The following is a 143829-nucleotide window of genomic DNA, read 5'->3' on the forward strand; positions in this document are numbered from 1 at the left end:
ATCCTGTATGTAAAGCATTCCAAAGATTATGGATCCAGCCCTCCCTTCTCCTGGGCTCTGGTGCCTGGGCTCTGTCCCCCCGCTTTGCTCCTGCGGTAGAAGCCCAGGGTGCAGCTCAGGTCGGAGCTGGAGTTTTGCAAAAGCATTTCTCCTCATCGCTCCCTGTGCTGGCGGAAGAAGTAATCTAACTCCTGGGTGATGGGGCAAACCCTGCAGGGTGGTGTAGTAGCAAAGAGCTAGACCTAGGGGTCAGTCGGCTTGTGTTCAGACCCCAGCTCTGCACTCACTAGCTGTGGGGCCTTAGACAAGTTGCTGAACTCCTTTTGCCTCAGTTTTCTCATCTGTCAAATGGGGATGATAATACTAACTACCACATAGGATCGCTGTGGGGATTGTTGATGTAAACTCTACCGTGGGCCTGACAGGGGAGAAGCAGTAGGTCTTATAGGAGGTGTTCAGGATGTAGTGGTGATATTATTTCCCATTTTGCTATTTCTGCCATGTGGGCTGAAAAACTCCATGAGGAGTTAGTTTGGTGTGGAGCCTGCTTTAAGAGTTGCCCTCTCTCTCTCTCTCTCGAAGGAAGGAAAAGGGAGGAAAGAGGGAGGGAGGGAGGAAGAAGGGTGATTCCCAGGCCCCATTAAGCCCTACAGGATCAGAAACTCTGAGGGATGGGGTGTGTTTTAACAAACATGTTAGGTGACATTGATGCTAAAGTTTGAGAACCACTGACCTGGAACATGGGACAGCACTGTATTGTGTTTCTGTCTTCATGAAAGTTACTATAGAAAATGTAAGCAGGAGACATATCCTGTGTCCCCAACACATTTGGAGATGTGTACTATTTTCATCAACCAGGGTTCAAGTGCATGTTAGAATAGCTAACCCATCAGCTGGAACAAACGTGCACACATTCAAAGCAAGCCTGCAGCCCACGCGGGTCAGTGAGGAGTGCAGGCATCATGGGGGAAGGGGTAGGACTTGCACTGGCCCATACTGGCAGGATTGGACCGCGGGAGCGATTCCTGAGATGTCCTGCCTCACAGCCCACTTGTTTCTTAACCCTCAGCATGGGGGCTTCCACCTTCTCCCACTCCCCTAAAACCCGGCTGTCAAAGGGTCTGCCTCACCAAAGTCAAGAGTATATTCTTGGTCTGTTCATGCATCTTGGCAGAGGTGTCCACTGGTTCCTATTTGGAGCTCTTTCTTCCTTACGTTTGGGGTCCGTACTGATCCTGCTCCCTTTGCACCTTGAAAGCTCTTTCCATGTGTAAGAGTTGAGTCCGCCCAGAGGGCCATCTTGGTTAACGGTGATGCTTGCTTGCTTGGCCGAACACCTTTCCCTTTGGGAAGTGACGCTTCCTCTACTAAGACTTAACAGTCTCGCACCTTTTCCTCCTCTCTGCCCCTCTTCTTAGTCCCTTGCCGGGAGAAGCAGCCAGTATTGACTGTTACCTGTCTGGTAAAGCCCCTCTCGTGATCTGGATCTGTCCTCCCTAACCCTGTCTCCCAGTGCTCCCACCGTCCGCGGGGCCCAGCCACACCAGCCGCCTTTCTGTCCCGCGAGTGTGCCAGGCTTGTCCTCACCTGGGGCCTTTGCACTTGCCATGCAAGTACTCTTTTTGTGCAAGGACTCACTTTGCCGTGCAAGTACTCTGACCTGAATAGTCTCTGCCCCAGAATGTCGTGTGGCTGTTTCTTCCTCATTCTTGTGTCAGTGTAAATGTTACTGCAGCAAGGTCTTCCTGGTCTTGAGATATAATTGACATATGACACTGTGTGAGTTTAGATGTATCATATATATTTTTTAAGATTTTATTTATTTATTTGACAGCGAGAGAGGGAACACAAGCAGGGGGAGTGGGAGAGAGGGAAGCAGGCTTCCTGCTGAGCAGGGAGCCCGACGCGGGGCTCGATTCCAGGACCCTGGGATCATGACCTGAGCCAAAGGCAGACACTTAACCAACTGAGCCACCCAGGCGCCCCTAAATGTATCATATATTTCTTTGATACATTTATTCCGGGCCGTATGATTGCTATTGGAGTGTTAGCGAACACCTTGGCATGTGTGTTATCAGTCTTCTGTCCTCATTAGAATGTCGGTGCCTTAAGGACGGGGACCCCGTCCTGTCCACTGCCGTGTCCCCCACCCCTCAGCAAGTGCCTGGCGTAGAGTAAGTGCTTTGATGTCGTGGTCGAATCAGTGAATTAGGTGTTCTTAGACACATTATGCTGTCCACACTAGAAAACTGACTCCCTCCCAGACACAGTATGCTGACCACACTGGGAATCTAAGTTCGACCAGCCTTTTGCCGAATTTGAATCTATTTCAAACAGAATCAGAACTAATTTCTGAGTCAGAGCACCTTATTGATTTGTAGGAAAAATCAATATCTCCTTGTTTAGCAAGTATGACTTAAGTAGGCAGACATGCACACTCACCAGTATTTACAATATGCCTTCGTATTTGGGCCAACATTTATTAAGTGTTCATACCAGATGCTTATCTAGTTTCTTTCCTTTATTTTTTTTAAAGATTTATTTATTTTAGAGAGAGAAAGAGAGTGTGGAGGAGGAGCAGAGGGAGAGGGTGTCCCAAGCAGACTCTGCGTTGAGCGCGGATCCTGACCCGGGGCTCAATCCCACGACCCTGAGATCACGACCTGAGCCAAAACCAAGAGTTGGATGCTTAACTGTCCACCACCCAGGTGCCCCTAGTTTATTTCCTTTAATTCCTCCAATCATCCTGTGAAGTAAGTAGTTAGTATTCTGTTTTATAGAGAAATTGGGTAACATTCCCAAGCTCGCAGAGGCAGTGTCTAAACATACATCCATCTGACTCCAGATTTCCTGCTGTCTCTACCCCTGTGGATCTTTCCATAGGAGGAGACAAATCTTAAAACAATATTCAAGGGCACCTGGGTGGCTCAGTCGTTAAGCGTCTGCCTTCGGTTCAGGTCATGATCCCAGGGTCCTGGGATCGAGTCCCACGTCGGGCTCCCTGCTCAGCAAGAAGCCTGCTTCTCCCTCTCCCATTCCCCCTGCTTGTGTTCCTGCTCTCGCTATCTCTCTCTCTGTCAAATAAATATATAAAATCTTAAAAAAAAAAAAACCAATATTCAAGTCTGCTAGGAGTAAAAACATTTCCAAAAGGATCTCTACTCTTAAATAAGTGACAAGGAAATTAAATTAAATATAAAATCTAGTTTCTTTTAAACCTTCAACTTAATATCCTTTCAGTTGAAAGACGGCCAGGAAACGGTTAACTGAAAGCATACACCCCTGCAACTACTAAGAAGGGAGGGGAGGCAGCGGCCCTTCTGTCCTATTTCTGCCTTTCCCCAATACATTCACTTTCATTTTGTAGGGTATGTTTGTATCTAGTTTCTGATCATGGCTATGAAGGGGAAAATCTGGAATTGGGTGTGTGTTTACTTGTTTGCCTGTTTCCTCCAGTAGAACATGAGCCTCATGAGGGCAGGGACCAGAGTCTGGGCTCTTCATCTCCAGCCAGGGGCCCAGTGAGTGGTACACAGCAGGTGCTCAGTAAACTTGAATAAGCAGGTGAATGAGCATCTCTGGCCACAGTGCGGGTTTCGGGGTTTCGGTAACTGCAGTTCGCTGATTTCCATGGTCAGCACTGGAAACCAGCGTCCTCCTAAATACTCTTGCTTGGCGGATACTTTAGCACGGCTGGCTAGGAGTTCAGAAAAAGAAGTGAATATATATAGTTCCAAGTTTTCATTTGCGGTGTTAAAATAGCAGTTCTAAATGATAAATTCTTAAATGTATATTATCATTCATTCAAACATCCCCTTTTATAATTGAATCAGGGCAGAGACCGTTCACGTTAACACACGTAATATAACCCGATCCGTAACATTTGCTGAGTGCTCACCACGTGTCAGGCATCATGCTGGGCACTAATACAGTGTCCCCATCCCTGTCCCCGTGTCTTCCTCGCGACAACCACAGGGGCGGGTGGGTACCACCAAGGTCATCATGTAACAAATAAGGAGGCCGAGACCACTAAAACACATGGAGGAATTTTCCCAAGAACACGCACCTAGGAAGTGTGAGAACCGGGTTTGGAGTTCAGTGTCATTCCAAAACTGCATCCTTAGCTACAAAGAGCACAGAGCAGGTGAGTGACAGGAAGTCACATATGACTGACTATTTGGTTCCATCACAATATATTGCTATTCCTCTGATTTCTCAATTCCTAACTATTGTCAGGCCACTTTCCGTATGATTTTATAGAAATTATAGAAAAATACAAAGGAAAGTGTACAATTCACCTGTCTAGAAATGATTATGTTTATGATTTTGATATTTTCTTTTAAAATTTTTCCTGTTATGGCGAAAACTAAGATTATACTGTATGTACACTTTTTGAAATTTTTTTTTAAAGATTTTATTTATTTATTTGACAGAGACACAGGGAGAGAGGGAACACAGCAGGGGGAGTGGGAGAGGGAGAAGCAGGCTTCCCGCAGAGCAGGGAGCCCAATGTGGGGCTCGATCCCAGGACCCTGGGATCATGACCTGAGCCGAAGGCAGACGCTTAACGACTGAGCCACCCAGGCGCCCCACTTTTTGAAAATTTTTTAACCTAACATGCTGTATGTGAAGCCCTTTTCAACATCTTTAATTGTGTGCACACCACTTTTAATGGTTATACAATATTCTATTTTATGGGTGCACTATTTATTTAATTAGTCCTCTTTGCTTGGCCACTGTGCCGTTTCTGTTGTTGCTGTTATAAATGGTGCTCAGTGGGGCGCCCGGGTGGCTCAGTCGTTAAGCGTCTGCCTTCGGCTCAGGTCACGATCCCAGGGTCCTGGGATTGAGCCCCGCATCGGGCTCCCTGCTCTGCGGGAAGCCTGCTTCTCCCTCTCCCACTCCCCCTGCTTGTGTTCCCTCTCTCACTGTGTCTCTCTCTGTCAAATAAATAAATAAAATATTAAAAAAAAAAAATGGTGCTCAAGTGAATGTCTTTTGAACCAAATCTGAGTTTCTGATTATTACCTCCAGCTAGCTGCCCAGTGGAATTAATGAATCAAAAGGTATGAACGGGGGCGCCTGGGTGGCTCAGTTGGTTAAGCGACTGCCTTCGGCTCAGGTCATGATCCTGGAGTCCCGGGATCGAGTCCCACATCGGGCTCCCTGCTCAGCGGGGGGTCTGCTTCTCCCTCTGATCCTCTTCCCTCTCGTGCTCTCTGTCTCTCATTCTCTCCTCTCAAATAAATAAATAAAATCTTAAAAAAAAAAAAAGGTATGAACGATGTAAAGAATATTACCGTTGTTGGGCTCTTCTCCAGATGGTTCTGTTTTACACTTTCCCACCGCTGTGTAATAGTGCAGACTAGGTACTTTTAAATAGGTACCTAAAAACATTTCTATTTATACAAATTATAACTGCTCATGGACACAGCTGGAGTGTGACCAGCCTCGAAAACAGTGTGACAATTAACAAACACCAAAATACAGCGAGGCGGGTTGCAGAGGACTCTAGAGGTGCCTTGGAAGTTGAGCTCCAAAGGAGCTGTTAGACCACATGCCGTGTGTCTGGCACCATGCCAGAGACCAAGGTCTAGGGCAGAGCTCCCACCCCCAAGGCACCTTATCTTCTTGGGTCGATAGAAGGGCTGCTGGTAACACAGAGCAGGTATATAAGCAACAAAATGTGGTGTGCAGCCCAATGAGGGCTCGTGCCAGAGCTGAGGAAGCCTGCACCCGGGAAGCTTATCTGCCGGCTCCAGGGTTTGGCATCTGTAATCTGCACTGCCTCCCCTTAACCAGTGCGCACACCTGCACCCGAACCCACCAAGGCCGATCTTTAAGGGGTGGGACCGTCCCTCTCTTTGCCCTGGATTCCTCAGAAGGACTCAGCAAATGATAAGTTTTTTTTTTTTTTTGGATCGCTGACTGAATTAAGCTGATTCTCTCCTGAAAGGACAAACCTTAAACCATTTTCCAGTCCCTACTGGATTCATGTTTTCAACAGCTGTGGTGACAGAGCTTTTTTTCTGTGTTCTGACCTCCTCTTTCTCTGCTTCAAAGGTTTCAGTAGACACTTTTGAGGGGAACAAAAGGGATCCTTAGGCACCTCCTTCATGCCGGGCACGGGGCCAGGTGACAAGCATTATGTTGGTTGGAGGTGTCATTCGGGAAAGCCGCCTGGAGTGACGGCTTGCTTCGTTGATTCCACAGGCGTCTGTGGGCACGCTCTGTGCTTGGCATGGCGGGTGCCGAACGCGGTCACCCCCTTGGGAACTTAGCAGCTGCTGTCGCTGGCTGCCGTCTCTGGTTTAGCATGGATCACACCAGCTGGGCAGCGCCGACTGCTACGGTGTTGGAAGCAGGACTCCTCACATGGGAGTGTGACGGGGTCAAGGAGGGCTGTCTCCCCCTCCTGCAGGCGGCTTCCTGGCCTTTGTTCTAGTGCCTTTGCAGGTGTGTCCAGGGCTCCTGCAGGGAGAGGCTCAGGGAGGTAGGCACCCCCCCCCCCCCCCCCCCCGTCTGAGCACACTCGCTGTCCCACGGATAGCTGTTCGGTCTTTTGCAAACCACCCACTCTAGCACTGGACTCTGGGTCCCCCTTACTGTATATTCTCTGCCCTTCAAAGGTACTTGTTGTTCCTGGCTCTGCTTGCCCATACCCAGATTCCTTTTCCCTAATACCCATTACTGTTGCAAAGTGGGAGCGAGGGTAACTTGCACTAGAGTGTGAATGTCTGACAGGTTTAACCTCCCAGATTACATATATACTTTGGAAGAGGAGCTCAGTAGTAAATGCTAATTTCAGATTGTACATTTTTGAGCAGTCACCTGAGTGTTCATTGCCTGCAGCAGAAACATCTACTCAAGAGGTACTTCTCGGGACGCCTGGGTTGCTCAGTCGGTTGAGCGTCTGCCTTCGGCTCAGGTCATGGTCCCAGGGTCCTGGGATCGAGTCCCACATGGGGCTCCCTGCTCCGCGGGGAGCCTGCTTCTCCCTCTGCCTCTGTCTCTCTCTCTGTCTCTCATGAATAAATAAATAAAATCTTAAAAAAAAAAAAAAAGAGGTACTTCTCTGTCTAGCCACTTAGCTTCTCCTACCCCAAGTCCGTACAAACCAGAAAAACCAAGGGCATTGACTAAGCCATGAAATTTTGCCTGTGCCTGAGTATTTGGCGAGGAATTCTAAAACCTGCTCTTCCTTAGTTCTTTCCTCTACGTGAACCTCCATTTCCTTCGCTGTGAGGGGAAGCTAATGGGAGTTTTGTGAGGGTGAAAAGTGAGCTGAAAAGTGCTACACAAACACAGCGTGACCCCGTGCTGCCAGGGAGCCTGGCGTCCGGTTCGGAGGCTGGGGTCTGGAAATGGGCTCTCGCTCTAGGACTCTCCCGACTCGCAAACATTGACCTAAGCCAGGTGCGCTTAATTGATTGTCCTTAAACAGGTGGCTTCTGACAGAGTGAGTGACAGGTTCATTTTGAGTGACCTGTCTGGCCAAACGTTGTTGAGCTCCAGGGACATCACATAGGTTGGAAGGCTCAACCGTTGCTTTTTCAAAGAGGTGTTCGGAATTCACCCTATATCTTTGTCTCAATAACTACTACCTCCCCAAGCTGATTTTCTACATTTCAGGAAGCAACTAATTCTAGAAGGGAACGAGCACAGGGAGATGGGGGGGGGGGGGCAGCCAGAGACTGCTTGCTTTCTGCAGCCGTTCCTGACGGTGGGGAGAGGGTGGCCAGGAGGCCATTGGTGTGCTAAGTCACAGCCACAGCCCTTTGCAGTGTTTCCCGCCCCCCAACCCGGGCGAGGTGGGCTGGGCGCCCCTGGGATGCAGCTCAGGGTGAAGAATGAAGGAGAAACTGGGGAGAATTATTGTGGATCGTGAGGGGGTAGGGGCAGACTTTAGGACTTCAGCCCTAAATGTCATTTTTGAGACCTAAGGGAAGCGTACTTTTAAAGAACTGAGCTGCTTTCTGGTGCCAAATTCCACACTGAGAAAGGCGCTGTGACCCCAACATCAGCTCTCCATTTGGAATCCAAATGTGAATCCCAGCTCTGGTGCCTTCCATTTTGGACCCTGGGAACATGCCTTACCCTCTGGGTACTCTTGGAAATAGGGATCTTCCGTCTTGCTGGGTTGTTCGTGCAGGGGATGAGAAACACTTTGGGGCAGGGGGGCCTCCTGGGCTTATAGGACAGATTGCAGTGAGCCAGTTAGCAGGGGTGGACATTTTAAACCAAGCACAAGAGACTCAGGAGCTGCTGGCCCGTGGAAGCCTCGCACACAGCGGGCGGGCAGTAAGGATCTCGGGAAGCACCATGACTATTTCCCCATGTCCCGCCTGCCTCACCTGTCCGGTGACCAAAGCTCAGAGCGGTTGGAGGGGCAGCACTGATCTACCTTGAAATGATGAGGGCTTCCTCCCACCTGCCAAGTTCTCTTCTCTTTGCTGGCCAGTCTGTTTCTTCTCTTTTCTTTCCTTCTGGGGCAGAACAGTAGTTAAAAGAGCTGAAATTGCAGAACACTGAAAAATGCTGAGATTCGTTTGTTCTCCATTTTATGATGAAATTTTTCAAATATACAGAAAGTCTGGAAGAATCATATACTGACCATCCCTATAGCCACCACCTGGTTTCCATAATTAACATTTGGCTGTATTGGTTTGTATTGTCATTTCCTGATGCATTTCAAAATACGTTGCAGGCATCAGAACATGTCACAGGGCTGGTTTTGAAGTGAGAATTCGATGAGCATCCTGGCTCCCCAGAGCTGCCCAGAGCCGGGTCTCTTAGCAATGTGATAGGCTCCAGAGCTGGGCTCTGCTTTCAAAGCACTAGAACCAGGTCTCCTACCTTCTATACCAGTATGTGCCCCAGGATCAAAGGGAGTCCCGAGGTGCCTGTCCTCAGTGTCGCCCCCTCCATGCCAACAGACACACACACACAAAGAACTTGGAATCATTGTATACTTACTGTTTCATATCCTGCTTCCCTCTCCCTCCCTCCCTCCCTACCTCTCTCCTCGGTCTCTCTCTCTCACTCTCTAATTTAATATATCCTTTAGAATTTTGCCATGTTAACCTTTTTTTCGAAACTATGGTTTTTAAGCAGCTGTGTCCCTCTCCAGCAATGCCTACTGCCGTGGTGTAGCTACATCTTGTAAACGTAATGTTCATCGGGAAAGAACACACGATATGATCACGCACTTTTCTGCGTGTACATTGCATACTTGAATAACGGTTCGATTCTGTTGTGTGATACACAGTAACATCTGCATCTGCCTCTTCGGAACATCGTGTTTCCTCCCACCTTTGTGATCCTGTAGGTAGACCTTTGCAGGGGGTGCAGCGCCGAGCTGCAGGCCTCCTACCGTGGGTGCCTGTGGTGCTGGGTGGTACCCTGACGTCTTCGCCTTCTTCCTGCAGAGCAGCATGGCTGTCCTCTCTAAGGAATATGGTTTTGTGGTTCTCACCGGCGCTGCCAGCTTCATCATGGTAGCTCATCTAGCCATCAACGTTTCCAAGGCCCGAAAGAAGTACAAAGTGGAGGTGAGTGGGAACCTAGGTTTGTTGAGGCAAGCGGAAGGAGAGGTGAGAAGCTAGAGGCCAGCACTGGCAGTCTGAGAACCACACCTACTCGAAATGCTGCCCCTTTCGGGCAGGAAGAAGGCAGGAAATGGGGGCCCCTACTGGGAAGCAGTCTCCATCTTGATTTCACTGGGTCTCTTCTGTAGAAAGACCAGCTATGCTGGGACGAGAACAGCACAGCCTTTGGCTGGAGCTATGTGCCAGGAAGAGTGTTATTTTCTAACGAGGGGTAAACAAGCGGGACCACATCAAACCAAAAAGCTTCTGTGCAGCAAAGGAAACTGCCAGCAAAATGAAAAGCGCCGCCTACTGCATGGGAGGAAGTATTTGCAAACCATACATCTGATAAGGGGTTAATTTCCAAAATATATAATTCATACAACTCAATAGAAAAAAAAAATTAAAAACTGGGCAGAGGAGCTGACCAGCCATTTTTCGAAAGACTACATACAAATGGCCAACAGGGACATGAAAAGGTGTTCACCATCACTCATCATCAGGGAAATGCAGATCAAAACCACAGTGAGATACCACCTCACACCTGGTGGGGAAGGGCCATGATCAAAAAGACAAGAAATAACCAAAGCTGGTGAGGATGGGGAGAAAAGGGAACATACTGTTGGTGGGAATGTAAATTGGTGTGGCCACTCTGGAAAACAATGGAGGGTTCTCAAAAAATTAAAAATAGGACTACTATATGATGCCGCAATTCCACTTCTGGGTATTTATCCAAAAAAAAAAGAAAACACTAACTCAAAAAGTATGTGCACCCCCATGTTCATTGCAGCACTATTTCAATAGCCAAGACATGAAGTAACCCAGGTGTCCATCAGTGGACGAGTGGATAAAGGAGATGTGGGGTATATATAGGATAGAATGCTACTCAGCCATAAAAAAGAACGAAATCTTGTCATTTGTGACATCGATGGACCTTGAGGGCATTATGCTAAGTGATACAGGTCAGACAGAGAAAGATAAATATCCTGTGATCTCACTTATATGTGGAATCTAAAAAAACATAAAAGCTACAAGGTACAGCATGGCAGCTGTAATAATTCTATATTGTATGTTTGAAGGTTGCTAAGAGAGCAAATCTTAAATGTTCTCATCAAAAGAAAAAAACTGCAACTATGGTAACGAGACTTATTGTGGTGATCATTTCACAACATATACATATATCAAGTCATTATGTTACACACCTGAAACTAATACAATGTGTGTCGATTTTTAAAAATAAGTAATAAAATCAACTAAATAAAGAGAGTGAGATGGCGGGGCGCCTGGGTGGCTCAGTCGTTAAGCGTCTGCCTTCGGCTCAGGTCATGATCCCAGGGTCCTGGGATCGAGTCCCGCATCGGGCTCCCTGCTCAGCGGGAAGCCTGCTTCTCCCTCTCCCACGCCCCCTGCTTGTGTTCCCTCTCTCGCTGTCTCCCTCGCTGTCAAATAAATAAAATCTTTAAAAAAAAAAAAAAGAGAGAGAGTGAGATGGCAAGTCTTCCCTGGTGTGCCACTTTAAAAATGATGTCGTAAGGTGATTTTCTGTTTCCCAAGTAAAGAAGAAACGTGTGGTGCTGAGGTTAGCCTGGGCTTAGACGTTAGACATAAGAAGGAGGTCTATTGGGCGCCTGGGTGGCTCAGATGGTTAAGCATCTGCCTTCGGCTCAGGTCATGATCCCAGGGTCCTGGGATCGAGTCCCACATCGGGCTCCCAGCTCAGCGGGGAGCCTGCTTCTCCCTCTGACCCTCTCCCCTCTCATGCTGTTTCCCTCTCGCTCGCTCTCTAAAAAATAAATAAAATCTTTAAAAAAAAAAAGAAAAAGAAGGTCTATTAAATGCTTCCTTTCATTCCAGCTAATCTAAAAGGGATAATTACTGAGGTTGTCCCTGGTGAGCCAATTTAAATGTCTATTTCTGTTTAGCAACTTATAAATAGACTCTCTCACTAGAGCTTTTCTTTTTAAATTTTCATATTGGTTTTCCTTTTTTTTTTTTCTTAAATGGACACATCCATTAAAATTCTCACACACTCAATTTCTATTCTCCCATTAAGGAAAATCTTAGAAGGTTGTGGTGTCTGATAGCTCTCGGGAAGGAGCTGTTTCCCTGTGGTGTCTTTGTGATGCATTGGGAACCCAGCAGTCATGGCACAATGTCAAGGGCACGGAGTCTGGCTCAAGCTGCCTCCCTCCCTTGTGCAGCCGTGACACAGATGTACATTCTTAGGACTGGATATTAACAGAAATACATTGAATCTGCCTCTGAGAGTTGAGACCTCCCTGTGAGTATTTAAGCAGAAAGTGATCATCTGTCAAGGGTAAAGTAGAAGATGCTTGAGGATAGATTATCTTTAAGGTTGACTGTAACTCAACACTGAATGCTGCTCTTGGCAACTTGATCCACAGCATCCTATTGTTTTCACAGTATCCTACCATGTACAGCACGGACCCTGAAAATGGGCACCTTTTCAACTGCATTCAGCGCGCCCACCAGAACACGTGAGTATTGGCCCCGAGGGCGCTGGGGACGTCTGCAGAGTGTGTGTTTTCTGCCCAGCACCTCGGTCTTTAGTACTCCGTTTGCTGAAGAGCAGCTGGGATGATGATCACGGGCACCTCCCTAAAAGGGTCGTAAAAAATATGTCTGTGGACAGGTTGAATATTCAGAGTTGTTAGACTAGTGGGGTTCTGGATAATCTTTTCAAAAATGTCTTTCAAGTTGCATTGGCCTTTGACAGCATTTGCAAGGTGCATCCTATCTAAGCTGAGATTGAATGTCCCAGCCCTGGGGAGGGAGCGGCTGTGAGCTCTGGAAGGAAATCTACTTGAATTCTCCACCACCTTCCTCGTGGGCACGTTAGAGCTGCGGACTTGTGCGCAGTGTGCTCTGAGTTACCTTTGATCCCGTGCAGAGAAAAGAGGGTGGATCCTAGTGGTGGGGCTTCTCCCTGCTCTCGATGTTTAGTTTTACTCTCAAGTGTCTAACTCAGCAAGTGAGAGCGTAAGGGGCGTAGACACACATCAGTGGGGCACTTTTTTAAAAAAGGTCTCTGTCTATTCCAGGTTGGAAGTGTATCCTCCCTTCTTATTTTTCCTAGCTGTTGGAGGTGTTTACCATCCGGTAAGTTTTTCCAGGGGGTTTTCATCTGCTTGGATTTTTTTTTTTTTAAGATTTTATTAAGAGTGTGCGCAAGCAGTGGGGAGGGGCAAAGGGAGAGGGAGAAGCGGGCTCCCTGCTGAGCAAGGAGCCCGACATGGGACTCGATCCCAGCATCCTGAGATCATGACCTGAGCCGAAGGCAGACGCTTAACTGACTGAGCCACCCAGGCGCCCATCTGTTTGGATTTAGTTCACTGAGCTCTTAGGGAGGAAAGCGGGAAATGGACATTTACCGAACATCTTCAATGTCCATTTAAAAGAATGTCATTCCGTTACCTGTTACAAAGTTCTTTAAGGTAGGTAGAACTGTCCCCATTTGTTATAGCTCAGGAGAAGTCTCTTGGATACTGTGTAACCATCCCAGGAGCAGCCAGCGACGTAACAAAGTAGAAGAATCAGAATTTGAACCCAGGTCTGTCTGATAGAAGGTTCGTGTCCGTAATTTTCTCATTTGCCATAGTCAGACATTGACGGCTTACAACGGTGAACAAAACAGGCCAAGACACTGGTTTACTGTTCCTTGGGGCCACAGACTGTGAGCGCTTAAGTACATGTAGTACATGCGGTACGCTAGCCGGTGACGCGTGCCACGGAGGAAGACACAGCAGGGCAGGTGGACCGTTGTGGGTGGGGAGGTCAGGTGAGGATTGTGCCAATTGCTGAGGTGACCGTGAGGCAAAAGTTAAAGAAGGTGGGGAGCAAGTGCCGCAGATGGCCAGACGTCTTCGGACGAAGAGCGAGGGCAAGGCCCTGCGGCAGGCGCCCGTCTGGTCTGTCCAGCGAACAGTGAGAAGGGCAGCGTGGCTTCCGTGGGGGGCAGGAGGCCGGGGGCAGACCACAGGGCCGTGTGAGCCATGAGGGCCATGACCTCGTGGACCGGAGAGGTGGTCTGCACTATACCTGACCTAAATAAAGCACGACTAGCTGGTCCCTCTAGTTAGGCATCCCCTGCCGTTCCCCACCCCCATCCCCTCTCCTGTCCGTCTTCCCTAGAGGACCATTCCTTGTGCTGAGTTCTCTAAAATACTCCATGAACTACTCTGGGGACAGCCTAGGTTTGGCGGTAACTCTGCAACATGATGGCCAAGCACGGCCTGGCAGAAACCAGGTTGCAGATAGTGACTTACGGGCCTGGGGTTTTTGTTTTCAGTGGTTTCACACACCTGATCGTTAACCTTGCCCCAAATCAACTAAACACACAAACAAATCCTAAAGTACTAACCTTATCCCCCGTGGCGCCACTGATGAATTGCAAAGGTACCTGGAGACAGTGGTGCCTGATGTTTCACGAGCCCACACCCCCTCCCATTCTCTCCAACTCCTCTTCACCAAACGGGTCACCGGGGATGGTGCTCACGTAGGACTCGCAATCTTGCCTAACTTTTACTCTCTCTTCTCAAGGGTCATGGGAAGGGGAAGACATCCCCCCCTCCAAGACCGCATATTCTGGGGTGCCAGCATGACACGCTCTGCCCACTTTCTCTGGCAGAGCCCCTCAATCCAAGTGCGGGCCGCCACACCACCTGCTTTGAGCCCCTTCCGGGGGGCGGGGGGGTGGGGGGGAGCCTCACTGAGAGATGCAGTGACAGGCCCATGGAGACAGCCAGGCTTCTCCGCCAGTCCTGCCTTGGGGTCAGTTTCTCTTGGGGCCTATCCTTCGACCCCCTGGCCTGCGTCTCCCTCTCCGTCTCTTGTGCGCCCGCACCTGAGTTCCCCGGGGCAAGCCAGGAGGTTTCTTCCAACCCCATCCACCCGGAAGGTCAGCCCTCACCTCCACCATCCACGAGCAGTTCATAGGAGAATCACACATCTTTGATCTTCCTGAGACAAATAACATACATCCACCCTAACTTTGGTGGGGGAGCATTTTACCATATGCACGAAAGTTTCGGTAGCACATTGTGTCATCAGCCCTAGATGTTACTGAAGATCTGCTGTTTCTTGGTCGCCACTACTGACCTCGCCCTTTTATTTTAGCGTGTAGCTTCTGGCCTGGGCTTGGCCTGGATTGTTGGACGGGTTCTTTATGCTTATGGTTACTACACAGGAGGTGAGTACATCGGGACGTCTGCCTAGGAAACAAATTTAAAATCCCATGCCACTCTATCTTTCTTCTTAGCAGGGCTTTAAGAAAAGGGGAAGTAACTTGATAGTTAGGTGAAAGGTCTGCTATCTTCCTTCTTTTTACTAACCTTTGAAAAGTAACAAAACTAAACTTTGACTGAGCATTTTCTATGTGTCAGTCGCTGCTCTAAGGTCCTGGGGTATGCTGTTTAACCCCATAGCGATTCTGTGATGTAGATAGTATGTCCTACTTTATCGATGGGCAAGTCAGGCTCTGCCGGGATTTAAACCCAGGCAGCCTGACTCTGGAGCTCCTGCTCTTAATTCACCACTATAGATGGTGTGCCCGAGAGAGAAGGGGGAGAAAGACTCTTTTGGCTGTACTTACCTCTTGAAAGCGGGGGAACACTCCCAAAGGTCCTGGAGCAAAATTGCTCTAATTATTAACCCCCAATCCTCTTAAGGTCCAAATAATAGCGTTGTGGTGCATTTCTTGGCATGCGGTATCTAAATTACTGACAGCTTTAGGCCAAACATTGGTCGACCTCTTCAGACTAGTCTGTGACGGGCGACCCCGGAGGCCTTGCTAGAACGGCTTGTGGATGTTGACAGCACTGTCCTTCTGGCACCTCTAGTCACCTCTGCTCTTTCTCCTGTTTCAGAGCCCAGCAAGCGGAGTCGGGGAGCCCTGGGCTCCATAGCCCTCATTGGCCTGATGGGCACAACGGTGTGCTCTGCCTTCCAGCATCTTGGTTGGGTTAAAACTGGCTTGGACGGTGGGTCCAAATGCTGCCATTGAAGAATTAGAGGGTGTTTAAAAACTCATTCATTTTGAGTGACTTACTTTTATTTTCAGTTATTTTTTTTTTCTAAATATAATAAAAACTTACCTGGCATTAGCCTCATACCTAAACCTGACTCTGTTGCTGATTTGTTTTTTGAGTCTTTACCTAAAGCAAATAGCCTGTTCCTACTAGATGAGAGAGGTGACAGATACTGAGCCCCCTCCTCACCCCGCCAGAGGATATCTACTTAGGTGAAATTGGGGAAATGTCTGATTGTGGTAATATGCTCCTAATCATGCCACAGCTGTGAAAAATTGGGGCCCAAAGAAGGAAAGTCTTTTAGCCTGAGTTGGGATATAAGATTATCTTATCACTTGCTGTTAACACGTATGGTAACAACAAGAATTTTTTTTAAAATTTCTATTAAAGATTGCTTCTTTTAGGGCACCCGGGTGACTCAGTTGGTTAAGTGTCCGAGTCTTGATTCTGATCTCAGAGTCGTGAGATTGAGCCCCACATAGGGCTCCGTGCTGGGCATGGAGCCTGCTTAAGATTTTCTCCCTTTCACACCTGTGCTGCTCAGTAAAGTAGCCACGAGCTCACGTATGTCTGTCTACAATCAAATGAATAAAATATAAGTAAAAATCAGTTCTGTAGTTGCTCTCATCACATTTCAAGCACTCACTAGCCCGTGAGGGTTAGAGATGGCGTCTGCACCCGGGCCCGACTCTAAAATCCATGCTTTTCCCACTGTACGCCATCACTTAAGGCTGGAATGCTCTGCTCAGCGACTGGACACGGTCAGCCGTGGCCACATGACCACCTGGAGCCCAGCAGTATGCACTCTACCGTAGTTCATGAGACGTTTTCCCCAGCATGGAGCAAAAGAAGGAAAATGAGGACTGTTTTCATAAAGCCTTAACTTGTATTCTTTTTTATATTAAAATGTCCTTTACAAAATGAGGGTGATGATGAATGGTATTTTGGGTCCAGACTTGAAAAAAATTAAGACTTTACAACAGGCTAGGGTTATGGTTTTGTTTTTTTGGTTTTGGTTTCTCGTGTTTATTTTTTCCTAAGAAGTGCACCTCAGATTGGAGAACTTGCTGCGGTTTCCCTTCTCATCACACAGGGTCTGGGCATCAGGGAAGCAGCAGGGGGTGGCCTGGGGACGAAGTGACATTTTCACGTTTGTTGGAAGTCTTGACAGGATGCTTTTCAAAGTCACGTGATCCATCTTTGTCATCCTATTACAGAACGGGCTCAAATGAGGTTGTATAAGGAAGCCCACCACGTGAAACGGTGCTGTGAGGCGCCCCCACCCAGGGCTCAGCTGAATCCAGTGTGTAGATCTCTGCCATAGAGAATAACCGTGTCTTATGAGCTTTCTGTTCCTTTGTCTCATGGAGAAAAAAAATTTTTGGTGTAAGTACCGGTGTTCACTGCCACTCAGGCCGTGTATGTCCCAAAGAGTCAGTTTATTTCTGTAGAGAAACATTCTGGGCTTTGCTGTAGATGGAAACTAGAGAACCACAAGGGTCTAATTACTCCACGTTGCACCGCAGGGGGCCCCCCCACCGTGGGGAGCTGTGTGCCCTTGGGCAGGTTTATTAGCCTCCCTAAGCCTCAGTTCACCCAGCTGTAAGTTGGGGATAATGATAACACCATAGAAAGTTCTTGAGCTCAGTCGACAGCACACGGACTGTGCACCCCAGACCAAGGGCGCCTCCTGCTGGTGAAGCTTCATGCATCAGGAGGCAGCATCCAGGTGACCTACTACCCTCTTAGGGTCTAAGCAGCCCCCACCCCAGGGTTCGCCCCACTCCCTTCTTCATCCCTCCCAGCACTTGCCTCCAAAGGTGGGCTCCTAGCTCACTCAAAACTGAACAGTGTCTCGGGTCCCTCCCTCGAAAGCCGCCCTGTCCAACAGAACTTTCTGACACCGTGCAAAGACTGGACATCTGCATTGTCCAATACAGTACCCGCTACCCATGTGCAGCATTAGGCACCTGACATGTGGCTAAAGCAAGTAAAAACCTGAATTTCATTTCATTTTAAATGTAAGTAGCCACGTGGCTAGCGGCTACTGTACTCACACAGCACCCCGGTAAAACCACACACAGTTCTCAACCGGTCTGCTGAGTTCAGCTTGGCAGGGACCTGACGAATCTAGATGACCAGGGGCGCCTGGGTGGCTCAGTCGTTAAGCGTCTGCCTTCGGCTCAGGCCATGATCCCGGGGTCCTGGGATCGAGCCCCGCATCGGGCTCCCTGCTCGGCGGGGAGTCTGCTTCTCCCTCTCCCACTCCCCCTGCTTGTGTTCCCTCTCTTGCTCTCTGTCAAATAAATAAAATCTTAAAAAAAAAAAAAAAAGAATCTGATGACCAGGCCACACCCCAGATCGGTTAAATTAATCTTAAATTTGAAGCTTTCTCTGGGCACTTCTGTATGGCCAAAGTTGAGAACCATTGCTCTAAGAGGAGCATTTGGCCAACTGTTGTGCATAAGAATCCCCTGGGGGGTCCTGTTAAAATGCAGATCCTGATCCTTAGGTCTGAGGGGGGACGGAGATTCTGGGGCTCTCACAAGCAGATGCTGCTGGTCCCTGGGCCACCGTGAGTAGCAAGGCTAACCCAGCCCCTCTGATCCATTCACTTACGCCGACAGTCCTTCCCATGGGCCCAGCGGCGTGACGGTTCTGGCTCTGGGAGTTTGCATTTCTGGGAACTGTATAAAACTTCTGGACGTGAGAGCCTCCGTTTTGAGAAAAGCTCCATTTTCCATTCTAAAGCAAATGGCTAAAGAACTCCTGAACTGGGCAAAAGGACCCTTGGACTGGGCAGGAAGTGGCCACTGTCTTACAAGCAACAGCTCGTAAAGCCGTCAGGAGACAGGCTTAGTTAGCAGTTACCCCCTTTGAGAAAATCCTAGGAGACGTACACACCCAAAAGTTAACCATAGTTACCCCTGGGAGAGAAGATTAGACAGGGAGGGAGAAAGAAGGGGGCCCTTCTGCCTAACTTTCAAAAAGTGAATCAAAATAACCGGAGGAAAAAAACAAAGACGACGAGTCCAAGAGAATTTCGCTAGAGGACCTAACTTCTTCCAAATCAGAGGAAGGCCTGACCTCCCGGTTAAGCCGGTGTTTCCTGAAGTGTGTTTTGTACCTATTCCTCTTCTGGTAAACATGTGAAGGACCATAGCTGGTGGCCTCCTGGGACGCACTGTGGACGGCGCAGGCTGGGGCAACTGCAGAAAGCTGCCCCCAATCCAAATCCGGAAAGTTCCCTTCTGAGAGGCAGGAAGACGTGCAGAGGAGATGAAGGAGCTAGAGCTGCGGGATGATTACAGGCGGTCTGGTGGGCTCTAAGTGCCGTCACACGAGTCCTTGTCAGGAGGCAGCAGAGGGAGCTGAAGCTGCTAAGCTGTTGGCCTTAGAGACAGAGGAAGGGACCGTGAGCCAAGGAATGCAAGGGTTGCTCAGCACGCAGGACGAGGTGAGGGAAAGGCTTTTGTCCGGCAGCCTCCGTTAGGAGTAGGGCCCTGTCAACCCCTGGGGTTCTGCCCAGGGAAACCCCCTCGGCCTTCGAGTCTCTAGGCTCGTGGTCATGTGTCCAAGCAGTCCTAGGAGACCAGCACACAGCACTGAAGTTCCAGGACTGGGGGGAGGATAGCAGGAAGCACCAGAATTGAAGTCCCAGCCACCTGGCTTCTCCGATTCTGTTTCTTCTTCTGAACATCACGGCTACTATCACGCCTTTGTAATTTAGCGGGAGCACGAAATGAGAAGGATGTGGCAGTCGGCACACAGCGAGGATTCAAACACCGGCTCCCCTCCCCTGCTCTTTTCCCTTTAGAGGAACTGCCGAAGCCTGTCTTCTCCTACGCGCCCTCTGTGCAAATAAACACCCGAGAGGCTGATGCAGCTGTTATCCCCAAAACTATGGTGTTTTGCCATCACAATACACCATTAGATGAGGGCCCCGTAGGGAGAACTATTCCTTACCCTTGACCACTAAATCAGCTACCGTGTTGGTTCCTTTCATGTGCCAACCTGACTGGGCTAAGGGATGCCCAAACGGCTGGTAAAACATGGTTTCCGGGTGTGCCTGTGAGGAGGTTATCAGCACTTGGTGAACTGTATGAAGCAGATGGCTCTCCTGTTCAGGGCCCAGACAGAACAAAAAGATGGAGAAAAGGGGAGTTTGATCTCTGCTTGAGCTGGGACATCCATCTCCTCCTGCCCTCAGACGCCAGCACTCCTGGTTCTCAGGCCTTGGCACTCGGGACTTAAGACCCTCTGCCCCCTTGTTTTTCAGGCCTTCAGACTCAGACTAGATCACATCACCTGCTTTTCTGGGTCTCCAGCCTGCAGACAGCAGAAGGGGGAGCCTTCTCAGCCTCCATGATCATGTGAGCCGATTCTTAGAATAAATCTTCCCTTATACCTACCTACCTGTTCCCTTATTCTATTCTATGGTACTGTGTCTCTGGACAACCCTGACTAATGCAGCTAATGGACATAACTGTTTCCCTAAAAGGCAGAGAAAGGGGCAGGGTGAAGGCTGAGAAGTCACCGTGGTCTGACAGCTCTGCAGACAGGCACAGCGTGCCAGGATGGGGAAGGACACAAAGCCTGCAAGTTCCCACGGGCCATAAGCATTCATGAAGCAATGAAAGCCCATCCTTGTGTCCTGAGTGCAAAGGACAAATCCCCGGCCTTACACACTGAACTTCAGCCCTATTCTGTGGACTCGCATTCCCTGGAGATGGGCTTCATTTTAAAACATGAAGCTGAAAGGATTAGCAGTGCGATTTATTTCATTTCGGTATGCTGCAGTAACATACGGCTAGTCTGTGCATTTAAAAAGAGAGCAGGCTGTCTGTCGTGCAAGGGTCGGAGATCGATTTCCTCCACCAGCACCGAGTGGAAACAAAGTGCTTCCTCTGGCAAGGCGACCTTCACGCAGAACGCGACCCTGTCTCATTGCGATCCCGACCATCGCCTTTCTCAGTGGAATGACAAGGGCCCAGAGCTTTAAAATGTCAATGAGCAGAAAATGTTCTCTACTGACTCCACCAGGAACTTAACCAGGAGCCAGTTCTTTGAGCATTGTCAGGGAGTCAGATCTGTGGGAGAAGCATAATCCTGGCCCCTCTCCCTGCTCTCCAGAAGGGTGTTAAAGATTTCACAGACATTGGCTTTGAGCACAATCACGACTTCCTGATTAGTTTCTAAAAGGCACTCAGGCACATTTTCAATTAAGAAAGGGACTGAGACATGAAGAAGGACACCGAGCCATCCTCTTATCCCGAAAGACACAATTCCGGGTTTGGAACGGAAGGCAGCTGTTGGGCCTCTATCAAGATCAGGCCTCACTCCACGCCTGGCCATGCTGCACGTTCTCAAAAGGCAGATTCCACATCACCCATCTCCACGCAAACAGTCTTCAGCTGTGAATAATATTCAATTGTCACGCGGCCATTCTCTCTGCCGAACCCTGAAAGGAAGAGCGGGGTGAGGATGAGACACGTGACTGAAAAGTCACGGTGACCAGCAAGGACAGGCCCGCTGACCCCAGCAGGGGGAGGAACACACAACGGACAAGGTTTGGGACCAAGTCCTCAACTGCACATACCAGCTGTGGAGCCAGGCATGGGGAGAGGTGACCCACTGGCCTTCGGGGAGGGGGCCAAGGAAATAGCCACGTCTCATTTCTAAATCTTTTTTTTTTTTTAAAGATTTTATTTATTTATTAGAGAACGAGCAAGAGAGAAACAGCATGAGAGAGGAGAGGGTCAGAGGGAGAAGCAGGCTCCCCGCTGAGCCGGGAGCCCGATGTGGGACTCGATCCCAGGACCCTGGGATCATGACCTGAGCCGAAGGCAGTCGCTTAACCAACTGAGCCACCCAGGCGCCCCCACGTCTCATTTCTACAGCAGAAGTCTTACCTTAGGTATCTACCGCTCTGGGCTGAGATCCGAAAATGTTCAGGCTTTCCTATCCAGTGTGAAAGCAGTCTCTACAACAATCGACAGACGCCTTCGAAAGTTGGTGCTAACTTGGGGCACCTGGGTGGCTCCGTCGGCTGAGCGCCCGATTCTTGATTTCACCTCAGGGTCGTGAGACTGAGCCCCACATCGGGCTCCACACTTGGCATGGAATCTGCTTAAGATTCTCTCTCCCTCTCCCTCTGCCCCCGCCCTGCTCTCGCTCTCAAAAAAAAAAAAAAAAAGATGACTTCTACTGCTTTAAAAGCTAAACTTCTAGACTAACTTTGAGATTATGAAACTTAATAGAGATACAAAGATCTGATTGCATAGGTCCAAATGGGGAAGGGCATCTTAGCAACAAAATGTGGAAAACACAGTCGGCTTGAGATTCTCTCTCCCTCTACCTCTCCCCTCACTTGTGTGCACGCGCATGCACGCTCTCTAAAATAAATAAATATCTAAAGATCTTTTTTATATTTGAGAGGGCGAGCACAAGCAAGAGGAACGGGGCAGAGGGAGAGGGAGAAGCAGACCCCCTGCTGAGCAGGGAGCCCGATATGAGGCTCAATCCCAGGACCCCGGGATCATGACCTGAGCCGAAGGCAGACGCCTAACGACTGAGCCACCCAGGTGCCCCTAAAATAAATAAATAAAATCTAAAAAAAAACCCCAAGTTGGTGCTCACTAAAACTTAACTCTACATAATAGAATTTTTAACCTTTTCTTACACCAAATCTGTTAAGAGCAGCTTGCTGTTTACACCCCACCAACTCACAAAAGCAGGGACTCTCTGGGTAGCTCAGATTACTCAAAGTCCAAGCACTACCCGGTCACTAGGTCACACATCACAAGGACAGCATCCTGGCCTTTCCTGTCACCCTGCCTCAGGCTTAGGTAGGCTCTGCCTCCACAGGGCAAGGCCCGGTCCCCACACATCCATGCCTCCAGGGACACTATTCAAAAGGTCACTTCCTACAATGGCTCTGGCAAGGCCTCGCTCGGTCCTTTGTCCCCTTCCACACCCTCTGAGCACAGAGCTAGTTGGGTGGGTTAGTCCAGGTTGTTGCTCCTCAGATCTGGCCACATTTCGGTCTCTCTCTCATCCAAGATGAGACAAGCCTGAGCGCACGGATCCAAACATTTCGATTTGTGGAAGGGAAAGCTGGCCTAGGAGGGCCCTCTGAGGCCTACGCTGTAGATTCCAAACTTTTCCCTGCACCGAGGGTTCTATCTTAATAAAGCAGCGCCCTGGATCCCACTCTGCATTCTGTGGCTATGAGCCCAGCTCCTCTGGGCCCCATGCAGGGACGAAGGTGATCAGTGGAGCATGAGCAGGGAATGCCAGGGTAATAACAAAACATAGTAAATCAAACTCTCAGATTAACACCCATCATCTCATCAGTCTCCTCGGGGTCTGTATGTTTGCCAACACTGTGATGGCCACAAATACGGGCCAAGAGGCCAGGGGTCAGGCTCTTAGCATGGTGCTGCTACAAAGTCGAAACCGATTTTCAGGGAAAGATATGGGAGATTACAGAGAATATTTACAGGCAATAAGCTCCAAAGAGAGAACCTCGAAGCAAGGGCTCTATCCTGGGCGCCTCGAGGCTCCTCCTCACACTGGACTTCCACGTGCGCTATGTTACAGTAACGCATGCCTGACTGACCGAGTCCATGTAAGCGACGGGCAGCAGCTTAGGGACATTTCTGGTTGTAACCCTAGGGGCTGTCACTGCCGTTAAAAATAAGTTAATATATGCTTTCTGAGATGTAAGAGCCACTTTACATCTAAAAACTCCACAGTGGGGGCGCCTGGGTGGCTCAGTCCATTAAGTGTCTGCCTTCAGCTCAGGTCATGATCCCGGGTCCTGGGATCCAGCCCCACGTTGGGCTCTCTGCTCAGTGGGGAGTCGGCTTCTCCCTCTGCCCCCTTTCCCCTGCTCATGCTCACTCTCTCTCTCAAATAAGTAATAAGTAAAATCTTAAAAATAAAATAAAATCGTAAAATAATAAAATAAAATCTTAAAATAAAAAAATAAAATAAAATTGTAAAATAATAAAATAAATTCTTAAAATCCACAGTGAGGGTGCCTGGGTGGCTCAGTTGGTTAGGCGACTGCCTTCGGCTCAGGTCATGATCCTGGAGTCCCAGGATCGAGTCCCACATCGGGCTCCCCACTCAGCAGAGCGTTTGATTCTCCCTCTGACCCTCCCCTCTCTCATGCTCTCTCTCATCCTCTCTCTCAAATAAATAAATAAAATCTCTAATTAAAAAAAAAAAACGCTCCACAGGGGATGACAACAACCATCCCTAGTATGGAACCTCTGGGAGTGGATTTATGCCTCCAGCGATCACGGACTGTGAAGAAAAACTAATTCTACCCACGAGATAAACTTTTTCGAGATGTCTACCAGCCGTTCACAAGCTATATACACGTCAGAACCTTCTGGAGAGCTTTTTTTGGGGGAAAAAGTTGCTTGGCTTCCATTCCCAGAGACTGTTATGGTGGGTCTGGGGAGGACCAGGAATCAGGACACTTTCCCAGGTGATTCTGATGCATGGCCATGTTTGGGAAGCTGGTCTATAAGATCTGAATGACACCCCATGTCCCCAGAGACCCAGTTTGCTCTCACACTTGCCAGCCAGCCCCTCACCTGATTTCTTATACCCGCCAAAGGGCAGCTCCACCGGGCTGACGTTGTAGTTGTTAATGAAGCACATTCCGGCCTGCAGCCTGGCCACCACTCTGTGAGCGCGCTGGATGTCCCTATGAAGGGAAAAAACCGAAACAAAACGTGCTGGTTATTCATAGTTCCTTTTGCTCCTGCTCTAACAGGAAAAGTTAGGCTACCAGTTCTAAAGGTCTCAAAGTATTGCCAACTCATTTCCTCACAATGTGTTTTAAAATCTTGTGGCATCCCCGCAAAAGAGAGAAGGACTTGAGTTTTAGAGTCTCATCCGAAAGCATCTATAAAATAAGCACTCTCTGTGAGTGCCTCCATCCGTCCTGTGGCGGCAAAGCAAGAGCAGAGACAACCCACTCAGTCCTCACAGCGAGAAAGCAGCTCCTCAGAGAGGACTGACAGGGCCGTGAAAGTACTCAGCGTGTTACCCTAACGGTGGATACCGCCTCCTTGGCAACAAGGAGGCCAAACACTTCAATGGGGAGAAAAAGAGTCTTTTTAACAAACAGTGCTGGAAGAGCCCACCATCCACACGTCCAGCAAGTAGGAAGGTCGATCCCTTTCTACACCACATATAAATATGAACTCAGATGGCTCATAGACCTAAAACGTCAGAGCAAAAACCATAAAACTCTTCAAAGAAAACAGGAATAAATCTTCAGGACCCTGGGTTTATCTAACCCTGCATCTCCCTCTCCCCCTGCTCATGCTCTCTCTTAAATAAATTTTTTTTTTTTTTTAAAGATTTTTATTTATTTATTTATTCTCAGAGAGAGACACAGCAAGAGAGGGAACACAAGCAGGGGGAGTGGGAGAGGGAGAAGCAGGCTTCCCGTGGAGCAGGGAGCCCGATGCGGGGCTCAATCCCAGGACCCTGGGACCATGACCCGAGCTGAAGGCAGACGCTTAACGACTGAGCCACCCAGGCGCCCCTAAATAAATAAATCTTAAAAAAAAAACAAACCACACTGAGACACCACTTCACACCCAGCAGGATGGCGGAAACCAAAAGGCCACACAGTAGCGTGGGCTGCCCCGGATGCAGATGCGGAGAAACCGGCCCTCCCCACGTTGCTGGTGGGCACGCAAGGCGGTGCTGCCTCTTGGGGGAACAGCTGAGCAGTGCCTCAGAGAGCTAAGCAGAGAGTCACCACATGACCCAGCAGTTCCACTTCTAGGGATTGGCCACGGGCAGAAATGAAACAGCCACACAGAGACTCAGATACAAGTGTCCACAGAGACATTATTCATAATAGCAAAAAAGCAGAAGCAATCCAAACGTCCACCAGGTGAATGAACAAGATGTATCCATGCAATGGAATATTATTCGGGAATAGGATAAAGTACGGACACCTGCTACAACATAAAGACCCGTGAGAACATGCTGCTAAGTCAAAGAAGCCAGTCACAAAAAGCCACATACTGTAGGATTCCATTTACATAAAATATTCAGAATAAGCAAATCTGTAGAGCAAGCAAGTAGATTAGGGGTGGCCAGGGCCTGGGGGGAGGGGAGAATGAGGAATGGCTGCTCATGTTCGTGGGACGATGAAAATGTTCTAAAATTAGATTATGGTGATGGTTGCACAACTCTGTAAATACACTGCAAAACAGTGGGTAAGTTGTACGGTACATGAATTATCCTGTAAAGCTGTTAAAAGAGTAGCAGCATACCGAGTCACCCTTTGTGAGTGCCTCCGTCCGTCCTGTGGCGGCGAAGCAAGAGCAGAGACAACCCACTCAGTCCTCACAGCGAGAAAGCAGCTCCTCAGAGAGGACTGACAGGGCCGTGAAAGTACTCAGCGTGTTACCCTAACGGTGGATACCGCTGTGCAAGTCCACGGGGTGTACAACACCGACAGTAAACCCTGACGTCACTGTGGTCTTTGGGCAATTACGGTATGTAGGTTCATCAATTACAACCAATGTACCCTCGGGTGGGGGACACTGATGATGGCGGGGGGGGGTGGGGTAAATGGGAAATCTCTGTGCCTTGCCTTCCACTCGGTTTTGCAGCCTCTATGTACAAAGACCTTAATCACAATTTTACTTACAAGAGTTACAACTGGAAACAACAGTCTAAATATGCAACAATTGAAAGAAGGCCTACATATTTTACAACACATTCCAATTAGGAATTACTCTAAGGCCACGGAAAATCACCTTTTTGAAGAATACTGCCCAGTGTTTATATGCTTATAGGTTTCTAAATTCCTTGACATGTAGATTTTCAATAGGCACCCAACCTGATGCTTTACATAGATCAGGACCTTAAATATTTGTCCAATGAATGAATGAAATAGGATAGAATGTTCATCAACACTGTTTAAAGCTCAATTTAGGGGCGCCTGGGTGGCTCAGTCCTTAAGCGTCTGCCTTAGGCTCAGGTCATGATCCCAGGGTCCTGGGATGGAGCCCCACATCAGGCTCCTTGCCCCACGGGAAGCCTGCTTCTCCCTCTCCCACTCCCCCTGCTTGTGTTCCCTCTCTCGCTGTCTCTCTCTGTCAAATAAATAAATAAAATCTTAAAAAACTAAAATAAAATAAAGCTCAATTTAAACTCAATAGCAGGGGGCGCCTAGGTGTCTCAGTCAGTTAAGCGAGTGCCTTTGGCTTTGGGTCATGATCCCAGGGTCCTGGCATCAAGCCCCGCATCGGGCTCTCTCTCTGCTCACCGGGAAGCCTGCTTCTCCCTCTCCCTCTGCGCCTCCTCCAGCTTGTGATCTCTCTCTCTCGCTCACTCTCTCTCAAAAAAAAAAAAAAAAAATCTTAAATTCAACAGCAGGGGCACCTGGGTGGCTTAGCTGATTGAGCGTCTGCCAACTCAGGTCATGGTCCTGGAGTCCGGGATTGAGCCCTGGTCGGGCTCCCTGCTCAGTGGAGAGCCTGCTTCTCCCTTGCCCTCTACACCCCCCAACTCGTTCTTTCTCTCTCTCTCAAATAAGTAAATAAAAAATCTTTTAAAACAAATAGGGCGCCTGGGTGGCTCAGTCTGTTAAGTGTCTGCCTTTGGCTCAGGTCGTGATCCCGGGGTCCTGTGATCAAGTCCCACATCAGCCTCCCTGCTCAGTGGGGGGCCTGTTTCTCCCTCTGCCTCTGCCGCTCCCCCTGCTTGTGCTCTCTCTCTCTCTGTCAAATAAATAAATAAATAAAATATTTAAAAAATTAAAGAATAAAAAAAAAAGAAAAAGAAATAAACTCAACAGCAGGGGCTCTGGCCATTCAGGGCAAACTACGAGATGCTACTCGGGCACCTTTGGACCTCACCTGGAGCAGGCAGAAAATGCTGATGAACATGTCAACTCCAGAGAGGAAATGAGGGCAGTGGCCTCTCTGGGCAGACCCGGCATCCGTCCCCTATTCCTGCAAAGCTGCCTGAGTGTCCTTCCCCACATACCTGGTAAAGACACCAGCGGCTAAGCCAAAAGTGGTATCATTGGCTCTTTCCAGAACCTCAGCTTCAGTGTCAAATGGTAAAATGGACATAACTGGTCCAAAGATCTCTTCTTTCACGCAGGTCATGTCGTCTCTGCAATTAGCTGCAAACATCGTAATAGAGTCAAACATCAGTGAAGGAACGATTGTGCTTGCTGCTTGAAAATGTCTTTTCCACAGTAAGCGCTGAAATACACAGCCATAAGAACGCCTTGAGAACCCTACTCGAAACATCGGCTGCATATCAGCCAGAGTCTGAAAACCAATCCTCACGTATCTACAAAGATGGCAAGTCTACGTTCTCTTAAAAAGTTGTTCAGGGCGCCTGGGTGGCTCAGTTGGTTAAGCGACTGCCTTCAGCTCAGGTCATGATCCTGGAGTCCTGGAATCGAGTCCCGCATCGGGCTCCCTGCTCGGTAGGGAGTCTGCTTCTCCCTCTCCCACTCCCCCTGCTTGTGTTCCCTCTCTCGCTGTGTCTCTCTCCGTCAAATAAATAAATAAAATCTTTAAAAAAAAAAAAAAAAGTTGTTCAGAGCTTGTGTATATACAAAGTACAAAAAGCACTCTGGTCACCTGTATGTCACGTCACACTGTACTTTGGGGACACCTGAACTATCTTAAAGATGTAATAACTCTTGGGTTGTGCTTAAGGATAGTTCATTATGTTCTAATTCTCTGAAAACTAGTAATCCACATACAACATTTAGGGAAACGATTAGCCAGAATATTAAATTATTCAGGACAATCACTACCCAAGAGTCCCAGGAAATATTTTATTATCTCCTGCAGGTTGGTAACACTGCATGGCCCTGTATGCAGTGAATTCTATGTCGGAGACTCAAAGGTGATGCGGGCATGAAGTAACAGGTGGCAGGCGAGGGAAGGAAAGGTTCCTGTCTGAAACGGAACACTCACTGTACTTTGGCCCCCAAATCTTAAGGAATCTAAAGTTAACCCAGACTCTCAAACTTTAATATGAATAAAAATTAATTGGGGGTTTATTAAAAAGCAGATCGCTGGGCCCCACTCTGAGAATTACACTGAGGGGTCTAGGGCAGGAGCCAGGAATCGGCCCCTAATTTAACAGGTTTTCTGTGGCACTGACGTCATGGATCACAAACTAGGCTTTCAGAATCACTAGAATAAAGTGATTCAGTTAGCTCCCTGTTCTTTGGCTAGGTTCACAGCTTGTTTAACTTTTTTTTTCTAATTGTAAAATATATATTCCCTGTGAAAAATCTGGAATATTCAGAAATGTACCAAGTATAATAAAAATCACCTTTAATCCCAGCAACCAAGGAAATGTACCAAGTATAATAAAAATCACCTTTAAACCCAGCAACCCTATTAACATTACGATGAATACTCCATTCCTTCTTTTTCTTATGCATACACTTGTTTTTTAATACATCTGGGTTTATACCATACACACTATTGTTTAATCTATATTTTTTATTTGTATCTAAAAATATATTGTAAGCTTTTCCTATTCAGTTAATAAGTACAAGCTAATCCATGGTATGGATGCTAGGTTCACAGCTTTCAAACCTCAGTGGATCTTTTTTTAGCGAGGGCTAAAGGTTAAAATGCATCAGATAATCAAGTGCTGAAAATGGACACAGCTGTCAACCTTAGGGACAAAGATCAGCTGGATCTATCTTCTAGACAAGATGTAAGGAATTACAAAACATAATTCAATCTGTATATAGTTTTTTAAAGCCTGTGAAACTGATTTTTTTTTTACTCTTTTTTAACTTAAATTCAATTAATTAACATATAGTGTATTATTAGTTTCAGAGGTAGAGTTCAGTCATTCTTCAGTTTTATATAACACCTAGTGTTCATTACATCCCTCCTTAATGTCCATCACCCAGTTAACCCCATTCCCCCACCCTTCTCCCCTCCAGCAACCCTGTTTGTTTCCTATGATTAAGAGTCTCTTATGGTTTGTCTCCCTCTGTGGTTGTCTTACTTCATTTTTCCCTCCCTACCCCTATGCTCCTGTTTTGTTTCTTAAGTTCCACATATGAGTGAGATCATATGATAATTGTCTTACTCTGATTGACTTACTTTGCTCAGCATAATACCCTCTAGTTCCATCCTTGTCATTTCAAATGGCAAGACTGCATTTTTCTGATGGCTGAGTAATAGCCCATTACATATACTGACCACTTCTTCTTTATCCATTCATCTGTCCATAGTTTGGCTATTGTGGACATTGCTGCTATAAACATTGGGGTGCATGTGCCCCTTTGGATCACTACATTTATATCTTTGGGGTAAATACCCAGTATTGCAATTGCTGGGTCGCAGGGTAGCTCTATTTTTAATGTCTTGAGGAACCTCCATACTGTTTTCCAGAGTGGCTGCACCAGCTTGCATTCCCACCAACAATGTAGGAGGGTTCCCCTTCTTCCACATCCTCGCCAACATCTGTCGTTTCCTGACTTGTGATTTTTAGCCATTCTGACTGGTGTGAGGTGGTATCTCACTGTGGTTCTGATTTGTATTTCCCTGATGCCGAGTGACATTGAGCACTTTTTCATGCGTCTATTGGCCATTTGGATGTCTTCTTTGGAGAAATGTCTGTTCATGTCTTCTGCCCATTTCTTGATTGGATTCTTTGTTCTTTGGGTGTTGAGTTTGATAAGTTCTTTATAGACTTTGGGTATTAGCCCTTTATCTGGTAAGACATTGCAAATATCTTCTCCCATTCCGTCAGTTGTCTTTTGATTTTGTCGACTATTTCCTTTGCTGTGCAAAAGATTTTTATCTTGATGAAGTCCCAGTAGTTCATTTTTGCCTTTGTTTCCCTTGCCTTTGGAGATGTGTCTGGCAAGAAGTTGCTACGGCTGAGATCAAAGAGGTTGCTGCCTGTGTTCTCCTCTAAGATTTTGATGGATTCCTGTGTCCCATTTAGATCTTTCATCCATTTTGAGTCTATTTTTGTGAATGGCATAAGGAAATGGTCCAGTTTCATTCTTCTGCATGTGGCTGTCCAATTTTCCCAACACCATTTGTTGAAGAGACTGTCTTTTTTCCACTGGACATTCTTTCCTGCTTTGTCAAAGGTTAGTTGACCGTAGAGTTGAGGGTCCATTTCTGGGCTCTCTATTCTGTTCCATTGATCTATGTGCCTGTTTTTGTGCCAGTACCATACTGTCTTGATGATGACAGCTTTGTAATAGAGCTTGAAGTCCAGAATTGTTATGCCACCAGCTTGAGTTTTCTTTTTCAACATTCCTTTGGCTATTCGGGGTCTTTTCTGGTTCCATACAAATGTTAGGATTATTTGTTCCAGCTCTGTGAAAAAAGTGGATGGTATTTTGATAGGGATTGCATTGAATGTGTAGATTGCTCTAGGTAGCATTGACATCTTCACAATATTTGTTCTTCCAGTCCATGAGCAGGGAACGTTTTTCCATTTCTTTGTGTCTTCCTCAATTTCTTTCATGAGTGTTCTATAGTTTTCGGAGTACAGATCCTTTGTGTCTTTGGTTAGGCTTATTCCTAGGTATCTTACGGTTTTTGGTGCAATTGTAAATGCAATCGACTCCATAATTTCTCTTTCTTCTATCTCATTGTTAGTGTATAGACATGCAAAGATTTCTGTGCACTGATTTTATATCCTGCCATTTTGCTGAATTCCTGTAAGAGTTTAAGCAATTTTGGGATGGAGTCTTTTGGGTTTTCCACATAGAGTATCATGTCATCCACAAAGAGTGAGAGTTTGACTTCTTCTTTGTCGATTTGGATGCCTTTTATTTTTGTTGTCTGATTGGACTTCTAGTACTATGTTGAACAGCAGTGCAACTACCAATATTTTTATAGGGATACTAAGATACATTGTAAAATAACAGAGGGAAGCACGAGAATAACATTACCTAGAGCAGTGGGCACCTCTGAGGGAGGGGGGAAGTAAAAGGGTCGAAGACAGCGGGATGACCATACACTTGCCTGTCCAAACCAGGAGATGTTTAAGATTGAAAAGAGGTGCTAAAAACTATTAAATTACAAAATTTTTAAATATCGCCAGATTGTCTGACAAATTGGTTTTATTATATTGATGACATATCGTTCAAAGAAAAACATATTCTTCAGCAACTTTCCTGAGAAAAGAAATTCATTAATTTTTTTTATCAAACATGCACTACCATTTCTTTTTTTGAGCTCCTTGCTTCCAGAACAACAGGTGTCGACCCAGTTAAGTCTCAGGTAAACTAAAGCACACTGCTGTCCAAGAGGAAGGGCACATGGGAGGTAAGGAAGAACTTCTACTCCTTAAGTCTGAGCAGTAGTGGGGACACTGTTTACTGACACTTGCTTCATACCATATACGTATTTTATAAATATACTTTTCTATCTGACCTTTATTTCAAACTGTTTAAAAGCAAACAAGAAGAGGACGTACTCAGTACACAAGGTTTCATGTAATATCCATCCTTCAATTTGGGATCTTCGGGTACATGTATGTCTCCACCGCACAGCACTTTCGCACCCTGTCCAAAAAGAAGAAGAATGCATAGTTTCTATTAAACACACAACCCTGATACGCACCCCTGAAACATTCAGTGTGTCCTGAGCAGACACCTAGTCAGCCCACAGCAGAATACAGTTGAGGACATCGTGAGCCAAGCAGCTATTAGCACAGGAAAAGTGCACCCAGCAAAGCACGCAGAATAATTCCCCTCCCCCTCGCCCCATCCTATTTCTATTTGTTTCTCACCTGCTCCTTTGCCAGCTTAACAAACCCAAGGACTCGCTCCAGGTGTGGGCGGTTAATGAGGGGACCCATCCTCGTATCTTCCAGAAGGGGATCTCCGATTTTTATCTTTTGAGTCCGATTCACTACTTCTCTTGTAAATTCATCAAGAATTTCCTTTTGCACAAATACTCTTGTGCCATTACAACAAACCTGAAGGACAGACACAAATGTGTATGTGTGTAAGGAAGGAAAAAGGAAAAGAGGGAAGAATCCAACAGCTTTAATCTGAAAAGAGACAGTATAGCTTTTTAAAAGGTTAGTTCCAGCTCTAAAAATTATCCCCATCCTGAACAGAATCACACATGGAATTGTGGACATACCACCCTATCAGCAAAGAAATTGCCCGCCCTTCGAGAAGAAAGTTCTGGCTTTTTGTTTACATTTCCTTAAGGCCATTCATAGATCCACATGAGCCACATGAGCTCTCCTATTGCCTCCTGTCAAGAGGCTCAATGGGGCCGTGTATTTAGAGAGTAGGAGGGGACGGGAAAGCAAAAATAGACTTAAGCACTAAGGGCTTGAGCCTAATAAAACCCTGAAGCATTTCACAGTGAACATCTGTCTCTAAAATCACCAATCAGTCATGACCATTTAGATCCTCCCATAGAACGTGAGCACAGATACTGTTCAAATGCTATCAGAACTATAGATACAGAGTCCAAAAACAGAGCCAAGTACTGATGCTCACAGAACAATGAACACATATCAAAAGGTCACAGGAGCTGCCATGAGCCAAATCGGCAATTATCTGAGCATCAGAATAAATAACGATAGTAAATGGATTGTAATCCATAGAATAAAGTAAGAATCCATGGTCCGTGATAATAAAAATAAATGAGTGAAAAAAACACGGGAGAAGGAAAAGTTCCTTCTCACAGTGGAGAGTGAACTGATAAATGTAGAAGAACGGAACTGGGAAATCACCATTTGGGAACCCCCATCATAAAACTGTTTCCAGCAAAAATCATCCAAGGGTGTTAAGACTAATGGGGGAGAGCTGAGGAGGTGCAGAATCCTGTCGCACTGTCTGCTACGTGACGCGTCTTCCCGGACGAACACCCACCCTCGGCAGGGTCAACAGCACCTCTGAGAAGCACACAACATCGCTTCTGTGGTGTTTTTTTGCCCCAAACACATAACCCAAATCTTATCAAAAGGAAACACCAGACAGACCCCAAATGAGGGACATTCTACAAAATAAATAGCTTGTATTCTTCAAAAATGTCAAGGTCCTGAAAGATAAGACTAACTGAAGAGCTGACTGTTCCAGACTAAAGGAGGCTATGCGGACACAACAGCTAAAGGCGACACACCTTCCCCGATTCGGTCTTGGACCAGAAGAAAGAAACTGTGTTTTTGTTTAGTTTGCTAAAAGGACTAATGTCAAACAAATGACAAGATGTGGGGCGCCTGGGTGGCTCAGTTGGTTAAATGTCTGCCTTCAGCTCAGGTCATGATCCCGGGGTCCTTGGATCGAGTCCTGCATCGGGCTCCTTGCTCAGTGGGGAGCCTGCTGCTCCCCCTGCTTGTGCTCTCTTTTTCTCTCTCAAATAAATCTTTTTAAAAAAATGACAATACGTGGATAGGGGCTGCAGAGTGCGTATACTCCATACGAGGTTATTGATTTTACTAAGTGCACTGTGCTTACATAAGAGAATGCACTGTGGGGCGCCTGGGTGGCTCAGTCGTTAAACGTCTGCCTTCGGCTCAGGTCATGATCCCTGGGCTCCTGGGATCGAGCCCCGCATCAGGCTCCCTGCTCAGAGGGAAGCCTGCTTCTCTCTCTCCCGCTCCCCCTGCTTGTGTTCCCTCTCTCGCTATGTCTCTCTCTGTCAAATAAAGTCTTTTATAAAAAAAAAAAGGGAATGCACTTGTTTCTAGAAAATACACACAGAAATGTAAAAGTTACGGATCTTATGTCTGCAACTTTCAAACCGTTCAGAAAAAGATAACATGCATATGTATGTATAGAAAGAGAAACAGAATGACAAAGGAAATGTGATAAAATGTTAACATTTGAGAAATGTGGCTCAAGGATACGAAGGAACTCTTTGCACTATCTGAGCAACGCTTCTGTAAGTCTGAAATTATTTCGAAACAGAAAGCTTTAAAACATGCTGTTCGATGAGGGGCGAGATTCCTTTGAGACCTCTGCCAGGGACGGGTGCATACCTCGCCTTGCGTGAGGAAATTGGCCATCAGTGCCCCCTTCACAGCGTTCTCCATGTCACAATCAGAGAAGATGATCAGGGGAGATTTGCCTCCCAGTTCCAATGTGACGGGTTTGATTCCTTTGGCTGCCATCTCCATGATCTTACAGAACAAGAACAAACACATTGAGAAGCGTCACGCATGTAAAACCTCATGCTACATCAGCTAGAACCTGAGCCTCCAGGCATCTTGAACTACGAAGGACCTGCAGCCTTGTCTTGTCAGGGATTTTGCCCTTTCGTCTACTTATCCTTTTCCAGAACCCTTAAGAGAATCCACAGGACTGCACTTGACTTTCTGAGGAGGGAATGCATTTTGAAACTACCGTTCATTCACGTGTCACAGGCGGAAACTCTTCTCTTACTATTACTGTGTTCAAGGCTGACAGTTAGTTAAGGTCAAAACAGTACCTTGGAAATAAACTGAGCGAGTACCCTTCCTTCTAGGTGGCTGCTACAGAGGAGCTCAGACACCGAGGACCCAAGTGGCAGCCCAGACCCCGCGCTCGGAGACACGGGCAGAAGATGACTTCCATCCCCTCGGGGACCGACTGCCAGCCTAATGTTCTGATCATTCCACTCCACTTCCTTCCCCGCTTCACACGTCTAAAGCGCGCTTCAGATCCTTGTCCCGATTCCCACGGCCTCCCTCCCAGCACAAGCTGGGTGAGATCGGAAGGTAAGCCTCCGACATGTACTCTGGGCAGGCCCGACACTGCCATTTGTGGGGACCCATACTGGTTTCGTTACCTTCGAGCCGGTGGGCACACTCCCGGTGAAGGAGACTTTGGCCACGTCAGGATGCTGACACAGAAACTGGCCCGTGGCCGCCCCTCCTTGAACCACGTTGAAGAGCCCGGGGGGCACGCCGGCCTCCGTGTAGATCTCGGCCAGCCGCAGCGCCGACACTGGCGTGAAGGGAGACGGCTTGAAGACCATGGCGTTACCTGCGCAAACCCAAGACGCGAGCACAGAAGACCACTTAAGACCGGCGATCCTCTGAGCACAGAGCGGGACAGGAGGACAAGCCAAGAGCAACTCCAAGTGCTTCCTGTCCACCCCCACATCACCTCCTAGACCCGCACTGGTACAAGTAAGTAAACCCAGCTTGTTCTCCCCACCTTGGCTTCTCGCAATGAGCAGACTCCAAGCCACGCACCCGCCCCGTCTCAACCAGGAACACCTTACACTCGCATTTCCAGACCTTTCCACAGCTATGATCTCATTTAACACGTGCCACAGAAGGAGGAAGCGGTGCGCTCACTCCCACTTTAGAGAAGTTGAAAGGAAGACCAGAAAGGTTCATTTTGATGAGTCTCCAAAGCTAGTGACTTAGTTCTAGTCCTTCTGTCGCAGCTGCCTCTGCCTCGCACGGGAACTTGCAAAAAGCAGGAGGACACGAAGCGGCAACACGAGGAAAGCTGCATTTCAACACAGCGGCCCAACCGGGCTGCTTTCTTCAACCTCAGGATTTTTTTCCCTAAGATACAATAAATCATCTTTTCCCACCGATTCCTGTTTAAATAGTATGAGAAAACTTCTTCAGTCAGCCAGCCCAAGTTTCTCTAATGGGAGCCTTGTTTATCATTTGTCTTAAGAAGGACGAAGTTTATCTTCCGCTTCTTAAGTGAAGCCAAACTTGAGTGTGACTCCCTCCACAGAAATTCATCCCACAATTCTCGTGCAGAAAGGAGAACTTATAAGGAGCACAAATCTGTATCAGTGTGACCATAAGAAATCAGGCTTCCAGTGGGGCGCCTGGGTGGCTCAGTCATTAAGCGTCTGCCTTCGGCTCAGGTCATGATCCCAGGGTCCTGGGATCGAGCCCCACATCGGGCTCCCTGCTGAGCAGGGAGCCTGCTTATTCCTTCTCCCTCTGTCTACCACTCTGCCTACTTGTGCTCTCTCTCTGTCAAATAAATAAATAAAATCTTTAAATAAAAAAAGAAATCAGGCTTCCAAGACCAAAATTAATGGTCTTCCTTTCCATAACAAAAATAAATTAGATAAATAAAAGCGGGAATGGGGCGCCTGGGTGGCTCAGTCAGTTAAGCGGCTGCCTTCGGCTCAGGTCATGATCCTGGGGTCCTGGGATCGAGTCCCACATTGGGCTCCCTGCTCAGCGGGAAGCCTGCTTCTCCCTCTGCTTGCAGCTCCCCCTGCTTGTGCTCTCTTTCCCTCTCAAATAAATAAATAAAATCTTTAAAAAAAATAAAAATAACAGTGGGAATAACATAGAAGCAATCTGTGTGCATGCGCTAAGCTGTCAGGTTCTGAGGCGGCAGGGTAGGGGGGAACGCCCGTCCTCTGAGGCTTCAGGTGCCCCAAGGCAGGCCCCTTCTGCTGTGGAGTATGAGTGTGTGAATGAGTGTGTGTGTATGTGTGTGCGTGCACGGGCACGGACAGGTGAGAGGTAGAGAATGGGGCGAGAGCGGATGGCTCCCACATGGAAGAGCCATTCTTTCTCACCACATGCTAAGGCTGGCGCCGACTTCCAGCAGGCGATCTGGAAGGGGTAGTTCCATGCGCCTATTCCCACACAGACGCCAAGCGGTTCTCTTCTGGTATAACCAAACGATCCGCCTGGGAGCTGGATATGCTCACCTAAGGGGGAAACAGAGGAGTCGGAGAATGCAGGACTGCCTTTCCGGAGACTCCGCCAACAGCCCTACTCAGCTTGTACCATACTTGGTGGCCTCCCCACTGACCCCGGCCTCCCCGCTGTCCCCGGCCTCCCCACTGACCCTGGCCTCCTCACTGTCCCCAATACGCTGGAGTTCCCTGTCTCCGCTCTAATGTTCATTCTAGCCTTGCGTGCACGCCTCTGCACATTCTCTCCGATAAAGAATCCTACCCGTCCCTCAAACCTGTGTTCACTTGACTTAATATAATCCTCTAAAACCTTAGAGCGTCTAGCAGATAATAACTTAAAGGAAACAAGATGGAAGTGTAGGACCCAAACCTCAGACTCTGGCTCCCCACCGCCCTGCTGGGTGCTGGTGACCATCCAACACCAACTACTGTAAACCTCACAAAGAGTCAAACAAAACAAAACCTTTTCTGCTAACTTAACTAGGTAGAACTAGTAAATATAATGCTTACTGACTCTTGCAAGAACTGGTTTTTTAACAACTTGGCCTGAAGTTCAGGTACCATGCTGAGTGCTTTACGTATATTTTCTCATTTAATCCTTATGATAACGCATGAAGACAGTTTCAATAAGGAAAGATAAAGTAATTCTCAGGGTCACCCACGCGGAGAGTGATAAAACCAGGATTTTTAACCCAGGTCTGTCTTAATCCCCAAATCTCTCTCCTTCACCACTAGGATCTGCTCTTCTGCCTCCCAGCCACCTGCTCCCAGGCCAGGTCAGGGCTCACCAGCCATGGATGCAGCCAAGCCCGCATAGTACTCGAGACACTGCCATGAAGTGTCCATGTCCCAGCGGGCCTCGAAGATGGACTTGCCATTGTTGATGGTCTCCACGGTGGCGAGTTCATCCTTCCGTTCCTTCGGGTAAAACAGAAGACTAGATTTAAGACATATTACCAGACACCTCAACATATTCAACACTCAGACTACATCACACAATTTTTAAAAATAGAAACAGCTTGCATTTTTTTTTAGAAGGTGCTCAACTTTTTAAAAATTTTTATTTTATTATGTTATGTTAGTGAAACAGCTCGCACTTTAAATGAAAGGAGTGGTGCTGTTATATTTGGAAGAGAGAAAAAGCTTACTGTGGAACAGAGCCCTGGTCTCCCCTCAAGTTAATCATCACAGATTTAAGACCCATACCCCGTTTCAAGGTCGATTAGAAAAGGAATGGTTTGATGGGGCCCCTGGGTGAGTCAGTCGGTGAAGTGTCTGCCTTCAGCTCAGGTCATGATCCTGGGGTCCTGGGATCGAGCCCCACATCGGGCTCCCTGCTCAGCAGGGAGCCTGCTTCTCCCTCTGCTCTTCATCCCATTCACGCACACACTCTCTCTCTCAAATAAATAAATAAAATCTTTAAAAAAAAAAACTTATAAGAAAAGGAATGGTTTGCGAAGTGAATGTTATATATGTGTATGTGTATAAACACGTACACATGTGCACATAATGTGTTTGCATGTATAAAGTAAGAGACAGGCATCATTACAAAAAGGGTAAGCAATCGCCAAACACATTTGTCAGGTAAGAGGTTATATACACACATGGCTTTAAATCACCCAAAGACACGCAGCATGTGAAAATCACAAGATAATTACCTTCTAATGGTCAGTACTCATCAATTCTCTTTTTAAATACTGTCCCAGCTGTAGCCTCCATGACTCAGAGATGCTGGAGATGGTCCAGGGATGGAATGGAAAGGTTTGGGAAACTGGCCTAAAGAGAAAAGCTAAATAATGCCTTTCTTTGTCCCAAAGATGAAAGAGCTGAATGAACAGAGTGTGTAAAAGTAGACGTTGGCTATTATGGATCCAGTGTAAAAATAAACAAGAGGGTGAACATCTGGACATACATAAAAGGTGCACTGAAAACTGACAAGATGCAGCACTGTCTTATGAAACCTGATAAGCGGGGAGGCAGACCAGAAGCAGAAGCAAATGGCAACCACAAATATCACGAGCCCATACCCACAGTATACACCTCGGGAGAGAAGAGGGGAGGAATATAAAAATCACTGGGAAAGTCGGACCGTGAGATCTGAACACACTATGCTTCCATAAAGGCCAGAGGCATCAAGAGTTTTGAGTGAGTCATTCCACCTTCATTACTACGATGAAAAACATATGGATCCAGTCTCTGCCTTCACGAAACCGATTTTTAAAAAAGGAAGTTAGTAAATTCTAAATAAGTTGGCCCAGACCCTGCGCTCTCAGACCCAGGCAGGAGATAAGGACTTCTGTCTCCACGGGCCCAACGTCAGTCAGCCATTCTAACCACCCCCAGTGCACTGGACTAACCACTCCCTGCCCCCTCACACGTTTAGGGCACACTTCAGACCTTTGCCCACAATATCGATGGCCTCCCGGCCCATACAAACTAGATAAGATCAGAAGATAATCTGGGTAGGTCAGGCACTGTGAACCAAGAGATAAGTTTTCTTTCAATTATTAGATAACCCTGGAAATTACCCAAACTAAGACACACAGAGGAAAAAAAAAATGGGAAAAAAATGAACAGAGCATCAGTTGCTAGAGGAGAACTTCAAGCCGCCCAGTCTCTGTGTAACTGGAGGCCCTGAGGAGAGACAGAACAGGGGGCAGAAATTCAGTTAGAACGTCCTAATTTTAAGTTAAAGCACTGAAAAAAAACCATCAACCTAGAATTATATACCTACAATTCTTTCAAAAGGCAAAGCAAAATGAAGACTTTCAGACACACCAGAGCTGAAAGAACATCACCAGCGAACCTGCACTATAAATGCTAAAGAAATTTCTTTAAGCAGAAAAAATATGACACCACATGGAAATCAGGGCCTACACAAAGGAATGAGGAGCACCAGAGGGAGAGAGAGAAGCAGGCTCCCCGCTGAACAGGGAGCCCGACACGGGGCTCAATCCCAGGACCCTGGGATCATGACCTGAGCCGAAGGCAGACGCTTAACTGACTGAGCCACCCAGGCACCAAAGGGGCCAATTCTTAAGAGGACACAAAACCCTAAATGCTTATCCACTAGGAAAAAGTGAAAGACAAACTAAAATAATAAATTATCTGCTTGAGTTACCACTTTGGGGCTATCTAATTCAAAATAATTTTTTAACGACAGAGGAAAATAGTTGGGAGGAAATCCTCCATGAACACTGCTTCATCTCTGTGTGGCCCAGGCTTTCCGAGCAGAGGACACTGGCAAGCTGAGAGGCAAAGGCCCTGGAAGGCAGACACGGTGTCTGCCTAAAGACAGAGGTGCCTGGAGAGATGTGCAGATGGAAAGCTCGCTGCTTCCCATTTCTGGAGACACCTGCTTACTTGAAGCTCTCCTCTAGCAACTGATGCTCTGTTCATTTTTTTCCCATTTTTTTTTCTCTGTGTGTCTTAGTTTGGGTAATTTCCAGGGTTATCTAATAATTGAAAGAAAACTTATCTCTTGGTTCACAGTGCCTGACCTACCCAGATTATCTTCTGATCTTATCTAGTTTGTATGGGCCGGGAGGCCATCGATATTGTGGGCAAAGGTCTGAAGTGTGCCCTAAACGTGTGAGGGGGCAGGGAGTGGTTAGTCCAGTGCACTGGGGGTGGTTAGAATGGCTGACTGACGTTGGGCCCGTGGAGACAGAAGTCCTTATCTCCTGCCTGGGTCTGAGAGCGCAGGGTCTGGGCCAACTTATTTAGAATTTACTAGGGTAATAAAGCTGGTAACACCTTCCCCCCCGAACCCTGGAGGCGATCTGCTTAGTGAGTCATTCCTCTCGCTCCAGGGTAGAGCAGACACAGGCGTGAGAGCAGCTCCTGTCTAAACTGAGTCTCATAGGGTTCCCCTCCTGGGGTGCAACCTCTGCAAGCGACAGGGTAACCAGTGGCTCTCACTGCATCTCCCTGTGGGGACTGGAGCTCAGAAAACTAGTATTAAGGTACTGCCCTGACTGCTGCATTGTGCTGTATCTTTCTCGGGGCACCTGGGTGGCTCAGTTGGTGAGGCGTCTGCCTTCGGCTCTGGTCATGATCTCAGGGTCCTGGGATCGAGTCCCACGTTGGGCTCCCGGCTCAGTGGGGAGCCTCCTTCTCCCTCTGCCCCACCCCTCTGCTTGTGCTCTCTCTCTCTCTCTCAAATAAATAAATAAATAAATAAATAAAATCTTTAAAAAAACAACATATCTTTCTCTAATCCAGCAAGCCTCGTGTCTCCTGTCACTATATATGTGTACATATATATGTATGTATGGTAATTCTCAGACATGTCACAGTTTCTGACTTAACACACTTGTGAGAACAAAAATCACCAGAGTTCTACCACTCAGAGATAACCACAATTCATATTTTGGTGCACATGCTTCTGAACCTTCTAATTTTCTGTAATAAGCATCTCTAGTCCTTTTGCTTTTTAAGGCTGTAAAAAGTTTAGGGGTTCAATTGGTGAAGCATGCGTATTCTTGATCTCAGGGTCATGAGTTCGAGCCCCATGTTGGGTGTAGAGATTACTCAAATAAAATTTAAAAAAAAAGACTGTAAGAAGTTTTAACTTTGTTTTTTTTTAAGATTATTTATTTGAGAGGGAGAGAGAAAGCATGCGAGCAAGAGGGAGGATGGGGGGAGGGGCAGATGGAGAGGGAGAGAGAGCATCTCAAGCAGACTCCCCACTGAGTGCACAGCCTGACACGGGGCTCAATCCACAACCCCAAGACCACAACCTGAGCCAAAATCAAGAGTCTGACGCTTAACTGATTGAGCCACCCAGGTGCCCCTAACTTTGTTTTTTAAGAAGGGAACATCTATAAATCTATGACATCTTCCCAGGCAATTAAGGTAGAAAATGTACCTGAAAAAAGAAGAGTAGACTTAAGAGTCATCAGAGGAAAAAATAAACTGTTCGGGACAAGTACACAGAGTTAAAAAAGGAGACAAGCTGCAAAGGACACATGACAACAAAGATGGAGAAAACAAACTGCCAAGGGAGAGGTCACAGAGAGCCAAGATCCAGAAGGCAATTACTCAAAGAAAGCATGTCCTAGGTACCCAGGAAATCACGCGAAAATGATTTTCAATTTCGTAAAAAAGGCATTGCCTAACAGAGCATCAAAGTCTAACTGCAAACCATCACAGAGAACCCTCAGAGCAACTCAAGGGGGACATTTCTGAAAGAGAAAAAAAGTGAAACATACCCTTATTATTCTGGCCGCCTCCAAAAGAATTCGACAGCGCTCCATGCCAGATTTCTGACTCCATATTTTAAAGGCGGCCTTGGCATCTTGCACAGCCAAATTTACTTCCTTCTCTCCTGAGCAAGTGAAGGTGGCTATCACTCGGCCTGTAACCAGAAATACAGTGTTATCTCCAACTGCCGCCTCCCCATTTAAAGAAAGTACTGTGTATCCAAATTCCCTTTTAGTGACCCCCTTCTTGTTTGCAACTATGGTTTGATTTCATGACCACCCCTACACCAACAGTTCTCAACTCTGTTCTGAGGTGACTGAACCCTTTAGGAATTGAACAAAAGGGGCGCCTGGGGGCGCCTGGGTGGCTCAGTCGTTAAGCGTCTGCCTTCGGTTCGGGTCTTGATCCCAGGGTCCTGGGATCGAGCCCCGCATCGGGCTCCCTGCTCAGCGGGAAGCCTGCTTCTCCCTCTCCCACTCCCCCTGCTTGTGTTCCCTCTCTCGCTGTGTCTGTCAAATAAATAAAATCTTTAAAAAAAAAAAAAAACAATGTTTGAGAATCTCAGGGGTCTTGGGAAATCAAAGTTGAAAGTCCTCAGTCCCCTAGGTTATAAACTCTGATTTGATATCACTAGTCTATGTTCTACATAAGTCATATCATACTACTGAGACACTTTGTGCGTGTGGTTAATAAACAGCAATATCAGGAAAACCTATCCTTAAACATAAGAAAAAAATTTTCTCATGGGGCGCCTGGGTGGCTCAGATGGTTAAGCGTCTGCCTTCAGGTCGGGTCATGATCCCAGGGTCCTGGGGTCAAGCCCCACATCAGGCTCCTGGCTCAGCGGGGAGCCTGCTTCTCCCTCTCTGTCTGCCTCTCCCCCTGCTCATGCTCTCTCTTTCTGTCTGTATCTCTGTGTCTCAAATGAATAAATAAAATCTTAAAAAAAAATTTTTTTTTCTCAAAAATAAAAAAGTCCGGTCTCTCCTTTTCTTACTCCAACCTTATTCCCTATCCTGGTGCAAAATATGAACCCCACATCCCAAGGGTTGTGACGGACTCTACCAACAAGAATTCTTTAAGTACACCAAATCGGCAGTTCCTTTTCCATCCCCCAAGAACTCCAGGGACTCTGCTTTTTCCAGAAAGATTTCACAAGCCTGCAATTTGTTACAAATTTGAATAGCTAGTTGGTAAGGGCAGTGGCTAAGGATTGCACACACTGTAGGTAATTAAAATAAAGAGCAATTTTTCTTTCTCCTGTAGGACTACAGGGATGGGGGTGGAGAGGCTGTTTCCTCCAGAAGAGTCCGCTGATCCCTGGGGCCCCTTCCTGCTCTGACAAGGTTACTACTGCTCTGTGCTTTAGCGGGATGGATCAATCCTAAATTCTGCAGTCCTTCGCAATCCAGTTTTGTCCCTCTGGTCACCTGCCATTCTGCTTTGCACAAAACATTTACATTTTTCTCCCCACAAATATTCCATAAATCTCAGCAAAACAAACATAAACCAAAACCAAAACCTCTTCCTCATTAGCGGTGTGATCTTCAGAATGCTCAGAGCAAATCCAGGGCCCAGCACGGTATTTGGCAACCTCAAGCACTGGATAAAAGCTGGGCTTTTTTCCCTTTCCCAATTCTAATTCATGCACAGAAATATTTTAACGCGAGGAGATGGCAACAGAGCCCTCATTCATGCTTAGAGTCATCTGCGCATGCTTCTTCCTTCTCGGCACTAATGTTTTCACCTGCGTCCTTCTGGAAATCCTTGAATCCTTTCCTATGCACAGAGTTGAATACATTACTGCCGTTCTAACTTTAAAAATCAATAACTAACAGGGGCACAACCTCACGCACCGTGGCTCTGTAGACTCTCCAGGCCGTGGTAGCACGACCCACGATCCCCCGCGCGACGCAACTCACCAGCTTTACCAGTTTCCTAGACTCTCTTCCTGTCCCTGTCCAGATGCATTCGCGTTTGCACGGAGTCCTTAGCTGCCTGCACCTACAACTCTATTCTCCACACCGTCACGCACTTACGCCCAGCAAACGTCCGCCGAACGCACTAAATGAAGGTTCAGGGCAGAACACCTCCACGAGCGGGGCGGGGAAGCGCCAACCCGCGCCCAGGCCCCGCCGCGGCCCCCGCCGCCCAGGCCCCGCAGCCCGGTCTCCGTCCCGTTACCGGTTGCCGGCTCGAACGCCCTCTCGGTGCCGGAGGCGTCCGCCGGATCCACGCGGGCCCCGCCGCGGTAATTGAGCGGCTGCGACACAACGAAAGTGCCCGTGCTCATGGCCGCAGCAGGAGCAGGCCGAAGGGGGCGGAGAAGCGGGACGAGCGCGGTCCAGCGGGCTCGGAGAAACATGGGAGCCGGGCGCAGCGCGGGGAGCAGAGGTTTGGGGCGGGGGGGAGGGGCGGGACCGAAGGGATAGGAGAGGCTGGCCGGGAGAGGCCGGGCGGGCAGGGCGGGGCCGCGGGCAGGGGCGGAGCTGGCGCGGAGGGGCGGGGCCGCGGAGAGAAGGGGCGGGCCGCGGAGACGAGCGGGGCCGCGGGACTGGCGGGGAGGAGCTGGGGGAGAGGCGGGGCTGACGGGGAGAGGCGGGGCCGCGGGGGCTGGCGGGGAAGAACTGGGGGAGAGGCGGGGCTGACGGGGAGAGGCGGGGCCGCGGGACTGGCGGGGAGGAGCTGGGGGAGACGTGGGGCTGACGGGGAGAGGCGGGGCCGCGGGGGCTGGCGGGGAAGAACTGGGGGAGAGGCGGGGCTGACGGGGAGAGGCGGGGCCGCAGGACTGGCGGGGAGGAGCTGGGGGAGAGGCGGGGCTGACGGGGAGAGGCGGGGCCGCGGGGGCTGGCGGGGAAGAACTGGGGGAGACGCGGGGCTGACCGGGAGAGGCGAGGCCGCGGGAGCTGGCGGGGAGGGGCGGGGCCGTGGAGAGGCAGGGCGAGTGGCGGGGCCCTAAGGGCAGGGGAGGGGAGGGGCGGGGCCGGCGGGGCGGGGCGGGGCCGGGCTGACGGGGCGGGGCCGGGCTGCGGGGAGGCAGGGAGAACGGATGCCCGTCACCCCGGGGCGTATCCCAGCTTAAGGGCCTCCAGGTGAGGGGCAGGGTCTGGGAGACTCGGTGGCGTAGGCTCCTAGGCGGTCCAGGTCAGTCCCTCGCTTTGTCAGAAGGATGGGGACACACACACACACACACACACACGGAAAATGAGAACGATGTGAGAAGATACACAGGTGAATTAGCTTGATCGTGGTGATTATTTCAGTGTATACTTATATCAAAACATCAGGTCGTACCCCTTAAATATATACAATATTTGTCAATTATACCTCAGTAAAGATAAGAAGGAAAAAAAAGATCTGAGAGAACCCAGAGAATGTTAAGTCCTTGACTGTAGTACTGTTTTATCTGCTCTCCTCCATGTCCTCATCTGAAGTGGGTGTTGACACTTCTGTTTCCAGTGATGATGGAATAACAGGGACCACATATATCTTCTTGTCTTAAACAACTAGAAAACTGGGCTAAATATAGGAAACAATAATTTACAGATATAGGACAACAGGTAACATAGGATAGTGGTCTGAAGTGAGCCCTTCAAGCTCCCCAGCTGTCTGCCTAAAAAGAGTTTCCAGGCCACAGGGCAGGGAGAGGGAACCCAAATAGAGGCCAGCCATCTTCCTGAACAAGGAGACAGAATTTCCAGTTCAAGAATGTGAAGGGGGCTAAAGAGGAGGGAGCTATACAAAGAGAGCTTTGGAGATCAGCAGAGAGTGCCCTTGATTTGAAGGCTGAGTACTGATCTATAGTACTATAGAGTACAACTGTGGTACTCAGTAGGGAGGAGACAATTCAGGGCCGAGGAAACACCCACCAGAAAGGAATAAGCAGGAAAATCCCTTGAGCTCATATGGGACTGGGAATTGTTGCGTTCCCACCAGCCAGAATAGAAAGACCTTATAAGAGAGGGCATTGTGTAGGGTCCTCAGAAGGATATTGACTCAATAGTGGGGTCACATTAGCCCCAGTGGCTACTCTGGGTCTGCTGTAACAATGCTTATCAGCAAGTCTCAGAATGACCGAATCAATTCCAAGTAACTAATCTGTGCCCCAGAACAAAAACCCCCAAATATTTAAAGGAATACAACAAAGTCTAGCACCTAAAAAAGTATAATCCAGAATGTCTAGAGCCATCCAAAAATTATCATGCATGCAAACAACCAGGACAGAAATCAATCAAAAGAAAGACCCAGAAACCCCACAGATGACAGAATTAATAGACAAGGATGTTAAAAGTTATTATAAAAGTACTCAATAAAGGGGCGCCTGGGTGGCTCAGTTGGTTAGGCAGCTGCCTTCGGCTCAGGTCATGATCCTAGGGTCCTGGGATCGAGCCCTGTGTCGGGCTCCCTGCTCGGCGGGGAGCCTGCTTCTCCCTCTCACACTCCCTCTGCCTGCCGCTCCCCCTGCTTGTGTTCCCTCTCTCTCTGTCTCTCTGTCAAATAAATAAATAAAATCTTGAAAAAAAAAAAGTACTCAATATGCTTATGAAGGTAGAAGAAAAAATAAACATGATAAGGAGGAAAAGATATATGAAAGATCTATATCAAACTTCTGAAGACGAAAAACATAATATCTGAAATTTAAAAACATACCAAATGGGATTAACAGATGCTGCAGAGAAAAAGATTAATGGATTTGAAGACATGGCAGTAGACATTCTCCAAAATGAAACACAAAGAGAAAACTGGAAAACACAATAAACAGAGCATTTCTGGGCTGTGGGGCACTATCTAGTGACCTAACATATATGTAGCTGGAATCTCAGAAGTGGGGGCATTGGGAGGTGGAAAGAAAAACATTCAAAGAAATAATGGTTAACATTTTTCCAAATTTCATGAAAACTATAAATTTAGCAATCCAAGAAGTTCGATGAACTTCAAGCAGAAGAAACATTAACTACAGCAAAACACGTCCTATTTGAAATACTAGAAACCTGTGAGGAATAGAAATCCTCAAGCAGGTGCTAAGGAGAGTGCCTTCTGGAGGACTATTTGACTTTCGCACCCTGATGTCTGCAAGTTTGGGAGCACAAGATTTGTTCTAACAAACACTTTTTTTCAGCCAGGCTCCCTGTGGTTTCTTCGGGAATACTCTCACTTCAAAAACATACGGCATTTATTTACTCTGTTTGCTTCTATCCAGTCCGTGCGTCAGGAGCCATACACAGAGGTCTTTTCTAGACGGAGTCCTTAACCTGTTTCATGACAGGCTTCCTTGCCCCTAAGCTCCTCTTTCTCAATTTAGTGGCACCTGCCCTGAAACCGCCTGAAACAACTGGGCAAGACTGGAATGAGATCTTTGTTGGCCTGAGATGTCTTAATGAGAGGCTGCTGAGACAAGGCCAACAAGTCTTGTCCCTTGCTATTTATGCTATTGAAGCAGTTGGCTTTTCAATATCTACAGGGTCCTAAATTCTGGACTCTTCGTTCCCTTCTGCTTCAAAACCCGTAGAGTCTAATCTGAGCTCCTTTCTTCCTAGTAATACCTAGCTAAAAACAGCAAGAAGCAGCCACCTCATACCTTCTGGCTCATTCCAACCACCTACTCTAGAAATACTGGCACAATAGGAACTGTATCTGCCTTTCAAGTTACCACAGAAACCGTTCCACCAACGTTTTGCCAAAGCACCAGCTTTTCAGCCGGTGATATCAGTTCCTAACCTGCTAGGCATCTACTAAGCCAATGCCCGTGTTTTAGGTGTTATTTTATTTTATTTAAGATTTATTTATTTTAGGGGCACCTGGGTGGCTCCGTCGGTTAAGCGTCTGCCTTCAGCTCAGGTCATGGTCCCGGGGTCCTGGGATCAAGCCCCGCATCGGGCTCCCTGCTCCATGGGAAGCCTGCTTCTCCCTCTCCCTCTGCTGCTCCCCCTACTTGTGCCCTCTCTCTCTCTGACAAATAAATAAAGAAAAACTTTCTTTTTTTTTTTTAAGATTTTATTTATTTATTTGACAGAGAGAGACATAGCGAGAGCAGGAACACAAGCAGGGGGAGTGGGAGAGGGAGAAGCAGGCTTCCCGCAGAGCGGGGAGCCCGATGTGGGACTCGATCCCGGGACCTGGGATCATGACCTGAGCCGAAGGCAGACGCTTAACGACTGAGCCACCCAGGCGCCCCAAGAAGAACTTTCTTAAAAAAGATTTATTTATTTTAGAGAGAGAGAGCATGAGAGCATGGGCAGGTGGGGGGGAGGAGGGAGAGGGAGAATCTTCGAGCAGACTCTCTGCTGAGCATCCCGAAGCAGGGCTTGATCCCAGTGATGTGGGCAACAAAGGCAGAAGAAAAATTATTAAATTTCCTTACTACCGGGGCACCTGGGTGGCTCAGTCGTTAAGCGTCTGCCTTTGGCTCAGGTCATGATACCAGGGTCCTGGGATCGAGCCCCGCATTGGGCTCCTTGCTCGGCGGGGAGCCTGCTTCTCCCTCTCCCACTCCCCCTGCTTGTGTTCCCTCTCTCGCTGTGTCTCTCTCTGTCAAATAAATAAATAAAATCTTTAAAAAAAAATTAAAAATAACTAAATTTCCTTACTACCTACAACCCATTGACAAGTCCTTGAAACAGGCAGAGTGCATTCCTCTAGGGACTCAACTGCCTTGATGTTGACACTTGGCTAAGGGCAAAAGGCAATCTTAGCCTGAACACCCCCCTTCCCTGCCCCAGGATCCTGTAAGTCTACTTTAACATATAAAAATTCCTTTGGAAATTTCCTTTATCTCTACCCCCCAAGATAAGTGTTGGCCATCATCCCCCAAGCATATGGTCCACCGATATACATCTGAAGGTTTGTGACGAAGGTTTTATTAGATGGTAATAAACGCCCTTTTCCCAACAATAGCTAGCCCTCTCAAGGTCCTGGAAACCTTGCTTCCAAAATTCCTTAGAGATTTACGCTCTCCCTAACCCCTTCCCAACTTGGAAGTATATAATGTGCCACTTCTCATGACCCCATTGCTGCTCTTTCAGGCCACGGGTCCTGTCCCTGTGCTTTAATAGAATCACCTTTTTGCACCAAAGACATCTCAAGAATTATTACTTGGCTGCTGGCTTCAAACCCTAGCCTTCTTTCCTACATCACCAGGACCCTGAGATCATGACCTGAGCTGAAACCAAGAGTTGGCTGCTTAACTGACTGAGCCACCCAGATCACAACCTGAGCCGAAATTGAAAGTTGGATGTTTAACTGACTGAGCCACCCAGGTGCCCCTTTCTCTCTTATTTTTAAGGTTGGTTGCCATGTCGAGGGAGGAACAAACCTTTTTTATTGTTTTCGTTGTGTGTTTTTTTTTTTTTTTCATGGAAAGATGTTGAAAGGCTTGTGGAGTGACAGAAGGAGGGTCTAGGAATGGAAAATGTTAACACACCTGCCATGCATCTACGAGGTCTGTGTCTTAAGCTCAACCATAGGGAGCCTCCCGTTGGCCCCATTACACCCATTCTAGGATCCTCTTGGTGTGTGTGGTCCATTCTCCCTGCCTCCCTTGCCACGCACAGTGGAGAGGTAGCTCCAAGGACAAAGCCCATTGTGCCCCTAGCCAGCTGGCAGAGCCAGTTACCATCACTAGGTGGCGCACACACATAAGCAGTAGGTTGAGCCCCCCCTCCCCAAAAGTTAGAAAACTAGAGAAAGCAAACCCATGCAACAAAGAAGGAATGCAAGAATGCGGTTCACAGATTCAAACAGCTATGGCATTTTTGAAATTCTGACCACCAAGCTGCTTTATCCTGTGCCCCCAAAACTTGGGGCTGGGTGGATATCGGTCATGATGGAAATCTCCCTGCACCAGGCGGCAGCGAGAGCAAGGTACAGAGTCTGAGGGCCTGCCGGCTCCGCAAGGACCCGATGGCCCCCACAGCAGCCCATCTCTCCCTTGAATGGCCTCTCTAAATCATCATCCATACCGCTTAATATTAGTAACCTACGCAAAAGCCATTTCTCCCTTTTCCCAGGCTAGCAAACTCCCCTCACATAACTAGGACAAATCATGAGTAGACTGAACCAACCAGGGTTCTTATTCCCCTTGACATTGATGGGTTTGGGGATGGGCATGTGACCCAGATCCAGCCAGTGAGCACTGGAGAGGCCGGGCATCTTCTAGGGAAGGAGCAGAGGGAGAGTTGGATAAGCACACTCCATGCTGAGCGCAGAACCCAATGCAGGGCTTGATCCCATGACCCTCAGATGGTGACCTGAGCCAACCAGGCGCCCCAAGACTTCCTACTCTTAAAAAAAAATTAATTTCTGTTGTTTAAGCCACTCAGTTTGTGGTACTTTGTTATAGTAGCTGTAGCAAACTAATCCAGGGAGCCAATGGAGAGTTTTGAGCAGAAGAGTTACACACTCTTACTTTTTAAAGGAATCACACATTGTTGCTACCTTACAAAAAGAGTGGAAGCAAATGGACCAGCCAGGCTGCTAATGCAATAAGCTGGGTGGGAGGTGATTGTAGGCCACAGTGGAGGGAATGAGAAAAGCAAAGCCAAGAGAATATGCTACTTGGTTGGGTGTGGGGAATGTGTGTGAGAAGAACCAAGGGTGCCCACATCTTAACGTTATTCATCTTCAGCTCGAGAAGCCTCCGTTTCTCCTGGGTATTCTTGTTATTTTGTGTTGACTTCTCTGTCTCTATTTTTCCTTTAAATGATAATGTCCCCCAGGATTTGGTCTTCTGCCTTCACAGTCTATAGATCCTCCTCATAGATCACAGCCAAACCTATGACTTCAACTTTCACTGGCATTTTGATGACTCCCAAATACATAACTCTTTGATTTCCCTTCTGATTGCCAGAAACATATATCCAGACTCCATTAGGCATTCCCGCCTCGCTATCCCACAAGCTTCTTTCATTCATTTTGTCTAAATAGACTCATATGGGGCGCCTGGGTGGCTCAGTCGGTTGGGCGTCTGCCTTCAGCTCAGGTCATGATCCCAGGGTCCTGGGATCAAGCCCCGTGTCGAGCTCCCTGTTCAGTCGGGAGTCTGCTTCTCCCTCTTCCTCTGCCCCTTCCTCCATCCCTGTTCATGCTCCTTCTCTCTCAAATAGTTAAAAAATCTTAAAAATAAATGGACTCATTATTTACCCCCAAGTGTGTTCCTCCTCCTCTATTCCCTTCAGTGTACCTGGGAAGTTCAAATGTGGCTTCAGCTTGAGGCAGTTAGATCTAGGGGTTCAAATAATGTTGTCAAAGTCGCTCTGCTCACACACACACCACACCTCTTCTCTACTTTATGTTTATTGGATTCATTCTTTATGTGTATTGGATTCATCCATTCATCAGAAAGAATGGTGAATGGTTCAAGCCTATGTACTTAGAGCTTGTGATCCAAAAGGATCAGAGGCCTTCTCTTTCCTTTGATCCACCTATCAAATATTAGAGTAGTTCCTGATTGGTTTTGTTTGGCCCATATGCCCAGTCTGGAGCCCAGTCACTCGTGCCAGGAGGACAGAATACTCTAACTGGCTAGCCTTGGTTCTACGCCATCTTCAAGGGAAGGTGTGACCGACAGGACATACCACATGGAGTAGGGGAGGTATGGTTCCCTAGAGGAAACCATTATCAGAAGAAGGAATGCTAGGCAGTCAGTCGTATACTCCAGTCACACTGTTATATTCAGTGATTCCCAGGAATTACTTGTAACAATTTTTGTAACTAGATGTTCACTTGTCTGACGATTTGACATCTACCTCCCTCACTAGATTGGAACTCGTCAAAGTGTAACTGTGTATTTTTGGTGACCACAGTGTCCCCTGGCACACAGTAGGTGCTTAGTATTTGATGAGTGGTTGGCCTCCAAACCTGTCCAAAGGCTTGCCTTTTCTAATCTATGTCCACCCTGCCACCAGAGTGATCTTGAACTGTGCATCTGATTATGCCACTTCTCTGCTTGTACTCACTGGCTTCTTGGAGATCTCAAACTAAACCCCTTAGCTAATCATGGAGAGACCACGCAACCTGTCAGTTCTCCATTTCTCCCTAATGATCCAGTCATCCTCAGCTACCGACTGTTTCTTGCCTGCTTACTTTTTTGTACCTTAGTCTACATTATTTGTTGTCTCCAATGCTTTTCCATCTTTTTCTCTGCCACCTCCAATAAACCCTTCAGAATTTGGCTCTTGCCAAACTGTTAGATGTCCTCCTCTCTGCTCCTGAAGCAGGTAGTGTTCTCTCTACTTAGCATACTTCGTGGATTTATTCCAGGGCTGCCCCATCTACACTCGATGCTCCTTGAAGGCAAGGGTTTTTACTAATTTTTGCTGACCAGTACCCAGAATTCTTGCCAAAGAGAATCAATGGTTCCTTTCTCTCTGTGTAGCTACTTCTATTGCAATAAACATTACAGTCATTAATGTTGCTCATTCTTCTCCTAGAGGATTCTATGTAGTATTAATCCCTGCACCTAGCCTGGTGCGGCTGAGCTGTTCTGACCTAAAAAGTCAATTACAGAATAGAATCACACACACAAAAATATTTTATGTACTTCAGACACTTTTAACTTAAAACAAATATATAGCCATTCACTTTTGATGTAGGGCCAAGGCATTTCCCTTGAGTGTGGGCCTATTATTTGGAGTCCCACTGGTTTTGGGGTTTTTGTGGGGTTTTCGTTTTTTTTTGTTTTTGTTTTCGTTTTTTGGTTTTGTTTTGATCATGCACGACTGGCTCATTTATTCCAAAGAATTATTATATTTATTTTGTTTTCCATGCATACTTTTTAGCAGTAATATGAAAGAACCATTTTAAAAATTGGAAGAATTTAAACAGAACTTGTAATGATAAAAATCCCACGTTTTATGGTGGATGCTTTCCAAAGATAAAATGTTTTAAAACCAAAATGTATCACCTCTGATTTCCAGTTTTTGCTTCCTTAATGTGGAACTGTGAACTGAAACACTGAGAAAGGGTAGAAGGGCTGAATCTTTCTAAATTATTACTTTTTTCAGTCTCTCTTCTTTCACCCACAAATAAGTCAAAACAATTATGTTCAGCAACTTGCTTTTATTGAGTCATTCCAAACCATTCAGTTTTCATAGATGCAATTCTTTTTGCATTCATATTAATTCGCCTAATATTTTGTCAATTTATGTGATTAAAATTAACAAAACAAATAACGTTCCACAATTCACAGGTGGGAGCTGAAGTGCATAAGCATGGCTAAGAGCATTCGATGTGCTGTGCGCATCAGTCAGTGTGCTTTGCAGAGAGAATGGAGAGGATGCAGGGGAAGACTTGGATAAGAGAAGGTTGGATCAGGGAGCTCTGACTGGAGTATATTAACCCCATTTTCCAGATGAGGCAGTTGAGACTTAGAAAGTTACACTTGGCCATTTTTAATAAGTGATTCATATATGAAAAACACAAACAGAGATACAGAGAGGAGAAAGAACCGGCTGTCTAAAGGTCAAAGAAAACTTAGGAGGAGATGATGCTTGAGCAGTCTAGAAGGGAATAGGAGGAAATCAGACAAGTAAGCGGGAGAACATTCCAGGCAGAGAAAACAAGGGTAATAAAGTCCAAAAAGACTGTGAAAAATGAAGTACTCTTAAAATAAATTCTGCTTGACTGGAGCCTAGGTTTATCAGGGTGTGAGTGGGGGCTAGAGATCCAGACTGGGATGGTTTCCCGTGCCAAATAGTTTACTTAGAGGCTCCCGGGAGCCACTGGACAAATTTCCTTGGAGAAGCAACACAGTTAGACTTATATTATAGAAAAACATTGCCATGACAGGACGGACAACGGGCCAGACTAAGGGAGACAGCCTGGGAGGCTGCTGCAGGGGAACTCGGGACAGTGATGAGGACCTGAACCCAGCGGCGTCCACACATGGTATTCTCTTCCCATCGACAAGTGCCGGCAGGAACAAACAGGCATGCGATCAGTAAAACCCAAGCTGAGGGAAACTCTACAGGGTAAACAGCTCAGTTTCTTCAATAAACAAATTGCAAGGGGGGAAATGACAGAGACAGTGGGGAGCTAAAATGTGAGTGGACTCCAAACCCTACAGCATTAGCATCACCTTGCACTTGGGAGAAGTGCAAATGCTCAAGCTCCACCCCAGACGTAGAATCAGAAACTGTCTTAAAAAGCCTTGTCGGGGATTCTGATGCACTCTTGTTTGAAAACTGCTACAACAGACTGGAAGAAATTTACAATGCTTATCAGCCAACTGCAATACAGTTATCTTATTTGGCTCTTCATTCAAAAAAGATTGCAACAAATTTTGACATCCTTAGACAATTTATGGTATCAAGGAATTATCAATTTTTTAGGTACGTAAATGATGTTAAGATTATATGTACACGTACACACATATTTAAAAGCACTGAAATATTTATGCATAAAAGATGGGATGCCTAGGATTTGCTTCAAAATACTACAGGAGGCAGGCAGGGGTAGACATGAGATTGGCCATGAGTTAGTAATTGTTGAATAATGGGTATCTCAGTGTTCTTTATACTTTTTAAGACTTTTGTTTTTGAGACTTTTTTCCATTCTAAAAAGTTTAAAAACTCAAGGGTAAAAGTAAATTAAAAGACTACAACTTAAGCAGAATTAATGCAAAAAAAGAAAGTATACTGAAAAAAACCCTACTACATACTAGTGTGCGGCAAAATGGTTTTGATTTGGATGTAAGGGAATTCTGTATGCTCATCAATCCACTGGTGTCATTGTATGTCCCTGACCCCACTGGAGGATGATTTACATGGGAGAAGAGGGACCACAGTCTGCTCAAGGGCACATGAGTACCTACACCCATTTGCTTTCCAACTTCCAAACTGACCTAGATTTTGGAATGCTATCTGCTAATAAATTCAGGTTTACCTGCATTTTTTTTCCCCAAAGTTTACTGCTTTAGCATATTATGACTGCAACCTGAGTAGGCTAATACACAGCATTAAAAATGCTTGATTTTTTTCCCTTAAACTAGAAAAGGGACAACTATCCTTTACATAGGTCCAGTAGCCAAGTCATACATTTTAAGAGATGTTCAGAGGCTTGTCTGGCTTGAAAGGTCATCATCCAAATGACTAGTCTTGAAAAGAGTTCAGGGCAAGTAATTAAAAAAAACTAATTGTGAGGTTGCATAGGCCTTAATATGTCCTTTAATTTACATTCTCGTGATGTGGTAGCTTTACTCTTCTGTAATACACCTACTGTGCTGTTTTAGAAATAGGGTGAATAGATGTTACTCTCCTTCCTTTTTACTCTCCCTCTTATTCACCCTCTTCTATTGAAATACACTTTATGAAAACCTGGTCCATAAGAAATTTAATTAGAAAGCACTCTCATCAAAACCTAAGGAGGTAGGTGGTAGGATGGATTATATATTCTCACTTTACAAAGGCATTGTAAAGAATTTTCAGTGTGGTTCCTTCTCTTTTCTGTTTTATTTTAGAGATTCCGTCATTTTTGTCATCAGTGTTATCATGATCATCATTTTTGTCATGATCATTCTTTTCACTATTATTTTGCCTGGAACAGTCATTGACGCGGGGAAAAGACTGTTAGAAATCATTGCCGTCCATTATCAGGCATCCTTTCTGATCAAAGTGACCTAGAAATAAAGATTTCTGTTCCATTTCATCTACTTTTGTTGAGCTTCTGCTGTGTTCCCACCCATGTGATAGCTTTAAGGAAACAAGAACCACCAAGCACCCCCCGCCCCCAATTCATGTCTCCTGTACTCTAGCTGAAGAATAAGAGCCGAGGGAAGAGAATCACCGCACGCCTATGGGGAGGGACTGGAGAGCCCGGACTATGTAACTTTAGGTGGCTTCACTCCAAATCCTAACTCTGCCACTCACTAGCTAAGTGATGGTGAGCAAGTTACTTAACCTCTCCTGCCCGTTTCTTCATCTGTTAAATGAGGGTAAGAACAGTAGTTACCTTATGGGGTTTTCTTGAAACAATTCTTAACCAGATAATCCATAAAACACTTAAATTTATCCATATATTTTATAAATATCTGTGTTGACCATTGTTTCTTATATCCTACACCTTCCTCCTGGTATTCTTTTCTGTCCTGGAAATATATATATATATATATATATATATTTCTTTTTTTAATATGAAAGCTCTATGCCCAACATGGGGCTTGAACTCATGTCCTCGAGATCAAGAGTTGCATGCTCTACTGACTGAGCGAGCTAGGTGCCCCAGAAACATAACCTTAGAAGTTCATAATTATCTTGGATTTTGTAGCTCTGAAAATACTGCCTCCCAGTTTTGCCCCCAATCTTATGGTTTAGCCGTACATAAAATTCTAGGCTGATAATTATTTTCCTCAGCTTTGAAGATATTATCCCACTGTCTTCTGGATTTTATGCCATTGAGAAGTTTGCTATCAGTTTCACAGTTGTTACTTTGCAAATAACATGTCTTCTCTCATTGGAAGAACACATGCATCTAAGGAGACTACTGATCAATGTATGTATTTGTTACGAGAGTAACCACTTCATACAAGATTTCCAATTTCAGGGATTAGGCAGGGGAAGTTCATGATAAAAGCATCCTCTCATCCTTTACAAAGGAACACGGCAGGAACTAAAGGCCACTGTGACCAAAAGGAAGCTCTGCAAGACTTCCTACCTCTAACTATAACCTTGCCTCCAGGGGAGGACTAAGAGTGCCTTGCCAAGAATCCCGTAAGTCACCCAAGGGTTTAAAGGGATGCCAAGCCCTCCTTTTTATACTCCCATGAGTTACTTCTCTCCTTTCCTCTCATGCTTTCCACTTCTTATAATAGGACAACTCTATATTATGAGCTTATAAGGCAAGTATGATAAAATAGTACATTTAAAACTTTGAGTTTAGCCCTTCCTGGCCAATGTTTATGTTCAGATTACTAAAAACATGTATCTAGGAATATGGTACAAAACAGATCTCACCTTGTAGATGAAATAGCTAAAATTTTGGCGTCTTTATTGATCCTGGGTCATATACTTGGCTTGGAAACAATGTACAACAAATAGTTCCAATTAAGATATCACAAACTAAATTTTTCTTCCAGATCTCTAAATGCTCATGGAGAGCCAACTTCCATGGTACATGGCACACAGCACAGACTTGAGAGTCAGGCCCACAGAAAATATCCATGTAGGCCAAACAAGAAAGATGCTATTTGCTTCTCATTACATAAACAATGCCTGAACTTATCTAACCAACAAACTTATTTTTCTAAAAATTAATCTGTGACTGAAAGTACTATCATGTTTGCTGGGAGCCATTCTCATTTGACTCATACCCAAAAAGGCTAGAAATAACTCAGCACTAGAAAGTGGCGCAAGTGCTAAGGTTGTCTATGGCTCTTGCTACAAAATAGTTGCCAGTCTAATTTGAATGTTTAAAAAGAATGACAGGAATTACAGGGTTCTTCTTGATTTCAAGAGAACTTCCCAGAAGGAGGTGGAGGACCAAGAAATCCACCTGCCTGCTTGGTGGCAGCTCGTGAAGGGGCAAGACCAAGAATCTTCTGGATGTTCTGTGAAGAAAACAGAATTAAAATTGGGTTTTAATATGAGATAGAAGAGTATTTATATAGATCCCATATGAAGAGAAGGCATATAAATTAAAAGTACCATTATGACCTATTTAAAATAGGACAATTACTACCGTGTTATTTTTTAAAAGGCTACAACACAATGGAGGTCATAAGACAGTAAAAGCCCTCTCACCTAATGCGACCTTGGTCCACAACCAAAAGAAGCTGATTTTTTCAAGTGGAGAATCATTGAAAGAGGTAATCTTTTATTTCAACTCGAAGCATATAAAGTATATTCATTAGCTGTTTCTTACAGCAAGGCCTTTTCTCTCAATATGGATCATCAGTTCAATTTAGTCATTACTGCACCATCTAAAGCCGAAACTGAAATACTCAGTTTCAGTTTTTTCAGAGTGGTAAGGGATCTTAGGTTCCTGCAAAGCAATCTGAGTCCAGAATCCTCCTAGATTTCTAGCACCTCCCCTCACCTTTTCACTTGTCTCATTATATCCAATTCAGCAGTTTTTTCAAAAATTCACCTTCATTAAAGTAGTTCTCATAAAGATCACTTTTTATATTCATATTTTATTACTTACTGTAACATTAAATTACATAAATACAACAACAAGTAAAACCAGCATAAACAGTTTTAGGATAGATACAGGCTCTTGAAAAGCAATGACTCACCTGGTAGGAACAGACAGGTGTGGGCATACCACAGAGCAAACCATGAATGGAGAATGTGATGCGGGGATTAAATGCTATGCCTTTTTAAAGAGGGAAGTGAGAGGGTTTGCGAATGTGGAGAGCTTCAGTTAAAGGTCAGGTGTTAAGATTCTGTACAGCATTCATAAGAGCGAAAAACTTTAAAGATTATCTACTTTCTCTTGCTCAATTCTTTCATTTTGTATTTGAGGAATTCCAATGAAAACCTGGAAAAGTGTGATGGTTTGTCCAAAATTACAAAGTTAAATGAAGAGCAAAGTTAGAATTAAAACCCATGTGTTTGGATTCATAATCGGATGGATGCTCTTACACAGTACTTCCGATGTTAAAGTTCTGGTCTTCAGAACACACTCTACCCCGTTGGTAGGCAGGTGAGCGAGCGCACATTCACTCAGTAGTTACTGAGCCCCACTGTACATAATGCACCATGACAATACCCATATCCAGCCTTCTCTGAAGTGTATACAATTACAATCCCTCAGTCCTTCATCATTGGGAATGAGGACTGCTACAGATTTGAGTGTTTATATTTCTGACATAGCACACTGCCAGAATATAACAGAATATATAAAAATGAAGACACAACTTTAAGAACTCATTCAAATTATATTTATCACAAAAACTTCATTCATTCATTTATCCATCCACTCACATACTCACAACACTGCAGCTTGTGCTTTCTTTTTTTTTTTTAATTAACATATAATGTATTATTTGTTTCAGGGATACAGGTCTGTGATTCCTCAGTCTTATATAATACCCAGTGCTCATTACAACACATACCCTCCCCAATGTCCACCACCCAGTTACCCCATCCCCCCAACCCCTTGTGCTTTACTTTAAAAAGAAATCTGGGAGGAAGCTAAGAAAAAAAAAAATCAATCATTAGATTAGGCTGCTTCTCCTTAGTAAAGCTGGAGAATGTATTACTTTTATAATAACTCCTTCATGCCTGCTTCTAAAAAGGTGTACAAAACAGTAAGACCAAATGATATAATGTCACTAATTTCCCATTTCTTTTATTTAATCAGTAAGTCTTTACTGACCACCTACAATATATCCAGCATTAAGCAAGGCACTGTGGGAAATGACTTTAAAGATAAAATTTGAAAGAATAAGACATTACAGAATTAGCTATGGATAGACACATTTGTCTAGTTAACAAACACAATAATACAGTCTAGACAAAATATACTAGACATCCTTGATCAGTTTTTCTGTAGAGACAGGGGCCAATTAAGTGAGTCCTTACCATTTTAGAAATAAAGACTAGTGTAAAACCTCTGATGCCCTTTAAATTACAGGTTTACTGTAATTTAAAGAAACAACTCAAAGGAAAATAGGAAATATTTTGAAGGGTAGACTGTTGACGTCTTTTCTTTTTTTTTTAAAAGATTTTATTTATTTATTCGACAGAGAGAGACACAGCGAGAGAGGGAACACAAGCAGGGGGAGTGGGAGAGGGAGAAGCAGGGACCCTGGGATCATGACCTGAGCCGAAGGCAGACGCTTAACGACTGAGCCACCCAGGCGCCCTGACGTCCTATTTATGAAATAAAAGCATCTAAATGACTACTGGATACAAGTCCACTGCTCTAGATGGGGAAGAGCTCAAACAGCAACAAAAACATTAAAACGGACACACTTTATTGGCAAGGCTGAAGTTCATGGAAATCCAGGCAGCTCTATACTTTGTTCTCCTGTGGCTCTTGTCACAGGCTTCCTTTGGGAACACTAAGTTTATCAGTGTTACATTACTCAAGTATTTGTATTTTACTATAAATGCTTTCTATGTACTACATGCAATCTTATCCTTTAGTGAAATTCTAAACAATCTGTTTAAATTCCTATAGTTTCACAAATGAACCCAGGGCTTTTGATGGTTTTCTCAGATAAGATTTTCTCTGCTTCCCTGTCCGTGAAGTCTTTTTGGTGTAGGAGCTAACTGATGCTCTCAAGATGCAAAAAAGATGGGTAAAAAAGAAGAGGTCACCATTCTCTCTCCACAGTAGTAATACCATCCAACATTTCTATGCACCTTAAAGTTTACAAATAGTTCTAAGGACTAGATGCCAGTCCTCAGTTATCCTTGCTTTGGAGATGAGAAAGTTGAGACAGAGAGGTTACAAGTCAGGACGTGAACTGACATACAACTCAAAGTACAGCTTTCCTCTATTAAACCACTCTCTAAGAGATCGTTATCTTAGTAATAAAAAAGATCTTGTAGCAGTCCTGGCCTATAAAAACATTCTGTTACGAAGATTACGTATGAGCACATGCGTATGTTACATCATTAAGTAAATAAATGCAGGGGTGCCTGAGTGGCTCAGTCAATGAAGCGTCTGCCTTTGGTTCAGGTCATGGCCTTGGGGTCCTGGAATCGAGCCCTGCATCGGACTCCCTGCTCAGTGGAGAGCCTGCTTCTTCCTCTGCCCCGCCTCCCCCTGCTCATGCTCTGTCTCTCTCTTAAATAAAATCTTTTAAAAAAATAAATAAATGCATATAAATTCAAACCCACAAAATGTACAACACCCAGAGTGAACCCTAAAATAAATTATGGACTCTGGGTGACAAAGAAGTGTCACTGTAAGTTCACTGACTAGAACAAATGCAGTGCTCTGGTGCTAGGGGTTGTGGTTGGGGAGACTGCACACATGAGGTGGCAGGGACGAGATGGGAAATCTCTGTACCTTCTGCTCAATTTTGTGGGGAACCTAAAATTGCTCTAAAAAATAGTCTATACAAAATGCATATAAAAACTGTAAAGAGGGCGCCTGGGTAGCTCAGTCATTAAGCGTCTGCCTTCGGCTCAGGTCATGATCCCAGGGTCCTGGGATCGAGCCCCGCATCGGGCTTCCTGCTCCGAGGGAAGCCTGCTTCTCCCTCTCCCACTCCCCCTGCTTGTGTTCCCTCTCTCACTGAGTCTCTCTCTCTGTCAGATAAATAAATAAAATCTTAAAAATAAAAAAATAAAAATAAAAAATAAAAACTATAAAGATATATAAAAAATAAGTTTATATATCCTTTTCTCATTCCTTGTCGCCAACTTTTTGAAATATTGCTAAACAGGATAATTTATTAAAAAAATTTTTTTAAAGATTTTATTTATTTGTCAAAGAGAGGGAGAGAGTACAAGCAGGGGGAGTGGCAGGCAGAGGGAGAAGCAGACTCCCCGCTGAGCAAGGAGCCCGATGCGGGGCTCAATCCAGGACCTTGGGATCATGACCTGAGCCGAAAGCAGATGTTCAACTGACTGAGCCACCCAGGCGTCCCTATTTTTAAAAAATTTTTTAAAGATTTTATTTATTTGAGAGCGATCGAGCAAGCACGAGCAGGGCAGGTAGCAGAGGGAGAGGGAGGAGACTCTCCACTGAGCATGGAGTCTGACACAGAGCTCGATCCCAGGACCCTGGGATCATGACCTGAGCTAAAGGCAGATGCTTAACCGACTGAGCCACCCAGATACCCCTAAACAGGATAATTTAAAATAAAGGTGAATATTTCTATGGGTGCTATCTCAAAGGGCTAGGCATTGTTCTAAGTACTTCACATGAATGTTCTCATTCAATCCTCACAACAGCTCAGTGAGGCAGGCTTATTATCCTTATATGCAGATGAGGAAAAGAGTCAACTGTCAGAGTGATTCAATAAATTCTTACTGAGCATGACACACTGTAGCAGATACTTTTGTATACATTATCTCCATTATGTCTTTCAACAACCTTATCCATTAAACTTGACCTGACTGCTTTCCTATAATCTCCTAATTCTCCTCCAATTTTTCAGGGCTTCTTAGTAAGATTTAGCTTAGAGATACGCATTTTGCTGAAAGACAAAAGCTTTTTGTTTTTTTTAAGATTTTATTGATTTTTTGACAGAGAGAGACAGCGAGAGAGGGAGTACAAGGGCATAGAGGGAGAGGGAGAAGCAGGCTTCCCATGGAGCCAGGAGCCCGATGTAGGGCTGGATCCCAGGCTCCTGGGATCACAACCTGAGCCGAAGGCAGACGCCTAACGACTAAGCCACCCAGGCACCCCAAGACAAAAGCTTTAATATATTATAAAGATGGTATGGAAGAATACTTAATATACATGCAAAATACAGTAAGATTTGGTAAGGTTATAGAAAAATATAAAACAATTATTTTGAATTTCTGTTCTGTCCTGTGTAATAGGGTAACAACTAAGGAGTGTATGTCAGAAGGGAAAAACAAAGGAAAAACATTTTCCCATAATCATGCCTTCAATTGGCAGGAAACCCAGAAAAATACCATTACAGGATTTGCGTTCCTTCCTCTTTGCAAAGGATAAGAACCAGTGATCAAGAAAAGGAAGTTGTTGGTTGCTAACTGGATATTTTGGGAAGACCCAGGTCACTAGCCATAAACACATTCTGCTAAATGTTATTCCTTAGTCATTTAACTAAAATAACTCAGCCATGGCAAGCCTTAGTTTATTCTTTGTTAGTTTCTCTGGCATCAAACAACCAGCCTTCACTTCCAATTGATTACAATTTCTCATCAAGTTCCTGTAACATAATCTTTACTAGATCCATAAAGCTGTATGGAAATCCGATCACCTCAGATGGCCCCACCCAACAACCCTAGGGTTTTCACATTCTATCTAAATTAGATGTTTTAGAGAATGATGTAGGGATGAAATATTTACTGAGAACAATGGCAGTACACTGGGGTACCCGAAACACTACTGGGTCAGCAATCAGAAGACTTGAGTCCCAGTACAGGCAAACCAGGCAAAGCAGCAATAAGGCAAAGTCTTCTCACCTTACCGAATCTCAGTTGCCCAACCCCCTGGAAAGAAGAGGGATCACTAGATCAATCACTTTCAACCCTTTAGGCCACAGAATCCTTTCTTTAAACAAAATCTCATGAAAAAACCCTCTACAGAAAACAGATAAAATACTGTTAGGGACCTGAGGCCTCCTGCTGGGCCCTTCAAGCTTCCCATCAAGCACCTTCAAGAAGCCAAAGTCCCTGTGGCTCTAGCATTCTAGAATGTGACTATGTTCTAACAAATTATATTGCAGATTTCAACACACATCTTGCAAAGTGGAAATCAAAATTCTGAAAGGAACATGAGCACATCAAATCTGCACTAGAGTAATGCCACTTCCTTTGTAATGCTGATGAACTTTTCTGTCCTAGGTTGTCAAAGGCCTTGCTTATAATAAAGGTCTTTTTTTTGAGGGATGGGGGTATGTCAGGTGATCAAGTGACAATCCAAATCTCTGTCTCTCTCCTAACCATCTTTCCAGTAAAACTTCCCTTAGATCCTGTTTAGCCCTTCATCTGAGGATCAGTCAAGGAGAATGTTCTGAATTGTAGTTTAGCGCAGGAAGACAAGATGTATGTTTCTATATTATATATGTACTCACGTATGTAATGTATTTTTAATCCTATAACGAACGGTAGGATGTGGCTGGTACAGAGTGGGGTATCTAAAACTCAGTATGAAACTTAAGTCTCACTGGTTTGAAAAACCAAAAGACAGGGATTTGGGTGACCACAGCAGCTTAAAACTGAGTGAGAAACTCTTGGAAAACAGTTAACAGAGGAGAAGTTCACAACTACATTTAAACTCTGCCCAAATCTCTTAAACTATGCCAAGTGTGAGAGAGCTTTCAAGTAGCCCAGCTGAGACTAAAATAACTGAGATTTCAGGTACTGCCTACAAGAAAGGAGACAGAGTATAGAGTTTGAGTGCCAAGTTAACTTCCTGCTTAACTAAAAAACTGAGCACTCTTCCAAAGAATAACAGACACCTATCATAACAATGTCCAAGATACAATCCAAAATAATTAGATATACCAACAAACAAGAAACTTGACCCATACTTAAGAAAGCAGGCAACAGAGTCCAATCTTCAGATTATCCAAATGTTGCAATCAGTAGATAAGGTTTGTATTTTAAGGCAGCTAAATAGGGGCACCTGGGTGGCTCAGTCGGTTAAGTGTCCGACTCTTGGTTTCGCTCAGGTCATCATCTCAGGGTCATGTGATCGAGCCCCACATCAGGCTCCGTGCTCAGCGCAGAGTCTGCTTGAGATCCTCTCTCTTCCTCACCCTCTGCCCCTCCCCACCTCTGCTCTCAAGTGCTGTCTCTCTCTCTCTCTCAAATAAATAAATAAAATCTTAAAAAAAATAAAGCAGCTAAATAACTATGCCAAAGGGCATAAAGTATGTTCATAATAAATTAAGAAATAGGAAATCTCAGCAAGGAAAAATGATAGCAAAAAAAGAACAGAATGGAAATTCTGGAACTAAAAAATATTATATCAAAATTTAAAAATCATTGTGTGCACTTAAGGTTAACTCAGATTAGGGATGACAGAGAAGTCAGTAAACTAAACACAGATTAACAGAAATTATCCTATCTAAAGAACAGAGAGGAAAAGATTTTTAAAAATTGAACAGAGCTTCAGGGTCCTCTTAGACCATACTGAAAAGACAGACATGTAAGAAACTGGAATCAGAAAAGAAGAGAGAAGGAATGGGCAGGAAAAAAACTCTAGCAGCATTTAAAAAAAAATTTAATACCCTAGGCATATCCAGCCAAACTGCTGAAAACCAAACTTAAAGAAAAAAAAAATCTAAAAGCAGGCAGAGAAAAGTGACACATTATCTATAGGGATACAAAGATATGAAAGACTTCTCATCAGAAACAATGGAGGCCAGAAGATAGTGGAAAGGCATTTTAAAAAGCTGAAAGGAGGGCTCCTGGGTGGCTCAGTTATTAAGCGTCTGCCTTCGGCTGGGGTTATGATCCCAGGGTCCTGGGATCGAGTCCCACATCGGGCTCCCTGCTCGGTGGGAAGCCTGCTTCTCCTTCTCCCACTCCCCCTGCTTGTGTTCCTGCTCTCGCTATCTCTGTCTTTGTCACATAAATAAGCAAAATCTTAAAAAAAGAAATAAATAAAATTAAATCCTGAAAGGAGGGGCGCCTGGGTGGCTCAGTTGTTAAGCGTCTGCCTTCGGCTCAGGTCAAGATCCTGGGGTCCTGGGATCGAGCCCTCCATCGGGCTCCCTGCTCAGTGGGAAGCCTGCTTCTCCCTCTCCCACTCCCCCTGCTTGTGTTCCCTCTCTTTCTGTGTCTCTCTCTGTCAAATAAATAAATAAAAACAAATAAATAAATAAAATAAAATGTTGAAAGGATTAAAACAAACAAATGAGAAAAACCCAATCAACCCAGAATTCTATATCCAGTGAAAATATCCTTTAAGAATAAAGAGAAAATAAAAATACTTTCAGATAAATGAAGATCAAGAGTATTTGTCACCAGCAGACTTACACTATAAGAAACACTTAGAGGGGCGCCTGGGTGGCTCAGTCGTTAAGCGTCTGCCTTCGGCTCAGGTCATGATCCCAGCGTCCTGGGATTGAGCGCCACATCGGGCTCTCTGCTCCACAGAAAGCCTGCTTCTCCCTCTCCCACTCCCCCTGCTTGTGTTCCCTCTCTCGCTGTGTCTCTGTCAAATAAATAAATAAAATCTTTAAAAAAAAAAAAAAAAAAGAAAGAAACACTTAGAGTGAGAGACAAAGGAATAATTTGATGCTGTACTATGGGGGACTAACATTAAGCAGCGGCATGCTCAGCTCCTGTTATATTCCACCAACAATTCCGCACTCAGAAGTCTTCTATTCACTACACACTTTCAAGCCTCCATGCTTTTACTCATACTACTTCTGATGCCAAGAATGCTCTGATAAGGGGCGCCTGGGTGGCTCAGTCGGTTAAGCGTCTGCCTTCAGCTCAGGTCACAATCCCAGGGTCCTGGGATCGAGCCCTGCATTGGGCTCTCTGCTCGGCGGGGAGCCTGCTTCTCCTCTCCCTCTGCCTGCCCCTCTGTCTGCTGCTCTGCCTACTTGTGCTCTATCAAATAAATAAATAAAAACCTTAAAAAAAAAATGCTCTGGGGCGCCTGGGTGGCTCAGTCGGTTAAACGTCTGCCTTCGGCTCAGGTCATGATCCCAGGGTCCTGGGATCGAGTCCCGCATCGGGCTCCTTGCTCAGCAGAGAGACTGCTTCTCCCTCTCCCTCTGCCTGCCTGCTGCTCCCTCGCTTGTGCTCTCTCTCTCTCTCACTATCTCCCTCTCTCTGTGTCAAATAAATAAATAAAATCTTGAAAAAAAAATGCTCTGATAAGATTGGAAAAGCCCTACTCATCCTACAAGACAGAACTAAAATGGCCCCTTTGTACAAAATTTTAGTTTCATACCTTAGCCATTTTGCTTCCATAGCATGTTTTTTTTTTTTCCTGATACCATTTTGTACATGCACACACACATCAAGGGCATCAATCATACTCTACTATTACTTATGGGCCTGTCTTTCCACACAGATTATGAATTTCACAAAGGTAGAAACCATTGCTTTTTACCCTGTACTCTCAGCATCAAAGAAGAATTCCTGGCATTGTATAAAGACTTGAATCACTCTTCAGCAATGACAGGCAATATTCTAAATAAAGCCTTGAACTCATGCACTGAAACAACTCACAAAGAGATCAGGTTAAGGTAATGCCGAATAATCTGTTCTTCTCACTTACTAGTTAAGCTATCATTTTCTGAACCACCTGCATTCTCTAACTGATTTGAACTTAAGTACTAAAAATGAAAACACTCTGCTTGTAGATGAGCTATACATTAATGAACTAAGCTCTAAGTCTTAAATAAAGTGACATATGTTAATGATGAGGAACAGGAGATGGCAGGCATTTGATCTTCTCATTTTGATGGCTTTAAATATACTGACATGACATAATTAGAACCTGCTTTTATACATACACAGGGCATATCAAAATTCTTTGCCCTAAGCAAGCCAAGAGTGAAAAAAAATAAAAATTTATTTTTATCACTCTTCTGAGCACATATACCTGTTCAAAGAGACAATGACAAATTCTCACGGATACTTTTTCAGATACAGTCATACATACATAAAGTTATATGTTAAGATATGGGTGAAAAAAGAAAAAAAAAATAAAACTCTTCCATTCTTCCTCAGAACCACTAATCCTTTTTGCTTTCAAAGAAAGAGCATTCCATTCATAGGTTTTACAGTTCTATAAATTCATAAGAATAAGCCAGTGTTCCCCTTAGCTGTTTACCAGGTAAGTTTACTTGGGTTTTTACTGAGAATTAGAGCACTTTTTATAGAGGAGATCACCATTTACCCAATCTATTACTGACTCATAAGAAGAAGAAAATTAAAAAAAGCAAGTACTTTAATTCTGGGAATTAAGGAACTTTCCTTCTGTTCTTGAATTCCGTCACCACCCTGGACTAACTTAACACCCCTGCTGGAAGCTGGCAAACCTACCATTTCCGCTGCTGCAAATTCATACAAAAGAAACAGTTGGTGGTGTGAAGGTCAAGGCAGCTTAATCATTTGTTCACTAAGCACTAAGGAATTTTAAAAAAGGAGAAAGATAAAATGAGAAAAGGTAATTAGATTTATTTTCAGTTAATGATGTATCACCCTGTTTCAATCTATAAAAAGCAACTTTATCCTATCTTGGGCTGGGGAACAAATATTAATTTTATTTATTTTTTATTTTATTTTATTATGTTAGTCACCATACAGTACATCATTAGTTTTTGATACCCCAGAGGAGGGGGCACTAATTGATCTTTTAAAAAAATGTGACCCTAAGAACGGCTAACATTCTGTGTCACTGTCTTCTGATTATCATAACATGGTGAGGTTGTCCACCAACCCCCTTTCACCTTTGTGAAAACTGAGACTGAGAGAGACTCCAAGAGGCTGACATTCCCAAGGATACTTAGCCAATAAAGTAGCAACAAGATTCAAACACTGGTGTTTTACCCCAAACACTGTACCTCCTCAACCTTCCAATGCATTCCTCCTCTCTCCCCATCACTTTAAAGTTTCTGAAGTAGGGGGGCATCTGGGTGGCTCAATCATTAAGCTTCTGCCTTTGGCTCAGGTCTTGATCCCAGGGTCCTGGGATAGAGCCCCACACTGGGCTCTCTGCTCAGCAGGAAGCCTGCTTCTCCCTCTCCCACTCCCCCTGCTTGTGTTCCCTCTCGCTGTCTCTGTCAAATAAATAAATAAAATCTTTAAAAAAAAAAGTTTCTCAAATAGGAATGTGTCTTAAAATCTATTATATGATCAGTATAGCATTATTTTTGCTTTCCTTTGAAACCTCTTAAGGCAATGGTCAATCATTTAATTAATAACATCCTAGCATGGGAAAAAATATGTACAAGATGAAAACCAGATTCACAAATACTTACGTGAACTAGTAATACATCATAAAATTGTGTTAGTTTAGGTTCAAAGTTCAACCTTGGTTTCATCTGCTTCTACTCTGAATGACTAATATAATAGAAATAATTTTAGGGGTGCCTAGGTGGTTCAGTCGGTTAAGTGTCTGCCTTCAGCTCGGGTCATGATCCTGGAGTCCCAGGATCGAGCCCCACGTCTGGCTCCCTTCTCAGTGGGGAGTCTGCTTCTCCCTCGTCCTCTGCCCCTCTCCCTACTCCTTCTCTCTGTCTCTCTCTCACTCATTCTCTCAAATAAGTAAATAAAAATTTTTTAAAAAAATTTTTAAATGGTTTTTTTTTTTTTTAAAGATTTCATTTACTTATTTGACAGAGAGAGACACAGCCAGAGAGGGAACAGAAGCAGGGGGAGTGGGAGAGGGAGAAGCAGGCTTCCCGCCAAGCAGGGAGCCCGATGTGGGGCTCCATCCCAGGACCCCGGGATCATGACCTGAGCCCAAGGCAGATGCTTAACAACTAAGCCACCCAGGAAGCCCTAAATGTATTTCTATACCCTCATAATTGATAATGATTTTTTAAGTGAAGCTATCGGGAGAAAAATTAACCTTTTAATTTCAAAAGAAACAAAGGTTCCATGAAGTCAAGGACCATAATTATGTGTCAGTTTTGTTTAAAACTGTATAATAAGCACCCAGCCCGGAGCATGATACCTGTCTGTGCTCAATTTTGTTGAGTAAATAAATGAACACTCTATCAAGGAATTATTACTAATGTGATAATGATCTCTTAAGGATGGGGGAAGATGACTGAAGCAGAGAGATGCCCTTAATTCATCCTAATATTATACCCCCATCATAATAAGGGGAGCATTATTGCCATGAAGGGAATAGAGCTAGTTGGTTTAATAACACCATCACTCACATTTAGTAAAGGAAGTGGATTCTGGTTAACACTATAGAGATGTTACTGATATATGTAAATACAGTCACAATCTTTCACAAATAAAAGACTTTAAAAACATAAATTCAGGAAACCCAGTGGTCAAAGTATCTAATCACTTTAGCAATTAAACTACTGACAGTTTCAAGGCACTAATAACAGAAATGTTTCTCATTCTCCTAGATGCTATACTCTAATTTACTATCAGAAGACTTCTCTGTTAAAACAAGCAAGGCCACCCCCAAAGCTAGAGGTAACCTGCATAAAATATACATGGTTTTTACATGTTTAGCATAAAAATTAACCCTGAGCTAATGAAATTATAGTTTTATTCACTGAAACGAAAACATGAAAGATTATCCTTTAATACATGGTCTCAGGTTGGTGGTGAACTGAAGGCTTAAGATGAACAGTCCTGGGTAAAATGATGCAGTAGCTGTGAAACCAGCTGGGGAATCCTCAAAAAATTAAACATAAAATTGCAGCATGACCCAACAATTCTACTTCTGGGTATATACCCCAAAGAATTGAAAGCAGGAACTCAAACAGACATTGATATACCATGCTCACAGCAGCATTACTCACAACAGGCAAAAGGTGGAAGCAACCCAGTGTCCACTGACAGATGAATGGATAAACAAGATGGGGTCTATACACACAATGAGATATTATTTGGCCTTAGAAAAGGAACGAGGGGCACCTGGGTGGCTCAGTAGTTAAGCGTCTGCCTTCGGCTCAGGTCATGGTCCCAGGGTCCTGGGATCGAGTCCCGCATCGGGCTCCCTGCTCCACGGGAAGCCTGCTTCTCCCTCTCCCACTCCCCCTGCTTGTGTTCCCTCTCTAGCTGTCTCTCTCTCTGTCAAATAAATAAATAAAGTCTTTAAAAAAAAAAAAAAGAAAGAAAAGGAACGAAATTCTGACACATGGTACAACATGGATGAACCCTGAAAACATGCTAGTCACAAAAGGACAAATATTATATGATTCTACTTACATGGAATCAAATCCACAAATATGAGTGGTCAAATTTGCAGAGACAGAAAGTAGAATGATGGTTGCCAGGGACTGAGGGGTAGGGGTAATGGAGAGTCAGTGTAGGATTTTCAATGTAGGATGATGAAAACATTTTTTTAAAAATATTTTATTTATTTATTTGACAGAGAGAGAGAGATAGCGAGAGCAGGAACACAAGCAGGGAGAGTGGCTCGATCCCAGGACCCTGGGATCATGACCTGAGCCGAAGGCAGACGCTTAACGACTGAGCCACCCAGGTGCCCCAGATGAAAAAGTTTTAAGATGGATGGTGGTGATGGTTGTACAACAATGTAAATCTACTTAATGCCATAGAACTGTCCAGTTGAAAATGGTTAAATAGCAAGTTTTATGTCTATTTTAACACAATAAACGAGAAAGATTAACAGCACTGGAATTACTGAATATAGGAAACCAGAAAGTAGCATCTGGACATACGAGAGGATTAGCTGGAGGATTCTGCAGGAATACGGCTACCGCAGGCAGTCACACTGGTTAAGTTTAACCCCCTGAGACTCTAGAGGCATGACATTTATAGTTTGGCCTACTCCTCCACATTTTTTACTCTAAGGGTTCAGATCACACTGCCTAGCCCACCCTACGACACCAGCACATTTCAAAAGACCTCTTATCTAAAGAAGGTGTGAAGAAAGGAGGAGTGCCTCCACTCAAACACTTGTCACCGGGACTGAACAGGCCTTCACACTTCAAAGGTGAATTTAGATAGGCACTCCAGACAAAATACTACTAGGCTGTTGGCAGGGATTTGTCATATTCACATGCATACCAGATTCAAGACCAATCATTCACCTCACTGTATTCTTTTGACCTTCTAGCTTCTTAGTTTTTGAAAAAAAAAAAAAAAAAAAGTAGGCAAACTGTGATCTCAAATGAATCCATGTTTTTATGTTTTCCTTCCTAAAAATCACATAACAGTTGGCAAAGTAGAAGAGAGCAAAAAAAGAATAAGGTACACCAGTATGAACTCCAAATGGATTGGCTCATCATCTAAATGCAAAGAATGAAACCAAAAAAGTACTAATAGAAAACAAGGATGAATTTCCTTGTAACTTTGGAGTGCAGAAGAACTTTCTAACCATAATTCAAAATCCAAAAGCCATAAAAGACAAATTTGATCAAAAAAGAAAAAAAAATCCAGCAAACAAAATTTTGTGTGGCAAATACCACTGTAAGTAAAACTGAAACACAAATGACAAACTGGAAAAATTATGTGCGACTTACAGCACCCAGAGAGGGCTAATCTCCTACATAGGAGCTAAAAATTCAGAAAAAGACCAACAACCCAATAGAGAAATAGGCAAAAGGCATACAAAGTCTCTTGCCACCAAAGAAAGAAAAGAGTATATGAACAGCTCTTAGACAAACAGGGATGCTCAATCCAAAATGCAAATTAAAGCTACAACAAGGTAGCAATTCTTATCTATCAGATGGGTAAAAACTCAAAAGCAATTTCTGTGGGTGAGGATGGCAGAAACATGCATTTTCATACCTTGCTCTTGGGACTAAAAAATGGTATAACCCCAGTTTGCCAAGTTTATAAATTCCTATTTTGGTGTAGCACCTACTCTTCGTTTAACATACACTTCTCAGGTGCATCCTATGTACTATAGACAGGTACATAGATACTTTAAGGTATATATAAACAATGAAGAAATCACTACCTTCAAAGAGTTGGAGAGGAAAGGAGAAAATATAGATAAAAATAACAAGTAGACAAAAACAGATAAAGCTCCTACAATGAAGAATATGACCAATCATTATGGAAACTTGAATCATTCTATATTAGTTTCCCCATCACTCACTCCACTTTATATCCCCAAACAAGCAAACAAAAAACCCCAATTCATTAAAAAAAAACCCCAAAAAACCCCAATTCATTATGTTCTCTTAAAACTACTTTATGCCATGGGCGCCTGGGTGGCTCAGTTGGTTAAGCGACTGCCTTCGGCTCAGGTCATGATCCTGGAGTCCCGGGATCGAGTCCAGCATCAGGCTCCCTGCTTGGCAGGGAGTCTGCTTCTCCCTCTCCTGCTCCCCCCTCTTGTGCTCTTTCTCTCTCTCACTCTCTCTCTCAAATAAATAAATAAAATCTTTAAAAAAAAAACAAAACAAAACTACTTTATGCCACAGTGTGTATCTGAAACCAAGTGGCCTACTTCTTTGCCTAAGAATGGCCTCACTGGGGAAATCATAGTACGTCTATAATTTGAATTTCTGAAAGCCTCCTATTTTATGGCTGCTCACTTCACAGGCATCTTCACAATTACCATGTAACCTAAGATCCTAAAAAGTAAATAAACAACAAAACAAAACATGGAAATAAAACAAGCATTTTAATTCAAAGACAGAAGCATATTTTTCATAGTAACACTTCAAATGCTAAGGTATGTCAGACTGGATAGAAGTTCATAATCCTCCAGTACATATGCTAACAACAATTAGTGAGGAACAGGTACAGAAACCATATGCAGCTAGTAAAATAAAAAATTATAAAAGTAGGTCGCTTCGGTAATTTTTCTAAGACTTTAAATATATTAGAATACCTTATTTAAAATTGGAGTAATAAAATTAACCACCCAAGACGAGCACCACTCAGGATGCAGCAACAAGTTAGAACTCACCATTGATCTTGGGGAAGAAAACTATATAGCAAAAGAAAGAAATCTTTCAAATACAACACTGTTATATTAGCTATGCAATACTATCGCTCTTCTATGCTTTTCTCTTATTAATATCAGTGCATGGAATGGGACAAGTAGAAATAAAAATTGTGAGTATGGGGGTGCCTAGGTGGCTAAGTCGTTAAGCGTCTGCCTTCAGCTCAGGTCATGATCCCAGGGTCCTGGGATCGAGCCCTGCATCCGGCTCCCTGCTCAGCAGGAAGCCTGCTTCTTCCTCTCCCACTCCCCCTGCTTGTGTTCCCTCTCTCGCTGTCTCTCTCTCTCTGTCAAATAAATAAATAAAATCTTTAAAAAAAATTATGAGTATGCATTCTTCCTGGCTCAAAACACATTGACTATATGCGTGTGTGTGGAGGGGGGGTTGCTGCCCCTTTCCTCCCTTTCTCTGTACTCAGTAAGCAATTATTTTATTAAGCTGTGCCAGTCTAGGATCTACTGTTCCTATTTTAACTTTATAGCACATATTATACACTGTGGTTCTCAGGGGTTAGCATATCATGCTGGTCCACTGCCTGTTTTTATAAATAAAGGTTTACTGGAATACAGTCATACTCATTTACACATTGTCTATGGCTACTTTCATACTATAATGGCAGAGCTGAGTAGTTACAACAGTCTCTGCCTGAACCTTCAGGGATTAGCAGACTATGGCTGGCCCCTTGCCCAGTTTTGCAAATAAAGTTTTGCTGGAACACAGCCACATTCATTCATTTACATACTGTCTAGGACTGTTTTCATACTATAACGGCAGACTTGAGTAGTTACAACAGAGTGTATGGTCTGGTCTGAAAAGGAAATACAAAAATATGTATGATCCAGACCTTAACAAAAAATTTGCTGACCGCCATGGTAAATGAGCATTGCATTCCTGATAAAATTAACTGCTAAACAAACACCTCACCAGACTCTCTGAAATAACAGAAAGGAGTTTAAAGACCAGCTTGAGCTGAACTTTCTCAATGATCATTCTTAACATTTCTTTCATTTTAAAAACTCTAATCACTGTCTGAAACAGTGATTTCTAGGTAGCAATGCAAATGGCGCATCTAAAATGACTACTGTGAGCCGTCACACATAAAGCAGTAATATCTGAATGTAATTTAAAGTAGAATTGTTCTTAGTTGCTTAAAGTAGAATGTATACATCATTGTGTTTTATTAATATTTGGACATAAGCTACAATTAAAAATTTCAGATTTAAATAATCAAATTTAAGAGCAATATTCTGGAAATCAACGGATCGCTGCTAAACCAACAAAAGAGATCTATGTTGTTAATGTCTTGGTTTTCATGTTTAGATAGACTAAATAAAATGCTTCACTACAGAGACATTTTCGAAAGATGTAGTATACACCTCAGCTACACAAGAACACAACTTCTGGTGGACATACCCACTTAGCTGCTCTATAAACATCTCCAATGGCTCATCTTCTAACCAAGCTACCCTTCATGCCTCTATTCCTCCCCTCTTACTGACACTAGTCTCCATTTGGTCACCAAAGCCACACGTGGGACTTGAGTTACTTTCTCCTTTCTCCTGCTTTACCTCCATGTATGTCTCAACTTTGCCCCCTCTTTTTCATCCCTCTCATCATGGCAATAGTTCAGAACATAATGATTTTATGCTAGACAATTCAGATAGTCTTCTGGTATTTCTCCACTTTGTCAGGCTCCTCTCTCACATCTATCCTCCAGAAAGCAGTTAAGTGTCAGAAAATGATGCCAGGAAGTCTTGAGACCTGGCTGCACTTAATCTACAAAAGGAGGAGGTGGGAGGCAGCCAGACAGAAGGAAGAGCATTCACAAAAAGTCAATCTGGGTGAGTGGGACATGGAAACTGTCAGGCAAGTCAGAATGACTGGAGTGTTGGATGAGAGATGAGGTGGGGAAAACATTAAGCAGTAAGATCATGAAGATCTTTGCAAGTTTCAAACTATAATTCCATTTCCTACTTATTCTCACATGCCAGGCCAACCAAAAAATCTGCTGCCGTTGACAGTATTCAGAAGAAGAAATACAAGTCTCATGTGCCAACTTCCCCATGGCAATGCCTGCTGAATGGCAGTGTGTTCAAAGCTGAAATATAAAAAGTTCTTAAGCCAGAGACTTTAATTAACCCCTCTCACTTTTTAAAGTCCTATTTCAAACCTTTCTGCCTGAATTTTCCCCCACGAATCAAATGTTAGGTTTCTCTCTGGGCTCTTTCAACCATCTATACTCATGTCTTGGCTCTCACTGTTTTTCATTATGAATGTGTGATAATCATGGTGGCCAAATGTAAATTCTGTAACACAGACTTGAGTATCTCAACTGTGAATAACCTAAAATCATCAAATTATTACATTTATTTGTGTTCCTGAAGTGCCCAAAGGCACTGGAGTATAATAGAGAAGAAATGATACTGGGGCACCTGGGTGGCTCAGTTGGTAAAGCATCTGCCTTCGGCTCAGGTCATGATCTCAGGGTCCTGGGACCAAGTCCCATGTTGGGCTCTCTGCTCAGCAGGGAGCTGCTTCTCTCTCTAATTCTCCTCTGTGCTCTCCCTCCCTCCCTCTCTCTCTCTCAAATAAATAAATAAAATCTTAAAGAAAAAAAGAAATGATACTGAGAGGACCAAACCCGTTCTTCACTTTTGTATCTTTAGATGGTTGTAATGAAGAAGGAACCTAAGAGCTCTAAAAATGGGATATGGAAACCATGTTTGGTTTTATGGCTACTTCTCACCCCAATGGATCAGTAATCTAGACCTATACACATTTAAAACAGCTTTAGAGGTTAGGTTGGTTAAGTGTCTGCCTTCAGCTTAGGTTGTGATCCCAGGTTCCTGGGATCAGCCCCGCGTAAGGCTCTCTGCTCAGCGGGGAGAGTGCTTCCCCCTCTCCCTCGGCCTGCCGCTCTGCCTACTTGTGCTCTCTCTCTCTCTCTGTGTCAAATAAATGAATATAATCTTTTAAACAAACAAACAAACAAATAAACAAAACAGCTTTAGAGGATCCACTGGGATTCTAAAACATTTCTAGTATTAAAGTAGTAAAGGCTAATTTAGGGTGTGAGAGCAAGGAAGAATGTATGTATTTAATACTGGATATGGTCACTCACCTGTCGAATTGACATGGTACAGAGAATATACAGAAAAATGAAGGAACAGTCTGTGGTGTCATCCCCTAGCAGGTTTCGATGAGACAGTCCTTGGATATAGGAAAGAGGGGTGAAAGGGAGCTTTGCCACCACTCTACCATCAAATCTAAAAAGGAAAAAACAAAGAATTGTTATTTTTGGAAGACTGACAGGCTTCTTAGTTCCAGGGAAGAATCTGAGACAGAAATAGAACTCTAAGTCCCTTGATCTCTAAAAAACAAAGAATGATATCTAGTATATGTGCTGCTGAAGCGAGCACAAAGAATGATATTCTAAAAAGAGACCTAAAGAACAAGGATGTAAGGAAGGGCCTAGATTTTTCCATCAATCTTTTTCTAAACTAGTGATTCTTAATTTTTTCAGTATCAGAAGCCCTGAACACTGAAAAATTGAGATTCCCTACATTGTTTCAAGGTTATAGCTATCACTATTTAACTTCTCTATAAATTAAAACTGAGGAATGTTAAAAAATATTTACTAAATCATTCAAAAGGTGGCAATAAATTCATATGTTAACACAAATATTTTTATGAAAAATAACCATCTTTTCCAAAACAAAGTGAAAAGAAAGGCTTTTCTTTTGGCAAATGTCTTTCATGTTTTGTTTAATAGAATACTGCTGGATTCTCATAGCTGCTTCAGTATTCAGGCTGTTGCAATAATACACATCATAGAGCCCTGAAGCCTCTGGAAAATTCCACTGTACACTAAAAAGAGAGTAAGAATAAAAAAGAAAAATAACATCTTAGAATTATCCTGGCAGTAATGTTCATCTCAAGGACTTCCCAAGAGTCTCAAAGAGCTCTAGGAACCCCCAGACCATACTTTGAGAATCACTATTCCTTTTTTTTTTTTTTTAAGATTTTATTTATTTTTTGACACAGAGAGAGAGAGAGACAGTGAGAGAGGGAACACAAGCAGGGGGAGTGTCAAATAAATGAATATAATCTTTTAAACAAACAAACAAATAAATAAACAAAACAGCTTTAGAGGATCCGAAGGCAGACACTTAATGACTGAGCCACCCAGGCGCCCGAGAATCACAGAGAATCACTGCTCGGAACCATGGCACCAGTAAGATTTTAAGAACCCTCTGTTCCAAGACCCAGAGGCTCCCAATACACCTCTTAAACAGGCTAAACATTTCTGAATAGAAATTCATGGAGTATATAGTGGTGAATGAAAAAAGCAGAGTCTTAAAATTCATACACAATATTCTCAGATAACTTTTAACATACTATTAGTGTTGGAAAGTATTCTTTTTACTTTTTCTAAAATAGAAAAGAGAGATATTTCTAAAAGAGAAACACAGAGGGCGCCTGGGTGGCTCAGTTGGTTAAGCGACTGCCTTCGGCTCAGGTCATGATCCCGGAGTCCCTGGATTGAGTCCCACATTGGGCTCCCTGCTCAGCGGGGAGTCTGCTTCTCTCTCTGACCCTCTCTCCTCTCATGCTCTCTCTCCCTCTCTCTCAAATAAAAAAAAAAAAATCTTAAAAAAAAAAAAAGAGAAACACAGAAAAAAGCTGTAAGAAAATGCTTATCAGCATTTATGTTGAGGTCCTGGGGATATTAGCTTCTTTTATACTTTTCTACGAATAAGTAGTATAATCAGTCAATAATGAAAATTATAAAAATGTGATTAAGGAGAGTGATACTTCATAATATTAGAGAAATGTATGACTACCTCAGCTAAATTATCCAAATAAAGTCTTTTTTTTAAGATTTTATTTATTTATTTGACAGAGAGAGAGACAGCAAGAGAGGGAACACAAGCAGGGGGAGTGGGAGAGGGAGAAGCAGGCTTCCCGTCGAGCAGGGAGCCTGATGTGGGGCTCGATCCCAGGACCCTGGGATCATGACCTGAGCTGAAGGCAGACGCTTAACGACTGAGCCACCCAGGCATCCCCCAAATAAAGTCTTTAATTCCAGTTAAAACAGCTAGAAAATTCCCTCTTAGAAAAATACTTGGGCGCCTGGCTGGCTCAGTCAGTGGAGCGTGTGACCTGATCTCAGGGTTGTGAAGTCTGAACACCACCTTGGGTATGGAACCAACTTAGATAAAAATTTAAACATATATATTTTTTTAATAAAAAAGAAAAAAAACCTACTTGGTATTTAGAATGTTTCTACAGAGGGAGAGGGAAAAGAAAAGTAGCAATACCATCTTTGTCTTTGGGGAAAAAAAAATCCCTAAATATCCAGATCAACTACTGTGGTTCTAAAGAGCTTATCAGACAACTGTGCTACAAAGAATATAGAAGAGAATGAATCTTCTCTTGACATCTTCTATATGTCTGACTGTCCACTTACTACTTCCAACTGCCTTCCTAGTATATATTTACACAGGGAAAGGCTCAATCATAAATTGACTTTACTTATATATGACAAAAGTATTTAAAGATCTGCTCAAAGTAATCACTTTCATTCTCTTCTACTAACTTCACAAAAGCAAAAGAAATAATTTTTTCAGGAGAAGATATTCCCATTCTCTCACAAGAAGTATTAAATGCAGCTGCCCCGTATTTTCTGGTTATATGCTCAACACAATATGCGGCTCTAGGCATGCCACTCTGACTATCCTACTGTACAGTCAGACTGTAAGCTACTCCCTCGTAGTGCTAACATACAAACCCAGTATATTCATCTGATATAATCTTTTATTCTCTGTTATTTTCAACTTGAAATTCTAACCAAAAAACAACAACCTTTTAAGAACCAATGAACAAATTCAGTCAAGTTTCAGGATACAAAATCAACATACAAAAATCATTCTATGCATTTCTATACACTAACAACGAGCTATCTGAAAAAGAAATAAAGAAAATTATCCATTTACAATAGCATCAAAAACAATAAAATACCCAGGAATAAATTTAACCAAGGAGGAGAAAGATCTGTACAATGAAACCTCTAAGACAGTGAGGAAATAAGTTGAAAAAGACACAAATAAATGGAAAGATATCTGTGTTCATAAATACGAAGAGTTAATATTGTTAAAATGTCTATTTTACCCAAAGCCATTTATAGATTTAATATAATCTCTATCAAAATTCCAATGGCAATTTTCACAGAAATAGAAAATACAATCCTAAAATTCATATGGAACCACAAAAGACCCTGAGTAGAAAAAACAGTCTTGAGAAAGAACAAAGCTGGAGGTAACACACTTCCTGATTTCTAACTATATTACAAAGCTGTAATAATCAAAACAGTATGGTATTAGCATAAAAACAGATGCACAGACCAATGGAACAGAAGTGAGAGCCCAGAAATCAATCCACTCATATAAGGCCAACTAACATTTGACAAGGGAGCCAAGAATACTCAATGGGGAAAGGACAGTCTTTTCAATAAATGGTTCTGGGAAAACTAGACAGCCACATGCAAAAGAATGATATTGGATCTCTATCTTACAACACTCATAAAAATTAACTCAAAATGAATTAAGGACATAAACATAAGACCTAAAACTGTAAAATTCCTAGAAGAGAACATATCACTAATCATCAGGGAAATATAAATCAGAACCACAATGAGATATCAATTCACTTCTGTAAGAATAGCTATCATTAAAAAGACAAGAGATAACAAATGCTGGCAAGGATGCAGAGAAAAGGGAACCCATATGCACTGCTGGTGGGAATGTAAACTGGTGCAACCACTATGGAACAGAATAGAGGTTCCTCAAAAAATGAAAACTATATGGGGCGCCTGGGTGGCTCAGTCGTTAAGCGTCTGCCTTCGGCTCGGGTCATGGTCCCAGAGTCTGAGCCACTCAGGCACCCCTATGCATGAGACCTTAAGCCAGCCACAGATATGAGGGAAAAAAAAAACTTCGAAGGACTCTTACTTTTAATGAATTAATTTTTCCAGGAGACTTGAAGCTTGTCATAGGAATAGCTAAGTGAAGTGGTGTCTAACCTAATAAAGAAGAGTTGGGGAACGAAGGGGAAAGGTGCAAAAAGAGAGATAGCTTATAGATATTATTAAACCTAGGAAGATTATTTCTCTCAGTGTACTTACTCTCTGGTTCCAGAGGGCAGGACCACTGCTCATGAGCAGAAATACAGGTAGGCATATTTTGGTCCAGTAAAAGGAATTACTTTCAGATGCTAAAAACTACTCAATAAAAGTATATTATCTCAGAAACCCTCAGGCTCCTCATTGTTGGAAATAATTAAATAGAGGGTGGAAAATTATCTGCCAGAGGTACTACTGAAGAGATTTTTGTATTGGGACAGAAGTTATTTGTGAAATGACTTCAGATCTCTTCTAATTCTAAGATGGTAATGTTTCAGCTTTATGGAAATGATCCAGGATGAAAACCCAAAAAGAAATAAATAGCTACAAGCAGGGCCTCCTATTGCTTCTTTGGAAATCTGGAAATTCAAGTCCCTCCCATCTAACCTCAGGCTTTTTTCTTAAAAGCTGCCAGCTGTCAACGAGTTCTAAGATTAAATCGAAGATTAAAAGGTATATTAGAGATGGTGGACTCCACACTACAGTAAACAGATGATCACGTTGACACTCTGAGAAATTAAGTTAAAAATTGAATAATAGAATCAAAATATGTGCTAGACTTCTCATTTCATATGCCAGCTTGTAAAAAACAGAGATATAGTCTTTAACTTTTAGGTGCTCAAAGTCTTAGACCCAATAATAACATATATTTTTAAATGCACAGGCCACAAAGACCAGAACAAAAACATGAATTATAGCCCAGCAATTGTGCTGCTTGGTATCTATCCAAAGGAGCTGAAAACTTATGTGCATACAAAAACCAGCACACAGGTGTTTACAGCAGCTTTATTCATAATTATCAAAACTTGGAAGTAATCCAGATGTAAATGGATAAACTGGTACATCCAGACAATGAAATATTATTTGGTGCTAAAAAGAAACGGGCTATTGGCCATAAAGACATGGAGGAACTTTAAATGGATATTACTAAGTGAAAGAAGCCAATCTGAAAAGGCTGTATGCTGTATGAGTCAAACTATATGACCTTCTGAAAAAGGCAAAACTATGGAGACAGTAAAAAGATCAGTGGCTGCCACAAGTTGGGGTGGTGGGAGAGAAAGGGATGAATAGGTGGAGCAGAGGATTTTTAAGGCAGTTAACCTACTCTGTACGATACTCTAATGGTGGATACATGCCATTATACATTTGTCCAAAGTCACTGAATGTACACCAAGAGGGACCCCTAATGTAAGCTGTGGACTCTGGGTGGTTAGGATGTGTCAGCGCAGGCTCACCAACTGTAACAAGTGCGCCACTCCAGTGGGGGATGTTGCTAGTGGGGGAGGTCATGCATGGGGCGGAGGGTATACAGGAAATCTCTGTACCCTCCTCTCAATTTTCCTGTAAACCTAAAACTGCTCTAAAAAAATAACTTATAAAAAAAATCAATACACTGGGCGCCTGGGTGGCTCAGTCGGTTAAGTGACTGCCTTCGGCTCAGGTCATAATCCCAGGGTCCTGGGATCGAGTCCCACATCAGGCTCCCTGCTCCACAGGGAGCCTGCTTCTCCCTCTCTCACTCCCCCTGCTTGTGTTCCCTCTCTTACTGTGTCTCTCTCTGTCAAATAAATAAATAAAATCTTTAAAAAAAAAAAAATCAATACAGCACTTGAATAAATAGTAAAACACTTACATTACATGAACCTCCACACCATATTGCAAAACAAAACAAGTAAAAAGCTACTGTTGCCAGTGTTCTGAAAAAGAAAGTCGACAAAAAGAAAATAGTATACTGAAGAACAAAGAACAGTCTTCCTTCCTGCCAACAGTAGCCTTCTACAAGAAGCTTGAATATAATGAAGCTTTTTGTAACATTTTCCTCCTGAAGATACTGTATTTGACTTCTTTGACCTCTGTGGCTTAAAGAAAAGGCATCTAATATTTTATCTTGTACTGATGAACTGCATAAATAGGTATTTCAATACTGGTCTAAGGCCTAAAAATGTCATCAACAAGTAGTTGCTTAATAATTATACGGTATATGCTTTTCAGATGTGGCCCTTGACTCAAGAGCTTTAAGCGTGGAAAAATAAAATGGAAATACATAAGACATCGTGGAGCACATGAGAGACTGCTGTTTGGTGCTAGACAGTTCACGCGAGTGACAATGCTATGAAAATTCTGCAGAGAAAACCCATGGGGCCTCTACTGACGAGGGAAGTGCTTTGTCCCCCACATGTTCTTGTATATAGCTTTGAAAACCTCGGTCCTCTAGAAATTTCATAATTATCAAAGCAGCAATACAACTATTATATTCTATTCATTTGGTTCCCATCATTATTAGACTGTCTTTAGTATTTCATTAAGTATTTTACCCTCTTCTGGTTGTTCTTTTTTTTTTTTTTTTAAGATTTTATTTATTTATTTGACAGAGAGAGTGACAGCACAAGCCGGGAGACAGAGGGAGAGGGAGAAGAAGACTCCCTGCTGAGCAGGAAGCCCGATGCTGGGCTCAATCCCAGGACCCTGGGATCATGACCTGAGCCAAAGGCAGATGCTTAACCGACCGAGCCACTCAGGCGCCCCTCTTCTGGTTGTTCTAATTGAATTCAGCTTAGAATGAGAGAGGAGAAGAAGGCAGCAGGGAAGAAAGGCGGGAGGGGAAAATTTGGAAAGAATGAGACCAAGTTATTTGTGCGATCATATGATTATCTATCTAGAAAATCAGAGAACCAAATTAAAACCTACTAGAACCTGGGCGCCTGGGTGGCTCAGATGGTTAAGCGTCTGCCTTCGGCTCAGGTCATGATCTCAGGGTCCTGGGATCGAGTCCCGCATCGGGCTCCCTGCTAGGCAGGGAGCCTGCTTCTCCCTCTGCCTTTCTCTCTCGCTCTCTCATGAATAAAAAAAAAAAAAAAAAAAAATCTTAAAAAATAAATAAATAAATAAAATAAAACCTACTAGAACCTATCAGAGTTCAGCAAGATGGTCAGTTACAGAATAAAATAACAATGTTATTGTAGTAATGAGCTAGAAGATATAAAATACATGCAAGACTTATTTAGAAAGAAACTACAAAAGCACATAAAACAGACTTAGCAGAAACACCACGTTTCTAGATGGGAATATTAAAAATTATAAAGGTGTCTAATACTTCAAAACTAATATATCAATTGAATAAAATCTGAGTCAAAACTTGAATGGGATTATCTTAGGGGAAGCTGATACATGAGTGATTCTTAAAAATTCATGTGAAAGAATGTGTGTCTCAGAAACAGTGAACAGTGCAGTTAGAACACAATAGTTTGGGGTGTCTGGGTGGCTCAGTCGTTAAACGTCTGCCTTCAGCTCAGGTCATGATCCCAGGGTCCTAGGATCGAGCCCTGCATCGGACTCCCTGCTCAGCAGGAAGCCTGCTTCTCCCTCTCCCACTCCCCCTGCCTGTGTTCCCTCTCTCGCTGTGTCTCTCTCTGTCAAATAAATAAATCTTTAAAAAAAAAAAAAAGAACACAATAGTTTGTAGACAGTAAAAAGAAAGAAAGTTTGAAGAACAGGCTGGGGCCAAAGCATGGAGTGGCATGAAAGCCAGGTTAAAAAGTTTGGACTGAAAGCAGCAGTCTGAGTGGCATGATGCCACATAAGGACTTTAGTGTCAGAGACACAGGAGTTATATTCCAGCTCAACGTTTACTAGCTTTGAGACCTTGGGCAAGTTAAGTAACTTGGAATCTCATATTCTCATCAGTAAAATAAAGACTGTAATTCTCATCTTGGAAGGCTGTTAAGATTACAAGGGCAACCTATATAAAGGCCAACAGTGGCCAACACACAGTTACTATTCCATCAGTAGCAGATGTGGTTATTAGACAATGAGTAACATGCTTTTGGGGATGGTTAACTTAATGCTGCAGTGACAGGAGGCACCTGAAGACGGAGAGCAGCTAGGAAGCTACTGGCAAGCCCAAGATTAAGGGGTAATAGCAGAGACGAAAGGCAATGAGCTGAAACTAGGATGAGAGCTGGTGCAGCATGGATGAAGAGGAGAAGGAGGAGGGAAGAAGAGGGGCAGAGAAGGAGGGAGGGAAGGATGGGCAGGTGGATGGATGGCTAGACAGACAGAGAGAGGTAGAATAAACAGGAACTGTTAACATGGAACAGAGGACTGACAATGTTAGAGATAACTCAGTGTCCAGCATTAAATGTGGGACAGGGTAGATACACAAGAACTGTGTGCTGAAAGGAAGAGAGGAAGGGAAGTGATAAAGCTTTCAATTCCAGGTGACTAGAAATGAGCATCACTGAAAGATACACAAGTATCAGGAAGCGCACTGCTTTGGCAGAGAACATGATGGGTTCCAAGTGAGTCTCAAAAATAACGTAAAGAGAAATAAGCCTCTCTGAGGCCCAGGGACAGGCTGTTCTGCAGCCCAAGAAAAAGGCAAAATATAGCTGAGGTAGGGTGTTACTGTTATAAAATTTCTCTCTCTCAAATTTCTCTCTATAATGGATCTTCTACAAATTACAATGACCCCTACATAAAAAAGAACAGTAAATTTTTAACTAATAAATCAGTATTTCCCATATACATGTCTATTCTATTTGAAGGGAATAAGCAGCATGAGGGCTCAGGCTGGGTAATTTTTCTTTTATCTTCCACAGCATGAGGCACAAAAAAAATGGCATGCAGCTTTTCGACCTGAATAAACATTAAAAATAGTTGAAACCTATAAATATTTATGTAGTACACTCACAAAAAATTGAAAACTGGAGGGAGAAAATCAAAGGAAGGCAAATGAAAGTGATTATTGACTCAAAGGAGAAACATAAGAAATATGTTATAATACTTTGCAGTTATGTGATTCTATGACTATAATCAAATATATTAGCTTCACTTAGTAACTAAACCAACTATGGATTCAAATCAAAACTGTACGCCAAGCTCTAGTTTAAACCACAGAAAAGAATGAAAGAACTGGCAATTTCTTCCAAAAAGATAATCTAACATTACCTCCTACTGTAAATAATGACCATAAGCCAAAATGATTCATTTCCATGTTTCACAACTTAGTTTACAAGTCAAGACTTCTCCCTACTTAAGCCTAATGTCAACACTCTCATCATTAAAGAGATATAGTCTTTGAAAATTAGATTTACATTACTAACCTGTCAATAGGATGTGCACAATTTTGCATTATTTTTTCCAAACACTATTGATAGGTTAATACTGAAATAAACACTCTCAATATTTATTGCTGATATTAGCCTGTCTTATTACAAGACTCTGAGCTATCCCAGGCAAAATAAACTATGACCTAAGAGTCAGTAGAAGACGTTTTCATCTGGGTTAAAGCCTTTATTTGTGGGTGCAAGATGCTAGTGCTCTTCCCGTCTCAATCATGGAAGCCCATACAGACACGGGGGCCAGAAACTCAAAGTAGTTTGTAATGCTGAGCCCCCCACATGGAGAGCAGCTGGTCTGGAGAGTCCCCCAGTCCCGTGACAGACTTTATGGGAATGAGAAATAAACTTCTGTTAAGCCACACACACACACACACACACACGAAGACATTTTCATCAACTACATTCAGACTCTCATGGTTTTTGAGAATTTGGTTCCATTGTAATTGGTTCACTAACTAGTGTTTTCCTAAATGAACCACTGACATCTTGGAAATTAGTAATTATAATTTAAAAATTTTTGATTCACGGGGTGCCTGAGTGGCTCAGTCGGTTAAGCATCTGACTCTTGGGACTCTTGATTTTAGCTCAGGTTGTGATCTCAGGGTCCTGGGATTGAGCCCCATGTCGGCTCCATGCTCAGCGGGAAGTCTGCTGGAGATTCTCCCTTTCCCTTTGCCCCTCCCCCTGCTCATGCATGCCATCTTTCTCTCTCAAATAAATAAATCTTTTAAAAAATTTTTTTGATTCACATTTCAAATGGCATCAAATTCTGACCCCAGAATAGTATAGAAACCATGACAGAAGAAACTGGTGTATATTTACAAATATTTTTAAATTTATTCAATAAATATCTATATAAGCCCTAAAACCCTAAGGATATAAAAACTGTCACATGTGAAGACTATAAGGAACTTACAGTCTAGTAGAGGGAGACATAAACATAAGTTCGGTAAAGAAATATATTAGCTTCATTTAGTAATATATTTAGACTAAGGAATAAAATAAAATGCTGAACCTCTAGCAAAGCAGGACTCAAATCTGTCACAAAAATCATACAGTCAAGCTAAGGCCAATCAGAACAGACACAAAGACACAACACTAACCTTAAAATATTATTTAAAACATCAGAAGTAAGAGAAAAGTAAGTAGAAGTTAAGCATCAAATTTAAAAAGTACAGATGAGTACTTAGCCAGCTCTATACTGTCCAGAAAGCAATACTTTACGAAGAATATTTGTGGATTTGAGTTGTTACATGGACACTTAGTAGTTAATTATAAAACCTTTCAAGGGTGTTTGCTTTGCCTGGTAACTCATGGGGATATGTACCCAAGAAATGAAGTACGGCAGGATGGAAAGAGTATTGAGTTTAAAATTATAAGCCAGAAATCATGAGACTTCTAGATACCTTAGGCAAGTTATTTCACCTTCCAAAGGTCCCTTTCAGCCCGAAAGGTCTATAATTTTAGTAATCATTACTTAAAAGGAAATTTTACATTAAAACCATGTGGACACCACCTCTAGTCCCTCACCTAAGTAAAAATAGGCACTCACTTCTTTTCCCCCAACTGCACTTCACACAGGTTTCTACTGTAGCATCCATCAAGGTATTTGTTTATCTAGTTTTTCTTCCCATAAAACTGATTATTACTGAGGACGGGGGCCACACCTTATCTGTTATATTCTAACACTAGCACAATGCCTGGCACAACGTAGGCACTGAACTGGTGTGGAGGGAAGAATGGACTGGAGGAAGGGGGGAGGGGCAGGGAGAGGGAGAGACAGACAGAAATGAAGCAGGGGAGGAAGAGTAGGAGGAAAGGAAGGAAAAGAGGGAGAGAGGGAAATTCTCATTCTGTGGGATGATTCATGTGGGCCTTGAAAAGTAATAAATGACTGCTTGTCATCTTTGGATATTTTCCCAGTTTCTGTCAAAAGCAGTTCCACAATTACTCAGGCCTGCTATCTGCCAGTTTAGACAACAGTAACTTACTTTATCATTGTTAAGACTCTATTTTAAGAGTCAAACATCTCTATATGACTACCTTCGTTTTGAACCAGTATGCTAGTAAGTAACTTAAAAACACAGAAGACATATTGAATTCTTTTTAGAGGCCCCATCATACCTGGGTCTTTACCTTGTACATAAAAGATCCTTGATATTAAAGAGGGTGGGAAAGATACTATATAATTGTATTCTCTCAAAACTCCTTGATTTTGGAAACTGGATTGAAGTTATATAAGAGAATGTCCATGTTCTTAGGAAATATACATTTTAGTAGTTATGGGAGCTCCTGAGTGGCTCAGTTGGTTAAGCATCTGCCTTTGGTTCAGGTCACGATCCCAGGGTTCTGGGATCGAGCCCCGCATTGGGCTCCCTGCTCAGCACGAAGTCTGCTTCCCCTCTGCCTCTGCTTGTGCTCTCTGTCAAATTAATAAATGAAATCTTAAAAAAAAAAATTTAGTAGTTATGGATTAAGGGGCATGAACCCCATAACATACTCTTGCATAATTAAGAAAAATACATAAATAATACATGTATGAATGAATACACAGATGATATGGAGAGATAGAAAAAGAAAGAAAACGGAGCAAAATGTTAACAATTGTGAATCTGGATAATGGATATATTATTTTTGTAAACTTTCTGTAAATCTGAAGTATCAAAATAAAATATTACCAAAAAAGTTAATTGCTGGGGCGCCTGGGTGGCTCAGTCGGTTACGCGTCTGCCTTCGGCTCAGGTCATCATCCCAGGGTCCTGGGATGGAGTCCCACATTGGGCTCCCTTCTCAGTGGGGAGCCTGTTTCTCTCTCTCCCTCTGTCCCCTGCTTGTGCTTGCTCTCTCTCTCTAGTGCTCTCTCTCTCTCTCTCTCTCTCAAATAAATAAAATCTTAAAAAAAAAAGTTAATTGGGGCACCTGGGTGGCACAGTCATTAAGCGTCTGCCTTCGGCTCAGGTCATGATTGAGCCCCGCATCGGGGGGTCCTGTGATCGATCCCCACATCAGGCTCCCTGCTCCGCAGGAAGCCTGCTTCTCCCTCTCCCACTCCCCCTGCTTGTGTTCCTGCTCTCGCTATCTCTGTCAAATAAATAAAAATCTTTAAAAACAAAAAAAAGGTTAATTGATCATAAGCACACACACATATAGAACAATAGTTAGGTAAAACCATATTACTAAAGGATACTCACATGGAATTGAACATTCCCATTAGGGCAGTAAAACAAAAGCCAATTGCAAACATGGATTTCATTCGGACCTATAAAGAGACCAACAAATGGTCATTTCACGCTAAAGAAAACCACTACTAAGGCACACCCAAAAATTCCGGTTTCATGTCATGTTTAAAAGACACTCCCCATAGCAACAAGCTGTTTATTGACTAACCCACCCTCCACCTCCAAGCCCTTCTCCTTGCCCCCTTCTGATGAATAGTACTGGGTGGCCATGTGACCCAGTTCTGGCCAGTGAGTTACAAGTACTGAACGGGACTTTTAAAAGGGACAAAGCTGGCCAGTATCTCTTTAGGCCTTTTGTCCATTCTTCTTGCCTGGAATGAAGAACATAATGCCTGAAGATAAAGGATAAAGTGCCATCAAACAACCAAACAACCATAATCTAATGGCTAACCTAAGTCCTTAATAACATTACTGAGCTGCTACAGCAGGTTAGGACTACCAACCTCTGGACTTCTTGAACAAGTAAGAAAAATCTTTATCTGTTTAAGTCATTGCTGGTTAGGTATTCTGTTACTTGCAGCTAACTTCTTACTTAATTACATTAAGTGGTAAAAGTATAAATAAACAAAAGATCATATAGATGTAAGATTAACAATCATTATCTCTGGATGACAGTTCTTTTTTTTTTTTAAGATTTTATTTTTAAGTAATTTCTACACCCAACGTGGGGCTCAAACTCACGACCCTAAGATCAAGAGTTGCATGCTCTTCTGACTGAGCTAACCTGGGGCCCCTGGATGACAGGTTTATCAGCAATTTTTCTCTCTTCTTTCTGTAGTTTCCAAATTTGGTCTTATAAACACTTAATAACTATGTCAACAGAAAAGCTATTTTCAAAAAGATGCCCTTCTAAATTACAGCTTTACTCAGTAAAATTGCAAGAAACAGAAGATGATATAGCAAAGGTCTCTCTGAAAGCAAAGACAACTGTTGCACAGTTCAGATGTCCTGTGTTAAACATACAGAAATTAAATAGAAAAATTAGTCAAGCTACATAATTAGCCTACCTATGCCTTAGAAAAACTCTTGAACAAGCTCTACTCTTTAAAAATGATGAGTAAATGGGTAATAAAATCATTTTTCTTTACACTTTATGGTATGCCTGACATGCAGAACAAAAAGCCTCTTAAAGAACAAAGGCAACAATAAAGGCCATCTATAAAGCTCCAACTCAGATGCCGGCATGACACAGGTCACCAGAAAACCAAAGATTCAGCAATGACATCAGAAAAAAAGAAACAGAAGGGCGCAGCTAATCAAGAACTGTGTGAAAGGGACAAATTATGACCTCCGAGATAGCCCAAAAGAGCTTCTCTTATTACTGAAGTGACATTTAAGCCCAGAAGCATATTTTCAGTTCCATCTGGTCCAGGAACACCCATGACATGATTGGGTGAATTTCTGAAAAGGTAAGTATGTATTTAATGCAAATCAGAGTCTTATGCTATAAAACATTTTGTGGTTTACCATAATATTATACTTCAGACTCATACCATGGATAGGTCTCTGTTGTTATTTTTCAGTTTCTCTTCTTGCCTCTCTGAAAAGAATTAACAAACTGGTTAATATACACAATGCTGAGCACAAAGCAGATGTTAAACTGTCACTGACTGGTGACTATAAAAGCATTTGTGTCTCAGTATCACTTAATAATAAGATGAGCTGAATACCTGTGATATTGTATACTTTATATTAGCAGAAAATTTGAATGCAGCAGAGCACCAAAATATTTCAATTTAAATAAAAATCTTTAAAGATTAATTAAAAATTACCTCTGGTATTGTCTTAACTCTGTACATTAAGATATACTTTTATACTACTCTGATGGAAAGTGTAAACATAAGGATTATACTTAGGTTTCAAATATGAGTTACTCATCTCTTATGGTTTTCCCCCTCTTTCAGTTTCTTAAGAGAGCAGAGTCTAAAAGTAAAAGCCAATCAAGACAAATTTAAAATTCAGGTTCTGGGGCACCTGGGTGGCTCAGTCGTTAAGCGTCTGCCTTCGGCTCAGGTCATGATCCCAGGGTCCTGGGATCAAGCCCCGCAATGGGCTCCCTGCTCCACGGGAGGCCTGCTTCTCCCTCTCCCACCCCCCTGCTTGTGTTCCCTCTCTCACTGTGTCTCTCTCTGTCAAATACATAAATAAAATCTTTTAAAATATAAATAAAAATAAAATTCAGGTTCTTTCATATTACAGACTAATTACTCTAAAAATAAGCATAGTTTTCTAGGTGAGTCACTTAGAAAGCTAGAAAATTTCACATATATTTTAAGTACGTTGTTATATACACACAACCCAAACTGCTTAACGAAGTCTCATGCCCTTATTTGCTGTATTCCATTAATATAAGGGATTTCATTGTTTCCAGGAAGAAACTGAGGCCCCGTGAAGGGGAAGTGACTTGGTAGAGACCCTGTGAGCATCCTGTGGCAAAGCCAGGACTAGAATCCAAGTTTCCCAACTCCCAAGCCAATAATCTCTATGTACACTATGCTACTGCTCTCTTTGATCATGTATTATCACCAGGATTAATTTATTCAACAAATACTTACTGATTATCTACTACATGCCAGGCACTTTTCTGAGTACTGGGGATACATGAATGAACAAAACACACAAAAATCCCCACCCTCATAGGAAGATTACAAAATAAAAATATAATATCCTCTAAAATAAAAAAATATACCATTAGAATGAACTGGTGTGAGGGCAAGTAAATTTGAGCAGGTGAAGGAAAGGAGGAACAGAAAGAGGCCTACAGGAAGGCTGGCTTGCAGACCGAACTATAGTTTCTAAATAGTACATAGCGGGATGAAGACATGATCCCTTGCCCTGAACTGCTCCTATCCAGTTTGTTCTCCCTGGAAGGGAAAGATATGGGCAGGAGAGAGCGGGATGCTGGAGATTTGTGGAACAAAATGAACAAAAAGGAATGGAGCTAAGGTCTACCTTGGGGGCGGGAGCTGCTTTGCTATCTGGGCAGTCCTCTTAGAATGTAATGTAACAAGTCGTTTTTAAATTGGGGGGTTGAGGATTGGGGTATGAGATGATGAGAAGGTAAACAGGGATAAAATAACTGGAGAGGGAAGGGACTACCACTACAAAATAAAAAGAAAGGTACAGGAGATCACCTATGCTAGAAGCCATGGCATATCCCTGACTCCCTCATCCAATCAAACACCACATCCTATTAATTATGCCTCATAAATATTTTTTAAAGATGTATTTATTTGAGAGAGAGCGAGAGCATGCACACTTGGGGGGGGGGACAGGGGGAGGAGGAGAGGGAGAGGGAATCTCAAGCAGACTCCCTGCTGAGCAGGGAGCCTGAGGTGGGGCTCAATCCTGGGACTCAGAGATCATACCCTGAGCCAAAACCAAGAGTCACTTAACCGACTGAGCCCCTCAGGCACCCCACATACCTCATAAATATTTATGAAACCCTCCCCTCCTCACTACCATGTCCTTAGGATTTCTAACCCTGTATTACTTCAAGTCTCCTAGCATCTCACTGCCTTCAAACTTGCTCCCTCAAATTCATCTCCCACATAGCTGCCTGTCAGATCTACCTAAAATGTAAAAGTGACCAAAATTATGATACTCCCCGGCTTAAAATTCTGGCATGGCCTTTCATCCCTATAAGGTCATGTTCCAGTATCACCTGCAAGTCTGATGTCTGTCCTTGCAGCCTCATTTCCAATCCCTTATATGAACTGTTATGTTCCTGCAACACCAAACAAATGTAAGCTGCTCTCTATGTGAAGCTTTTCTCTAGATCCAGTGTCTTTGTTCATGAAGTCCTTTCTACTTGGGTGACCAACTGTGCCAGTTTTCTCAGGATTGTTCCAGTTTTAGCTCTAAAAACCACACATCCCAAGAAACTCCTCAGTCTCGACCAACTGGGATTTCTACCTAGAATGTTTTATTCTGTCCCTATCCAACCCCTTCCTGGCTAGCTAGTACTCAACTTTTAAGCCTCAGCTCTCTGTCGCCTCCTTTTCAATAATGTTCTATAGAGCTTTCTATAATTACGAAGATATTCTGTATCTGTGCTGTCAATAAAGTAGTCACTAATTACATGTGGCTCCTGAGCAAATAAAATGTGGCCAGTGTGATTGAGGAACTAAAATTTTAACTTCATTTAACTTTAATTAATTAATTTATTTATTTTTAAAGATTTTTATTTATTTGAGAGAGAGAGAATGAAGAGAAAGAGCATGAGAGGGAGGAGGGTCAGAGGGAGAAGCAGACTCCCCGCCGAGCAGGGAGCCCAATGCGGGGCTCGATCCAGGGACTCCAGGATCATGACCTGAGCCGAATGCAGTCACTTAACCAACTGAGCCACCCAAGCACCCTAACTTTGATTAATTTAAAAAGCCAAATGTAGCTAACGACTGCTGTACTAGACACTGGATTAGAAGTCCTTTCTTTATGCTTCCAGAATATTTCATGCACATCTTTATCATTATGCTCACTGAGTTTGTACATTCTCTTATAATGATCTATTTATATACCCATCAACCCAACTAGATGGCAGGTTCCTGGAGAACAAGGAATCTCTATGCCTTCTTCATCTCTGTATCCTCAGTAACTGTCATGTAGTTAGCTGCTCAACATTGTAGTATGTGCTCAATATTGTTTCATGAATGATTCAGCAATATAAGAAAACCTGATCTGAAGATACAGCATACCAAAAATCCTTTTCTAAGGAAAGTAGTCCTTTTCTGGGGGGAGGGTAAGTCCTTTATGATGAAGCTAATAGCTTGAATAGACAGAAAAAGCACAAAGAGCCTAAAAGTTGACAGCAAACTGAGGTGACATAGTTTTCTGAAGCTAAGTCCACACAGAAACAATGACCGTAAATAGACAGTGTGTGTACACAGCTTAATAATACAGCAGCACAGGGCGCCTGGGTGGCTCAGTCATTAAGCGTCTGCCTTCGGCTCAGGTCATGATCCCGGGGTCCTGGGATCGAGCCCCGCATCGGGCTCCCTGCTCGGCGGGAAGCCTACTCTCCCTCTCCCTCTGCTTGTGTTCCTGCTCTCTCTGTCTCTGTCAAATAAATAAATAAAATCTTTTTAAAAAATAGTAATAACACAGCAGCACAGGATTATGCTATTGTTACTAAATACTTACCATACAGAAAGTTGTTTTAGTTGGTTTCAAATAATTCAAAAATAAGTTAATATTCACTTGGTTTTGGAGGTGAAAGATACAAATATGTTCAATGTTTGCTCTCCCTCCCACCTATCTCTGGTAAATTCATGGCACAGCACTATCAACTGCACAAGATTTAGCTGGATGGGATAGCAGCAGCAGCTAAGACTAATTCTCAGCACAGGGATTTTATTCATGGACAACTAACAGCTGATTATGTCTGGGGCTACCTTATATACCCTCGTGACTCAACTCTTCACTAGGGACCATTCCCGACAGACTTGAACAAAAAAGATAGTATATAAAAAGATAAAGTTGATTTTTAAAAGCATGCCTCTGTAGAGAAAAGAGACAAAAAGAAGAAACGGAATAAAAAAACAACAAACTAAACAAATATATTTAACAGGAAAACATTATACATGCAAAATTTCATCCAAAATGAACCTATCTGTTTGTGGGTAGGAAATGCTAAGATGCCTCAAGAAGCACAAACATTATAAAAACAAAGAAGTTAATATTCAAATGTCCAGGACAATGTAACAGTCTTCAGAAATCCAAAAATGCCCATTTGGGAAAGAGCAAATCTGATCTAATAGAAATGTTACCAGGAGGGAAACAATTTTAGGTACTCCCCAAGTTATGAACAATAAACTTCTAAATATCCCCATTAAGCCATATTTAGCTTTATATACCTCCCCTTCTTCCACTAAACCCCCAAAACTGATGATACCTTTAAATGGTGGCTAGGGAAATAAATACCTGATCTAAAGTCCATTTTCATTTTTCTCCACTCCCAACTCTGTTAATTGCATCTCACATGCTCATATTCATATTCTCTCTCTCCCCACACATGTTCTTTTAATGGCTCTTTTTTTTTTTTCTTTCAACTCTTAGAAAATCATGAAACTCTTTCTCTCTCTCTTTTCTATTATGACTACCAAACCTTGACTCTCATAACTGCTGGGCAAAAAGATTTGTTATTCATTCTCATTATTTTAAAATATAAGATTCAAGGGCGCCTGGGTGGCTCAGTCGTTAAGCGTCTGCCTTAGGCTCAGGTCATGATCCCAGGGTCCTGGGATCGAGCCCCGCATTGGGCTCCTTGCTCTGCGGGAAGCCTGCTTCTCCCTCTCCCACTCCCCCTGCTTGTGTTCCCTCTCTAGCTGTCTCTCTCTGTAAAATAAATAAATAAAATCTTTAAAAAATATATATATATATAGAAGATTCAAGTTTTGCAAGGATATTCTATTAGACACAATGAGAAGTGAAGAGTTTAAGTCCTTTTAAAGTACTTAAAACAACCTTTTATTTTTAAAGTTTGTAGCTCTTATATCCTGATTAAAATCTACTTTTCTGGGGCGCCTAGGTGGCTCAGTCAGTTAAGCTCAGGTCATGATCCCAGGGTTCTGGGATCTAGCCCCACATAGGAGCCTGCTTCTCCCTTTCCCTCCACTTCCGCTTCCCCTGCTTGTGCTCTCTCTCTGTTGAATGAATAAATGAATGAATGAATCTACTTTTCTTTAAGCCTCAATGGTTTAAATGAATTTTAAAATGTTATTTCACATTCAATTTTGCTTTTAGTTGCCAATATTACCAGAACAAAAACAAAAACAAAAGCAGTTATTCCTAAGAATAAATAAAGTTTTTATGTTCCATTCTGGGTTAGATAAGTTTATGAAGACTGGCCTGTCAATACAACCATGTAATACATGGTTTATATAAAAATAACCCAAGTTCTAATAAACCATTTTGAAAAAAATACCTTTTTTTAAGAGGTATTCAAATTAAGTCTCAATTTTAATAAGACCCTCTACACACATTTGCTACTGAAAACTGAAATAGCACATCAAAAAAATTTTATTACAATTCAATTGCTGAAAACCAGAAAATCTAGTGTAAGCACCCTGCTCTTATTATGCTCTAACCAAACCACCCAATGCTTTCTGCGTATTCCTTCTACACAAGTTACTTGGCTTCCAATTTTTTTTTTTTTAAGATTTTTATTTATTTACTTGAGAGAGAGAATGAGACAGAGAGAGAGAGCATGAGATGGGGGAGGATCAGAGGGAGAAGCAGACTCCCTGCTGAGCAGGGAGCCTGATGCGGGACTCGATCCCGGGACTTCAGGATCACGACCCGAGCCGAAGGCAGTCGCCCAACCAACTGAGCCACCCAGGCGCCCCACTTGGCTTCCAATTTTTGATGTTAGGTTTTATCTTAATGACTTTAGGCCTCTCAAACACACAAGCAACACTCAAAACCTATTAGTACTGCCTTAGGTCAAATCAGAAAGTAGAAGTATACTGAAGTCATTTAAATGCAAACTATAGGATTCCTCACAAATTACTGGTATCAAGATAGAAAAGATACACAAAAGCCAGACCTTATATCATAGATTATCAAAATATTATACAGTTTGCCCTAACATAGAGCAGCTTTCCCAAGATGCCGCAAAATGATCCTAAAATTACTACCAAGAAGAAACAGTACAAGAATAAAGTTTATGTTTATATTGGCTCCATGTCATATAATTATTGTCCATGCTGGTATCCTCAGAAAGATCTTTATGATACAGGCAATAATGACAGCTACATCTAAATCTTTCCACTCTTGATTCACCCTCAATTTCCTTCTGCTGTACATCTTTTTGAAGCTTGGACAGCTGGCTGAAGTAGCGCTGGTATTGAATCAATCATATCGTCCTTTCCATCCTTTCTTTCCGAGCAGTTAACAAAGTCCTTACTGGGCGCCTGGGTGGCTTAGTTGGTTAAGCGACTGCCTTCGGCTCAGGTCATGATCCTGGAGTCCCGGGATCGAGTCCCGCATCGGGCTCCCTGCTCGGCAGGGAGTCTGCTTCTCCCTCTGACCCTCCTCCCTCTCATGCTCTCTGTCTCTCATTCTCTCTGTCTCAAATAAATAAATAAAATCTTTTAAAAAAAAACAAAGTCCTTACTCCATCCCTCCTGCTGCTGAGGATGCGGTCAAAGAGCCCCTGTGCTTTCTTCTCTTTGTCCTGCTGTTAGGATGTATATTCTGGTAGAGGGGAAGGGAGTTTGATACTAGGGTCAAGAATCAATTTACTAAGGTTCTTTATTAATACTTCAGAGGTAATTTGAGAGGCAGCTGAGCCTTCCTGGGAATTCTCTTCACTGGGCATCTGAGATGATCCCAGGGCCCAGGCTGGGTAAAGCTGCTTTGGCAAATCCACTGAAAGCCTAGTCACAGACCAAAGCTCCTCCAAGATCTTTGGGTTCCAGTGGGAGGTGATGTTCAAGACTCAATTTGCTACGAAGTAGCCTGGAAAGAACTTTATAGCCCAGAAAGAGTGAGAAAAACCCAAACTCCCAACAAAGCGTGGTATGGCAAGAGAAAGAACAAAACCAAAAAAATAATTTTTTTTAAAAGAAGCTGCTTTCCTACTGGGTATTTACCCCAAAGACACAAATGTAGTGATCCGAAGGGGTACGTGCACCCTGATGTTTATAGCAGCAATGTCCACAATAGCCAAACTATGAAAAGAGCCAAGATGTCCATCAACAGATGAATGGATAAAGAAGATGTGGTATATATATGCAATGGAATATTATGCAGCCATCAAAAAACCCCGAAATCTTGCCATTTGCAACAACATGGATGGAACTGGAGGGTATTATGCTAAGCGAAATAAGTCAATCAGAGAAAGACAACGATCATATGATCTCACTGATAAGGAATCTGAGAAACAAGACACAGGATCATAGGGGAAGAGAGGAAAAAATGAAAAAAGATGAAACCAGAGAGGGAGACAAACCATAAGAGACTCTTAATCTCAGGAAACAAACTGAGGTTTGCTAGAGTGGTGGGGGGCGGGAGGGATGGGGTGGCTGGGTGATGGACATTGGGGAGGGTATGTGCTATGGTGAGCGCTGTGAATTGTGTAAGACTGATGAATCACTGACCTGTACCTCTGAAACAAATAATACATTATATGTTAAAAAAAAAAGAGAAGAAGATAGTAGGAAGGGAAAAATGAAGGGGGAGGAAATCAGAGAGGGGAGACGAACCATGAGAGACTATGGACTCTGAGAAACAAACTGAGGGTTTTAGAGGGGAGGGGGGTGGGGGGATGGGTTAGCCCAGTGGTGGGTATTAAGGAGGGAGTGTATTGCATGGAGCACTGGGTGTTATACGCAAAGAATGAATCATGGAACACTACATCAAAAACTAATGATGTAATGTATGGTGACTACCATAACATAATAAAATAAAATTGAAAAAAAAGTATTACAGAATTCGTGACATTATCAATAGCTGATAAACATACAACTGCTATTATGTAAAAAAGAAGCTGCTTTCCCCTTAAAAAGAAATTGTTTCCCCAGGGGAATAATTCCTAAAAACATCACATTAGCAGGTAAAATAAATGCAAGCAATTTATTTTGAAATGATAATGTAAATTGTTTATTAGCAGGAACCTTAGGATTTAGTACAGGGGAAAATCATGCCTCAATCCCTCCATCTGATAGGAATTCTATACACCCTCCTACTACTGAATTTTGGGAATACAACCTCTAAGAAAGTTGAGGAAACTTCATGGAGAGAAGAAACTAGAAATATGAAGAAGCTACATTTATGTTTTAGAATGACTTGTTATCCCAGATGACAGGCAAAAGGAAAAATTTAAATTCTAAAAGGAAATACTCTAATTAAAAGGAAGCTATATTTCTTGTAGCTATGGGAATCAACTAGTACCAATGATGACATCTATTCTGACCACAGAATGAACAGACATTAAGCCAATCTATTATACATTTTTACTTGACAGGATTAGGTTGTGTACAACAAGGTAACATTATTTAAGAAAGGAACACTTCATCATTTACCTTAGTCAATAACCAGTGTCTTTTCTGTCAAGGAATGGAAATCAATAGAGGAGGCAACTGGGTGGTCAGATCCAACCAACAGTTTGGGAGATGGAGAACATTTTCAAATGAGGAAGAGATGATCAAAATAGCAGGTGCCAGTCTATAGATTAAAAGAATTAGGTATCCCATGGCAGTCCTACATTCTGAGTTGTCTTGAATGGAAAACCAATTAATAAAATCTTGAAATTTCATGTAGATTTGGTAATGGAGAGGAAACAAAATTTAAACTAAATGCCTGAGGCAGTCTTCTTTTATGGAAAATCCAAATAGTATAGATAAAGGCCTAGAATGAATATATAAATTCAGGACCCAAAATAAATTAAATTTCAAAAATTTCCTCCCATATCTCCAAGTCACTAAGAAAAGAGCTATCCACCCCAACTCACTTAAGCTTCGGAATGCCTGCCCTCCCTTCCCCAGCCATCTTCTGAGGATCTGCCTCCTACCATAGTCTTTGTCAAGGGTCAGTCAGCCTTTCAAAGATTCCTATCACCCCTGCCCTGCCACTACTGACCTAAAAGGCAGCCAATCCATATGCCTTCTCATGACCTATGGTGTAAAGAGATGAGCTGAGCCAACCAGATTCCTTCTCTCAGAAATTTAAACCAGAAAATCTTGGAATAGTAAATCAACTGTGGGAGCAGAAACAGAAAAATTACAATATAGCACTGGCTCTCAAACTTTAGTTTGTCTAAGAATATCTGGGAAGCTTGTTAAAATAGCAGACTCCTGGGTCCCACATCCAGAGATTCTGATTCAGTAGTCTGGGAGGAAGACTCAGAACCTTTCACTCTTAATATCTCAAGCAACACTGGGGCGCCTGGGTGGCTCAGTTGGTTGAGCGACTGCCTTCGGCTCGGGTCATGATCCCTGAGTCCTGGGATCGAGTCCCGCATCGGGCTCCCAGCTCGGCGGGAAGTCTGCTTCTCCCTCTGACCCTCCCCCCTCTCATGTGCTTTCTCTCTCTCACTCTCTCAAATAAATAAATAAAATCTTAAAAAAAAAAATATATCTCAAGCAACACTGATGTCGGGGGTCTACAGAGCACTTATGAGTAATACTGATACAGGAAGAACCCTAGGACACAAGCCAAAGTTAGGTGTAGGCAAAACCTAAATGCTAGAAAAACACTATAGAGAAAATGGGGGAAGTTGAACAACAAAAAGAGAGAGAAGTATATATTAATAGTGCAGCCTCAGGGGCGCCTGGGTGGCTCAGTTGGTTAAGCATCTGATTCTTGATTTCAGCTCAGGTCATGATCTCAGGGTTGTGAGATTGAACTCCACATCAGGCTCCATGCTAGGCGTGAAGACTGCTTTAAGATTCTCTCTCCCTCTGCCCCTCCATCACCTCTCCCCCTCTCTAAAAAAATAATTAATTAATAGTGCAGCCTTAAAGATATTGGAGTCCACTGTCTCACTTCATCTCAGGACTTGCTCTGCCTACCAGACTGGCTTTAACACAGTTCCTGCCTTCCTGTAACCAGTTACTTCAGTGTTTCCTGAGTTTTGGATCCCATATATTCTGAAAATAAATCCCTCGTTACTTGAGGTAACTTGTATGTAGCCAAAGAGCTAAATAAAATCCATATATCTAAGTAAATTTGTTACCCTTCTGTGAGAGGGAAATGTAGAACAGCCAAAACATCTGCACCTGAAATTAAGAATGGGGAACCCAGGGGTGCCTGGGTGGTTCAGTCAGTTAAGTGCTGTATCAGCCTCCCTGCTCAGTGGGGAACCTGCTTCTCCCTCTATCTCTGCCCCTCCCTGCCACGCTCGCTCTCTCAGATAAAAATAGATAAAATCTTAAAAAAAAAAAAAAGAATGGGGAACCTAAGGGGCACCCTGGTGGCTCAGTTGGTTAAGCGTCTGACTCGATTTCAGCTCGGATCATGATGTCAGGGTCCTGAGATCGAGCCCCACGATGACAGGTTCTGTGCTCAGTGGGGAGTCTGCTTGAGATTCTCTCTCTCTCTCTCCCTCTGCCCCTCCCCCCGTGCGCGCATGCTCTCTCTTTCTCTCTCTCAAATAATAAATAAATCTTTAAAAAAAAATTTTTTAGTTCAAATGTAAGACAGTTCAGCTTCAAATTCATGGTTCTACCCAAGACCATCATCAAAGAGCTTTACCTAGTAAAATCAGTGGCATTCTGCTTCTCTGAAACCCTGTCATTGCACTGCATACTCCCCTTGTACTGAAAACTTCCTTTTTTCAGTGCAGCAGGATCACTTTCCATAGCTACCCCCCGCAACTACTGTCTATATTCTTGTAAAGAAGCTCAAGTGGGGACCTGAAGAAAGGCAAAGTAAGGGTTGCATAATAACAAAACTGCAGAGAGTGTCATTTCACAGAAATACATTGAATTGGTCATGGAAAGTTGCTAGAGATGAATAGCAAATCTGACTCTATACTTATTAGCAACTAGTTCAAAGGGGGAAAAAACTCATCGGTTCAAGCAAAGTCCACAAAATAAAAGTAAATCAATTATTTATGAGAATCACTGCTTTTCTTTCTTTTTTTTTTTTTTAAGATTTTACTATTTTTAAGTAATCTCTATACCCAACATGGGGCTCAAACTCACAACCCTAAGATCAAGGGGTTGCACACTCTACCAACTAACACTGCTTTTCTTGACATTGAAAACTAATAGAAAGCTTCCATAACTGCTCATCAAGAGAGCATCGTGACATTGTAAATAATGTTCTCAAAAGTATTCCACAGTAGTATTACAAGAAATTCTATCTGGCTGGGTTTTTCACAACATGCCTAACAGTACAAATGACAAGGTGAAATAGAATAGAAGCAATTTTAGGGAGTCCAAAATAATGCAGTGTAGGTTTACAGATTCCTGATAGTCTGGCTTAATCTCAGAGTAAAATTTACAAATCTAGGGCATGGATAGGTTGTCCTTTATTTTTTTATTTTTTATTTTTTTAATTTATTTTTTGACAGAGAGAGACTGCGAGAGAGGGAACACAAGCAGGGGGAGTGGGAGAGGGAGAAGCAGGCTTCCCTGCTGAGCAGGGAGCCCGATGCGGGGCTCGATCCCAGGACCCTGGGATCATGACCTGAGCCGAAGGCAGACGCTAAACAGCTGAGCCACCCAGGTGCCCCTAGGTTGTCCTTTAAACAACTCCTCATAAACATTACATCTTTAACTCTTGGTAAGATGTCGATAACCAACACTTCACAGGCACTATTTCTCTTAACTTCTGATACTTTCTGGTGAGCAAAAAATTCAAGGTTGCATTCCATGTTCAGGTAATTTACATTTTAGACAGTTTGTGTTGTCAGTTTAAGGGCAGAGAGCAATCTGCCTTCCATTTTTATATCTTTCCTATCCTTTACAGTAAAGCTACTTGAAAGAATGATCCATGTTCAATGTCTTCACTTCCTCACCACGCATTATCTCCTCATCTAGACAATCTGGCTTCTGTCCCCCATCACGCCACTGAAATCATTCTTGCTACATCACTAACAAGAACTCCCATTTTACCTCTTAGACAATTAACACCTTGGGCCCTCTCTGTCCCCTGAAACCCTCCCCGCAGCTACAACGACAAACCCTTTCTGACTTCTCTGGCAATACTTTTGCAGAGCTCCACTTCTGCTCCCTCTGTTTCCTCAAGACTATCTCCATCCTCAGCCATTTCCTTGTCTTACTTTACATGGTCTCCCCGTATATGAACTCCCCGTGTGGGAACTCAATTACTACTTAGAAGTATAGGATTCTAAAGTCTGTTTATAGCCTTTATCCCTCTATGCTACCTCCAAAGCCACACACCCAACTGTGTACCAAATATTTCCGCCCTACTGTCACCCGAACATTTCAAATCCAACAGGTTCAAACCTGAAATCATCCTCTCTTTTCTTCCCCATCCCAATTTGCTACTCCTCCAATATTTCCTCTCCAAATCAGAAATCTGGACTTCTTTGTAGACTCATCCCTCTCTCCACATGCTACATCTAAACAGTCATCAAATCCTGTTATTCCTACTTCTCTAGATCGGCTGAATCTCTACCTTCTATTCCATTACCACTGCCTGTACCTAACTAAGCTCAGGTTCTTGCCATTTTTGCACCTGAGTTACTTAAAAAGCCTCATGACTGGGGCGCCTGGGTGGCTCAGTCGTTAAGCGTCTGCCTTCGGCTCAGGTCATGATCCCAGGGTCCTGGGATCAAGCCCCGCATCGAGCTCCCTGCTCGGTGGGAAGCCTGCTTCTCCCTCTCCCACTCCCCCTGCTTGTGTTCCCTCTCTCGCTGTGTCTCTCTGTCAAATAAATAAAATCTTAAAAAAAAAAAAAAAGCCTCACGACTTCCTGCCTCCAGAATTATCCCCTCTCCCATTTATCTCCAAACTACTGCCAGAGTTATCTTCCTTAAAATCTGATGTCAGGGGCGCCTGGGTGGCTCAGTCGTTAAGCGTCTGCCTTCGGCTCAGGTCATGATCCCAGGGTCCTGGGTTCGAGCCCCGCATCGGGCTCCCTGCTCAGCGGGAAGCCTGCTTCTCCCTTTCTCACTCCCCCTGCTTGTGTTCCCTCTCTCACTGTGTCTCTGTCAAATAAATAAATAAAATCTTAAAAAAAAAAAAATCTGATGTCAATCCTCTGCTTATGTCCTTTAATGGTTATGGAAAGATGGAAAGCCTTCTGGATTAAAGTTAAACTCATTACCTTAGTTTAATTTATAAAGATCTTTATGAACAGGCTCTACTTATCTCTCTAGCCTCATCTGTCTATACTTTATACATACCTTCTGTTGTTATACTAAACTATTTATAGTTCCAGGTATATACCTTGCTATTTGATCCCCCCATAGTTTTATATATGCCTGTCCTGCCTAGAATGTATAGGGCTTAAAATTGGATGCTAAAGTAACAAATGACCAGGAACAAACCCCTTCTCTACCACTAACTTAATCCCATCTATCACCGAATGACTGACTGAGGGCAAATTACTTAATTCAAGCTTCATTTTTCTCACCTATAAAAATGAAGTAACACCCTTCACTACTACATACAATTAATTGTTAAGAGAATTCTAAAACACGTAAAGTGTTTACCTCAGTGTGTTGCACATGGTAAGTGCTCAATAAATTTTGACCACTATTTTATTTATTTATATTTTTATTTAAGTAATTCACACTAAAGCTTCAAGATTCAATATTATCTCTTCAAGAAAACCCAATCCCCTAGTTTGGTTTAGATATCCTTTCTCTTTACTTTTTTAACACTCAGAATATATCTCTACGAACACACTTACCATACTGCACTGGTCTGTTTTCCCTCTCTAGACAGACTTCCTAATAGAATTTTTTCTACTTGGTTTCTCTATGACCCACCAGAGCAACTGACACAGAGTAGACATACAATAGCATCCTACCACAGAACTAAATGAGTAGGCCATTTAGAAAACATCGGAAACACTAAATTCAAAAGCTTTAACCAGAACAGGATAGTGGCATAGTCCAGCCCGGAAGAATTCCCTTCTAGGATATAATGGCAGTGACGTACGTAGAGACATAGTTTCTGAACAAAACACACAGTTTCACAGTTTTTTTCCTAATCTCAGAATCAGGAAGCATCATAAAATATAAATATAAATCATACCTAATCATTTATAAATTGTCTTTTTGGAACAGAATTACATTCTGTAATTAAGCTCTAAATTACACTGAAAAACCAGAAACATGTCATTCCTTTTCAGACCAGATAAAAATTACTCAGCAGTAAATTTCCTACCCTCTGGTGGATTTCCATCACCAGTCAATTCTCCATAAGGAAGTCATGGCAACAACACAAGTAACTCAGCCTTAACTGGAAATAATCATCTCAGATATGAAAAAAAAATACACTTTTACAAACTGTGCCAAGAATCCTCAGCCAAATTCAAAAGCCACAACTGTCAGCATTATTTTATTAAAACTAAAATTTCAAAAGCTAAGAGCAAACAGCAGCAACTGCTTGAATGTACCCTACAAAATGGACAAGAGAGAATCAAGTAAGATAATGTATGCAAGTGCTCTGTAAACCACAAAATTATACAAACATGAGTTACCACTGTTAACAACTTTATTAATTTTCATCACCTAAGAATTTATTTTTCCCAATTCTAAATTTTCCAAATTTCCAAAACTTATTTTTCTAAATTTTGTGTATACCAAATAATTCATCTTACCTATTTTCTTTTTTTGTTGTCGACCAGCTGACTCTGTTATTGTTTCCTTCTTCTTTTCCACTGTAAACACAGTAACAGTAAAAATTAATTATGCATTATACTAAAGAAATGAAGGATGCTTTATCACAGCTGAACCAATGAAAGAAGCTCACAAGAAAGTTACACACTGCCTTTCATTATGGTCCTGAGCAAGTCAACCGATCTGCTCCCACAGCTGCTGACAGAAGGCAGACACAACAATCTAAGACTAAGACAACAACACTGGAAGCATCGTCACTCAAACACCCGTAAAGGATTGCATAAGGACACAATAATAGTAACTACTGAAACGTAATAAAAACTAAGATGGCTTTCAGACCATCAGCTGAGGGTGACTGCCGTAGGTTGAGTCTAAGCACAATTTTCAAATTCTGCTCTCTCAGATAACTAAGGTTAATTATAGTTCCACTCTCATATTCACTATAGAAGGTAGGAATTCATTTATTCACCTATTGGTGCCTAAGGAATTGGCATTGTTCTAGGTCGATAAAAAGATAACCATGATCCTTGCCCTCTAAAGAGTAATCTAGTGAGGGCAGATAATTGAATAACAATTATAACACAGAAAACTGGCAAGACAGACATATGCGTAGGGTAGGGAGATCAAGAGAATCAAAAAAGCTAAACCCAGGGCACCTGGCTGGCTCAGTCAGTGGAGCATGCAACTCTTGATCTCGGGGTTGTGAGTTTGAGCCCCACATTGGGCATAGAGATTACTTAAAAACAAACAGACAGAAGAAGCTAAGACCAACTTCTTTGAATGCATTTCAATTACTATGATGATAGAGTAAAAATAACCTTGTAAAGAGAAATAATGTAATATATTTATATTTTATATTTACTATCTTTCATCTATATACCTATCATAGTCCACCTATTAATGGACTAAGAATAGGTATGTCAAAAATTACCTTTACTTAGCTTATTTACATTCTTTGTTCTGTATAATATCTTAGCATACTTCCTTTACTCGCAAACAGTACAGTACATGTATTATTTCTAAAAGTTGCATCAAAGAGAATTGGCAGGTAAGACTTTTTCTCTTAGTACATTAATTATGCTACCTGAATTCTAAAATTGGTATTACTACTTTAACAAAGAGATGTAAACTTCGATTTGACTCCAATATTGCAAGTGAAACAGTAAAGTGCTGACTAAAATAAAATGTGTGTGTGTGTTTGTAGTTTCAATATATGCACTGGTGTCTAAGTACCAGTACTCTTTTATGCAAATAAAAAGATAAAACATGACATATACCTATGGGGGAGAAAGACATTTAGAGTGAACCTACTAGTATGAGATCATAAAAGGAAATTAAATCAGATTCTACAAGATGTTACCGAATAACATTTTAAAAGACAAAACCGACAGAAAACATTGAATGTTTTACTCTTTATCATTACTATTAACCAAAGAAACAAAAATTTTTCTTTCCCTTCCCAGAAGGACCATAACATAACTACTTAGCACTTAACCATAACTGCATAAAAAACAAGAAGGCTAGAGAACAGAAACATAAGATGGTACTGTGAACATTAACCTGGTCTTCTAGGGCACTGGACTGAGGCTAGATAAATCTGTTCTAAGGAGACGTCTATGGATAAAGTAGAGCCCATAATAGGAAGATCTGACCTTTCTGAAAGACTAAATAAGGTTTTGAGAGCTAAAGAATGAGTAGGAGTTTACTAGACAGAATGAGTAGGAGTTTACTAGACAAAAAGAGAAAGAAAAGTTATTCCAGTTAGAGGGAAGAGCAGATAAGGCCTGGGCCCATAGTAGGAAAAAGACTAGTCCAGAGGATGGAAAACGGGCCCGAGTGGCTAGAGAATAGACAGCAAGGGATAACCTGATACAGGATGTAGTTGCAGGGGAAGGGAAGAGGCACCAGACCATGCTGGACCTTGCAAGCCCCATCTTTATCCGAAAAGCAATGGGGAAAAACAAGGTATTTTGAGAAGAGCAAGTAACATAAGATTTGTGTCTTAAAAAAAAAAAAAATTACTTTGGATGTACTGTAGAGAATAAATCTGAGTGGCTGCAGGGAGACCAATGAGGAGGCTACTGCAGTAGATCACAGGAAACATGACAGACGTTTAGACTACGTGGTGGCGGCAGAACTGGAGAGATGTGGAGAGATCGCAAACTTTCCTGGAGGAGAACAGTAACAGGGCTTGATGGTGGACTGCACATACAGGGTGAGAGAAGAAAGTATTCAAATCAGCAAATATTTATTGAACATTTACTATGTGCCACTGTTCTAGGTGCACAGGATATATCAGAACAACAACAAAAACGCTTTCCTAGTGAAGCTTTCATTTTAGCAGGTGGAGATAAACAATAAACAGTAACACAATACATAAATAGATCATATAATACATTAGAAAGTGACAAGAGCCATGGGGGGAAAGATGGAGCAGGGTAGGGGCACCTGGGTGGCTCAGTCGTTCAGCGCCTGCCCTTCAGCTCAGGTCATGATCCCGGGGTCCTGGGATCGAGCCCCACATCGGGCTCCCTGCTCAGCGGGAAGCCTGCTTCTCCCTCTCCCACTCCCCCTGCTTGTGCTCCCTCTCTCGCTGTGTCTCTCTCTGTCAAATAAATAAATAAAATCTTAAAAAAAAAAAAAAAGATGGAGCAGGATATGGAAGATGAGGAGCAGCAGAGGTAGAAGAGATGAGCAGGCTGCAGTTTTAAAGAGGGTGGTCAAGACTCACAGAAGTAAACCTTGAACAAAGATTTGAAGACGATATGGGGCTAACTAAGCCGATATCATAGAGAAGAACATGCTAGGCAGAGGGAACAGCCAGTAGAAAGCTCCTGAGACAGGAGTGTGGCTGATGTACAGAGAGGAACAGCAAGGTCAGTGTGGTTGAAGCAGAGTGTGTGAGAGAAGAATATCAGAGCAGTAACAGGGGAAGCTCCACAGGCCACTGTAAGGACTCTGGCTGTTCCTGAGTGAAAATGGGACACCATCACAGGGTTATGAACAGGGATGGGACATGCTCTAATAGCTTTAAAAAGGATTATTCTGGGGGTACGTGGGTGGCTCAGTCAGTTCAGCATCTGACTCTGGATCTCAGCTCAGGTCTTGATCTCAGGGTCCTGAGTTCAAGCCCTGCATTGGGCTCCACACTGGATGTGGAGCCTACTTTAAAAAAAAAAGAATTATTCTAGCTGTTATCTTGGGAGCAGACTATAGGGAAACAGGAACACTTGTTGGAGGCTGTTGTAATAATTCATGCAAAGGATGAAGGTAGTTATCAATGGAGGTGATGGAAAGTGGTCAGATTCTGGATATGTCTGAAGGCAGCCCAAAAGTATTAGATGTGGGGTGTGAGAGAAGAGTTAAAGATAACTGCACAAGGATTATGGCCTGAGCAAGTAGAGGGACAGACAGACCTGACACTGACCAAAATCCTGAAAGCTACAAATGCAACAGCCTTAAGTGAGGAAAAAGTATTCAATTTGGACATGTTGGGTTTGAAATGTATATTCGACATTACAGTATAATTGACAAATTGTTATGTAAATCCTTATTTGAGCATAGTTGACACACAATGTTAATTTCATGTGTACAACATAGTGATCCAACTTCTCTCCACATTATGCTATGCTCACCACAAGTGTAGATGCCATCGCTCACCATACAAATGTTATTACAAGGATATATGGATCTTGCGTTAAGGAGAGAGGGCTAGGGATATAAATTTGGGAGCCACTGACAAATAGAGCACATGACTAAATTCACCAAGGGAGTGAGTGTAGGGGACTAAAAACAAACTGGGGTGCCCAAAAACAAGAGGTTGAAAAGAGGAACCAACAAGGAAACTGCAAAAAAATGGCCAGCAAGGGGCGTCTGGATGGCTCAGTCGGTTAAGAGTTTGACTCTTGATCTCAGCTCAGGTCAGAGTCTTGGGATCAAGCCCCACTTCAGGCCCTGTGCTGGGCATGGAGCCTGCTTAAGATTCTCTCTCACGTTCCCTCTGCCTTTCCCAATTCCCCTACCTCTCTTAAAAAAAAAAAAAAAAAAAAAAAAGACCTGCAAGGTTAAGAGCAAAACCAAGAGAGTGTGATGTCCTGAAAACGAAGTGAAGAAAGTGTATCAAGGTTTCTGGCTTGCACTATCAGAAGCATGGAGGTACCATTCGTCACGTAGAGAAATACCGGAGGAGGATCACGTTTGTGAAGGTAAAGATAATGAGCTTGGTTTTTAATATGTTGAGGTGCATTATCCACACTGAATACGTCAAGGACCAGTAAACTATAATTTCAAAAGCCCGAGTTTGGTTTCTAATTCTTTGTTTGCTCTATGATATTAGTATGTTATTTAACCTCTCTGAACCTCACTTTCCTTTTCTATAAAGAAAGAATAATATCTATACAACTGATCACAAATGGTTGCTATGTGGATCAAGTGAGATATTGTAAGGAAGAAAACTTTAAACCCTTATGAAGACATAAAGATGTCACAGAATACAGAAAGTCAGAGGAATTTTAAGATACAAAAGTTATACTTAATCTTTATAAGGCAGAAAAGAACACTGAAAGCTACATCAAGCCTATAAAGAACCATTCACATTATACCTCTCGCAGTCCCCTCAGCTGTGTCCTGTGGAGTTCCTGCTTTATTCAAAGGCCACAAACTGTACTTGTTCTTAACCTTTTACTCAAACTGTCCTTCAACCGCCTCACACAACTGAAATTTGCCTTATCCCTGAAGACACCGCTCACCTGGATACTAATCATAATGACCTGTTGTTCTCCAAACACATCTTCTCACCACAATTTCCATATTTCTGCACATATCTGATTTTCTTCGCCTGGAATTCCTACCTCCAGCTCGTTCTCTATCCGAATTCCAACTATCCAAGAAGGACGACCAGCCATCGCCATCACAAAGGCTTCCATGGCTCCTCACAACTGAATAGGATCTCTTCTTTAGAACCACCACAGCACCTAACTCGTACTTCTCATGCCCCTTGCTCTATTGCCATTTGTATTATACATTTTGCATAAAAATATCTAATACTGCATATACCTCTACATAGCCTTCAATTCAAATCGGACTCGTCTTTGTCTTCCTATAAAGTCTTTTTATCAGTTGGTGCTCGTAAAGTATTTACTGTGAACATGCATTCAATGAACTTGACCCGTTGAAACTGTATCTAAAGGATGTTGCCATACTCACGTTTTTTACTCTGTTTCTCCACCTCCGCTTTCAGTCTCTTGTACTTGTCTGTCCTGTAAACCAGGACCCAGGTTATACCTGAAACATTAAAAGCAACATGCTAACAGGAAAAAATGTTTGTAATGGTCACAGCAAACTTACTGGTGGTCACTGTTGGGTGAGGAGGGATTTCAACTTTTTGCTTTATATTTACCACCAGTTAACTTTTTTCAAATGTTAAGACATCTGACTCTTCAACCAAAATAACGGACACACGGTATGAAGGTGTCTCCACAAATACGCAAGTGAAATCGACCCTAAACCGGACTCCACGCTACCCCTCCCGCTCCTGTTCCCGATTGGCCCCGATTCCCTGCAGTAGATGAGCACCCCCACCATCCCAACCCCAAGCAAGCAAGGCTCGCGACCACTCCCTTGGTGGCGCGAGGGTCCCCAGGCCTAGGATCCTTCCCATGGGGGCTGATCAAACGTCAGAGAAGCAGCCGCTCTCACCCTCGGCAAGAAGAGCCGTGCACACGGAGATAAAAACGATGAGCAGTGTGTCCGCGAACATGGTGCTCATCTTGCACTTTCCTCTTTGCACTCTCACCCGCCAGGGGGGAAGCGCTCGAGAGCCTGCAAAAATTAAACGACAACGACTTCGCTGGATTCCTGGACCACCGAGGAACACTCTCTGACAGACTACAGTCACACTTCCGCTTCCGGGGCACAGCGCCGGAAGGGCTACTTCCGGAGAGTTGCGTGGCCGCGCGAATCTAGCGGGAACCACGCCGGCTCGGGGGCTGGCGCTCAAACCGAATCTCGCGAGAGCTGGAACTTGAGTTTTCGCGACGGAAGTGCGACTACGGGACTTCGCGCGGTGGCTCTTCCTCGCTGGGGTGCTGGGCGCTCTCCTCTCGGCCGGAATCTACTTGGGTGCGCTCGTCTGCGCTTCTGCCTCAGCCCCACCTCTGAGACTTTAGGTAGTTTACTGAACGCCTGCGTTGGATGCAAGGCCACGGGTTTGGAACTGGGGACGCGAAAATCAGTTAGTCGTGGCTGCTGGCCTCAAGGAACTCCTGTCCTAGCGAAGGAGAGAAACTTGTGCATCCGGTGTGATTAGGGTTTTAATAGAGGTATGGCCAGAGTGCTGCGGTGACCCAGTTGAGGGGGTGGTCAGAGAAAGCTGTAAAAGGAATCGAAGTAATGCTTAGAAGAGTAGGAGTGCTTTGCGGGGGGCCTTTGTAGGCGAAGACGCCGGTGCTGAAGAATACGTGGTGTGTAATAGAGCAGTGAATGATGTGTCTGGAGAAGGGGTCATAAACCCAAATGCCTCGGCTGGTTGCGTATAAATGATCTTATGCGGGCTGGGCAGAAGGAAACGGTGGGAGGTACTAGCATAAATAAGGGAGTGATAATTTTATCCGAAAGGAGCAATTGGTACTCAGATCCAGCCAGTTTCCCTGGGAGAAGGAGCACCCAGTTTTCGTTATCTTCCCGTTTTCCAGGAAAACCCCGAAGTCCTGATTTTATGTGAAAGTTCAGTTTATAAATGCTGGTAACTCAAGTTTTTAAATGCTGTATAGGTTAAAGGAAATGTCTTAGAAGCTTGGTTTCAGCCTGTGTAGAAGTTTTCAACTTTTTCAAGCTGATTCTGTTTGTACGAGTGTATTTGTGTTTATGAAAATCTGGAAGCTGGCGGAACTGTCTCCCCTGGACTTGTACTTTCTATCATTGGTTCTTTTTTCTTAAACTCCACTGTACTTAAGAGTTCTACTTTTGGTCTTTTTTAGCTTTATGTGCATTTCTTGTCTCTTTAAGACTTAGCAGCAGAGAGCCTGTCTCCTTTTAACAATGAATTTCTACTATGTGTCGAGAACAGTGATAGGCACTGTAGGGTCAGAGAGGGTGACTAAAATATTGTACCTGACTTCCAAGGTTCTCCTTGGATGTTAAACATTATAATAAGGTATAATCAAGGTATTCGTTAAATGTTATGGGAGCAGAGATGAGGGCAAAATTGGTTCTTCTTGGAGGAGTTGGGGAAGGCTTCACATTTGAGCTAGATCATAGTATGACTAAAAGGATAGGTTTTTATTCAACTCTGTATTGCTCATGGTAAATACTGAAGCACAAAAGGGGCATGACTTTTTTTTTTTTTAATTGAAATACAGTTGACAACACAATGTTACATTAGTTTCAGGTGCACAAAGTAGTGATTCTGTTATACTGTACCCACCACGATTGTAGCTGCCATCTGTCAAGAAGAGCATGACCTTTGAAATCAGACCTGATTTTCAATTCTAGCTTTGTCACTTAATTGACACCTGTCCTTAAGCATCTTTAGTCCTTGAGCCTGAGTTTCCTTATTTGCAAATATGGTAATAATAACACAGCTGCATAAAACTTACGAAGATTAAATGAGAAAGAGTATATTATACAGTATTTAAAGCTGTGCCTGACACAGTTGATCAAATCCGACATGCTATTGATTGTAAGATGAAACATTATTTTATATATGACTAAGAAAGAAAATAAACAACTAGTTAACCCATGACACACCATTGATTGTAAGATGCATCCCATTCAGAAGTGTTAAAATGTGGGGGGAAAAGTCTCACAATCAACAAAATACAGTAATAAGAGGAATTTCAACTACAGAACCGTGGGCTGCTAGGATAACATTTCCTTCCCTTGGGCAAGAATATAGTGACCCTAATCCCCTCATTGAAGAACAGTGCTAGAGGCAAGTTAAAATAACGTATTTTCTACATTCTACCAGATTCCTTTATCATATTTCCAAGTTTTCTAAGCTTTCAGTTGTATTAATTTAAGATTTCATTTATTTGTTTGAGAGAGAGAGTGCACGAGAGGGGGTAGGGTCAGAGGGAGAAGCAGACTCCCCACGGAGCACGGAGCCGGATGTGGGACTCGATCCCAGGACTCCAAGATCATGACCTGAGCCAAAGGCAGTCGCTTAACCAACTGAACCACCCAGGTGCCCCAGTTGTATTAATTTTTAGATTTCAAAAGTTTTCCCCGTGAGGACCACCATTTCAGACTTTACCGTCCTGCTCCAATCTCTATGCCTATTATAAGGGTTTTGTCCTGGGACTTCCTTTTGCTGTTCTCTGGGGTAGGGTTCACTATTTCATGTACCCGTATCTCCCCCCTGCCTTAGTTTATACTTTATGTTGTGGTACACCCTCAAGGAACTTGTGGAAGGTAAATGGGAGCTAATCCTTTAGTGTGCTTATTAGAAGTATTAGTAACAATACTGTTTATAAACAAATACTTAGTACTAGGCTAGGCATCATAACAGATTATGAGAGAAATTAAATCCCACGGGGGTACCTGGGTGGCTCAGTCTTCAAGTGTCTGCCTTCGGCTCAGGTCATGATCCCAGGGTCCTGGGATCAAGCCCCATGTTGGGCTCCCTGCTCGGCGGGAAGCCTGCTTCTCCCTCTCCCACTCCCCCTGCTTGTGTTCCCTCTCTTGCTGTGTCTCTCTCACTGTCAAATAAATAAAAATCTTCAAAAAAAAAAATTAAATCCCTGCTTATAACTGAGGTATGAACGGGTAAGAGCAACTTCTCTGAGCCTCACTTTAAATTTGTAGAGATAAAAATGCCTACCTTCCAGAACTGCTTTGAGGTTTATATAGAATGAGAGCAAAATTCTGAAGTCAGACTACCTGTCTTCAAATCTTGGCTTCACCACTTCACTAGATGTGTAATTATAAGCAAATCTTTCACTGCACTGTGCCTTGGTTTCCTTGAATATACAATGGCATAATGATAATAGTGCCTAAGTCCAAAGGATTTTATTTTTTTTTTAATTTTATTTATTTTAGAGAGAGAATGCAAGTGGGAGGAGGGGCAGAGGGAGAGGAGAGAGAGAGAATCCCAAGCAGCCTCCACACTAAACACAGAGCTGGACGCGGGGTTTGATCCCATGACCCCTAGATCATGACCCGAGCCGAAATCATGAGTCGGATGCCCAACCTACTGAGCTATCCAGGCGCCCTCAAAGGGTTTTATTTTTTTTTAAAGATTATGTGAGTAAAGTGTTTAGAACAGTACCAGGCTCATAGAGAGGGCACATTAAGTGTTAACTGTTATTATTATTGGTTCTATTAAACCACCTACCTCATAATCATTGAACAATTTTTTTCATTCTATCCATTTTCCCTGGATTCTTACTCTCTTTAAAAGCTTCAGTTACCAACTGTCTGCTTCTGATCTGTAAAATAGTATCTGTAGCCTAAGTTTCTTCCCTGATTTTCAGACCTGATACCTGAAAGCCAAGTGGGCATTTACATTTGGAGATCTGAAACTAAACCTTTCCAGTTCTTCTACCCAAACTCCAATCTTCCCTTCTTCCCTTATTCTCCTAAAGAGTAGCACCATCATGTACCCAGTCTTTCAACCCAGAAAACAGGAACATCTAATCACCAAATGTGATAAATTCTCCCTGCCTCATTTCTCTTTTTTTTTTCCCCACATCTTTCAACTCCTACAGTTTAACTCAGGTTACCATTGTCTTCCTTTGCATTACAGCCTTCTGCCTGGTTGGTCTCCAGTTACACACCCAACTGTCCCCTCTAAGCCATTCTTTTATGTAGCCAATAGTGATCTTTCTCAAATACAAAGATTTTTTTTTTTCCCCACTAGGCTGGCAGGACTAGATAAAAACTGAGAAACGAGGGCGCCTGGGTGGCTCAGTTGCTTAAGCGACTGCTTTCGGCTCAGGTCATGATCCTGGAGTCCCTGGATCGAGTCCCGCGTCGGGCTCCCTGCTCGGCAGGGAGTCTGCGTCTCCCTCTGACCCTCCCCCCTCTCATGTGCTCGCTCTCTCTCTCATTCTCTCTGTCTCAAATAAATAAATAAAATCTTTAAAAAAAAACCTGAGAAACGAATACTGAAAAGATTATGAGGACCCTCCCCAAAATACACTTTAAAATAAAACAAATGCTAAAGTAAATGTGAGTTTATTATCTTTTGGAATATTTTATTTATTCAAATAATTTTCACTCTGTGAGTGTGGGTCCCAAGTATGTGTTTAATTTGTCTTTTGGGTAAGCAGCACTGTGTTTGAGGACAGAGACTGGGTCTTGTTTATTTCTGCATCCCCAGCTTTTGGAACATGGCCTGGCACAGAGAAGCTTCCCAATATATAATGAATGAATGATACAGTTGGGAGAGAGGACAATAGGTTGGACAAATATCTTGGAAGAATGGGGAATTTTAGTTGGACTTTGAGGAAAAAGTGAAATTAGGATGTGGGAGAAGTGGTGATCAAAAGCATTGAATTGGGAATGAGAGAGAGGACATCATAGTTTGTGTGTAGTTGAAACAACCAATATGTGTGAAGAGGCTGTATGTTTAGTAGAAATAGAATTGACTAGGTAAAGTGACTGTATTTTATCTGTAAGAGGTACATGGTTGAACTTCAGGAGAGCCATAAATCTGAAACTGTAGACAGAACTTTGTGGATTTTTTTCCCGAATCAAAGATTCATAGTTTTTATCAAATTCTCAAGGGAGTTTATAAACCAATAACTGTTAAGATTTATGTTGTATATTTGAGAGACTGATGGGTCTTAAGCTTGATGCTGTAACCAGTTAGTGTTCAAAAATTTTTTGCTGCAGTACTCCTTAGGAGCAGAAGGGAGAGAATGAGAGCCTAAGATCTGGAGATAGAGCCTGAAGATTGGGACTTTTAACAGTATATGTGAATTTTGCATTAAGGGATTGGTATTAAAGTTTCTAATGACCAGGGAACTCTAATTCAGGACTACTCCTTTCAGTTGGCAAAAAGATGAGCCATCGAATTGGAAAGGAAAAATTAAAATTAATCTTTGTTTGCAGATGACATCTTATATGTAGAAAACCCTAAAGATTCCACATAAAAAACCAACTGTTACAACTAGTAAACGGGGGCTTCTGTGTGGCTCAATTGATTGAGCATTCGATTCTTGGTTTAGGCTCAGATCCTGATCTCAGGGTCATGGGATCAAGCCCTGCATTGGGCTCTGCAGAGTCTACTTGGGATTCTCTCTCCCTCTGCCCCTATCTCTGCTTGTGTACGCTCTCTCTCTCTCTCCAAAATAAATCTTAAAAAAAAAAAAAATAGTAAACAGGGGCGCCTGGGTGGCTCAGATGGTTAAGCGTCTGCCTTCAGCTCAGGTCATGATCCCAGGGTCCTGGGATCAAGCCCCACATCGGGCTCCTGGCTCAGTGAGGAGCCTGCTTCTCCCTCTCCCTCTGCCTCTCTCCCTGCTCATGCTTTCTCTCTCACTCTCTGTATCTCTGTGTCTCAATAAATAAAATCTTAAAAAAAAAAAAAAGAACTAGTAAACAAATAGACCAGAGTAGCAGAATACAAAAACCCACCGACAAAAATCAGTTGTGTTTCCATAACTGTGAACAATCCAAAAAGGAAATTAAGAAAACAATTCCATTTGCAGTAGCATCAAAAACAAAATACCTATAAATAAGTTTAACCCAGGAGGCAAAAGATTTGTAACTCAGAATTATAAAATACTGATGAAAGAAATTAGAGAAGACACAAATAAAGACATTTTGTGTTCATGGATTGAAGTGCTGTATTTTTAAGATGTCAATACTACCCTAAGCGGTCTGCATATTCAGTGCAATTCCTGTCAAAATTCCAGCATTTTTTGCAGAAATAGAAAGATCCATCCTAAAATTCCTACGGAACCTCCAAGGATCCTGAGTAGCCAAAGCAATCTTGAAAAGGAAGAATAAAGTTGGAAGTCTCATACTTCCTCATTTCAAAACTTACTTTCAATCCTCAGTAATCAAAAAAGTGTGGTACTGGCATAAAGACAGATACATAAACCAGTGAAATAGAATAGAGAACCCCCCAAATAAACACTTGCATATATGGTCAAATGTTTTTCAACAAGGGTGCCAAGACCATTCAATGGCTAAAGGACAGTTTTTTCAGGAAGTGGTTTTCAGAAAACTGGATATCCACATGCAAAAGAATGAAGTTAGACCCTTATACCATATACAAAAATGAACTCAAAATGGATCAGAAACTTTAAGAAATAAAACTGTAAAACTCAGAAGAAATCACAGGGGAAAAGCTTAATGAGATTGGATTTGGCAGTGATTTATTGTGTATGACACCAAAAGCATAGGCAACAGCAAAAAATAAGTTGGACTTTATCAAAATCTAAAACTTGTGCACAAAAGGATACAATCAACAGAGTGAAAAGGCAATTTATGAGATTGGAGGAAATGTTCACAAATCATATATTGGTAAGAGATTAAAATCCAGAATATATGAAAAACTACAACTCAACAGCAGCAAAACAACTCAAAAATGGGCAAAGGACTTAATAGATGTTTCTTCAAGGAAGATCTACAGATGGCCAATAAGCACATGAAGGGATGCTCAACATCACTAATCATTAGGGAAATTCAAATAAAAACTATGAGATAACCACATCACACCCAGTAGAAAGGCAGTTGTTCAAAACAACAAAATAATGTGTTGACAAAGATACGGAGAAATTAGAACAGTTGAGCATTGCTGGGGGGAATGTAAAATGGTGCAACCACTAGGAAAAAGTATGGTGTTTACTCAAAATATTAAACAATTACCAAATGATAGGGGCACCTGGGTGGCTCCAGTGGTAGAGTGTCTGACTCCTGGTTTTGGCTAAGGTCATGATCTCATGGGTCATGGAGCTAGGGACTGGGAAGAGGGAAGAATGGAGAGTTATTGTTTAATAGGCATGGAGTTTCAATTCGGGAAGATGAAAAAGTTCTGGAGATGGATGGAGGAAGGTGATTGTTGCGCAAGAAAGTGAATGTACTTAATACCACTGAATTGCACCTCCAGACCTGGTTAAATGGCAAACTTGATGTTATATGTATGTTACCATAATCTTATTTTTTTTAAAGATTTATTTTATGAGAGAGAGAGAATGGAGGGGAGGGGCAGAGGGAGAGGGAGAGAGAATCCAAGCAGACTCTGCGCAGAAGGTGGAGCCCAGCAAGGGGCTTGATCTCACCACCCTGAGATCATGACCTGAACCAAAACCAAGAATCTGCCGCTTAGCCAACTCCGCCACCCAGGCGCCTCATATGAGCACTCTTTTTAATACCAAGATCTGAAAACAACTCAATGCCTATCTACACGTAGAGGAATAAATTATATAATAAATAAATTGGAGCGTATTTAAACAGCACTACAAATGAATGTATTACAATTATATGCCACAATGTGCATTAATCCTAACAATATAATATTGAATGGAAAGAATAAGTGCTTAAGAATTACAGGATGTGGTAGACTTTCTATAACGGTCATAGTAATAAGTGATGCAATGGAGGATCAAAGAGATGGATGTAAATGTAAATTCCTGTCTTAGTTTTCAAGTTGGTGGTGATTTCATGGATATTTGTTATTTTAAATGAAAGACTGAATGCTTGAGGGCCTTGAACACACCAATGATGCGAATGTGTCATGAACCAAGAATAATGATAATCTAATTCTCTGCATCTGAGCTAAAATAAAAAAATTCTTCCTGTGTTCAACTCTGTATCTGTTTGTTCTAAGTAAGAAGAAGAAAGTAGAGAGGTGGGGAGTAATCTTTTAAATTACTTATCATGGGGGCACCTGAGTGGCCCAGTCACTTAAGCATCCAACTCTTGATTTTGGCTCAGGTCATGATCTCAGAGTCATGAAATTGAGACCCCCACATTGGGGCTTAAGATTCTTTCTCTCCCTCTCCCTCTGCCCTTCCCCCCCATTCTCTCACTCTCTCTCAAAAAAAATTTTTTTTTAATAACTTACTGTCAAGTAAAAATGATACTCTAGGAAAATATGTCACATTTCTTTTGCAGCTTCAGATACCCTCTGATTGATTGCCACTTATGCCTGGGCATTTAAGCATCTCAATTTTAGAAGATAAGTGACAGTGGAAAGTCACCCAAATATCTTGAGCTTGGATGGGAATTTTGCAAAATAAGCAGTGTTTCTGTGAAAAAAAAAATTTAGTCTGGCAGCTTTACATAGGATAGATACTTTTTTTTTTTTTTTTAAGATTTTATTTATTTATTTGACAGAGACACAGAGAGGGAACACAAGCAGGGGGAGTGGGAGAGGGAGAAGCCGGCTCCCCGCTGAGCAGGAGCCCGATGCGAGGCTCTATCCCAGAAACCTGGGATCATGACCTAAGCTGGAGGCAGATGCTCAACGCCTGAGCCACCCAGGTGCCCCAGGATAGATACATTTTTGAGAGAGATTGCAGTCAGAGAAACCCAACTATCAGGCCATCACCATGATGCAGTTTTCAAGTAAAGGGAGACTTGAACTAAAGTATCAGCAGAAACTGGGAAAGAGCTAAACTAAGAACTTTTTGTAGGATGAAATAGTAATTCTTAGAATTAAATAAGATGAAGTAGGGGCACCTGGGTGGCTCAGTCAGTTAAGCGTCTACCTTTGGCTCAGGTCATGTTCTTGGGTCCTGGGATTGAGCCCTGTGTCGGGCTCCCTGCTTGGCGGGGAGTCTACTTCTCCCTCACCTTCTCCCTGTGTGTGCTCACTCGCTTGCTTGCTCTCTCAAATCTCCAAAAAAAAAAAAAAAAAAGATGAAGTAAATAAGAATACTTAAATAATTCTAAGGTTTCTACCAGAAGTATTTCTAAGTTTTATGTGACCCAAAGCTTATACAATTCTAGGGACTCCTTTAAGAAAAATGGTATGGCAAAATCAAAATAGGATCAAGATTAGATACAAAAGTGGGGCGCCTGGGTGGCTCAGTTGGTTAAGCAACTGCCTTCGGCTCAGGTCATGATCCTGGAGTCCCAGGATCGAGTCCCACATCGGGCTCCCTGCTTGGCGAGGAGCCTGCTTCTCCCTCTAACCCTGCCCCCTCTCATGTACTCTCTCATTCTCGCTCTCTCAAATGAATAAATAAATCTTTAAAAAAAAAATTAGATACAAAAGTGAATACTTCTTTGAAAGGGCCTAGTGCAAGTGAGGATTCCAGAAACTTAATTTCATTAACGTCTTGGCAAATCTGTCTCTGGATTTTAACCTGTATGGGGACAAACCTGACACAGAGTGGCTGGAAGGGCAGCCTTTTAAGAGAGGAAAATATAAAAACTTCAGTCTTGGCAATAAACTTCTGTAATATTAGTTAGAAGGGGCATTTGAAAAAAAATACCAAAACAGATCCACATTCCTTTTCCCAAGTGCAAATCTGGCCCATCTTAATAGAAGCCTAAAATCTGAGGTGACTTTCCCCATTACAAATACACAACTGTCGTGCTTACTCAGTATTCCTCTATCATTGGCCAATAATTCACTTTTACTCACTGTTTAGACTCTTACCCTTCACCTTAGTGGTTCACTTTGCTGCCAAAAAGACGTTGATTTCATTCACAGAGAAACATAAATAGCATAAGTAATTCTGTTGACTGCCCATAGCTTCATTTCCCCAGCTTCAGTCCTTTTTAGGAGCTCAGTCTCCAATTGACCTATATATCTGGCACAGGGCTGCTTAGTGGATACTTTTTTTTTTTTAAGATTTTATTTATTTATTACAGACAGAACAAGAGGGAACACAAGCAGAGGGAGTGGGAGAGGGAGAAGCAGGCTTCCCGCTGAGCAGGGAGCCCGATTCAGGGCTCAATCCCAGGACCCTGGGATCATGACCTGAGCCAAAGGCAGACACTTAACGACTGAGCCACCCAGGCGCCCCGTGGATACCTTTTTTTAAAGAATTTATTTGTTGGAGAGAGAGGGAGCACAAGGAGGGGAAGAGGCAGGCAGAGGGAAAAGCAGTCTCCCCACTGAGCAAGGAGCCTGACACGGGACTCAATCCCAGGACCCTGGGATCATGACCCAAGCTGAAGGCAGCCATTTAACCGACTGAGCCACCCAGGCGTCCTGTATTAAAGTTATTTTAAAAATTTTCTTTAATTTTTTTTTTTTGACCATTGGTTCTTTAGTAGTATGTTGTTTAATCTCCACGTATTTGTGAATTTTCCAGTTTTCTTCTTGTAATTGATTGCTAGTTTCATACACTGTGGTCAGAAAAGATGCTAGACATAATATTAATTTCCTTAAATTTATTAAGGCTTATTTCATGGCCTAACATGATCTCTCCTAGACAATATTCCATGTGCACTTAAGAAGAATGTGCACTCTGCTGCTTTTGGATATAATGTGTTCTAAATGTCTTAATTCTACTTGGTGTAACATATCGTTTAAGTGCAGCACTTCCTTATGGATTTTCTGTCCCTATTATCTACCCACTGTTGAAAGTAGGTTATTGAAGTCCCCTACTATTACTATATTGCTGTTTCTCCCTTCAGGTCTGTTAATATTTGCTGTATATATTTAGATGCTTCTATGCTGGGTGCATAAATATTTACAAATGTTGACCCTCTTTTGGGTACATTATATAATGACCTTTTTTTGTTTCTTATTACAGTCTGTCTTAAAGTCTATTTTATCTGATTTTAAGTATAGCTACTCCTACTTTGTTTTGATTTCCATTTGCAAGGAATACCTTTTTCTATCCTTTCAGTCCACATATATTTTTTTAAGATTTTATTTATTTATTTGAGAGAGAGAGAACTAGGGCGAGAGAGCATGAGTGGGGTGAGGGGCAGAGGGAGAAGGAGAAGCAGACTCCCTGCTGAGCAGGGAGCCGGACACGGGGCTGGATACCTGGACTCCAGGATCATGACCTGAGCTGAAGACGATGCTTAATCGATTGAGCTACTCAGGTGCCCCAGTCCACATGTATTCTTAAAGCTCAGCTGAGTCTCTTGTAGGTAGCATATAGTTGTTGTTGTTGTTTTTAATCCATTTAGATACTTTATGTCTTTTCCTTGGAGAATTTAGTCCATTTACATTTAAAGTAATTATTGATAGGTATGAACTTATTATTGTCATTTTGTTCATTATTTTCTGGCTATTTCATGAGTCCTTTAATCCTTCTTCTCTTGTTCTCTTTGTGATTTGATGATTTTCTGTAGTGGTATGCTTAGAGTCCTTTGTCATTAACTTTTGTATATGTGCTTATAGATTTTTGATTACCATGAGGCTTATATAAAAGAGAAAGATATTTTGCTTTTGAATCCTTTTCCATCCAAATAATTTTCTTGTGAAATGTCTGTTTATACCACTCCCTCTGTTGGTTTTTCCTTTTCCTATTATTAACTCCTGTACTTCCACAACATCCTTATATTTGTCAGTAGCTTTGCTTATAATTATAGAGGTTCTCCACTATTATTTTCCATGACTTTATGAAAGTCCTACATCTTTTAAAAGAGATTTGCAATTTCACTTTGCAAACACTTTGGACTGAATTTGCAAATAAACTAATGGAGCAGAAAGATATGTTAAACGAGGAGGGATATTTGATGATTCATTTTTATAAATGATTGGTTCATTGGTAAATATATGATAGGGAAACTTTTGCTTCCTAGTGCAATCTATTAACTGTGAGGACCTAGGTAATGAAACCCTGACTATTAAGGATCCCCTGCAGGCATTTAGTGGGGTTCCAGTAAGTCTCCTAAGAGACAATGGATGTGAAGTGCTTAGCATTTGTTCCTGGCACAAGTAGAGTTGATTACTTAATTCTTTGTGTTGCCAAGGTATACTATAATATCCCATCACACAGTATTATCATTGCCTAATTGTTTATGTTTCTTGATAGTCTGTGACTCCTAGAAGGTAGAAATGGTTTCTAATTCATCTTTATGCTCTTGATACTCAATAAGTGCCTCATACATGGTGAACATTCAAAACATGTTGAATGAGTAAGTAAAGGAATGAATGAATAGATATCTTCCTTGTCTTTTCTTGTTATGATAACCTATCTCAGATTATCTATTAGTCTTCCACAAAAGTAATTCCTTTAGGCCATGAAGCTATTTTGTTTTTTGCCTTTAATTAAAAAATTTTTTAACAAGGCAAATCCCTTTGTACTGATACGGAATGTTCTCCAAGATACAATGATAAAAACAAAATGCAGAACGATTTGTAGCATATGCTACTTTTTTTTAATAAAGATTTTATTTATTTGACAGAGAGAGAGTGTGCGCACAATCAGGGGAAGCAGCAGCAGAGGGAGAGGGAGAAGCAGGCTCCCCACTGAGCAGGGAGCCCGATGTGGGGCTCCATCCCAGAACCCTGAGATCACGACCTGAGCCGAAGGCAGACGCTTAACCAACTGAGCCACCCAGGCACCCCTGTGCATAGCCCATCTTAAGCATATGTGAGAAACCAGTAAGAGTGACTGCTTTTGGGTAGTAACACTGGGAATACCCATGGTAAAGATTTACTTTATTACTGTATACTCTTTCAAATTGCTTATTTTTTTTTACCTTGTGCCTATATTACCTATTCTATATAGGTATAGATATATAAATTTTATTTTACAAAGTTTTTACCATTTGTGAAACCTAAAATAACTGGTGAAAAGAAAGACTGAGATGATGTTGGGATATTACTAATTCAGGTTAGAAAAGTACGTAAAAATGCATATATACAAGTATGTAAGATTTTTAAAATATTTTTTCTTTGTCTTCATCTACCTGAAGGCTTATATATTGCATATTTCAAGTTGGCCTAAAGGTCACAAATACATAAAAATTGGATGGAATTTAAGTTATTTTTTTTTTAAGATTTTATTTATTTATTAGAGAGAGAATGAGAGAGAGCACATGAGAGGAGGTAGGGTCAGAGGGAGAAGCAGACTCCCCGCCGAACAGGGAGCCCGACGCGGGACTCGATCCAGGGACTCCAGGATCATGACCTGAGCCGAAGGCAGTCGCTTAACCAACTGAGCCACCCAGGCGCCCGGAATTTAACAGTTATACTTAAATTGTTTTTCTAAGTGATTTCCACACTCTTTGTCGTATAATTTGGTTTTTCTGTGAGAACCTTTCACCTCTAGCCATACTAAGTTTTGTTTCTGTGACTTTCATTCAGTATGGGGGTTTTGTGTGTGTGTGTTTGAAGGTTTTATTTTTAAGTAATCTCTACATCCAACATGGGGCTCGAACTCATAACCCTGAGATAAAGAGTCCCACACGGCACTGACTAAACCAGCCAGGTGCCCTTCATTCATCGTGGGTTTTATGGTTACTCTTGCACATACAACCTAAAATATGCCCAAATATCCCAAATTAAATGATCTATATACAGTTTCTCCCTAAAGCATAATAGATTCTGCCAGTATTCTGCCCACCCTTGGGTCTAACCTGTTGTATTCACTCCACCAACTTCCAGCTGCCTGATGTTTTCTGGCATCAGGAGCCTCTGCCTTTCAAGCCTAAATGGGTTTAAACTTTAATAGTAATTTATCAGTGTATCAAAGGCCTTAAAGGGGTGCGTGCTTTTTGATCCAACAATAGGAAAAAAATCAGAGGATGGGCCGATAAGCATTTTTAAGGATGTTCTCACAAAAAAAAAAAAAAAAAAGGATGTTCTCACAGCCTTCAATTTAAAAATTTTTAAAAAGCAGAATATCTAAATGCTAAAAAAGAGGATTGTTTAATACAGTATAACAAATGTATGCAGTGGAATACTGCTCAGTATTTAAAATTATATAAATGTATATTGATTTCACTGCACGTTCACAATATATTATGTGACTATATCAGTTCATTGGTAAGTATGTATTAGGGCAAATTTAGCTTTTTAGTGCAATCTCCTAACTATGGGGACTTGGCTAATAAGATCTTAGCTAAGGGGCACCTTCACTAAGTACCATATGAAAGTTACTTAAATTAAATGGATTTACATACATACATGGCTCAGTCGGTTAAGCATCAGCCTTTGGTTCAGGTCACAATCCTAGTGTCCTGGGATTGAGCTTATGTCGGGCTTCCTGCTCAGTGGGGAGCCTGCTTCTCCCTCTCCCTCTGCCCCTCCCCCTGCTCCTGCAGCAGTCTCTTCCTCTCTCTTGCTCTATCTCAAATAAGTAAAATCTTTAAAAAAATAAAAGTATTCAACAATAACAGCAAAAGTGAAGCCTTACTCTCTTAAATACACAAAACACTATTGTCTGTATTGGCCAATTAGGTTCCTTTGTAGCAAATGCAGTACACTGGTTTGTGGGGTATTCCATGTAGAATACAACTGAAACATTTCTGTGAACAATGGATAAGTTATATTGGATTTGATTCATTTTACCTGTGTCAGGCCACTTTTGCACAACACTTGGGGAAAATGCTTTATTGTTTACTCCTACCATATGAAAGGAAGGAAGCAGTTCCCAGCTGTTAGGAAATATAAAGCCATTTGGGAAATCTCCTGGGTTGTAAGGTATTACTGATACAGAGATGCTGAACCACAGCTACTTTTCTAGGGAAAGGAGAATTTGTAAATGTTATTACTTAGTTAAATTACTTTATCTTAAAGTAGAACTACAGATATAACTTATTTAAATTTTCCCAGTTTTAAATAGTGAAGCCAAAGATTATTTTCACAAATTAAAGTTGCTCTGGGACCTGGTTAGATGTCTCTGCTGTACATTTCCTTAGTACTTTCCTTAGCATCACATTTTTTGTCATGGCTTATTCGAGGATGTTTTTCTTTTCTTTCTGGATTGTAAGCTCAGTAGGAGTAGGAATGATATCTGTCTTACTAGCACATAATAGGAACTCAGCATTTAATGAAAGAATGTATAAAGAAGGGATGGATACAGTTCCAACTTAGAGCTAGGACATAAAGAGCATAGGCTTTAAATGCACAATGGAGACATTCCTTACACATTGATAGAGAAGTGCATGTTACATTTAAGGTACATTTGCATTTAAGGTGAAATATTTATGTTAGTAGTTGACACTCACCAATTCTAGTAAGTAAAATGCCAAGATAGGAATATTCTACTATGAGTCCCTGTGAGGAGTAAGAATATAGAGAAAGTGACAGATAGGCTACAATGTCACAATTATATAAATTCATCATTTAATAGATGAATAAGTTGAAATCCATACAATTTAAATAACTTATAAGGTTTCATAGTTCATTATTGATCATTCCAGGCTGTGAGTCAGGTCTCCTGATTTGCTGGTCTAGTTCTCTCTCCACCAAACTTAAAGGATTGACTATCACCTAAGTTCAGGAAAGGAAGAACAGAGATAATCTTCTTGTTCTTCAAACATGCTGGTCCAGGGGCGCCTGGGTGGCTCATTCTGTTAACCGTCTGTCTGCCTTCGGCTCAGGTCATGATCTCAGGGTCCTGGGATGGAGTCCTGAATCTGGCTCCTTGCTCAGTAGGGAGTCTGCTTCTCCCTCTTCTTCTGCCTGCCCTTCTGCCTGCTTGTGCTCTCTCTCTGTCTCTGTCAAATAAAGTCTTTAACCGCCCCCCCAAAAAAAACACACACAAAAAAACAACAGAAAAAACCATGCTGGTCCAGATTTCTTCCTCAGCCACAAAGATCAGCAAAAAGGGAGGGAGGGTCATACATACCCCACAAACCAATGTACCAGTGTACAAAACAAGATTTCACATCTGGAATACTCTCTGTAACTCTGTGTCCATACCACAGGAAAAATACACTAGCCAGAGAAGAAGAACCGCAGGAGGTAGTGAAATTGACCTGACAGAAGGATTGAGAACAGGCTAAAGACATTGTGGTGTTTCAGACTGAGCTGTTACAAGAAAATACAACTCTTGGCACTACACCTGAAACTTTTAAGTTGTCAGCTAGAGGGACGTGAGATCCTTCCACAAAATAGCCATGGATGCTATTGTCAAGACGGTCTGTCGTGAATTAAATGATCCATGAGACTGATCCGGTGTGTTCATTCATATGGTTTTACTTACAAAACTCTATTTCTTGTCATTTTAAACCCCACTTAATCCCTAAAAACACCACCAGTGGAGAGGGGAACACGAATGCCTAATTGTTTTCTTCTCTGGTGACAAACCGTGGGACTTCAGGTAATAGAATGACACACTTGGAGGCCCCTCCTCTGTTGATCTTCATTTCATTTCAAGTCCTGTGTTGTTATGGATGAGAGATCCCTCCCCTGCAGTTATAACTATCAACTACCCATCTTTTCTATTCATTTCCTCTTTTGGGGCCTGTGAATATCTTCCTGTGTAAGCACGTCTTGATTTCTAATACCCATAGTGGAAACTGTTTTTTTGTGATACTGTCAGAGCACTCAAAAGATAAATATTTTGAGGATCCTAAAATAAACAAATTATCCGTTTGTTTCACATCTGTGTTGTGTCCTGTTTCCTTTTTTTTTTTTTTAAGATTTTATTTATTTGCGAGAGAGAATGAGAGACAGCATGAGAGGGAGGAGGGTCAGAGGGAGAAGCAGACTCCCTGCTGAGCAGGGAGCCCGATGTGGGACTTGATCCCGGGACTCCAGGATCATGACCTGAGCCGAAGGCAGTCGCCCAACCAACTGAGCCACCCAGGCGCCCCTTGTGTCCTGTTTCTTGTTGGAAGTTATCAGATGTCAGTCTTCAGCCTTCTTCAGGGTTTGTTTCTTCTTTAATCTTCTCTTTTGTATTTAACTTTTAATATTCTCCTGTCCCACATATTTTTCAAAGTTCTAATATTTATTTCATATTTATTTGAAAGTTTAAGTGATTTTATAATATTAATGTATGCATTTTTCAGTAGATAGCGAAAACTGAGCAACTCTTCTGTAGGTGAGCAGTATTCTAAAAACTTCGCATATGTGAATATTCAAAACTGAATAATACTACTAAACTGCTGTTAATGATTAGCTCTTAGGGAGGGAATTAGAGAGGATGTTCACATTCTATAAAAAATTTCTGCATTGTGGGACGCCTGGGTGGCTCAGTTGGTTAAGCGTCTGCCTTTGGCTCAGGTCATGATCCCAGGGTCCTGGGATCGAGTCCTTCATCGGGCTCCCTGCTCCACGGGGAGCCTGCTTCTCCCTCTGCCCCTGTCTCTGTCTCTCATGAATAAATAAAAAAAATAAAATCTTTAAAAAAAAAATTTCTGCATTGTTTTGCATTTTTATACTAAGTACAACTTTTTAAGCCAGAAAACAATTATAATAAATTATTAACAACTGTATATTAAACATGAGACATTATCTAATATAAAGCTAAAGTCAATAAATATCCTTCTCCGTGTAAATAGGTCTCTTAGGACCTCCTCCAAGGTAGCAAAATACTGTTTATTTCCTTGTAAAAGATAATTTGTTGTTTTGACACTTGGTTACTATAGAGAAGCCTTTCCTAGGATGACTTCCACCATACACTGGTTCTGCTCCTTAGTAATAGGCAAATCAGAAAAAAAGGATTCTCTGGTTTGGTAACTTTGGTTAAAATACTGGTTTAAACAAACATAGGTAAGTTTCTTAACTGCAGTATTTCCCAGGGTGGTAAGTGTGCTGATGGACATTGGGACTCTCCAAGAAGTTAAGTGAGAACACAGTAGTGCACAGGTTTTTCTAAACTTACGTGTTCCTGGTATCTTTTTTCCCCAGAACCACTGTTTCAAGGCATATATTTTGCTAAACACTGCTTTAAGGTGTTCAAGAAAGAGTTATTTTCATAGTGAGGGATATGAAGGGCCCTATCCCTTCTTACTTATCCTAGGATTTATCCATATCTAAAGATACAGTGATCAGGGCACCTGGGTGGCTCAGTTGGTGAAGCTTCTGCCTTGGGCTCAGGTCATGATCTCAAGGTCCTGGGATCCAGCTCCGCATGGGGCTCCCTGCTCAGTGGGGAGTCTGCTTCTCCCTCTCCCTCTGCCCCTGCTCCTCCTCCTCCCCCACTCATGCTCTCTTCCTCCCTCCCTCTCTCTCTCAAATAAAATCTTAAAAAAAAAAAAGAATGATCATTGCACATTGTTTTTGAGCCAGACCCAGATTATTTTAAGTATAGATTTTTCAAATATTAAACTGACCTTACAGTTTTTTAAATAAATAAAACTGGGTTGTGATGTATTATTAGATTTGGTTTGTTAAAATTGTGTTCAGGATTTTTACATGTTCTCATAAGAGACTCTGGCCTTTAATTTTCCATTTTTGTAATATGTTGTCAGATGTTGGTGTTAAAGCTATGCTGGTCTCATAAAATGAGTTGTGAAGTGTACCATCGTTTTCTTCTCTCTGTGTAATCTTGGTATTAACTCTCCCATGAATGTTTACTGGTAGAGTTCACTGGTGAAGGTATCAGAGCCTGGAGTCTCATTTTGTTGTGTTTTATTTCACTGGGAAGTTTTCAGTTTTGCGAGAGGTGTCAGAGTCTGTTCGGTGTAGGGAGCAAAGTCCCAGAGCCTTGCCAGCAATGAGCAGCGGACTTACTTAGGCACAAATTAGGGGCAATCCTTCAAGCAGTTCCACCAGACTGAAGATGAGGGTCTGCTTCAGAACAAGAGATGAAGCCGGTAGTAGGGGGAATCCTGGAAGTGAGAGAGACACAGAATGGCTGAGATAAACTCCTCACACGTTCTTGGCTGACTAGGATATTACACATGAGTGAGGAGACCCAGGAGAGCCCAGGGAAAAGCAAAAGACAGCCTTTCAACCAGAACTGCCACCTTCCAGCAATTTGCCCAAAAGACCAATACAAAGGGAAAGAGGAGAGGTACCTGCTACGTGTTCTCTTGGCCTTTTAGAAAACATGGAGTTGTTCCTTTGGCCACATACATGGGAATTTACAAGAAAGGTGATATTGTGGACGTCAAGGGAATGGGCACTGTTCAAAAAGGAACGCTCCACAAACGTTACCGAGGCAAAACTGGAAGGGTCCACAGTGTTACCCAGCATGCTGTTGGCATTGCTGTAAACAAACAAGTGAAGGGCAAGATTCTTGCCACGAGAATTAAGGTACGTATGGAGCATATTAAGCACTCAAAGAGCCGAGCTAGCTTCCTGAAGTGGGTGAAGGAAAATGATCAGAGGGGCTCTTGGATGGCTCAGTCGTTAAGCGTCTTGCCTTCGGCTCAGGTCATGATCCCAGGGTCCTGGGATTGAGTCCCACATCGGGCTCCCTGCTCCGAGGGAAGCCTGCTTCTCCCTCTCCCACTCCCCCTGCTTGTGTTCCCTATCTCGCTGTGTCTCTCTGTGTCAAAAAAAAAGAAAAAAAAAATCAGAAAAAGAAGGAAGCCCAAGACAAAGGTACTTGGGTTCAACTGAAACACTAGCCTGCCCCACCCAGAGTACTTGTGAGAGCCAATGGGAAGGAGCCTGAGCTGCTGGAACCCAATCCCTATGAATTCATGGCATGATAAATGTAACAAACAAATGAGCGCCTGGGTGGCTTAGTGGGTTAAGCATCTGACTCTTGATCTTAGCTCAGGTCTTGATCTCAGGGTTGTGAGTTCAAGCCCGGAGCTGGCCTCCACCCTACGCATGGAGCCTACTTTAAAAAAAAAAAAAGGAGGGGAGGAGACTTGAGAGCTGGCTGGATCTATGAATGCATTCTCCAAGAGATAAACAATTTTAGTTGGATATTTCAGTACTTCACCATCAGTTATGTGATGGCCAGAAGTACCCCAAAGACCTCTACCTACAAAGAACATCGACCAAGAGCCCCAGCTGATGTGCTCTGAAATACATAGCTGCATTTGCTCCCTGGCCATGCTTCCCCTAGGCTGGACACAGCCAAGGATGCTGTGTCGTTGGACTACTAAGGTGGGTCCATTCCTAGGAGATAGGAGGTTCTTCTGATTGCTAATGTGTCGTTGGACTACTAAGGCCCGTCCATTCCTAGGAGATAGGTTCTTCTGATTGCTAACAACTTTGACTTAAGGACTCACAACAGCTTGGCTGAACCTTCTTAGTCTTCATCTAGTCTAGAATGCTTCTGCCCACGCTTGTCGCTGTGCCTCTCCCATTCTCAGGGTCAAGCCCGTCCTGTGGTCTGAAGGACCTCTCTCCCAGGCTTTTCCGGCGCCTTCCTATTTCCTCTCCCAGCCACTTCTCCCCTGTCTTTAATCCTATTGCCATGGGCTTTTTAGGGGGCCCATATTAGCACAAGTGATATGAAGAGTGGTCCAAGAAAATGGGTGGTCAGATGGGGATTCGGGACTGGCTCATCTGCTACCCAGCAGGTAAGGACAGTGCTGTCGTGGTTGGGACATGGCACAAGGTGGTGACTCAGCTGGTAGATTCCCCTAGTGGTGAGCTGGGAAGATGTCCTGGTAGAGGAGAAAGCTTGTGGCAGGTGCAATGGTTCAGGCCTTTGAAATATATGGGGGACCTGAGGCGCCTGGGCGTCTCAGTCAGTGAAGCATCTGCCTTTGGCTCAGGTCATGATCCCAGGGTCCTGGGATTGAGCCCCGCATCGGGCTCGCTGCTCTGCGGGAAGCCTGCTTCTCCTCCCTGCTGCTCCCCCTGCTTGTGCTCTCTCTCTGTCAAATAAATAAATAAAATCTTAAAATATATGTATATATGGAGGACCAAAGCCTACAAAGACAGTGGAGTTGGCTTGTAGTTACCAAGTTGTCGTGGTACTCTACTGTTAGCAAGCAGTTCATGGTTAAGTGAGAGAACACTTCTGGTAGCTTCCAAAGAGGCCCTGATCTCTTGCAGTAGAAGGGTAGGCACATTTGAGGCTGAAAAACTAATTGTTAGAGCCTTAGAGCTCCATAGTTGTTTGCATTGGTCAGCCAAGGCAAGGAAGGTTAGGAGAATGTTAGAGCCTTCATGACAAAAATCGAGGCTCCTGAAATATGGGACATCCGGATGGATGCCTTTGAGCATATAGCCTGTGCAACAACCATGGCCCTGGACCCTCTGGGCTTACAGAGGTGGCCCATATTCCCTAAGAAGGGCTAACATTCCTGAGATGCTCTCCTCTGAAGCTGCCCTCACCCCTACTTCTTCTCCTGACTACCAGACTGATAACTGGGGTGATGTAGGGTCTGAGTAAGTTACACTCAAAATTCTACTTGTGTGCATGCATGGGCACGTGTTTTCCTGGGGAATCTGTTGCTTTTGTTAGTTTTTTTTAGTCTGCGACTAAAAATATTTCTGAAACACTAGCTTTCCTCCCTTAGGCCTCCTTCCCACCAGGAACAGCTGTAATTTCATTACAAAGCAGAATTGAACTAATTTTCCCTCCTAATGACCTGGGGGAGAGTTCACTTTGGCACACCCAAATAACTTTACAGAAAAATACCACTTAAAGAAAGAAAAAAAAAAAAGAAAGCAAGAAAAATACCAGTTGAACCCTAAGCACAGACTAGTCTGCTGGATCTGCTCATCTCCTTTGGCCTCCAACACCAGTTGGCGCTTCAGCACATCATCTTCAGGACAGTCAAACCTGCCATCCTGGGCCACCAGTCTAAATCCAAGCCACTAGATAAGATTTAACTACTCCTCTGAGGCAGTTGCCTTCAGCTGCGCCATTCTCCGCTTCACTTGTGGACAATCACCACGGCTGGGACTGGGGTGAAGCAAGGAGGGTGCTTAGAGCCAACCCATTAAGAGGGGCTCGTTTTCAAGACTCCCCCTACGCTGGCCCCTTGCTCCATCTGAAAGAGCTTCCTTGCGTTTTGCACCCTTGGGGGTCTCCCTTGTCAGACCCTCGTCCTATGACCCTGTCCATCACCAATTCTAGTGCATCACTTACGGTACGATGGAAAGAGCATTAGTGCCACGGTCGTGGAGGAGGGGGGAGTAGGTCATATACAGAGAAGGTGACCTGGGAGCTCACTGGGGGAGGTAAAAGAAGTCAGTGCAGAAGAGTGGGAGAGCAAGGGTTTAGTCTGGAGACAGGAAAAGAAACGAAGGGTCAGATCCCTGTCTGGGAGAAGCCCCATGAACAGGCAGAGTGAACGCAATGGGGTTGCCAGGAGCTTGCTCTTACTGGGTGCTGGTAGTGTCTGGGTGAGACTACTACTAAACTCCTGATGATGTCCCGGTCTTACTTTCATAGCATCTTGTTAGAAAATACATCCTGGTATGGGGATGGGAGACAAAATCGGAAAATCTCCATGGAACGAAAATCTGTATGTTAACATTTTCTAAGTCTGGGAAGCCTTCTTAGGGCATATGGGATTTCTGAAGTTGGGCCAACTAAAATGTAAAGGCCCATAGGGTGCCTGGGTGACTCAGTCGGTTAAGGGTCTGACTCTTGATTTCGGCTCAGGTCATGATCTCAGGGTCATGATACTGAGCCCCACATCGGACTCCACCCTGGGCGTGGAGCCTGCTTAAGATTCTTTCTCCCTCTCCCTTTGCCCCTCCCCCCCTAAAAAAAATAAAGGCCCTCATATGACTATTATCTTTGCAGGGGAAAGCTGTATGCACAAAAATCAATGTGTTGAATTTAATGAAATTAACAAAACTTGCGTTTATGTAACATTCTATAGGTTATAAAGTCTTCTGATGCTGCCTTTTTAATTTTCAGTCTCTCTGTGCCTTTGCTTGTTTCTGCCCCAATTCCTAAAAATCTCTTTCCTCTTCTAGCCTGCTGGTTGCAACCTATTCTTTTTTTTTTTTTAAAGATTTTATTTATTTATTTGAGAGAGAGAATGAGAGACAGCACAAGAGGGAAGAGGGTCAGAGGGAGAAGCAGACCCCCTGCTGAGCAGGGAGCCCGATGCGGGACTCATCCCGGGACTCCAGGATCATGACCTGAGCTGAAGGCAGTCGCTTAACCAACTGAGCCACCCAGGTGCCCTGCAACCTATTCTTTAAACAGCTTTATTGAGATATAATTCACATACCACATAATTCATCAATATAAATTGTACAATTCAGTGGTTCTTACGATAATCAAAGTCGTGCAACCATCAAGATAGTCAATTTTAGAACATTTACCTAAAAAGAGGGGGGTACTTGGGTGGCTCAGTCGGTTAAGCATCTGACTCTTGATTTTAGCTCAGGTCATGAGCTCAGGGTCGTGGGATCAAGCCCCACCCACATTGGGATCCGTGCTGAGCATGGAATCTGCTTAAGCTTCTCTCTCTCCCCCTCTCCCTCTGCCCCACCCCCCTGCTTGTGCTCTGTCTCTCTAAAAGAAATTTAAAAAAAATAAAAATAAAAAGAGGGGTGTCCGGGTAGCTCAGTGGGGTTGTATGCAGACTCTTGATTTCGGCTTGGGTCATGATCTCAGGGTTGCGAGATCGAGCACCACGTTGGGCTTTGCACTCAGCAGGGAGCTTGCTTGAGATTCTGCCCCCCCCCTTCATCTGCTCTTCCTCACTCTCTCTAAAATAATAAGTAAATAAATCTTAAAAAAATAAATTAAAAAATTAAAAGAAATCCTGGGGGCACCTGGCTGACTCAGTCAGTAGAACACTGTTGATCTCAAGGTCATGAGTTCAAGCCCCACTTTGGGCGTGGAGGCTATTTAAATAAATAAATAAAAAGAAATCCTGGACTCATTTAGCAGCCATGCCCCATTTCCTTCCTAACCTCCCTAGCTGTAGGCAACCACCAATCTACTTTCTATCTCTGTAGATTTGCATGTTCTGGATATAACCTTTTTTACCTTAAAGTGACCTTGGGGATTAGGAATTCCTATCTTTGAAGCTCCTAATCCCGAAATGGTGGGGCTTCTATGGGAAGAGCTGTGATCTGTGATCCAATAGAAGGGGAGAGAAATGGCATTTGACAACTGCTATGTACCAATATATAGTCTTTATTTTCACAACCACCTTACAAGGCACCTTATCATTTAACATTTGAAGAAACTGAATTCCATAGAAATTAAGTAACTTGCCAAAGGTTACAAAGTAGTAACAAAGCAAGGGTGTAAAACTTGCTTTCCCAACTAGAGCTCATTGTCTTCTTTCCACTAGATCAGTGATTCTCAAACTTGGCTGGGTGCTAAGAGGTACCTGGAGGGCTTATCAAACACAGGTTGCTGGGCTCCACACACAGAGTTTTGGATTCTTTAGCTGTGTGGGGATGGGGTCCCAGCTTTTGTATTCCCAGCTGCTCCCACTGCTGGGGTTTGAGACAGCTCTATCATGCTGCCCACAGTATCTGAGAATGTACCTAAGATCACAGAGCCAGATGTAAGCAGCTCTTCAATATCATCTGGTCATCTCTTCAGAACAGTATTTATGATCTGTCCAAGCAATTACTGATTGATAAAAGGCAATACACCAACTACAATGTTTCGGAGAGAAACTAAAGTTTGATAACCTTTCTTTTTTCCGGTTTGTAAATGGGATAAGCAATTAGAGAATTAACCATGGTTTGTGAAGCACCCAGAGGTAGAACTTTTCCGATGGAGACAAAATGTAGTGTTCCTTGCCTCGTTCGGACCTACAGCCACTTAGAGGGAGGGCAGGCAGACGAGGACCATAGCAGAAATGTCTCTTGTTCTTTGGCTATAGCTGCACACTCATGCTGACTTCATCCCCGTATGTTAACTAGGCCAGAACTTGATCAGACGGAAATCTGTATATAAACGAAAATGATCACAGATACCGAGAAAATAGTATTTGCTTGAATCTGTTCTAACTCTGGATTTTATTGAACATGTTTGATTCTTTTTTTTCCTGGTGGCAGGGGAAGGAGGACAGGTAGAGATCCTTTAATTCAGAATCTGCAGTGTAATTGCTATAGGAGACTCAAACGTGATTTGAACATCCCCAGCTATGGGATTTGGTGACCAGGCTCCTGAATGAGGATGACACAGCACAGGGAATAGCACAGACAGCCTGGCTGGCTTTATAGAGAACAGAGATACAAAAGTCCTTGTCGAGGTCACCAGTGCTCAGAATACTCTTAATTTAAACGGACTTGGGTAACTTCCTTACCTGTAGGTAAGGCAGCCCTAGGGACAGAAGAGAGTGAAAACAGGGAGTGCAGAGTGCAGCGGGATGTTCTTGCTAACTAGGCCTTACCTTTGTATAGACAGCTTTTGTTTTTTTTTTTTTTTCAGGACACTTTTATGTATATTAACTTACGCACAGAGGTCAAAATTATTAAACAAGGTACAGAAAGGGTGCCTGGCTGACTCAGTACAGAATGTGACTCTTTATCTTGGTTGGGGTTGTGAGTTCAAGCCCCACATTGGGGGTAGAGATTACAAAAAAAAAAAAAAAGATAAAATTTTAAACAAGGTACAGATAAGTTTAACGGGTTAGCTCAGTTAATGAGTTGGTCCAACTAGTTAATAGATGTACATACAAGACTAGCTGTACACAGTCACTTGGAACGCCAGGAACACAAAACATTTGGAAATAAGAGTAGTAACCATGTAAATACCATGTAGGGAATACCACCTTTCATTCCAAAATGGTGGCAGTGAAGTTTACTTGTTGGTACTTTTTGACCTTTTCCATATTCTTCATTTGTTCATTCAATACAGTGAACATGTATTGAATGTTTCCTACCTGCTGTCATTCTACTCAGTTGGCCCTGGGAATGTAAAATTGAGACATGGCGTTGCTTCATTTGTTCAACAAATATTTGTGAAGGCCCTACCAGTGCCAGAAACTGTTTTAGATGCTGGGAATATAGTAATTAAAAAAACAACAACAAACAAACACCAAGAAATGTATAAACCAGTTTGGAGTAAGCCACTTCAGACTAACCAGGTAAAGGCAAATAAATACTCCAATAAAAATGTTGGGCCGGATAGAGGGATGGGTCGATGACTAGTGTGATAAGTATGGTACAATGTTCATGGTAGAATCCAGATGGTTATATCAGTGTTTACTGTAAAATATTTCAATGTTTGAAAATTTTTATGATGAAATATCATGGAAAAAAAGCTATAGAAAGAAGGAAGGTGGGGATTTGGGAAAAGTTCATAGAGGATGTGGCATTCTCATATCCTCCTCTTCTTTCTCTAGCTACCTGATATCCCCTTAGGTCTGGGTCCATCGAATTGTCCAAGTTCCAACAGGCTTTATCTTGGGCTCTAAAGAGCTCTGCAAAAGTCTTTGAAGACTTAGGGCGCCTGGGTGGCTCAGTTGGTTAAGCGACTGCCTTCGGCTCAGGTCATGATCCTGGAGTCCCTGGATCGAGTCCCGCATTGGGCTCCCTGCTGGGGGCGGGGGGGAGTCTGCTTCTCCCTCTGGCCCTCCCCCCTCTCATGTGCTCTCTCTCATTCTCTCTCTCTCAAATAAATAAAATCTTTAAAAAAAAAAAAGTCTTTGAAGACTTAGATCTCTTTAGTGGAGAAAAGACCTTGGGGAGAAGAGGCAGCCTCCTGAATCAGCTACAACCCACCCACCCAACAGCCCTGTGGTAAGGCACCCTCCTTCTAGCTGACCTCTCCCAACCAGGTAGCCACTCTCTCTATCTTAGCCTCCTGTCTGAGCTTCTGTGGAGTGATTTTCGATGGGGACACGAAATATGTCAGAAGTGAAAAGAACATTGTGCTTTCTAATATTCTTAATTTTCTTTAGCAATTTTTTTTTTCAAAAGAATTCTGAATTTAAGATAACTAAGTTTGAAAAGAATGCTATTGACTTCAACTCTCTTTTAGCCTGTAGGAGCCAGTCAGCTCATCAGTTCCAGATTCACAGGGGCAGAGACTGGAAGCTACTGATCTAATCCTACCTCTCCCCCCCTGTACCCCAACAAAATTTCCCTTTGGGGTCCCAGCCTTGTAGGGGCCTCTTCCCTTCCAACTCTTACATAGGGCCTGGACTATGCCAGCAGCTATTCTAAGAACTTTAATATAACAATTCATTTAATGCAACAATCCTAGGATGGAGTGGCCATTATTCCCATGTAACAGATGAGAACACCGAGGCACAGGGAGATTATGTAACTTGCTCGTGGAACTGCGTGTGAATAGAGAAATCTGCCTTCAGAGGTGGGGGCTGCTGAGTCACCAGCGGATCCTGCCTTTCTAATCAAGTGACTAATTGCCCATCTCTGAATGAAAAACCAGTTCACTTAAAGGTATTAATGGGTCAAAATGGCATTATTATTTTAATGTTTCCACAAATCCTAATTCAACAGGAACCTCAGTATTTGTGATTTCAAACTATGGTTTGAAACGGCCTTGCTTTTTGGAGAGCGTGTGCCCTTTAGATACCGCCCCCCCCCGCCCCCCCCAGTACCCTTCTCTAGGGACAAGGACTCTAGGCAGTCGCCTGCTAAGGAGGATGGTGTTTCCAAGAGAGGAAATATTGAAAGCCAGCGTCTGACATATTTTGGCAAACGGAAGGGGGAAATTTTTTCATTTGGGGAAAACGCAAGTTTTTAGCCTGAATAATGGGCAAATGACATTAACTCTTTGCTTCGTCTTAACCTTCCCTGCTTGTTCGAATTTTGCTTCCCAAACCTGGGGCGCTGGCATTCTGCCCTGGTAGCTTCGTATCCCCTTTGAAAGAGGGGGTAGCACACCCAGTTAAAGCGCCGAGCGCGTGTTTGCCTTCCGTCGGGCCGCCGGAGGTCGCCGAGGAAAGGGTTAACCGGGCGGGTGACGGGGGAGGAGGGCCGGGCTCACACCTCTCCGGGAGACCTCGGGTGGCGGCGGCGGGGCCCGGGAGGGGCGGGGGCTGGGGCCGGCCGCCTCGCCGCCTCCGCCTCGGCGAATAGCAGCGCGCTGCCCGCCCGGATTGGAGCATTAGCATCACGCTGACCTCCGCCTGGGCTGTAAGCCGAGCCGGCCGCTGCGGGCAAGAGGCAGGCTCTCGGCGCCCCCGGGAAAGGCAGCCCCACGGCCGAGCTCCGGGCGGCTCGCAGGGACCCGGGCAGCGCCCTGCGGCGGCTGCGGGCAGCGGGGGAGCCCGACGCGGGCGCGGGCGGGGAACGTGCGTCCGCCGGCAGCAGCGGGAGGAGGGGCGGCGCCAGCCATGGCCGGGGACAGCGAGCAGACCCTGCAGAACCACCAGCAGCCCAACGGCGGCGAGCCCTTCCTGATCGGCGTCAGCGGGGGCACGGCCAGCGGCAAGGTACGGCGGGGGTCGCGGCGCCGCGCTCCCGGGCCCGGGGCCGGGCGGCGGCGCGTGCGGCGCGGCCGCGGGCCGTGTCAGTTGCTGCAGCCACCGCGTGGCCCGCGCGCCTCCGCCGCTGGCCGCGCTCCAGCGCCCAGTCTTCCCCGCGCTGACTGCGGGCCGGCCGGCCGGGCGGGGATTCCGGTCATCGGGGCCCCAGGGGGCCGCCGACCCCCGGTCGCGGGGCTGGCGCGCTCCCGCTCGCTCTTTTTCTCCGCTGCGGTAACTCGTGGCCCGGCTCCTGTGGGCGACCAGCTGGGAAAGCGGATGCTTATTGTTGTGCGGGTCCGACGGTGGGGGAGAGGGTTTCAGGCAGGGCCGCCGGCGAGCCCCTGATGCGCCCCAGCCCCGCTTGGAGGTCCCCGGTACCCAGGGCGGGGCAAGCCGGGGAGCGGGACCTGGAGGGCTGCGAGAACGCGCGAGGCGGCGTCCCGGGGACGGGAGTCCGTCTTGGGCTGGGGATTGCAGGGCTTTCCGGGGACAGTCCTGAGCGCCAACTAGGTGCGGTGACATCAACGAAATGTTAATAGCAGGGGCTTCTGATTTTTATGGTTATAAGCGGAAACGTGGCCGGCTTCAAGGAGAAAGTTGTACTGGCTGCGTGCTCCTCGGTGTCCGGGGCTTGCGCGTCTTGGGTCCACCGAAAGGGGTCATCGTCCGGGTGTCCGACCCTCCTACGTGCCTCTCTTTGTTTTATCAGCAAGGCAAGGAGAAACTAGGGAAATGCTCTCTTAGCTCCATCCCGGGCTTTTTCTGCAGGTGGGGAAGGGCGGAGTCCTGCCAGATGTTTCTTTCTCGGTCCCCCCTTGCTGCCTTTAAGGTGTGGGTACTTGTTCCTTGGGCGTTTAGCAGCCTCGGCTCGCGGTGGGAGCACGGGCTCCTTCCTGAGGGGAGCCTGCGAGCTGGGGCCGTGCGCGCCGCGTCTGGCGACGTGGGATGCTGCCTCCCAGGGCCCGGGAGCGCCGAGCAGGAAGGCTGCTTGGCGCCATGAGGAGCGAGCCACGAGGTTCTCGCGCCCGAGCCGACTCCTCCCGAGCCCCTCCTCCATCTTGGCCTCGCAGTTTCCCCTCCAGGTCCCGACTACCTGGGCGCGTGGGGCTCAGACCCGGCGGCTGGCGCTCTGAAACTTCTTTCTGGATCAAGTTAATCTCGTCTCTCTAGCTCCCGGGGCTAGGAATCTGGCAGCTTCAGGTCCCAGAAGCTGATGTGGCGTTTGCTGAATGCAGTCCCCCCCTGCCCCCCCTTGTTCTGTGTTCTCTGCTCGTGCTGTTACTCGTAATTAAAAACAAACCCACGATGTCAGCTCTTAGGAAGTTTTCCCTGCTTTTAGGATTATCCTTGCCCCCCCTCTTTCCATTGCATATGAATGTTGCATGGGACGTTTTTGTTGTTCATGGCTGTATTCCCAACACTCCTAGCATGATGTGTGACACACAGTTGGTCCCAAATATTTACCTGAGGTTCGGTCCTCCTGGGGGGAGGGAGACTTAAACTGGCAGATGAGTGTGGCATTTAGAATGTCCTCGGCGATCACAAATGATAAAGTCACTGCGGAGGGGGAAACTGAGACCCTAAAAGGGGAAATGAGGCCATTCTCTTTATTTTTGTGGCCTTGAGTCATCACCTGGTCTCAACTGATACTCATTGTAAGTCCTAAGTGTTAACTTCTGTAATGTGTCACATGGGAGCTACTGGTGAGCCATGATGGGAGTGGTAAGCGTTGTCCCTGGGGTTCTCATCAAGGAGGAAGATTATAGAAACTCTCAAGACAGGGTCTGTCTTCAAAACCAGGTTCTTGTATTTCCTCCAAAAGGACTTGTAGCGAGAGCAAGAAGTCAGCTGGAAGAGAAGAAAAGCAACAGCATAAAGCATGTTGTACACTTTGGGCACTGATAAATACTAGGCATTGTTTAAGATTATTTTAATCTTTTTGTTGTTGTTGTTATTAAAAAAGGTCCAAAGGAGCATTGGACTTCTGTAATTCCATATGGTAGTCCATTTGCTGCAATTCTATCTTGGTTCTCTTATTCCAGTCCTTAGTGCCTTAACTGCAAGGAATTCAAACATTCAAAATTGTTTTTTTTTTTTTTTGGAGGATGATCAGCATCAACAGGCTGGACCTCCTTTGGAAGTCTGAGCATAGTAGGGCAAGAGGATCTGGAAGCAAGATTGATCCTCTGCTCCCTGGGTTTTTATTATGCGCCTGTTAAAAGAGAATTTGGAAGAAACCAAAGGATCTAAGAACATCATCAAAAATGACAATTTTAAACCTAGAAGGCACCTCAGAGTCTCTGGAGTCCAACACTTAGGCTCATCACTTATAGATGAGAAAAATAATGTATCCAGGTCATATATTTAGTGGCGGAGCCAGTTTCTAGTTTTCTAGACTGGTGCTGTTCGTTCCCTGCTGTTGCCTTGTTGAGGAAGAATTGATTAATAAGGAAAAATAAGACTAAGGTGCCGAGGGGCAGGGAGGGACATATGTTTACAACCTTCACTTTGGAAAGGGGCTGCTTGGCAGTGGCTGTGGAATGATTTCAGAAGTACTTGATCCAAAGGGAAATGGAAATGCAGATTGCTTTGTACCCTGGGCCCAGCCCTGTAGATCTTGATTGTTCTCCCCCTCCCCCATCCCTCCTTTATAAGAAAAAACAACTCCCTGTTCAGCTTCTCTTGAGGGCTCTAATTTGTCTCAATGTTGTGGCTGCCCTAAGTACAAGTATTGTCTCAGACTAAATTATTTTGGTTGTGCAAGGCAAAAATAGTGATTGCAGCTCTGTAGATCACATTTTTAAAGTTTGTTTTATAAGTGAAGATGAATTAGAACTTGAGAGTAAGCTTTGCCAGGCTGACGTGGCAAGTCATGGTTAAAAACTCATCTCAAAACTGTAGTAGGTTGAGAAAGTTGTTCTGATCTGTGTTAAAAACCAGGTTCTCGTGTTTCCTCAGAAAGGACGGGTCTGGAGAGAGCAGGAAGTCACTGGAAGAGGGGAAAAAGTAAACTTTTCTGCCAGCGTCTATGTCCATGACAGTGGGGGCCGTTCCCTCTCCTTCTTGCTGTGACTTCTTCCCCAGACGAAGAAAATAGCTTCTCATTCTGCTTCTTCGCACTGCCGTCAGAGTGGGCTTCCTTAGCTGTAGTTCTGACTGTGTCACTCTCCTTTCTGGAAACCTTGGGCCACTCTCCAGCACCCAGACTGCTGGTCAAATGTTTCAGCACACAGTGCACATCCCCTTGACCCCCAAATGTGGTCCCAGACTGTTTATTCCCCGCCCCCCAACCCGAATGCACACAGACACATCTTTGGAACTGCTTTCACTTACTTTTGCTCTGGGTCTTCTCCAGAATGACCTATAATCCTTTTAAAGCCTTCAGTTCTGCAAATACTTCCTCCAGGGAACTCTGTTATTCATTTCCTTAGTCAGAATTGTTTTGTGTGTCTAATGCTTCCCTAGTTTTACCGCAGTTTGCTGTGCAGTGTGGCTACCCCTTGACTACTTCCCGCAGCCTAATGGAAGTTCTATAGGAGCATCTCACGTATTTATTTGAGCCTTATTTGGGTGTTTGGTGTGCGTTGAACTGAGTTAGGCCAAAATTTGTAATTACTCTTCTATTATTTAATTCATAAGACTATTTGAATTAGGATTTGAGGCTACAGTGGAAACCCTGTTTAACTCTGTTACTCATGTTGCAATGACCCAAATATAAAAAGCTCCCCAAACGCTAATAATACATTGGTATTGCTTATTCAGAGCCTGGTATTTATTTAATATGTACTAAGCAGGTACTTGTTGAATGAATGTCATTGTGCAAAATACTGTATTAAGTGTTTAAAAAAAAAGATTTTATTTATTTGAGAGAGAGCCCACGTGCGTTGAGGGGGGGGGTGGAGTGGCAGAGGGAGAAGCAGACTCTCCGCTGAGCCAGGGAGCCCAATGCGGGGCTCGATCCCAGGACCCTCGGACCATGACCTGAGCCGAGGGCAGATGCTTCACCGACTGAGTGATCCAGGCGCCCTGTATTAAGTGCTTTTGAGGAGAAGTCGGGATACGAGGATACCTGAGAGAAAGTCTCTGTTAGTATTATAGTTAAAACTTGCTTAAACCACTTTCACCACCAAGCCAGTTTATCTTTTTTTTTTTTTTAAAGATTTTATTTATTTGACAGAGAGAGAGACAGCGAGAGAGGGAACACAAGCAGGGGGAGTGGGAGAGGGGGAAGCAGGCTCCCCGCAGAGCAGGGAGCCCGATGCGGGGCTCGATCCCAGGACCCTGGGACCATGACCTGAGCCGAAGGCAGTCGCTTAACCAACTGAGCCACC

General features: G+C 43.4%; 4 protein-coding genes across 5 annotated transcripts in view; 2 read left to right on the top strand and 2 right to left on the bottom strand.

Annotated features, from left to right (window-relative positions):
• Positions 1-15723, top strand: part of MGST3 (microsomal glutathione S-transferase 3) — a 21768-nt gene extending 6045 nt beyond the window's left edge. Inside the window, exons 2-6 of the mRNA XM_035010062.1 lie at positions 9429-9551; positions 12012-12085; positions 12650-12707; positions 14724-14796; positions 15473-15723. Of these exons, the coding sequence (XP_034865953.1) occupies positions 9435-9551; positions 12012-12085; positions 12650-12707; positions 14724-14796; positions 15473-15609 (459 nt within the window). The 5' untranslated portion in view covers positions 9429-9434 and the 3' untranslated portion in view covers positions 15610-15723. The remainder of the gene's footprint in view (positions 1-9428; positions 9552-12011; positions 12086-12649; positions 12708-14723; positions 14797-15472) is intronic.
• A 4671-nt stretch (positions 15724-20394) lies between these two features.
• ALDH9A1 (aldehyde dehydrogenase 9 family member A1) lies at positions 20395-44878 on the bottom strand. 2 transcript variants are annotated; one of them, XM_035010064.1, is made up of 11 exons: positions 44665-44878; positions 42489-42634; positions 38064-38193; positions 37153-37287; positions 35434-35630; positions 34646-34786; positions 32435-32623; positions 32120-32207; positions 27671-27812; positions 24244-24356; positions 20395-21095 (listed from the first exon to the last, which is right to left on the bottom strand). In XM_035010064.1, exons 1-11 carry the CDS (start codon positions 44843-44845, stop codon positions 21001-21003), a joined length of 1557 nt encoding a protein of 518 aa, XP_034865955.1. In that variant the 5' UTR covers positions 44846-44878; the 3' UTR covers positions 20395-21000. The 2 variants fall into 2 exon arrangements, with proteins under 2 accessions (XP_034865955.1, XP_034865957.1); XM_035010066.1 differs by lacking the exon at positions 44665-44878 and adding an exon at positions 44403-44548.
• Positions 44879-53520: 8642 nt separating this feature from the next.
• On the bottom strand, positions 53521-111369 carry TMCO1 (transmembrane and coiled-coil domains 1). Its single transcript, XM_035010068.1, has 7 exons — positions 111149-111369; positions 110657-110734; positions 105433-105492; positions 90687-90733; positions 89146-89213; positions 76776-76920; positions 53521-58018 (listed from the first exon to the last, which is right to left on the bottom strand). The coding sequence occupies exons 1-7, from the start codon at positions 111216-111218 to the stop codon at positions 57920-57922; spliced, it is 567 nt and encodes a 188-aa protein (XP_034865959.1). The 5' UTR covers positions 111219-111369; the 3' UTR covers positions 53521-57919.
• A 27751-nt stretch (positions 111370-139120) lies between these two features.
• Positions 139121-143829, top strand: part of UCK2 (uridine-cytidine kinase 2) — a 73693-nt gene continuing 68984 nt past the window's right edge. The window contains exon 1 of the mRNA XM_035010067.1: positions 139121-139465. Within this exon, the coding sequence (XP_034865958.1) occupies positions 139367-139465 (99 nt within the window). The 5' untranslated portion in view covers positions 139121-139366. The remainder of the gene's footprint in view (positions 139466-143829) is intronic.

The sequence above is a fragment of the Mirounga leonina genome, unplaced genomic scaffold, assembly GCF_011800145.1.
Source record: "Mirounga leonina isolate KUSES-001 unplaced genomic scaffold, KU_Mleo_1.0 Mir_154, whole genome shotgun sequence".
Taxonomy (NCBI): domain Eukaryota; kingdom Metazoa; phylum Chordata; class Mammalia; order Carnivora; family Phocidae; genus Mirounga; species Mirounga leonina.

What these genes read in the sequence shown, in the direction of transcription:
- ALDH9A1 (XM_035010064.1), bottom strand. Translation starts at nt 44,845, where the DNA reads ATGTTTCTCCGAGCCCGCTGGACCGCGCTCGTCCCGCTTCTCCGCCCC. An exon ending in GGCGTTCGAGCCGGCAACCG is followed by an intron (nt 42,635 to 44,664) that starts GTAACGGGACGG and finishes TTCTGGTTACAG; the next exon opens with GCCGAGTGATAGCCACCTTC. An exon ending in GTGTGCCCACCGGCTCGAAG is followed by an intron (nt 34,787 to 35,433) that starts GTAACGAAACCA and finishes TTGTTCTGTAAG; the next exon opens with ATCATGGAGATGGCAGCCAA.
- TMCO1 (XM_035010068.1), bottom strand. Translation starts at nt 111,218, where the DNA reads ATGAGCACCATGTTCGCGGACACACTGCTCATCGTTTTTATCTCCGTG. An exon ending in ACAACAGAGACCTATCCATG is followed by an intron (nt 89,214 to 90,686) that starts GTATGAGTCTGA and finishes GTCTCTTTATAG; the next exon opens with GTCCGAATGAAATCCATGTT. An exon ending in GTACCATGTCAATTCGACAG is followed by an intron (nt 58,019 to 76,775) that starts GTGAGTGACCAT and finishes TTTTCTTCACAG; the next exon opens with AACATCCAGAAGATTCTTGG.